This window comes from Bactrocera oleae, chromosome X, assembly GCF_042242935.1.
Source record: "Bactrocera oleae isolate idBacOlea1 chromosome X, idBacOlea1, whole genome shotgun sequence".
NCBI classification, from domain to species: domain Eukaryota; kingdom Metazoa; phylum Arthropoda; class Insecta; order Diptera; family Tephritidae; genus Bactrocera; species Bactrocera oleae.
Window position 1 is genome coordinate 27,182,548 of NC_091541.1, and position 135,498 is coordinate 27,318,045.

General features: G+C 34.3%; 1 protein-coding gene across 2 annotated transcripts; it reads left to right on the top strand.

Annotated features, from left to right (window-relative positions):
* Positions 1–50,685: 50,685 nt before the first annotated feature.
* dati (zinc finger protein datilografo) lies at positions 50,686–121,679 on the top strand. Of its 2 annotated transcripts, XM_070112618.1 has the most exons (7): positions 51,211–52,621; positions 64,900–64,977; positions 93,864–94,113; positions 114,485–114,669; positions 117,070–117,232; positions 118,970–119,200; positions 119,390–121,679. In XM_070112618.1, exons 1-7 carry the CDS (start codon positions 51,320–51,322, stop codon positions 121,198–121,200), a joined length of 4,020 nt encoding a protein of 1,339 aa, XP_069968719.1. In that variant the 5' UTR covers positions 51,211–51,319; the 3' UTR covers positions 121,201–121,679. The 2 variants fall into 2 exon arrangements, with proteins under 2 accessions (XP_069968721.1, XP_069968719.1); XM_070112620.1 differs by lacking the exon at positions 118,970–119,200 and having other exon boundaries at positions 50,686–52,621.
* The last annotated feature ends 13,819 nt before the right edge of the window (positions 121,680–135,498 follow it).

Consider the following 135,498-nt stretch of genomic DNA (forward strand, 5'->3'; position numbering starts at 1 on the left):
AAAAACGATGTAATGAATTTCTATGCTGCGCTGTAGCTGTAGCAGAAATCGAGCACATGAAAGCTTGACTCTTAAGACAATAACAACAACACTGGAACTCTCGCTATATAAATGTCTATACTTATAAATGTGAGTCGGTGCTATACGTATTAGGTGAACCACTCGCAGAGCGAATTAAGGAGATATTTCAATCGGCGATCATCTAAATTTGCTCCGACTAAACCACAAATTAAGACTGAGATATAGAATGTTCAAGTCAAAAAGCATAAAATTTGGAGATGCTCTAAAGTAAAGTAGGAAGTTATTAAAGTAATTTTTTAAGATCTAAGTTAGGGCCCCAAATCTTTAATATTTTCTAAACCCTTTCAGAACCTTTTAATTTTCGATTAAATTAGTTCATAAGCTACAATTGGTAGAAAAAGTGAAACTCAACTTAAGTATATCAAATTTATCTACTTATATCATATAGCTACTAACAACAAGTTGTGCATATAGCCGACAGATGTAAGCTATTTCTGTTGTTGTTGTAGCGGCAGAAAACATTCCTGACATAATCTTGAAAAATATTGCCGAGTTGACAGTCTTTGGTCAAATAAAAATCCGCATCCGATCCGGTTACGTAGACCCGGCTGTCGTGGAAATGTGCTGTAGCATGCCGCCTTAAGGTTGGAATAGCTGCCTTTCAATTATCATGTTTAAAACCGATTATTTCTCCGATGTATTTGCATCGGCTTATGTCCAAGGGATGGTCTCTTTATAGATATCTTAATAATGCTCTCTCTCTATATGGTATATATAAATATATCCGATGTATTTGCATCGGCTTATGTCCAAAAGTTGGTTTAGCGAACTATTGCGCACAAACAGGGCAATGAATCGAGCCAGCTCTATGCGTCAATACATTAGCAATGTTTTCCTAGTCAATGGGCCCGCCATGCCGCCATGGGCGCGAATTAGAATTAAACTGGTGCCTACCGAATTCCACTTACGATATGTAAATTCAAGTGCAACTTTAATTATGACAAACGCGCCACTGTCACTTTTGCTATAGCAACCTTATGTAATTCTGAACCAAAGGTCCAGTGCTATACAAACGCCTACAAACGCTTCCATGCCATTCCATGCCGACTGGAAGTGCAATTGTTAATGCCAATATTGATGTCGACGTCGCGATGTTAACACGGCAGCTGCAGGTTTGAAGATATTGGTGCGTTGCATTTCTGCTGCATTTTGCTGCTGCTCACCGATATGATATTCACAACGCATTGGTGCTGACTTACTCGCTGTTGCTGTGCCGTGTGCGCAGCCGATGCTGCTGCTATCGCTGTCGCAGCTAACGCTAATACGTTCACGGCGTCACTAGCTAAGTTGGCTGTTTCGAACCGTTGGCAACCTCTTTGTTTATCACATGAAAATTTTTTAACTCATAATAAGCCAATTGCTGGGTTCTTCAACACACACAACATCATTTTTTCCGGCAACCGATTTTTCCTAATTATTTAACTTCAACCATACAACAACAATAAAACTATTAAAAATAAGAGAAATGTATACTATGACTAAATAAAACAACATAAATAACATAAAATAAAAACCTGCAGAAAAATGGTTAATACATTAATCCAACAATAAAATAAATAACAAACAAAGCAGCAGCGATAAATATGATAGCAATCAACAATAGTAATAAAAAACTGATACAAACTAAATACCAAATCTGACAAAGAATGCAAATTTTTCCAAAAACAAGAAAATCCTTACAACAATAGAAAACTCCATCAAATACAACATAAATGTAACGAAACCAACACAAGTGGATACAACCATGTCAATAAAAACCATTATAATAAAACTGCGTAGCAAAAATAAAGAAAGGACCTCAGTGTAATAACAGCAAAAGCCGACGACCAAATTTAAACAAAATTTCTAAATGTACGTGGTAAAAACTAAACAAAACATCAACACCAATATGTGCATTGTGGCAAAAACAAAACAAGAAATAAATCGAGCCTATTCTTTTCGATCGCACACCGACCCTTCACTTTCAACAATTTTGTTACAATTCTTTTCATTCCCATATCGTACACACACACAAATACACCGAGTGTAATCTACCTCGTATTCATGCTGAAAGATAAGTGCCTTAGCCATTTTGCGCTAACTGCACTGCTCCAAAATACACGAAATTTAAAGCAAGAAAAATTTGCATCTTCAGCTCGTTGTCAACGCTAGGGTCGGTGTGTCGCTGAATCGGAAAAGAGAATCTAAAAAATATAAATAATAGTGCCTTGTTATATGATAATAGTGCTTTGTATATGTTTTAAATACTTGCAAGTATACAAGTATATGATCTATATCTCTACACATACCTTTAAGACGAAAAATGCATTTATTAAAACAAAGAAAACCAAAATCCACCCTGTCACAATGTAGACAGTCTCAAAAAGTGTTCAGTTTAATGCTGAAAAGATATCAAAAATAAATAAACACAAAAACGCGAATTATAGGGGGCCACGAATCATTAAATTCTTTTTGAATAACTATATTTTGTGCAATTTTTTCGAGCTAACTGTATAAAGAGTAACAACATAAAATAAAAATAAAAACAGTTGTGTTGTCTTTTCTTCTTTCGAGTTTAAGAAATTTTATATTTTAATATAAATTAATAATTTTGAACAATTTTTAATTCCTCAAATATTAATATAATATTTTCTAGTGCTGCATTTTTGTACGAGACGCAAAGTCACAGTGCTAATTTTTTGAAGCAGCTTGAAAACTCTTCCATTTATCGGATAACAACACGGCATATTTCGCATTACCGCCTAGCTTTTCGCTGTATATGAGTAATTCGATTTTGTTGCAACACCATCCTCCTCAGAAAATGTTACGTTCCAAGTCAAATTTGTTAGGGGGTTACATTGAAAAGGGTGTTATTTAGATATGTGGTTTTCAAAAAGAAATAAAATGCATATTATGTGATGGCTAAGAATTTAGTCTTATTACAAGTATAAAGATAAGGGTGTGCTATTATGGTTTATAATAAAATTCCAGCCCAATTTTCGACCACTTTTTGCAGCAATCGAGGCTTTCAAGGCGTCAATCGTCTCGGGTTTATCTATAAGTAACAGTTCATAGAGCACAACAAACAGTGACTTTTTGAGGATGTAACGGAATTTAAGAATGGCTTGTGTATTATCCACACTCCAAATGCGACAAGTTTGCTTATTAATGTACCCATTCAACCAAAAGTGAGCTTCATCGCTGAACAAGATTTTCTTGCGAAAATCGGTATCGCTGGCCATCTAGTTTTGGTTATACAGCACAATGTATTAGTACTTATCATATATTTGATCATACTGTTTACAGATAAATGTTTGGTATATACAGGTAACAAATTGTTCACAAATTTGTAATATTACAAAAATTAGCATAATCGGGCGGTAACCCTTCCAAGCGCTCTCTCGGAAATAAGAGAATTACCATTTTGCGCTTCGTATAGCTTGGTCTGGCACCAAAAATTTGTACAATCAAGCCAGAAATTTACACAATCAACTTCATATAACTGCTTAATATTGTTTATACTTTTTCCAATTCCAAGCTCACGTGGTTTATATTTATTTTTCGCTCAAAACTAACTTCAACAAGTAAGAAAGCGCTAAGTTCGGATGTAATCGAACATTTTATACTCTCGCAAAGTCAAATGGTATACTCGATTGAGATTTCTTTGTGAATTGACTGATATTTTCGGTAGAAGGTCAACTATAGGCACTGGGGTCCACATATTTAGTACTTAGGGGCTTGAACAGTTTTAGTTCGATTTAGACAATTTCTGGTCACAAGGTGGCATACTTTAAACGTATTATTCACGCAAAGTTTTACCCCGATATAATCATTGTTGCTTGATATGCATAGAGGAAAGTGAAAGAATCAGATGGAATTAAAAATGATGTTCTATGGGAAATAGGCGTGGTTGTAGTCCGATTTCGCCCATTTCCGCACTATAACATAGAAATATGAAAATAACGCTATGCACCGAATTTGGTTGAAATCGGTTAAGCAGATCCCAAGATATAGGTTTTCACCTAAAAGTGGGCGGTGCCACGCCCACTGACTAATTTTAGACGCGGTTCCTATAAAGTCATCTCATACCATCCCAGAGATAAAATTAAATGTCTCTGGCGTGTTTAGTGCTTGGTTTATCGCGCTTTTAGTATTTTTTAACAGTACCGTTATATGGGGAGTGGGCGGGCTTGTCACCCGATTTCACCCATTTTGGTGAATTTGGTTATTATATTAGTAGCGGTTTAGGAGACACATTAAACTTATTAGGGGCGGGACCACGGCCATTTAAAAAAAAGTTTTAACTGCAGATCCCCCTCCCTAATGTGATCCTTTGTACCAAATAACAGTCTTGTATCTAATTGCGGAACCTAGTTATGACAATTTATTTGTTTTTGATTAATGGCGTTTTGTGGGCGTGGCAGTGGTCCGAATACGCCCATCTGCAATTCCGACCATCTTACGGTACCAAGAAACATGTGTACCAAGTTATCTCAATTTTTACTCAAGTTACAGCTTGCACGGACGGATGGACGGACGGACAGACAGTCACCCGGATTTCAACTCGTCTCTTCATCTTTATCATTTATATATACATAACTCTATATCTAACTCGATTAGTTTTAGGTGATACAAACAACAATTAAGTGAACAAAACTATTATACTCTGTAGCAACAAGTTGCGAGAGTATAACAATGCTTCATGGCTCCCTAGCGCCTTGAAATAAATCGAAATTGGGCGACTAAATAAACATACACTCACTTCGTAGCGGTGAAAGCTAATAACGTTTTCCTTTTTTTCCAGGTCATCATAATTTAAACAAAATGCAATAGACCATCCAAACTTTTAACAAAATTTTGCATAACCAGGCAATAGAATAGTAGTACATTCCAACCACCCTTAAGTTTTATAACACAATAGAATGGACGAACATTTTTAGTTTGAAACAAATGAGTAGCGTGAAAATATATCAGAATTTACGAAAATATATTTTCAAAGCGGAAGATGTTAAGCGACGAAACAGCAAAAGTGTGAAAAGTTAAAAGAAACCGTGCAAAATCTGGCCTTAAAGAAACTAATTTCATGTTGAAACTGAAATAATCATATATTTAAATTAAAAATACACAAAACAAACGAAAAACTTAGCTTGTAGAAAAATAAAAAAAATTTAATTAATTCAAAATATCGAAAAATTACTTATTTTAAAAAGACTACGCGGGAAAAGCTCTAAATTTAAACACGAAACAACTAAGGCGTGTCAACGTTAGTTCAAATTACAAATTTCGTAGCAATTCAAAGGATAAAAAACGACAAAAACAAGCAATCGAAACAAATAAATAAAAAACTTTGGTAACGAAAAGTACAAAAATAAAATATTTCGAAACAAACACACACAGATGTGCGCAACTGACAGAAAAATATAAAAAGTTAATTCAATTCTAAGAAATAAAATTTTGGTAAATGTGTACAGAGAAAAGAAAAAAATTAACTAAACAATTAAAACACACTTTAGTAAAATTATTAAGTATTTCGACGACTAACAAAAGCAGAGAATGATCGCTGATTAGGCGTATTGTGGGTGCAAATAATGTGACTTTAGTTAGCAAGTTTTTAGAATTCACGTTGGGCGACATTCATTTATATACAACAACATAACAAAATTTATTTAAATTACTAAATAATATTTCTGGGCTGCAACGCACAACAAAAAACAAAGATATTTTCAGAAAACGACGGCGCACCCTTACATGCGATATAGTTTTACAATTTTGTGTGAAATAATATTACCACGACTGGTACGTGTATCAAAGATCGGCGATATCTATAATGATTCAAACGGCAGACGACGGAATTTAACAGAAAATAAGAAAAGTAGGCAAAGAACAAAAGAGAGTACAATTTTTCTGTATTTAAACGAGAAAAGAGAAGTTTGTATAAATGAACTGAGTACATATACGGTATATATTTGAACACAGCAGCAAATATATTAAAAACTACACTAACAATGTTTAAAAATGAAAACAAAATTTGCAAAATCTTCCTAAACATTGCGTAACGTTAAAAAACACTTGTGTGACAAATTTTAATGAAAGCTTAAAAGAACAATTCTAATTCAAGATTTATCCTTAACTGCAACAAATTCCAATGAAAACGTAAGTCTTAATATAGAGATAGTTGCCCTAGTTGATCGATTTTGGATATATTTCAATTATATTATTTTCACGATTCATGAAACTATTAATGATTTTGTAAGATTTGATCTCGTTTATTTTAAAATTTTTTTCTTCCATTTTATAATACAAAAATCAAAAAAAAAAAAAAACGTAAGAAAGGGCTAAGTTCGGGTGTGACCGAACACTTTATACTCTTGGAACTTGCAAAGATCAAAGCCGGCTCAATACCTTCAGAATTTGGCATAACTTTATATCAAAAAAAAATGTAGCGAAAAGATTCAACTTCATTGATCGACGAAAGCGTGAATGGATTACAATCAAATTTGCTATCATATTAACTTAATTCGAAGGTCCTAGATTCAGTGTTATTACTATATTTTAGTTTCCGTCAGAATATTATACTACAATAAAATCATCAAATGAGATATACATATGTGATATATACTCAACCCAAGAGGCGGAAACATTATATTAAGTTCATGTAAAAAACGTCAACCAAATGATCGGAATTCAATATATTAGGGATATGAGGTTTAGACCAAGATCAATTTTATTTATATTGAGTATTAAACCATTAGTATAATTTTACAACTTTTAAGAAAATGTGTCCACTTAATTTTAATAAAATATCACACATTTTGACCATCCTAAACGGCTTAAAGTCAGGTGGAAAGACGGACATCATTATGGGAGACAAAAAATAGAAGGGCTGATTGCATTAGTTTTTGATATTACTCAGGTATACTTGAGAACTTATTTTTAAGATTTTTTAAAAATATGTAAGTATAAACATAGGTATATGTATATGGAGTGAAGTCAGTCGGGTGTTTCAAGATCCTGAATATCAGTTATATGGGGGCTAAGCAATTATTTTAGGCACAAATATACTCTGTTATTAGAAAAATAAGCTCTTTGAATTTTATTAAAATAAATACCATATCGACCGATTTATGTATTATAAAGTAAACTGGAAGTTCGAACATCTTTCTATTAGGTATATGGGGGTTACGGGAAGTGTTGACCCGATTCAACCTTCTTTTGACACAATAATATATTATTATTGAAGAAACATTTTCCTTGAATTTTAATAATATATCTCACAGATTGACCGATAATTTCGGCAAAAAACCAGCCATACACACTGGGGTTCAGTGAACAGTTATGGTACGTTAATTACAAATTTTAAACACCAGATGGCATACCTCAAAGGCACTATTTGTGCAAAGTTTTATCTGAGAGAATCTTAGAATTTAAAGTTTTCTATATGGAAAGTAGGTGTGGTTCTAATCCGATTGCGCCATTTTCAGAATGTATGTTAACATAGTAACATGATAATGTTATGTACCCATGGTCCAATTTTTCACCCAGGCTTCTACAAAGTCTTCTTGTATCATCCTGGGCGTAAACTTTTATATCTCTGGCGGATTTAATAATTGATTTATCGAGCTTTTAGTAGGTTTTAACAAAACCGTTATTTAGGGAAAGGGCGGGATTATGGTCCGACTTCGTTAATTTTTCTACTGGCGGTAAGTTCTCTTAAAGAATTTGTTCTAATCGAATTCAATTATTGTAGCTCTAGTGGTTTAGGAAATATGTACATTAAACCAGTTAGACGGCGGGGCTTCTCCCATTTTTTCCCAATGTTTAGCTCACAGGTGCCCGTTGCTTCTGCAACCCTCTGTACCAAATTTTAGTTTTATATCTTCATTTAGTGCTTAGTGAACTTGTCTCGTCACTCTAATTATTTATATATACATAATTCCATATCTATATCGATTAGTTTTTGGTGATACAAACAACCGTTTGGCGAACAAAACTATTATATCCTGTAGCAAGTTGTTGCAAGAAAGAGTATAAAAAACAATAAAAACCGTTAAATTCGGTTGCACAGATCACAAATACAAAATATTATTTAGAAAACCGTTCATTTTTTATGACAGTTATATACTATGGTGATCCGATCTGAAAATTTTTTTCGAAGATTACATACCACAATATTTGGGTTAGTAGCTTGCGTGATTACAGACAGACGGACATGGCTAAAGCGATTTAGCTTGTCATGATGATAATTTATTTACATACTAGAAGACCTCGCCCACGCGTTGCTGTGGCCAAGATATTTTATGTATGCAAACGAAAACGTTATTTCCGGTCTAAGAAATTGTTTATTTTATATTTCATTAATTTTATATTATAATAAAAAGTAATTTTCAAAGTTGTAAGTTGATAACATTTGAGATAACTAAAAAAGGTAGATCATTCTTAATTTTTAACAATAATATTTAATATATAACATCTTCAAATTCAATTTAATTCAGATCTATTTATTCGAGATTATTCTTCGTTCAGCTTAAATAGATTTGATGGGCTTTCCACACTGCAATGGCGAATTGCAGCCTTCTGAACGCAATCGTATATTCTGACAGTATCATTGGAAAACGTGGCAACAGGACCCTTTCTCCATTAAATTTTCCAGTGAAAATGGTTGCTGCGATAATATTTCCCGTAATCATTTTGATTACCAAACGTGTACCGTTGCATAATTGAGGTGGATTGAAATAACGGTGAAGAATAATAGGTGAACCAATTTTCAACAGAAGATTATGTGATGGCATTCCGGGTGTATCATGATAATTTAGAAACACAACTTGAAAACTTATGTTTTTAATGTAGCGCGATCAGTTATGACCGAAACAATACGTTACTTTCAGGAAGATGTAAAAAGACGCCTGTGAAAATAAGAGCCCTTAATATTAATATCAAGAGGTCGCGCATCGCAGATTTCTATTTCCCATTTAAATAGCACGGAAAAAATTTGTCTTTAAATTTGGAATTTTGCAAATTTGAACTGGTTTAACGGATTGTTGAACCAAATTATATTCTCATAGGAAATTTGACGCTCTACAAAATAGTCTTTAGAAAATATTTGATTATCTTAACCACTTAGGAGATATTCGAGGTCAAACCTAAAATTACAAAAAAATCACATCTTTTTTTATTTTTTTTTTGTTTTAATCCATTTTATTGATTAAAACAGGACATTTCCAACAGGATAGTTCCATCTGAAAAAATATTTTAAAGCTTACTATGATCAGTTTGGAGCCTTATTTAATATTATATATTCAATATAATTCCTTTGCCTCTTATCATCATCTACATATTTTTTAGTATTTCATCTTCTTGATTGGGATATTTCATCCCGCATTTGAGCTGGCCGTAGCAGTAGTGGGTTTAAATGCCCATGGTTGATATCTATTAACAAATTGACCACTAATGATTGAATATTTTCACAGTCGGTCAGCGTCGTACTGAGCTGTGTTATCATCATTTGGTAAATGAGTGCCATCCTCTCGGCATTCAGATTTTTTATTAATTCTGAGTAGAAATTGTCCCTTCATATTTGTAAAGGTTTGCATCAATTTCTCGCATAACTCTTGGCATTCTTTAATAGTGTGACCTCCACTCATGAGATTGTCCATAAAAAATCAATATTGATGACGCCATGTACAATTTTATTGTCTTTGCAATATACGTTACCAATCTCTTGCAACGTTATGACTACTAGAAATGGTGCTGTTGCCGTCCCATATGCGACTGTTGGAAGTTTAAACTATTTTGTTTTTTTCCGTAGATTTTTTTTCCATAGAATATATTGATATTCCTGATCTTCCTCTCAGGCTTTTATTTGTCGATACATCTTTTTGACGTCACCACTCATCACATAACGCCACATGCCCCGCTTTATTTATCTACATTGTCTTTTTGTAATCTCGGCCCGATTAGCATTACGTCGTTCAAACTGTAACCGTTTGTTGCTTTTGCTGATGCGTCAAAGACCACTTACAGATTTGTTGTGATACTTTCTTTCTTAATTACAGCTTAATATTTACCTTGACCCATCTATTCAACCTCCTTCATATGGCCCATCTCTAGATATTCTCGCATGAATTTTTTTTAGTAGTTTTTCAGGTCCTTTGTTACATCAAATTACTTCTCTTTGTTGATAAGTAACCGCTGTCTTCCTGGACTATCCAAGCTCTTTTTCTTTTTTAAATGGTATGGCTACTACAAATCGTCCATTTATTAAATGTCGTGTGTCACCTGTATATAATGCTCCTCGCATATGGCATCTTTTCCCATTTCCCAGAATCGTTCCAACTCATCTACTTTAAGTATTGTCATTGTTGTATACATTTGCTACATGCTACACTTTTTGTATATGGATCTTTCGATATTATAAGATACAGTCCAACCCAGCACTGTTGTTTGTCCTAATAAGCCATCAACTTTTGTAATATCTTGCCTCATAATCTTTGGAGACAAGTCAGCTCCAATTACTACATCAATGCGACTTGATTGTTGAAATTTGGATCCGCTAGTATTTTATTTATCCACGAATTTTTTTTTTCAAATTTCTTCTGAATGCACCCGAGACTTTTATACTCTTGATAGATATAGGGTTATATATCTATACATATAAAAATTAAACCCGTTTCCCGTTGTCACGCCATAACTTGAGAACGGTTAGACCGATTTGGCTGTTTTTTTTGTTGTTTTAAGAAAATGTCTCAGAAAGATTGAAAAAATACATCCAATTTTGCATATTTTAAAAAACGCGCGTAACGAATGTCATCGTCATTCACAGCCATAGACTATATTGAAAGAGCATCGTTTGTTCGGAAATGTGGTTACTTAATTAAATTATATCGCACTAATTTACTAGTTTTTGAAAATTACTCGCCACAATTAAATGTACCGACTTTGACGGTAATATTAATAATACCAGTATTGATTTCATTTTAATGTATTGTAAGTATTTAATAATTATAAAATATGTATACTATGAGTTAGATTTCAGAACGCAGTATACAAACTTCGCATAACCTATTTAGGAATCTGTGGTAATCTGACACACATAACCTAACATAGCGCTAACAATAATTTTATTAAGTTTTTGATAAAGTTTGTTTTGTTTTAAAGACTAAGAAGTTTGCTGTTTGCTAATAAGTGTTTGTTAATCACGGTTAGAGCACAGCTTAATATCGATTTTTGGTAACTTTTGATGACTACACAATATTAAAATTTGGTATACATGGTTAAACAGAAAGTATAAGGGAGTAATTTTTTATTTTCAGTTGGATTTTCGTTTTTAAAAATGCCACCAAGCAGACGTACAAACTTAGGCCGCAGAACTCGAAATACTGCAAGTCAAAGATATAGGTATAAGAGCAAATCAAACTGATGAGCAACACGAAGCGCGAAATGAAGTGTTAGCTACAATATTTATACCTTATGAACGGCTTAACCAATTTGGCTTTAAATTGACGAGGGGATAGGATAGAATCGTTTATTCTAAATAATTCGCTGCTGTTGTTAATGTGAATGAAAACGTAAATTATCTAGATATACTCGAAATGACATCACATAATCTTTGGTTGAAAATTATTCAGAGCTATTTCAATTCACCTCAATAATGCAACGGTACAAGTTCGAAAATCATAAAGATTACAAGAAATATTATTGTAGCAACTATTTTGACTGAAAAATTTAATGGAGCAATGGTCCTCTTGCCACGTTTTCCAACTGTCAGAACGTACGATACAAATAGAGCGTAATGAAACTTTATACACGTGTTGCTTGGCAACAAGGAAAGAACGAGTTCGTAGATGGGCGTAATCGGACCACTTCGACGCTCACAAAACGCCGTTATCCGTTTTAAAATGCCATAACTACGAACAAAACTAAGATATAAATCCGTAATTTGGTACAGTAAATTGCAGTAACAAGGGGTTGTTGTGGGCTAAAGATTAAAAATAATGTGGGCGTGGTTTAATGCACATATCTCCTAAACCACTAAAGCTACAACAACTAGATTCGCTCTGAATAAATCCTACAAAAACTACTAACGACAGACAGACGAATTTTTTTTTAAATGGATAAAATCGGACTTTAACGCCGCCCATTCCCATATAACTGCTTTGTTAAAAGCTACTAAATGTGCGATAAATCAATAACTCAAGGCGTCAGAGACCTGAAATTTTACATCCGGGATGGTAGAAGAGGGTTTTGTAAGAGCCAGTTTCGAAATTGGACGACGGGCGTGGCCCCACTCCCCTACAGGTGAAATCACATATCTCCGAACCACTTCCCATATAACACAATTTCAAATTCCATCTGATTTTTCACTTTCCAGTATACAAATCAAGAACCAATCAATATATCAAAACTTTTCACAAATAGAGGTGTCCCACCTTATGACTAAAAATTGTTCAAATCGGACGCAAACTATTCAAGCCCCCAAATTCCCGGAAATGTGGACCCCACAGCGTGTGGCTGACTTTTTGTCGGAAATATCGGTGAGTGTGCGAGATATGTTATTGAAATTATGGAGAATTTTTCTTTGATGATAATATACCCATGTGTGAAAAATGGGTTGAATGGGGTCAATACTTCCCAATAGCCCCATATAACTGATATTCAGGATTTTGAAACATCCGGCTGACTTTACACCATTTACACATGTTTGTATTTATATAATTCCTTGGAAATAAGTTCTCAAGTATCCCAGAGCTGTCAAAAATTAACGCAGTCAGCCCTTCCATTTCTCTGCCCCCAATGTATCTTATATATTGTATGATAATGATTTCGGACTTTCCAACTAACTTTAAACCGCCAAAATGCTGGAAATTACAATGAAATTATGTGGACAAGTTTTCTTTAAAGTTATAAAATTATACAATATTAATGATTTGGCACTCAATATAAATGAAATTGGTCTTGGTCTAAACCTCATATCGCCAATATAATGAATTCTGAACCTATGGTTGAGGTTTTTCACATCAACTTAATATATTAAATTTAGCTTCTTCAGTTGAGCTTGTATTACATACTGGTATATCTCATTTGAGGATGATTTTAGTATAATTTTTGCTGACGGGAAGTAAAATATAGTAATAAAACTAAGTGAATGTATGACCTACCCCCAATAAAATTTTTGGCAGCTCCAGTTTATCTTCTGTACTTTTATACACTTGCAACATGTTGCTACAGAGTATAGTAGTTTTGTTCACTTAATGAATAATAATAATGAAATCCGAGTGACTGTCTGTCTGTGCGTCCGTCCGTGCAAGCTGTAACTTGAGTAAAAATTAAGATATCTTTATGAAACTTGGGACATATGTTTCTTGGCACCATAAAAAGTTTGGTATTGTAGATGGGTGTAATCTGACCACTGCCACGCCCACAAAACGCCTTTAATAGAAAATGTATAAATTGCTATATTAAAGCAGCAAAATAATACACAAAACTGTAATTTGGTACAACAAATCACATTAAGAAGGGGCACTTGTAGTTTGAAAATGTTTAAAAAGTGGGCGCCCCCGCCCCCTAGTAGATTCAATGTATATATCTCACAAATCATTCCAGTTATATGACCCAAATCGTGTCGACCCTTTTTAGGCAAAGTGTGGCACCTTCAACTAAATTCGGTACATAAAATTATTGTAAGATTTAAATAGTACGGTGCAAAAATGGGCGCAATCGGACTGCGACCACGCCTACTTTCCATATAGCACAATTTTAAATTTAATCTGATTCTTTTACTTTCCAGTATATGGCAACTGCTCAAGCTTCTAGTTACCGAATATGGGGTCCCCGGTGCCTGATGTTAACATTTGACCGAAAATATTTTTTTTCATAATTTTCAAGCTCCTCTTCGTCGGCCTTCTTTTCCGATTCCACTTTTTGAATAAAATTGTGAATTCTCTCTACGCTTGATTCGAATGTCTCGTCTAGGCTGTCAATTGGGTTATTCGCTCTTGTGATTGTGTCCATTTCTTTGGACGATTGTTCAATTTTGAGCTGATCCTTAGCTCTTTTCCTCTCATGTGCGACAAAGAGTCTTGATTCGCCACTACTATTCCTGTCAACTTTGTATGGTTGCTGTGGAACTCGTTCAATACCACTTTAATGTCTTCAAAATCAGCATATTTAGGTCACCGTGCTGTAATTTCCCTTTTTAATTTTTAAATTACCTAAAAACATAAGTATCGGCTTTTTTCTTGCCTGTCTTTTAAATAATACTTAAGATTTGGCTTGAGCTTGGCTCGTTTGGACCAAATCTTTAAAAATACGAGAAACTTTTGGAGGCTTCTACTACTTGCGTTTGATCTCTTTATACTCGAAGGATTTAATGTTGTATATTGCCTGTATGCTTGTCAATACAGGACTTTTTATTTAAGGGTTGAGCTCCTCATCCGGCTCGAAAGACCAAATGATGAAGAGCTGTACATCAATATATGACCTCTAGTGGGAACTAAAATTGATAGACACGCCATCTAGTGAGAACCATGTCATTCTGATTTTATTTTACTATTTTCATTGCGCATATACAGAGTATAATAGTTTTGTTCACCTAACGGTTGTTTGTATCACCTAAAACTAATCGAGTTAGATATAGGGTTATGTATATATAAATGATCAGGATGAAGAGACGAGTTGAAATCCGGGTGACTGTCTGTCCGTCCGTCCGTCCTACCGTGCAAGCTCTAACTTGAGTAAAAATTGAGATATCTTTATGAAACTTGGTAGACATGTTTCTTGGTACCGTGAGACGGTTGGTATTGCAGATGGGCGTAATCGGACCACTGCCACGCCCACAAAACGCCATTAATCAAAAACAAATAACTTGCCATAACTAAGCTCCGCAATAAAATACAAGACTGTTATTTGGTACACAGGATCACATTAGGGAGGGGCATCTGCAGTTAAAACTTTTTTTTAAAAGTGGGCGTGGTCCCGCCTCTAATAGGTTTAATGTGCATATCTCCTAAACCGCTAATGCTATAATAAAAAAATTCACTAGAAGCAAATGTTTTTAGCCCTTCTATTGACGGTGTGAAAATAGTTGAAATCGGGTGGCAACTCCGCCCACTCCCCATATAACGGTACTGTTAAAAACTACTAAAAGCGCGATAAATCAAGCACTAAACACGCCAGAGACATTAAATTTTATCTCTGAGATGGTATAAAATGTCTTTATAGGAACCGCGTTCAAAATTATTCAGTGGGCGTGGCACAGCCCACTTTTGGGTGAAAACCCATATCTTGAGATCTGCTCAACCGATTTCAACCAAATTCGGTGCATAACGTTCTTTTCATGTTTCTATGTCATAGTGCGAAAATGGGCGAAATCAGACTACAACCACGCTTACTTCCCATGTAACACCATTTTCAATTCCATCTGATTCTTTCACTTTCCACTATGCAAATCAGGTAACAATGATTATATCGGGGTAAAACTTTGCGTGAATAATGCAATTAAAGTATGCCACCTTGCGGCCAAAAATTGTCTAAATCGAACCAAAACTGTTCAAACCCCTAAGTACTAAATATGTGGACCCCAGTGCCTATAGTTGACCTTCTACCGAAAATATCAGTCAATCCACAAAGAAATCTCAAACGAGTATACCATTTGACTTTGCGAGAGTATAAAATATTCGGTTACATCCGAACTTAGCCCTTCCTTACTTGTTAAGATCTATTTTATCTGCCTAACTGTGTGCATGTGTTTATTGTATTGTTATGCATGTGTGTATCGTATTGTTATGCATGTGCTGTGTGTATATTGTATTGCCTAGATAGTATTAGGTATATTTATCTGCAAGTTCTTAAACTAGGTAAATATGTTTTGCTTTGTTAAGTGTTGAATGCATGTGTATTGCATCCATTGATTTCTTTTGTGTTATGTTTTCTATTGTCTCGTCATTGTCGAAAATAAATTTGTCAAGGATATTTGAACATATTACCATTATTGACAAAGTAAAAATGAATGGACTGTATGTGTTCTTATAATAGTTGAAATTAAATATTTTTACTAACACTTAAACTAATAAATATTACCTATGCTTTAGCGCACCAACTCACATGTTCATTCTTGAACACTAAACAGGACTGAAAAAATAAATTTTATTACTAACAAGTGAGTGATTCATCAAAATAAAAGACACGCAATAACCATTGAAACAAGACTACATTCAATACTATCATGAATTAATTCGTAATCTGGGCATTTTAAAACATCAACATTTGCTAAGATATCCAGTGCAACAAAAAATATTTTTTTTTTGTAGAGATGGGTATTAATACATATATGGCAATGTCCACTTACTGAGGGATATCGGTACAAACACAAGGAAAACTGTCATTACCCTACGTACATGTAGATAGCAGTAAACTGTCGAAAAATTTGCACTTAACTACATTTACGGAAATTATGAGAATTTTTTACTCATCCAATCAAATCACATATATCTGAATATACATAGTTATGTTATTCCAAATGAACTGTTGCGTCTGTGCAGAAGTTTTAAGCAGTGTTGCGTTAAATGCGCGTACAATTTCGCAATTGTTGACAAAAGGACTTGCATATAAGTTATGGGGTAGTGCACTTCTGTGCTTTATTGAGTCTGATTAGAACTAATTTACATTACAAAATTAACTTAAAGCTAAACCTAAAAGTTGAACCCATAAGCTACAAAGCTACAGCCGGCAAGCCGACTCAGCATAAGCGATAACGTAGACATTAGCAGCATAGTCAAACATCAGGCTACTGCAGCTGACCTAATTAGTCAGGCCACTGAACTCATGCATCAACGGAATATGTCTCAGCATAAGCGATAACGTAGATATTTGCAGCATAATCAAATATCAGGTTGCCACAGCTGACCTTGTAATCAGGCCATTGAACTCATGCGTCAGCGGAGCAAATGGGTAAAGGTAAATACAAGTTTCTTAATTCTTATGAGTTAACTACTCCCCCTTCAAGTCGATGGCCGTCCTCGGTTATTTTATAGTTGTTGATGAACTTGTGTACCTCCCGCGAAGCTTGTTCTCTCTTTGAGATTTGCCATATGATGATAAAGCCACTTAAGATGACGCTGGGAGCAACACCGGCGATAATCCATGTATTAAATGAGTCGGTGGACGCCAGCTCGTCTTTGACATATTGGATGACACAAAGATTGACATTGTTCATTCTATGGAGTTGCGGCATACTCAAGACTGGGTCGTGACTAACGATGTTAAGCAGCGGTGACCCCGCTATGCCTGGCTTCCTATTTAGTATCTCACGCTGGTTCACATATTTCGTTCCATTGATGATTGCGGAGGAACGGAAGGTGACGAGGTGTGGCCGGTTCGTAATGATCTCTGGGCCATCGTCTGTACTGACCCTTGCTATGCTCTCGTGAACAGGTTTCTTGTGCCGTTAACTTGCAAACGGATGCGAATGTTGTTGTTACGCATTCGTTAACCGCTAGCACGTCATCGTTGCATTCGGCTACGGTGTCATCTTGTAGCTGTAGTGTTACATGTTGATGTGATACCGGGAAAATGGTGACTCTGGTACAGATAAACTTAATTCTAGGATAGGCTATGAGTATATGAAGTATATTCTCGGACTGTAGGACTTTAATCTTGGATGCTCCAGTTAAGCTAACTATGGGGATCTCTACGGGGTGTTCCTTGAAGATTCTCTCCAAATCTTCATGATCAAAAATAGTAGGATTTATTATGTTAGCCTTAGCCAATGTAATTGTGAGAATCAAGTTTAAAATCTGGTTTATTAACATTCTATTTCTCGTTAATAATGTTTCATGTAAACGCGGTGATCAACCAACTCATTTTTTTTTCTTTAATTATTTCATTTATCGTATCTGTGAGTTTATTAATTTGTTTCTGTGTTTCTGAATTAATTACTATTTGCCTATTATTTGCATCGACTAACTTTGACTCGGACCATTTAACTTTTTCAAAATCGGCCGCATCTGCCGTGCCGGCTATTACCTTGAGTGCTGAGCCTAGGAAATCCAGACTTCTCCGGCATATGATGGAATTGGTGTTACCCCAAGCACTTGTTTATTGGGGTGCCTGTCGTGTTTCGCTTTGGTAAATTTTTTTTCAATTGAACACCTCATTGGCTAATTTTTCCATTTTCGGAAAATAATAATAACGAAGGATTTGTTTAATATTTTCCTTAGCGGCCCTATGTGCGCGATGGTGTTCAGTGATGATAATTTCAGTTTGTTCACCTTTGTTTGTTATGTCGACAACGATATTCTTGCAGTGCCAGAACTTAGTCGCCGGAAAATTTAACACCAAATCATGTTGTATACTGGCCAACGTGGGTAAATCACAGTAAATCGCGTTTACTGAGTTGGTACTAACGAGTGGTTTAATTATTTCGAATAGAGCGTTTTTATCTGAAAAATTTATTAGGTGAGGTATTTTTCTGCAGAAGAGTATGATGTCTCTTTTTAACTGAGATTTGGGTTCTTCGAGAACGAACAGGTTCTTGAAGCAATTTAAAGGCTATTCTGTCGAATCGATCATGTTGGATAATGATATTTCACTGTGAATTGTCGCAGCATCTGAATGCACTTCATTTTCCAGATTGCTCACATTCTGTTGGGACAGAGCATCCGCCACGGAATTTTCTTTGCCGGCTTTGTAGAACCCTTTTGCATTGTGTTCATCAATGTATGATTTCCATCTTTTGATTTACGTATTTGTGTTCCTACCAGAGACAGCGAAGGTGAGGGGTTGGTGGTCTGTAAAAATTTTGAGTTCTTTTGACCCATACAGGTAATTTTGCAATTTACCCAAAGCCCAGACAATGGCTAACAACTCCCTTTCGTTTGTGGCATAGTGCGTGTGGCTTTAGCGTTCGCGAAATCATGGTAATTGGTTTGCCTCCTTCAGACAGAACCGCATCGATGCCGTCCATGGAGGCGTCAGTGGTTAGGTCAAAATTCTGTTTAAAATCTGGGTACATGAGAATAGCATCCTCGGATGCCAGGATATTTCTCAAACTTTTAAAGGGGCTTTAAAGAATTTCATTAAACTCAATTTGTACCTCTTTGGAGATATGTTTGCTCAGCGTGCCATTTTCTCCTATGAGAATGTTGGTCAAAGACCTCGCTATTGACGCGAAGACCTTAATGCATCCCCTGTAATAACTAGATAGGCCTAGGCATGATCGTAAACTGAATAAGTTTTTAGGCTCGACATATTCCCGTATGGCTCTAACTTTTTCGGAGTCAGCTTTTGCCTCCTTTTTGGTTACCACAAAGCCCAAGAATTCGATGGTCTTTTTAAAAAATTTCTTTTTCTCTTATGATACCCTCATATTGGCATCGCATAAGCATTTAAAAGTTGTGTCGACATGCTTCACGTGGTCGAACTCATTTTCGGAAAAAGTTATGACGTCATCCACGTAAACGTAGCATATCTTTTCTATGTGTTCCCTCAAAATGTCGTCAATGGTTCTTTGAAAAATGCTCCCTGCATTTTTCAATCAAAATGTAGACGGCAAAACTCGTATTTTCCACCGTTTACCGAGAACGACGTTTTTTCGCGGTCCTGTTCTACTAGGTAAATTGGTGGTACCCCGACTTTAAATCTAGGGTGTGAAAAGCCTTGCCTTTCCTAGATTCGCAAGAATCATTGGAGCGCTCGGCATCGCGTATCGATCGGCTATGGTCCGCTCATTTATCTTCCTAAAGTCGATTACCAACCGTTTACTTTTATATCCGTTGTTATCAGACCCTTTTTTGTCAACAACCCAAACGGGGCTATTGTATGGGGAGTTGCTTGATTTCGTTGTTTACGAATCAGGGACTCCGTTTGGATACGGATACAGTTTGGCATAGATTGGTTCATTATCTATAGTGCGGATCGTGGCAATGACCGAAGTGTTAAAGGGTAATGCCTCATGCTTTTGAACTCCTTTTTGACGGACATGGGCTCTACAATATCATTAACATCTGTGAAGTTTACATTGTCACAATAATGGAAGCTCAATTGCTCTGATTTGTTTTTGTATTTGAATAGATGCCAATGCCGCTCCTGCTTGTGTTAACAAGTCAAAGCCTATAATGGCATCAAAAAAACTTAGCGTGTCCAGTACAAAAAATGGTGAAATTTGGCCAAAAATTTTCATAAGGCATTTGTTTGTTATTCTGCTCGAACCATGTACCGAACTCACAGTGCAGGGTTTTTCGACATAAATTACTTTTTTTAGCTCCTTTACAGGCTTAATGAAATTATTTGCCGCCCCTGTATCGATTATTATTTTTAAAGTTCTCCCACCCAACTGTCGTTTGATGTACGGCAGTCGGGATTGTTCCCTAAAAATGCAGTGAGTCATTGTCACACAGTGACTCAGTGTCCTCTTCAATTTCATTTGCAGCAGCCTCTGCTGCGTTTTGATATCTTAGTTTCTCAGCATTAGGGTCACTCTGAACAACATTGTTCAGCTTTTGGCACCTTTTCCCTGTCGCTCTATCGAACGTATTTGATCTCTTTTGAGGGTGTTGATTGCTCCCTTGAGGTTTGGAGGAGTTAGTGCGTTGCCCAAACTTGGAAGAAAAGTCAATTTCCATTGGTTTCGGGGCCTATCCCTGTTCAGTTCTTTTCTTCGTTTCATGGTAACTATTGCTATTTTGCTGTTTCCTGACGAAATGATTTCGCTGCCTCGTTCGTCCCTACTATGCCTAAGCGTATGAGGCCCAAAACATGCTACGCTCGATGATAGATTCTGCTTCTTTAGATAATGCTAAAGCAGATGCTAGATCCTTCGGCTGAGTCTGAAAAACAATAGCTTTGAGTAATTTTTTAAGACCTGAAATAAAGGCGTGGAGCGCGTCAGTCCTAACCTCATCATTCAGAAGCGTTGCCTGCACCACTTCGTGTGTCATTACGATCTTGTTCGTAACCAGAGATAGTTTTCTCTCAACATCGTCATAATATTCTATTAAGGTCAAGTCATGGTGTCTAACCATCTCGAGGCCTTGCCTCAGAAGTCGTAGGGAGGTTTTGTCAGGGTAAGAGCAATCTAGTCTGGCTATGATTGCATCAAAGTTCAGGGCAGTATTGTGTGATACTAATACCGCTCTGGCTGCTCCTCTGATTTTATTTCTAATGGTTGTTACCGCTTGGTAATGCGTGCAGGTACCGTCAAAAGGTTTGAATAATTCGTACGCATCAACGACTAATTGCCTCCATACGTATTCTTCTGACCCGCCATTAAATTCTGGGACTGATTTTATTATGCCCAGAGGAATGTTGCAATTGATCTGTGGGTCCACAGAAATTCTTTTATAGGGCTCAGATTGTGGTACTTCGATACTCAAGTTATTTAACCGCTCATTCATAGCGTTAAGCGGTGTTTGAAATCTTTGTTCTTGCTGCGCTAATGCTTAGCTAACATTGGTGACTATTAATGCTTGTACTTGGTTTACGTCCATGGCGAAATTCGTTTGGTTTGGGATTTGGCTATCGTTGTTTTCTATGACCCACTCAATATCACTGTCGCACTCGCTTTTTATGTTGCGTAACGCGTCTAACCAACTCATGTCTATAAAACAAATTCTTAGCAGCGGCTTGAATTTATTAAGAATGGATTTGCTTTTTATAGAATAATTTTTTTAGCCGACACAAAGCATATATATATTATATATATAATTTTTTTTTTTAATCTTATTTAAATAACTCGATATTTCACAATCACATCCGTTACTGTTAGTACTAATTTGGCACAAGTTATTTGGAGAAAATCTTAAACGAACTTACATGGTATGGAAAGTAGAGTAACTCTAACACTAACTAGGGTGTGAATCTTTGTATGTTGGGCACCAGTTATGTTATTTAGTATGCTCCAAATGAACTGTTGCGTCTATGCAGAATTTTTAAGCGGTGTTCCGTTAAATGCACGTATAGTTTCTTAATCGTTAACAAAAGGACTTGCATATAAGTTATGGTGTAGTGCACTGCTGTGCTTTATTGAGTCTGATTAGAACTAATTTATATTACAAAATTAACTTAAACTAAACCTAAAAGTTGAACCCATAAGCTAAAAAGCTACAGCCGGCAAGCCGACTCAGCATAAGCGATAACGTAGACATTTGCAGCATAGTCAAATACCAGGCTACCGCAGCTGTCCTAGTTAGTCAGGCAACTGAACTCATGCGTCAACGGGATATTTCTCAGTATAAGCGATAACGTAGATATTTGCAGCATAATCAAATATCAAGTTACCGCAGCTGACCTAGTAATCAGGCCACTGAACTCGAGCAAATGGGTAGTTAGTTTCTTAATTCTTATGTGTTAACTTGTATATATGTAAAAGAGCCAACTTTTCAATGTTTTACTAGATGCCATTTTTAAGATCTCAATATTTTAACTTGACTAACTATTTGCTATATCTAACAAGATCTAGACCTAGCAATAAAGCTTACCATCTGCGTCAAGTCACGAAGGAACACAGATATGGGTCATATTGCCTAAGCATAGTTCTATGGCATTGAAGTAATGTTAACGGCAACGGACCAAGAAAATTTGATGATTGCATTGATTGATTTGCATTCGATTTTCGATGTAATTAAAAATTTGCATATACAACCTTAGGCTTGCTGACATTCGAAACATTCAAAACAATAGTTCAGACAAAAAAAAAAAACAAATTAAAATATGTAAACTTCCTGCCTACGCTGCAACACAATAATAAATTATACAATAGTTAAAAAAACTAAAAAAACATGCTTTAAAGAAATTTTTAAAGTTCCTCCTATAAAGCTCTTTTCTACCATCTTGTTTGTGAAAATTAATGCTTATTGCGCAATTATTTCGTCAGTTATCGCACTTTTAGTATTTTTTTAACATAACTGGGCTAAAGAGCTTAAAGGAATTCCTCTCAGCAAATTTGGTTGAGTTAGCTTTAGCGGTTTGGAAGATATATACATTCAACCATTTAGGGGCGGGGTTACGTCCACCTTTAAAGTAATGGGAAACTGTTATCAAATTATTGCATTGTCATCGGTCCTTGACACGTCTGCAAAGTTTCAAGTTGATCCGACTTCTTGAAACCATTGAAAATTGAGCTCTAAGATTCCATTACATACATACAACCCAAGCTAATAAAAGTGTATTAAAAAGCCAAATTTGTAATATGAATTTGTTGCTGTTTCCAATTACACAGACTCTTTATAGGACCTAAAGCTTCAATTTCAAGTTTTTTCAATGATCAGCGTGACGCACTAATTCGATTTAGCCACTTCCTGTCTTCCCGCATGTATATATATACACGAAGTAGCCCTTCAGTTTTCGATATATCAGTCTGAATTTTCGAACACGTCCTTTTCTGATAAGAAAGTTAACGTTTTTCTTATTATTTCTTCAATATAGGCATCCATATCAAATATATTTATTTATGCTTTCGTTCTTTAGAAACTTATCCAGATGTGATATTTTCAATTATTTTTTGGTTAGTTATTTTAATTACATTATATTAATTATTACTTATTTAGGCATGCTTTAAGCAATATACTCATTCTACTGTAAAAGTTACAATACGATCTCATTTTAAATCAAATTTATATATTTTTCAGAACAATATATTTAAAAAAAACGAAAGCAAAATACAACATAAAACAATAACAAAATGAGTATTGAATTTCAACTCGGAAGTTAAACTTATTTCGCCAATGAATTACCAAATAGCGCGCCCTCTGGGAATATAAGTTCAACTTTAAATATCTAAATGACTAAAAATGTTAACATAACTTTCATTATAAACTAAAAACAATAACATATAGACCTACCAACAAAAAAAGGAAAAATAATAAAGTATAAAACTAAAGCAACATAATTAGCTTAGTACCAAAAGTATTTGTTATCCGAAAAGGGTATTTTTCGTTTTCCTTCATATGTCAATTCTTTAAAACTTTCATAAAATAACAGCAAAACACATTGTGAATAGCTCGTAAATGGATACCATATTTATTTTTATAACAGATAAATAGTAAAGAGTCAAGCATTAAGCTGCGAGTATACACTAACGCAATAGAAAACACTAACATAATTTCGGTTTGAACTGTAGAGCAACGCAGAAAATATCAATAATAAAGTCGGAAATTCAGCATATTGCAATCAAACATCGACATAGGGCGATTTTCAAGTGACAAAAAAATTTGTACCACAACCGGAATCCGTGAAATTTTCAAAATACCGCGTAATATAATTGAGGACAAACACACTGACACCGGCACATACAGTTTTAAATACCATTTACCATACAGCTAGCGTTTGCTAAAATTTATAAAATACAAAATAATAAGCACACACACAGCAGACATAGTTACAGGAAACAGAAAGCAGCACACCGAAACAACAACCAATCAATCAACTAACCACTTATAATTATACTTATTTAGTTAAAGTCTTAATATTTTAAACTGTATTTGGATTATATGACAAGTCAAAGAAATTAAACTCGCGAAAATCAAAAGTAGCATAATATAAATACAGATAATAACACAAACTCAATATAATAAAAATATCACAAGATACATTTTAATGACCATATACCCAAAAACCGAGGCTATTTAGGGGCTATAAAAACAGCAGATTCTACTTAACTTCAAACAAACGAAAAACTTAAGCGACAAACTCGCTAATTGGGACATTTTTGGACGATACACACACACACACTGAAGAGTTGTATAAAGACGACACCTAAAATACAAAAAACAATGTAGTATATCATTAAGGATATAAGGATGATAAAAATACGTACTAGTCACATAAACAATTCATTAAATAATATAAGTATTAAAATAATAATATATAATATTAAATACAATATACCAAATCTCTGGATACATCATGTAATTTGCGTACAAAAATCGCAAATATCCTAACCGCAGTACTAACAGCAAAATATGAAAGAAGACTGAGGCATCAAGCAAATAACTCGAAAATTATAACATATAAAAATAGCAAGTCATAAAAAATTAGTTGGCTAAAGATAAATATCAAAAGCCGCCTTAATTACCGTAATTAAAGTCGCCAAATCAGACGCCAATCCAATTCTGACGCCAAAAAACTATATCTTCTGAGTTTACCATACATACATATATACCAATGTAAATACGTAAACACAATTCATCAGCGTATGAGTTTTGTAAAAATATGTAAAAACATACAGAGTACCAAGAAGGGAACGCATAAAAGCAAATAAAGTAAATAGCAAAGAAAGCAGTAAATAATAACAACACTTCAAGTAAAAATATTAAATATACCAAAAACTAACCCACAGAAAATATGCCACAGATCCCTAATTTAAATTGAAAATAAATAAAGTCGTATCTCAATTATTCCGAAATACCAAAAATAAGTTGATTAAACGTATAAACAGAAGTAACAAGCAAAGTGAAAGAAATAAACAAACACAAACAAAGAAAAAAAACCAAAAGAGCAAGTTAAATTTAATTATCAAAACAAAATTTGCAATTTATCTCTTATTCCCAAAGTGAAGTTGAGGCTTCAACATTAAACTTGAAATTATTTTGCGAATGGGAAACGTGGTGCCTTAGCTTCGCCTTTTTTTAATGACACAATAATCTCACATAAAAACACATGAAGCGTGCAAAATTAAGAACAATTAAGAGAAGCAGTAAGTTATCAAAATAAGAATAACTTAAGAAATTTAAAAACAAATAATAAATATCATAGCCAACATGACTGACTGAAACTGTGAAAACAATTACTTGCTCAAAAAATCCAATGTTAGACAAAACAAAAAGTAACCAGCACATTTGGTAATCAGTGAGTATACACATATAATCAAGTAATAAAAATACCCAAATAGGATATAAGGAGTGCATACATTCTTTTAAATTTAAGTACAAACGTAAAGCAACACGGCATAAATAAAACGAGAGATTCAAGCATCAGCATCAAAACCAAAGTCAAAGACGAGACTCAATTAAATCATTTGGAATTAGGTAAATATAGTTATATAGTAGTAGAAAATACATAACAACTCATAACAACATATATTCTTTCAATTATACATTTACTCATGCCTAAACAAGAGAAGGTATTTATATAATAGCTGAGTAAAAACACGTCAAGTGGACCCCCCATTTTCCACTTGATCATCGAATTTGAATGTGAGTATTTTCATAAAGTAGTCATCATTAGCAAGAAATCGCCACTCAGTTTTTTTAAATTGTAATTTTAACAACAATTTTTTTTAATTGAAAATTTTTACTACTTTTAGTTAAAAAATTAATAATTAGAAAATTATTGGTGATTTTTTAATGAAATTTTCAGGAGTTATAGCTCAAAACTTGTACTTTGAGAATATGAATTAAATTTTTTTTTTTCAAATTGTAATTAACTTTTGAGTTAAGAAATTAAAATTTTAGTGACTTCTCCCTCAAAAAATTAAAAAAAATTTCTTTAGTATTTTGCAATAAACATTAAAGTAACGAAATCCGCAAAAAAAATTTGACTGATCGCGATTAGATTAAGCCAAAAAAAAATTTTTAGAACAATATGCATAATACCTACCCGCTTAAAAGTTTCAAAGAAATACTTAAGACGGGAATTCCCTAATCCACCAGAATGTATTGAATACCCGCTATTAATATTTCAAGGCCAAATTTTTAACAGGAATTTCCTATTCTTTAAGTATTAAAAATTCATAATTTTTTTACCCCATATTTTTTTCTATTCATTATAAAACATCCAATTAACATTACAATTCTAGTTTTAAATAAAATGATATTCGAACTAAATCCTTTGCGGTTAAAAGAAATAAACATGAAAGCATCTTAATATATTATATCCCAGTATCTACAAGTCATAAAAAAGTAATTAAAAACTTAGTTTTAATAACAAAAAACCGCGCTCATGATTTTAAAGATTTTATTGGGAATTATATGTGCAAATCATGTGAACGGACTATTTATTCAGGCCGAAAACCTGAAATTCTTGGTGAATTATCGGTGAATAAATGTCCTGAAGTTAACAAGCCTGAGAAATCAAATAATGTTATCAAAGATGACGAAGAAAAAGATCCTACTTTTCATTGCAAACGGGTAGATAACAAATTAAAAATTAATAAGGTTAATAAATTTTTAACGAAAATTGGTGAACCTCCAATCAAAACCAAGAGAGTCTCAAGTAATGAAGAATGTCAAAACGTTTTAACAAATGTTGTGAGTAAGTTTTCGGATAATATTAACAATGTAAATAGTGAAATTGATCCAAAAGAGCTGTTACTTAATAACTTTAAATCTGCTTTCAATGATAAAACTAGTAGAGCTGATAAAATTCAGGTTTTGACTACGCTTCCTACAGATTGGTCGATTAAGATGATAAGGAAAGAGTTTAAAGTTTCCAAACGAATGGTGACAGCTGCAAAAAAAAATATGACAAGAACGAGGATTCGTATCGCAACCTATGATTAAGAGAGGAAAATCTCTAAACATTGAAACCCTCGATCGTAAAACCTTTCTATCTATCCGATGATGTCAGCCGCGTAATACCTGTTATGAAAGATTATGTTTCGGTGATTGAAAATGGGAAGAAAATCCAAAAACAAAAACGATTATTATTATATAATGTTCAAGAAATACACAAAAAATGTAAAAAGCTTATCCTGACGAAAAGATTGGACTATCCAAATTTCAAAAACTCCGACCTCGGGGATGTATATCTGCTGGCAAAAGTGGAACTCATAATGTGTGTGTGTGTAAAATCCATCAAAATTTCAAATTGAAATTAGCTGGATTTAAAAATGAATTAAAAAAAGAAGTGACAATTATTTCAGAAAGCTCAAATGATTTAATTAAAAGCTCTGTTTGCCAAGAGTCTGCAGGGTATAATAGTTTTGTTCACCTAACGGTTGTTTGTATTACCTAAAACTAATCGAGTTAGATATAGGGTTATGTATTTATAAATGATCAGGATGAAGAGACGAATTGAAATCCGGGTGACTGTCTGTCCGTCCGCCCGTGCAAGCTCTGACTTAAGTAAAAATTGAGATATCCTTATGAAACTTGGTAGACATGTTTCTTGGTACCGTGAGACGGTCGGAATTGCAGATAGGCGTATTCGGACCACTGCCACGTCCACAAAACGCCATTCACATTAGGGAGGGGCATCTGCAGTTAAAAACTTTTTTTATAAGTAGGCGTGGTCCCGCCCCTAATAGGTTTAATGTACATATCTCCTAAACCGCTTTAATAACAAAATTCACTGGAAGCAAATGTTTTTAGGACTTCTATTGACGGTGTGAAACTGGGTGAAATCGGGTGGCAACTCCGCCTACTCCCCATATAACGGTACTGTTAAAAACTACTAAAAGCGCGATAAATCAAGCACTAAACACGCCAGAGACATTAAATTTTATCTCTGGGATGGTATGAGATGACTTTATAGAAACCGCGTTCAAAATTAGACAGTGAGCGTGGCACCGCCCACTTTTAGGTGAAAACCCATATCTTGGGATCTGCTTAACCGATTTCAAACTCGGTGCATAACGCTATTTTCATATTTCTATGTCATAGTGCGAAAATGGGCGAAATTGGACTACAATGACGCCTATTTCCCTTATAACACCATTTTCAATCTCATCTAATTCTTTCACTTTCCACTATGCATATCAAGCCACTATGCATATCAAGCAACAATGATTATATAAAGTATGCCACCTTGTGACCAAAAATTGTCTAAATCGAACCAAAACTGTTCAAGCCCCTAACTACTAAATATGTGGACCCCAGTGCCTATAGTTGACCTTCTACCGATAATATCAGTCAATCCACAAAGAAATCTCAAACGAGTATACTATTTGACTTTGCGAGAGTATAAAATGTTCGGTTACATCCGAACTTAGCCCTTCCTTACTTGTTTTATTATTATTTAATTCAGTTAATTTATTTTGAATTTTTTTGAACTGAAATCATTAAAGAAACGAAGACAAAAGAAGATTTTCTTAATGATTTAAGACAAAAATGGCCTGAATTGTTGAGACATGATTTTCTTGCACGATCTCAAGTGTCATATTTTAGTGACAAGAAAGAATGTGTTGAGGATGGAGTTTTTATCGTTTGCCTTGATTTTTATGAAAATTATACTTTTACTGTTCAAAATGCCATCCAATCTCATCATTGGAAAACCAATCAGGCTACATTTCACCCTTACGTAGTGTACTATAGAGAAAATGAAGAAATGAAACATATAAACTGCGTTGTAATTTCGGAAAAAGTTAGTAACGACTCGAGCTCAGTTCACCTTTTTAATTTTAAATTGATACAATTTCTAAAAAATAAGTTTGGAGCGGATAAAATAAAAAAGATTTCCTATTTTTCGGACGGAGCTGCTTCTCAGTACAAAAATAAGTATAATTTTGTGAATTTAATAAATCATAAAAAAGATTTCAACGTCGACGCGGAATGAAATTTTTTTGCTACTTCTCATGGGAAAGGAGCATGTGATGGTTTGGCAGGAAGTTTTAAGAGACAAGCTTTTCGTGCAAGTCTTCAACGGGAAAGCGATCAGCACATAACCAATGCAACTTCATTATTTGAATGGGGTAAGAATGCACTTGAAAAAATTTGGTTTTTGCTCTCAAGAAGATCATGACTCCCATGAGAAGATGTTTAAATTACATTATGACCGATGTGTAACCATAAAAAATACACTCCAATATCATCATTACAGCGCTCTTAATAATACATCACTCGAGTGCAAAGTTTTCGCCAAAGACATTAAAATCGTTACCAATAAAGTTAAAAAAAAAGAAATAAAGCAATACGTATAAGTTATAAGAATTAATTTAACAATTCTTTAACTTCTTTGTTTTTTATTTATGAAAAAATATTTAATATATTATATTTCATTTGTTGAAATAAAATCTATAATAAAATAACGATATTTTTTATTAAAACATGAAGTATTATTCCTTATTTATAATTACTAAGTAACTCTAAAGATAAGTCAATGACTAAGATACTCAAAAATATTCAATTTAAAGAAATTATATTTTGTTATTATTTAGTTCGAATATCATTTTATTTAAAACAAGAATTGTAATGTTAATTGGATATTTTATAATGAATAGAAAAAAATATGGGGTAAAAAATTATGAATTTTTAATGCTTAAAGAATAGGAAATAAATGAGTTAAAAATTTGGCCTTGAAATATTAATAGCGGGTATTCAATACATTCTGGTGGATTAAGGAATTCCCGTCTTAAGTATTTCTTTGAAACTATTAAGCGGGTAGGTATTATGCATATTGTTCTACCACATTCATTCTAATTCACTGCAAGCAAAATGTGAGACCATCATCCCAACATACAAATGAAATATGCAACACACTCTAAGTGTCGCGTTGCCGAACCGCACAAACATAAACCGCTATACCGGCAGCGCTGACCGCCCGTCATAAAAAATTTGTTTGCTTAATCTAATCGCGATCAGTCAAATTTTTTTGCGGATTTCGTAACTTTAATGTTTATCGCAAAACACTAAAAAAAATTTTTTTTTGAGGGAGAAGTCATAAAAATTTTTATTTCTTAACTTAAAAGTTAATTAACAATTTGAATAAAAAAAGTTATTTAAATTCATACATATTTTCTCAAAGTACAAGTTTTGAACTATAACTCCTGAAAATTTCATTAAAAAATCACCAATCGTTTTCTATTTATTAATTTTTTAACTAAAAGTCAATTTTCAATTAAAAAAAATTGTTGTTAAAATTAGAATTTAAAAAAACTAAGCTGGGGATTACTTGCTCATGATGACTACTTTATGAAAAAATACTCACATTCAAATTCGATGATCATATGGAAAATGGGCGAAAATGCGACTTGACGTGTTTTTACTCAGCTGTCTTCGATTCGCCAAGCGTTGGAGAGAAGCGAATCAAAAAAACCGAACCGAATGTTGAAAGAAACTTGTAGCAATTACTGTGCAACTCTGCGCTAAAATGTCTTCTGACGCATGTACAATTGTATTGTTGCCCATCTTTGGTGGAGAAATTCTTCTTTAAGTTTTAAAAAACGTTTTTGCAACTCTTTAGTTTCGTTTTCTATGAACAATTATAATTTACTTTGAATAAGGTTTTTTAAAATTACAGAAAATAAACATATTTTAACTTTTGAGACAAGTTTATCATATTAGCCATTCACAATAGTAAAACTGGCTTAAAATGTGTAAAACAAAACTTGGTAGATAGCGAGTATACCACTTTAATGAGGTATCCGCATTCTCTCTTGTACAAATTCAACTTGATAACTTTGTTTTTGTTTAACATGTAATTTTTTCGACGAGAGGGCAGTGCTCAAAGGTAACGATCAGAGAGATGGCGAATCGAACTCAAACAACATAAAAACATTAAAATATACTGCTCCAAAATCTACTGGCCTAAGGCCTGTTCAAACCGTAAGAGAAATACAGGAACAACTACACCAGATGTCTAGATTAGCGTAGAATCTAAAGTACAAACAAATTTCTTTCCAAAATTAAAGTGTAAAAATTATTTATTGATTTTCAGACATGTTCAAAACTAGTTAAAGTGCAATAGCTCGTTAAAGAAAAACGTCACAAGTACAAATATTATTACTTAACAGTAAAGATGTCGCAGCAGGACAGCATGTGGAGCGGTGCAAAAATTAGTCAATGGTCGTCACTTATATCACCGTACTGTCGATTGGTTGGCATACCATATTTGTATTCGATGTATGACGTAAACAGGCTGTAAGCAAACCTACTCACCAAATAATAAAAGTTTAAGTTCCATTACATTTTTTCTCTATACAATATATAAATCACGCGCCAATTAAGGTATTGGAATTTAAATTTTCATAAGTGTGCTTTCAGGGTTTGGTATCTCTCGGTTAAAAATGGAAATCGGAACAAACTTTTTCAACGCCCCAGATATCTCAGTGCTTATATCTAATTTTATGACAAAAGTACCGGTTGACCTGCGAGTTATCACAATCAAATAGGGAGGGAATATTTTCAAGATAATAGAGCTTCATTGAAAATTAATCAAATCGGTTAAGCATTTGCATAGCTCCCGTATACCTAATATTCAGGGGTGTTGTGGAATCCAAGACAGATTTGCTTGGTTGTCAGAATAACAAACCAATTCCCATACCAATGGTGTCACAGAATCTGATTGGATTTCGTCTTTTTAAACATACGCAAAGCCAGGTGTTTATTAATGTGGCAAATCAAGCAATTCTATTAAATTATAATGAGTTCCGCTATTTGAGCGTGTACAAGTATCTATTCTAGCTTGTATGTTTTTACATGCTTACCGTACTTTACATATTTATATTCCATTATCGACTGAGTAAAAACGCATTTGTTATTGTGCTAAATTCCGTTTTGTAAATTATCCTAAAATACCTGTTATTTATTTTTATGTTTTCCTAAAAGAAATTTGTAACAATAAAATAAATTAATTTCTTAGCTTACATTTCAAATCTGTCAGCGACTATCTTGCTTTTTTTCGGATAACAAAACCGATAGAATTGGTTTTCTTGACACCTAAAACCGATACAGTTTATGTTTCGAACGTCAAACCAATTCTGACTTCATTACACTTACTATATTTTTTTTTATCTATTTCAATTCTTATTCCGACAACTATTAGGATCTACAACACCCCTGATTATGATTGTAAAAAATTCGTTTTTACTTTATACGATAACATTTAAAATATTTTGACAAAGTTGAGTGAACTTATAATCTTGGATATACTACAGTTTCGGGCCGAAAATGTGTGATATCGGTCCATGAATTACCTAGCCCTCATATACTGCAAAAAATGATACTCTAGACTGTTTAAGTTGTCGTAATAAAACTGCTTAGAAATATGTTTTGAGCACATTTCAGGTTAATGCTAAATGTAAATAAGATCAATTTAGATCTTCCCTTAGCTGGAATTTGCGATTTAATAATTTACCTTATAGCGTTTATATTGGCCAACTTTATAAACTATTCTATCTTTTAATTTGAAACAAATTGATCACAATGTGCTAAATTTTATTAAAATCGGTTGATTAGTTTACGATTTTGCCCTGGACAAACAGTTGCGTCAGTTATGTTTTGTCACACCACGTATAAAAGGTATCCTATGTTCGTCCCTTGGTTCTAAGATACCTCCTCACCAAGTTTCATCCAAATCGGTTCAGCCGTTCTTGAGTTATAAAAAGTGAAACTAACACGACTATGTGTTGCTATTATTATTATTATTTGTTTTAAGATAAAACAAATATTCAAATTATTCTTACATGAATTTTAAACACATGCTTATAATTTGAAATATAGTTTTTGTATTTATGAATTGTATTGACTTTTAGCATAAAGACATCCTATGTCCGTCCCCTGATTCTAAGCTTTCTCCTCACCAATTTTCAGCCAAGTCGGTTAAACCGTTATTGAGTTAAAAGTAGTGTAATTAACACTCTTTTATATATGTACAAGTATGAATATGGATATACGTATGTATATGGTGTTCTTTGAGTACCCGGTCAAATTTACCTACATTTTTTTCCGATAATAAATAAAATGTTTCAAAGTATTTTTTAATATCAAGGATCGTAAGTAAGAAAAATGTCTGATATTTTTTATAAAACTGAATTAAAAGTAAATTGAATGTTAAATTAAGTTGTTGAAATTTTGGCTGAATGCCTGTCTTAAAAATTGCAAATACACAACAAAAGTTCGAGTTAAGCACGTCGTTCATGCAGTCTTAAGTCTTTCCGCGTAAGTATTTATCTGCACTTCATCTCTTGTTGCCTAGTTAATCTCTTCTCCCATACGCAACTATTATGCTTTTTCTTTTTCCTGTTCACTTTATAACAGTTGTATTGGCCACTATATGAGGAATTTTATTGTGGGCATTTTCTCTTAAGCACATCATAATTTGGGCCGAAAATAGATAAAAATCGGTTTAGACCTTCCCATAGATCGGAACACCTATTATTATACCATTAACAGGATTTATTAAGTTTACCACGAAGTTTGTAATATCTAGAAGAGAATGTCAGAAACCATTTAAGGTATACATATATATATAAATTACCAACGTGACGAGCCGAGTCGATTTGGCCATGCTCATCTGTCCGACCTCAGAATCTGCTCATGTGTCGGAACCGCCCTATCTGTGGCGTCTATAGAAACAGAATGATAAAAATCAAGTTCATGTATGGAAACTATTTAAAGTCTAATTTTTTTTCTTCTGAATTTTATAACTCAATGAAAACAAGTAAGGAAGTTCTAAGTTCGGATGTAACCGAACATTTTATAGTATCGGAACTTGCAAGGATCAAAGCCCGGGAAATTACTTCAGGTGTACGCAAAATTTTATATAAAAGGAAGAATTGATCCGGTCCAGCCCGTTTTTGACACAAAACCATACAGGTGGCGTCCTTTAAAAGCATTATTCACGCAAAGTTTTACCCCGATACAATCATTGTTGCTTGATTTGCATAGTGGAAAGTGAAAGAATCAGATGGAATTTAAAATCATGTTATATGGGAAATAGGGGTGGTTGTAATCCGATTTCGCCATTTCCGCACTATAACATAGAAATATGAGAAGAATATTATGTACCGAATTTGGTGAAATCAGTGAAGCAAATCCCAAGATATGGGTTTTCACCTAAAAGTGGGCGGTGCCACGCCCACTGTCTAATTTTGAACGCGGCGCCTATAAAGTCATCCCATACCATCTCAAAGATAAAATTGAATGTCTCTGGCATGTTTAGTGCTTGATTTATCGCGCTCTTAGTAGTTTTTAACAGTACCGTTATATGGGGAGTGGGTAGGGTGGTCCCCCGTTTTCACCCATTTTCCCGCCGTCGATAGAGATGCCAAAAACATTTATTCTCAGTGAAGCATATTAAACTTTTTTCTTATAAGACTATGAGCTTTGCAGCTTAAAATGATTTTTCCCATTGAGTTATAAAATTCAGAAGAAAAAAACAAATTAGAATTAAATAATATAGTCAAACTTCAACCGTTAATATCTGTTAAGCTACTTGAAAAAATATTTTGCTTTATAGATTTTGTAGGAAACTAAATATTCTACAATATTTAGAAAGCAAGATATTTTTTCAAGTAGTTGGAAGCGAGGTATGAATTTTTCTATCTGATAATAAGAAAAATATGAAAAACTGTAAGGCGGAGAACCTTCCCGTTACAATTAAAAGCTCGTACTTGGAGAGACTTCCTTAAAGCTGTCTATCAACCAATTTTTCTGAGTACCAAGCGAAAAAAAACATTCGTTTTTTGATAATTCATGTCCTGTTCACTTTAATTTATCACTTTGTGTAAAGCGGAGAAAAAAAATAATTCTTGGTATTTTACAACTTCTCGAAACTCTTAATTTATTTTTTTAACATATACAAAATTTGCTTTTGGCGAAAGTGCTAAATGTTTCTGTCTCATACGCATTAGTACTGACAACGATGCTGTTGTTCATTTAACTGTTAGTGGTGACAGTACTCAAGAATTTTGTTTTTTTCATTATTATATGTGTGTTTGTTGGTGAATATATCAGCAGTTTCTTGTAGGGACCCTTATTCACCTTATTATGTTTGTATTTAAGTTTATGTACTTCTATGTTAACATCCCAACTTACTTGGCTTTCAATTGAATTCATTTTTACTGCTCGTTTTTTCAGAAATAAAACTACAAGTTTGTCAGCCAAGAAAATATTACTTTCTATGGATTATGGCAATCGTGCGACCCCAAGGCGTATAAGAAAAAAGCTACAAGACAGCAACAAGTATCTCCTACATTTAAAACGAATACCGGGTATCCGGAAATAATGGTAGATATAAACAATTTTGCGTATTTCAACATCCCCGACGTTTGTTAAAAAAATTATTTTTTATTAATATACTTTTTTTTACTAATGTAGGAGAAATTTATGGTATGAATTGTCTTCTAATATATACCTAACAGTGACAGCGAATATACAGATAATTTTACAAATATAAGATGTGTATATCTTCTAAACAAACGATTACCTCGTAAATTATATACAGAAATAGTGTTCAAAATTTCAAAACGGTCGGCGCAGTAATCTTCAAATTATGAGGGGCACCGACTTTAAAAATATGCTTGTAGCGAAAACGCCTAAAAGTTTTGAAATCTGATGTAAAACTTTCATGAGGCAGTTATAAAAATACTCTATACACAATATTCTTGACATATTATGCATTCATTTAAAGAAAAAATTTGAAAAAACCCCACCCCCGTTAAAAAGGAAACTTCTTATGAATCTTCTCAAACTGTTTGTTGATTTGACATTAATAAACCTCATGACAGGCTTTTATACATACTTTTGTTTTGAAAGTGAAACTTTTTATCTACCGTCTTATGTGGTGTGTTCCTTGGTGGTGTATGTTTGACCGCAATCCAACCATCTTGCTTCCCCATGTCTACCTCTTTGATCTTATCGCGGTACTCTTTGACTGATTGTTCAAGTCTCTTGATTTATTCAATACTTCCTTACGTCGTGTGGATATGTTCGAGCAGATATAGCTCATATTTGAGCTCTTGAACCGTTTAAAAATTTTATTAGCTGGCAAAAATTTATGTGGTGAATAATTTCTACTTTTTTCTACAAATGTATTTTATTGAAAAAATAAGATTTCATACCTCAAGCCTTAAATAATTGTTGCATTTAGTTTATTTATTTATTTATATATTTTATTATTTTTATTTTTAAATTTTGAATATTACTTTGCTAAATTGCAGTTTACGCAACAAAACATTAAACATAAGCATTTCATCTTTGCTTGTATGTACATGTTGCCTCTTCAAAATTTATGTGCAAATGAAAACAGCTCTGTCAAACCACCAAAATAGCATTTCATTGCTAGCAATGTAAGGCATGAAATTTATTCAGACATCACTCATTAGCTATGTACAGTCTCCATTGGCAATATTGCTAGCAATACAGATTTTTAGCAATATTAAATTACCTGTGGAGATGCCCGTTATGGATGGTTTTATTTTCCTTTCATTTCGTTGCTCTTTCTTGTTGTTTCCACAGTCGCTGGCATCATGAGAATACTTCGTCTTGCTTCCTTACTTGCAATGTGTTCCATCTAAGCACTTGCGTGTAGCTTTTATATCAAGTCAAGGACATCTCTTATATTTTTGTTAATAGGACGCTGTGATATGCACATTATTTCAATCAGCTTCTTGATCGCATCATACATACACACAGTCTCCCTGAGGTTGTACCGCAAAATCGGCAAAGCAGACTTACATCATCTTAACCATCACGTGAGCAGAGAAGTCGCTCTCAGTGCACCACGATAGGTACCGGTCAGTTTCTGATGACATCCGCTCCTAACATGGTGAACAGACGCTGACCAGGAAGCCGCCCAAACATAATTAGGGACACATATTACTATTAGCCGGTATTAATTCGCCACAGTCACAACGGTTTCAGGGTCAGCGAATTGAACTCAATATAGAATAGTATGCAGATACAGTAACAAATGTTTATTGGTAAAGATATTTTGGATGGTGCTGGGGTTAAGGAGCAAGAGAAAGAAGATGATCCTCCAAAGCCTTCTCAGTTCTCAAAGTTTTAAAATACATATTGTACAAGAACTGAAAGCATATTTTTATTCCGAAAAGCAACGATCTCTAAATATGTGAATGCAAGTTCTGCATATATACAATAATATGAATTGTTTTTGTTCATTTACTTTATTTTTTTATAACAATGATCTCTAAATATATAAGAGTTTAAAGCTAAAAATGTTATTTAAATATCATTACTAAAATCTAAACAAATACTTAAAGTGCACATATGATTTGCTTTTAATTGATTAGGTTGTCCAATCAAGCGGGATTCCTGTAATTGAATGTTCAATTAAACGAGTATCGGTTAATTGATTCCCCGGTTAATTGAACTAAAAAGTTTGCAATTTTGGAATTGCAACTATCCGGGGGAGATTGTATCTCTTTCTCGAGCAACTCGACAGGTAATAAATGGAGACTGCATATTGCTTATGTTTGACAATAGTTGTCAAAATAATTATCTTTAGGATTATGTTGACAACTATTGCTGGCAATAAACTGTCATTTTGGTACGGTGACAGTTCAGTCTTTATTTTTAGAAAAAATTAGGAGTGACAACATATACATTTTCTTTTGTATGATGCCAGAAAAGATATAATGCCTGTGTTTGATGTTTTTACGTTTCATTGTGTAAATTGCAATTTAGCAAAGTGAGATTAAAAACAGAAATTATAACAATATATGTATAAAAAATATCAATTAAATACAAAAATACTCATCTAAAAATTACATTTTATTTTTTGAAAATGTTTTGGTCAAAAAAAGTAAAATTTCCACTATTATCAAAAATGTTTGTCATCCTCATGAAATTTTTAATTGGTTCACGAGCTCAAGCAAGCTTTTTTATAGCTCGAACATCTTTCGCGAACCTCGAACATCCTTCTTGACGACATTTCGCAATTGATTTTGTTAAAATAACAAATGTCAACACAAAAATATTGTCAACTAATTCACAGTTGGTGGCAATAGCTGTCTTGCCCACAGATCTTCATAAATGTTAATAAATGTAACCGATTATTTTGAATTTTTGTTATTGCCATTGCCGTAGGTAGGTAAATATTAGTAAGCTCATTAGATAGAAAAAGGTTACACACTCTTTCAGCCAGGACTTACCATTTTCAGTTCGAAGAATATTTACTCTTTAATTAATACATTAATTTACCATGCTTAACGCTCCTGTACATTCTTTTGAGCTTTTCAGTTCCAAACGGAAACTCTTATGTTAGTTTGATTGAGTGACAAATGCTTTGATACAACCAGTACAAAATAATCTTCGTCAAGAGATGTGATTAATCCATGTTCACGGGAACATTTATGCTTTAAACAGGGTATATTAAGCTTACCACAAAGTTTGTAACACCCAGAAATACGCATCAGAAACCTTATGAAATATATAATATATATGAGTAATCAGCGATGCCGAGCTGAGTCGATTTAGGCATGTCCGTCTGTCTATGGTATATACGAACTGGTCCGAAAGTTTGGATATAGCTTTTGCATATAGCTGTTATACAAACTGAACGATCAAATACATGTCCTTGAACTTTTGCATTTGACGAGATATCGTCACCAAATTTGGCACTTATTATTTTGCAAAGCAACGAATAATATCCAAAGACAGTTTTTGGATCGGACCACTGTAGCATACAAACTGACCGATCAAAATCTATATAAAGATGTTTTTATTGAAGATTGAAATAAATAGTAAAATGATTTATTCATTTTAACACAAATAATTAAAGTGCAGGTGAATTACTTCGACCGCTAAAAGTTATAAGTTAAACAAGGAATGACAGCAATATGTGCCCTGCAAACCAACTGTCTATCAGCTAAATAACTGGTTAATTACCCAACAGCGTTTCTGGAGATTTCTGTTAAAGGTTTTATGAGTTTCTTAAGGCCCAGACAATTCTAACCCAAACTCTTAAGTACGTGTGATCGTGCATCCCTTTCTTACGCAAAGACCTTATCAGTTACTGGGTATGTGTGCTAGCTTCTGAAAATGCTTTCAATGTATTGAAGTTTCGGTAGTCGTGACTTGCTGGGTGTGCGTTGAGTAAATCAGTTTTTATATGAGGGAAATTTTCTCTTTAAAACCTTGCTTATTGCTGAATAATGTTTCTGTAATGTTGTATATTCTCATTGTTCATGGAATTATTAAAAACAAATAGACACACAAACCATTTTTTACTAGGCGTAAAAACGCAAAAGAACTGTCACAAAAATAGTCTAAATTATAGGTTACTAAACGCGGCACGCGAATTGGTACGATTATGTATTTATGCCTCGCCCTAAGTACCAGTCTATAAAAAATTTAAGTTATTTATAAAACTTTTTCATTTAACTTAAGCCATATTTGGTGACAATTAACTATTCACCTTTTGTAATGTCGAACATTGACGTTCGGAAAATAAGATATTTTTCTTCTTTACTCAATAATGTCGAACATTGACGCTCCAGAAATAGGATATTTTCCTTCTTTTTTTCAGTAACCAAATATCGTTTTTATACTATTATTACTATACCCGGTTTATTAAACTTAAAACCTTGGCGTGCGAAACACTTATATATTTATTTATGATTTGTTTATTTGTTGCTTTAAATAATTAAATATAGTTTGTAAGATTATAAGAAAGATAAATATGAAAAATTATTGATCTCAAAATAATCTAACTTCATATGCGCAATGTCTAACGTACTTTTCATTAATAAGCTTGCATAACTATTTACATACATGGTATTGGGCTATAAGAGACTTTCAAGTCAAGTTCAAGTCATTCTTTTCGCATCTGGATTACCTAAGGATAAGGCCAAAACCAGTTAGTGTTTAAAAATTCTGATATGACGTCATATACGTGGAGCACTTTTTTAACGTTCAACTATGAACTCCTTATCTCTCAACCCCTGTTCTGCTTTTTATAATTGAAAACGTTAGACTGAAATCCTTCTTGGCCTTCTCGACCAACCCGAGTTAGTGTTTAAAAATTCTGAAATGAAGTCAAATACGTGAAGCACTTTTTTAACGTTCAACCATAAAATCCCTATCTCTCAACCACTGTTCTGCTATTTATACGTGACTTTCTCTTAGCACAAAGCAGCAAACTAGAAGAGAATATTTACAGAATTTAAAAGCAAATAAGACTCATCGTCTTATAAACAGTGCGGCGCATATAAGCGCCCCTGTTCCCTGTTAAAAAGACGCTAAGAGTGTATTTAAATCGGTTTTTCCGTACGAACATATGTATGTATAGGAGCGAGCATAAATATTTAAACATGAATGAAAACAATTAAGAGATTACTACATCGAATGGATAATATGCATTGTGCGAAGAGTGCTTGTTGTGAGTTTATGTGTACACATTTAACATCTTAAATACGTAACCTCTCTCTATATAGTCCCGTCTGCGAAGACCACATTACACAAACACTACGCTTACACAAATTCTGAAATGAAGTCAAATACGTGAAGCACTTTTTTAACGTTCAACCATAAAATCCCTATCTCTCAACCACTGTTCTGCTATTTATACGTGACTTTCTCTTAGCACAAAGCAGCAAACTAGAAGAGAATATTTACAGAATTTAAAAGCAAATAAGACTCATCGTCTTATAAACAGTGCGGCGCATATAAGCGCCCCTGTTCCCTGTTAAAAAGACGCTAAGAGTGTATTTAAATCGGTTTTTCCGTACGAACATATGTATGTATAGGAGCGAGCATAAATATTTAAACATGAATGAAAACAATTAAGAGATTACTACATCGAATGGATAATATGCATTGTGCGAAGAGTGCTTGTTGTGAGTTTATGTGTACACATTTAACATCTTAAATACGTAACCTCTCTCTATATAGTCCCGTCTGCGAAGACCACATTACACACTGTCTACGCTGTCTTTGGAGACGATGTTAACAGCGAACTCAATTGAGAAGCTGTAACAATAAGCGGCAACACTTCGATAGGCGCTGAGTACAAAACGTGTCGGGGAGAGTTAAGGCAGGGAACTGTTGTGACAAAGGCATCGGCCACGACAAAGAAACAGTCGATAGTGGTGACATACTCTGTTGTGGGGTGGCATTTGGTAAATTAGCGGATGGGTAATGACTGGTGTATATTGTCAAGAAAGCTTTAGCCAGGACTACCAATGTGTGGTGTATTTTGTTATGTGTTTGTTGCGTTTGGTGTATTTCACACGGCATAGTATGTATGGTGAATGGTGGCTTGTATTGGCACACTGCCTGACTCTGTATCGCCACCACTGGACGTCTTGGGTAGGCGATAGGCAACGTCTTAAGGATATTTTCGTTCTAAGACGCGCAAAATTAGAAGAAAATGTGGATATGAAAAAGAATATTTATAGTTGTGGAAGCGAAGCAACTAAATTAGTTTGTCGGCAACACTCGGGCAACCAGCAGTAACGCGAATAGAAACGGTAGTCGGTCAATTAGAAAACGCGAGTCACGAATAATTTGATAACCGTTAAACGTCTTACAAGTTCAACTTTAAAAATAACTACAAGGGTTTTTCATTAGCTACAACAGTGTTGGCTTCGTACTAAGAGCAGTTTTAGTGGGTGGGAATATTAATTTTTGTATCGGCAGGTTGGTCACTCCGTGCGTTAAGCACTTATGGAAACAAAACCAAATTTAACATATAAAAGAACAGAATTGACATTTGGCAGAAAAACAACAAAATAAATCGAATCGTCGTTGGTCACACACTCGGCCCAAACCAAACGCTCTTCCTGTTTGACGAGTAGTATTTGGTTGTTAACCGATTGCACGGCGTAGGATTTTCATACAAATAAAATAAATTGACATTGAATATTGGGGGCAACAAAAATAAATGCTTGCATGGGTATATGTTTTGTAAAGGATGCATTACACACATAAATTTCATAGTGGGGTGGGGTCACTGCTATTGGTCAACTGGCCCACATTACCATAGCTGTTACAATTACTCAACCGTCTACCTAACCTATTAAATCAACCCATGTTCTTTCTCGTATTGCCTTGCAGGGCGTATGCAGCGGGGTGCGTTATGAGTGAATTCAAAAATAAGACACTTACGAAAATATCTGTTTCTTCTGATGTTATTTTATTATATTTAGGCAATATAAATTATTCTATAATTCACGGATCAGTTAATGTAAAATTATGCAAAGTTGAGATGTTTTATTTTTATTTTTCTTTTTCTAAATTTCTCGAAATTATTTATACAAATAATGTTGATATTTGTCAATGAGCGCCATACCGTAGGCGGCCGCACTTAGGCTATCATTAGACCCATTGTGCTCCCGGTTGGTAACCAAATTAAGCCTTATCCAGCAACTCAGTGGATTTGGTAAAACCTAATTCTGATATATGACACATATCCACATATTTCCCGGATTATTGCAAAATTTACTTTCATTTGCCTTCAGATTTTATAATTTTATTAAAATAAATTCAAACTCTTTACACACAATGTTTTGTATAAATTTTATAACTTTTCTCATAATATCCATTTTTATTTCGTTTTATGCATAATGCATACTCACAACATACAAATGTATGGAACTTAGAAATTTTTGATCATATTTTTTGTCGTTAGATCAAAATTTACAAAATTTGGTTTGAGGCTTCAAAATACCCAATTTGTAGAATCACTGTAAAATCGCAGTACAGAGATAAAATAAAAAGACAAAACTTTTGAGTGAAAGAGCTTTCTGCGTCTAACGCTAAAAATATATTTTTTCAAATTCCTCGGAATTATTTATGCGAATAATATTGATGACAAATATTATCATATTTCCCGCATTATTGCAAAATTGCTTTTCATTTCCCTTTATTTTTTCATCACTTTTGAGTGTTAATCGGACATTTTTAAAATTGGTGAATATACCTAAAATGTATGAGAATGTATTTTACAGCATTTGCATTAAATATGGAAAAGTAGGTATTCAACAATTGGAATATATATGTTAACTGTGCCCAATTGTTCATAACTAGAAATAATACAGTGGTCGTCGTCCAATATAACGAACTTTCGAAATAACGAATTTTTGGTTTAACGAATCATCAAACTTATCTTCTATATTTGGAACGTAAAGAATTACAATCACTCGATATTACGAACGCTGCTATATTTTTTATCTTGAACTTCGCATTCTTTGCAAAAACAAAGGAAACGTTAGACTAACGCTGGTTTAACTGTTGTACAACATCTGCAGAAAATATAAACGCAATTTTTTCAAGTTTCAGTAAAAGATAAAAAAGAGTCAAAAGTGTGTTGAATAAATTATATCTACATGTATAAAAATTACGGGTCACGTTTTGTCCGGGGTTATCTCTTAAACTACTGAACCGATTTCAGTAAAATTTAGAACACTGTGTCCAGGTTGATACCATAATGGTAGGATAGTTTTCAAATTTTAAAAATTAAAAACAATTCATATAAAAAATATATTTCTAAACATAAGCATGTTTTTAAAATAAAAAACAAACAAATTAAATAAAGTTTGCCAAAAGAAAAATTCATTATTTTATCCATTAACAAATATTTGTATGTATGATTTTCTAAATTAAACCTCAATACAACCGCTTGGATTCTTATACCGGCAATTACGTGTTCGCCTTTATTCGCAAATACCTTTGTATTTATATATACTACCAATATATAATATAAAAATGAATCATTGAATGTGTTGCTAAGCGCAAATCTTGAGAACAGATGAACCCATTTCGCTAATTCTTTGTTTTAGAATATTGATTGAAGTACGAGGATGGTTCTTACGCAGAGAAAAAACAAACCATTCGTAATCTTATATATGTATATGAAATAGAGTCGTGTTAGTTAAAATCTTTATAACCCAAGATCGGTTTAACCGATTTGACTGATAATTGGTGGAGAGATAGCTTAGAATTTTAAATAATTCGTTACTGTTATTCATGAAAATGAAAACGTAAATTATCTAGATATACTCGGAATGACATCACATAATCTTCGGTTGAAAATTATTCAGACTAATTTTAATTCACCTCAATTATGGAACGGTACACGTTGGGTAATCAAAAAAATTAACAATAAGAGCAGAATTAAATTGAATTTGAAAATGTTTATAATTAAAACCTATATATATTATTGCACATTTCATAATCTCAAATGTTATCAACTAACAACTTCGAAAATTTCTCATGTGTTTCAAACTTGAATATAAAATGAACGAAATTAAAAATAAATATAATTAGAGTATTCACAAGGTGTCATATTGTGCCATATCGTCATATTGTCTTATTTTTTTATGACTGTCATATCAACACTGTTATTGTTTCCCATGCAAAATTAAAATACGACAAATACAACACTGCGAGGTATGTTTTTCCGAAATGAACGCTTCTTTGGTTGCTCAGCAAGCAGTTCATGCTGATTAAAAAACTCTCAATAGCTTCGTCTTCTTTCTCACCTGCCAAAGTGTAAATATTTGTATTGAATGAAGAAATGTATACAAATACTTACTTGATTCAACTCCTAATAAAGTCAATGCATGATTTTCACATAAAGAAGCTATAATTTTATTTTTGGCACTTTCTCGTGGCATTTTTGTCTTAATTTCTTAATTTTTAACTACCAGCTAATGAAGTGTAGAATTATGACACAATATGACATACAACGATTAAGGGGTGCTCACAAGTGTCGTATTTTTTAAGACTATTGAAATACGACATAAGACAATGCTTGTGAATTGCCTAAATATATTTTATGCTTATATGTGCTTAATCACAAAACAAATAAAATTGGTGTTCATTATTTTCACATTTAGAAGTGATCCGCGGGGTTATTCTTACACCGGAAATAACGTTTTCGTTTTTATTGATGAATACAATTTTGCTGTATTGCATACTTTATTATTATGTAATGTATACCTTAGCCACAGCAAAATCGTGAACTAAGTCCTCAAGTATACAAATAATTTAAACTGAATGTATTTAGTTATTTATTTGAAAGATGTTTTTATTGTAGGTAAGAAAATCATTCGATTTAAAGTATTTTTCGATTTTATGAATTACATAGGTGTAAACATAAGATTCGTTATATTGGACGACCACTGTACTTTGATAATTCACAGAATATATTAACAAAAGCATACATTACAAATAAGATAAAATAACAAATAAAACAAGTATATGCATGCATAACTTGGATATTCAGCACTTAGTCTTATTGGGTATGGGTATTCAAGAAAATACACTTTAACCTTAAGTAGGTATACAAAAATATACATACATATACTAATATAACCGGCAACTCGTGGCTGTAAATAGGGTATATATCTAAGAGATTGCACTTCAGGTTTAATTTATGATGATGATGATGATTTAACATGAATTGTTTAAATTTTATTATAATTGAGATATAAACTATCCTACATTTTAAGTTACTTCAAACTGAACACAGTGTGCTAAATTTGACTAAAATCGGTTCAGTAGTATAGGATTTTACCCCAAAGAAAATGTGACACGTTACTTTTATATATGTTGTTGTCATTAAATAAAAGTGATTTTTTTAAATGTGTGAATGATACATGAATGTATTCATGAACTGATTAGTGAACTGATTAGTGAACATAATTGGACATGGTTTCAGAATAATTCGATGTGCCCAAACAAACAAGCGATAAACGCTTGAAAAACTTGCGCTCCGGTTAAAAACATACATAGGTACAGACCAATGGAGCCGATAGACACACGTCTTCATTTCGTATATTTCAACTTTTTTGAATATACTGTAACAATATGGACCGTTTTGTTTAACATTTTCACTAAAAAGTGATTACAATATCTATGTTAGTAAATGTTGAAATGTGGATAGTGGTTAATGTTATATAAAAACTTGTTTTAAAAATGGTGTAAAAGTGAAAGGTGAAATTTAAAATTTTTTACTACATGCACATTTTTTTAATTTACAAAAACTTAGTTTATCGAAATGCCATTGGATGTATAATACTTATGGTTAATCCTTGAAGATTATACTCAAACAAAATATTAAGCCTTAAGCTAAGTGTGGATTTTCTAAATCTAAGGCACAAATTGTCGTTGTTTGAGCTTGTGACTTATTCATAACCAAGCAAAGTCCAGGGGGATTGGAAATTGTAAACATCTGAATATGGGATCTGATGGAATCATAGAGATCCGTGGTTAAAATAGTGACTTCAAGAATGTTAGCCATGATTTTTTTCTGCCTAGCCTCGTTTGTTATGAACAATTTTTGTTGGAGCAAGAATTAAATTTATGAATTGTGCGCAAAAATAATTTCGATTGAGATTTATAGTTCCATAGTGTTTTGAATAGTTCCACTGATCCATTTAACGGTGGCAGTAAAATTTTTCCACATTGGCAACATACATCAGCTGATTCACCTTTGTACCTGAAAGCATGACAATGTTGACACTCTTTGTACATACTAACGATCATGATTAGTAAGTGCCGGTTCACACAGGGACTCAAAAGAGTCTCATACCAGTTTATTGTGGGCGAGGGGACGACGAGGAAAGACGAAGGGACCGTGCCACTCGTGTTCGGGTGGCACGCTTTGTGTTCTTGTTCGTAACAGCTCGCTGCTACCCTTTTCAGCATTCCTTTTCACTTTCAAATTCTTTGAATGGTTGTAAGAGCGCTCGGTTTCAAATGAATTCGATCGCAAATTTGAGTTATGTTATCTATTTTTGTATGTAATATGCAAATACGCATGCATAGAATAATAGAAATATTATGACAAATTGTAAATAAGGAGAAAATTAAGATATAGATTATGGAGTAAAGAAATTATGAATTTTTAATACGGAGTAAAGAAATTATGAGTTTTTAATACTTAAAGATTAGGAAATCCCTATTATAAATTTGGCCTTGAAAATATTAGTAGCGGATATTCAATACATTCTTGTGGATTAGGGAATTCCCGTCTTTAGTATTTCTTTGGAACTATTTAGCGGGTAGGTACTTGTATTATGCATATTGTTCTACCATATTCATGGTAATTCATTGCAAGCAAAATGTGTGACCATCATCTCAACATACAAATGAAATACGCAGCACGCAGTGTTGCGCAGTCGAACCGCACAAATATTTACGAAAATTTTGTGAAAAGGAATGCAGAAAAACTAGACTCGAGTTGCTGGACTCTTTTTGACCGTGTGAATGCCCAGAGCGACACCAAAAGAAAATTTGAAAAACATCAGACTCTTTTGAATCCCAATGTGAAACGGCACTAATGTGACGAATAGGCTATTTCAGGGCCATATTTAAACGCGAGACTATTACGTGATGTTTGTGTTAACGCGCGCTTATCTTGCATGCGGCGTTGGTAATGTTCGCCGTGAGCGATGGTCACTCGTTAGCATACCTTTCAATGCTTTAATGTTTTAGCATGAAGACATGCAACTTGACATCTTACGTTCTATTTGACCTCTTCTGCTCTTCCACGAAGACGTGTCTTTTTCTGTACTGTAAAATATACGATGAGTAGAATATGAAAAACTTAATGAGGATGAAATTATAATTGATTACAGGGCTGAAAATATAATATTTATAGGACCCAAATTTAGTGTAATTTTATTTTTTTTTTAAGATGAAATTTTAATTAATTGACTGTAAATATTTATTTGACCTTAATTTAGATAAAAATACGTAATGTTATTTTTATACTCTCGCAACCTGTTGCTACAGAGTATAATAGTTTTGTTCACCTAACTGTTGTTTGTATCACCTAAAACTAATCGAGTTAGATATAGGGTTATGTATATATAAATGATCAGGATGAAGAGACGAGTTGAAATCCGGGTGACTGTCTGTCCGTCCGTCCGTCCGTCCGTGCAAGCTCTAACTTGAGCAAAAATTGAGATATATTTATGAAACTTGGTAGACATGTTTCCTGGTACCGTGAGACGGTTGGTATTGCAGATGGGCGTAATCGGACCACTGCCACGCCCACAAAACGCCATTAATCAAAAACAAATAACTTGCCATAACTAAGCTCCGCAATAAGATACAAGACTGTTATTTGGTACACAGGATCACATTAGGGAGGGGCATCTGCAGTTAAAACTTTTTTTAAAAAGTGGGCGTGGTCCCGCCTCTAATAGGTTTAATGTGCATATCTCCTAAACCGCTAATGCTATAATAACAAAATTCACTAGAAGCATGTTTTTAGCACTTCTATTGACGGTGTGAAAATAGTTGAAATCGGGTGGCAACTCCGCCCACTCCCTATATAACGGTACTGTTAAAAACTACTAAGAGCGCGATAAATCAAGCACTAAACACGCCAGAGACATTAAATTTTATCACTGAGATGGTATAAATTGGCTTTATAGAAACCGCGTTCAAAATTAGTCAGTGGGCGTGGTACAGCCCACTTTTAGGTGAAAACCCATATCTTGAGATCTGCTCAACCGATTTCAACCAAATTCGGTGCATAACGTTCTTTTCATGTTTCTATGTCATAGTGCGAAAATGGGCGAAATCGAACTACAACCACGCTTACTTCCCATGTAACACCATTTTCAATTCCATCTGATTCTTTCACTTTCCACTACGCAAATCAGGTAACAATGATTATATCGGGGTAAAACTTTGCGTGAATAATGCAATTAAAGTATGCCACCTTGCGGCCAAAAATTGTCTAAATCGAACCAAAACTGTTCAAACCCCTAAGTACTAATTATGTGGACCCCAGTGCCTATAGTTGACCTTCTACCGAAAATATCAGTCAATCCACAAAGAAATCTCAAACGAGTATACCATTTGCGAGAGTATAAAATGTTCGGTTACATCCGAACTTAGGCCTTCCTTACTTGTTTGGTTTGTTTTTTATTTAATATTTGCAAAAATGGACATTTTTAAATAAAGAGAATTAAAAAAGAGTGCTATGAAATCAATTAGCTACAAAAATAAATTTGTAGACTACGGTGTTTGTTAATCAAAAGATATGAAAATTTTATAGAACATTTTATATTTAAATACTCACTTCAAGTCCGCACTAAATTTCCAAAATTTATAGTTTTTTTATATGTATACTCGTATGTATATATTGTAACCATTGGCTCCGCCAGGGATTAAAGTTTTTTATACACACTTCAAAACTTTTCAAACACTAATTACATCTTAATATAGTATTTAATTTACAACATAATAATAACCTGAGTTACAAAATATTTATAACTGTCGAAGCTAACTAGAATTAAAATTGAATATTGTTGACAATTCGATACTGGAATGGTAGTCTGCCGTATCCAATGTAAAACATTCCAAAATATAAAAAAATTTATAAATAATAAATTAATTAAATTAAAAATTATGGTTTAGATTAACAATGTGGTCCAAACATTGTTTAATCTAAAACATTTTTGAATCCAACTAAAGGCACACACAACATTTGATTAAAATCGGTCCAGCCGTTTAGGAGGACTTCAGTAACGTACACACGCACAGACGAATTATATATATAAATACAATAATAATAGAAAATTTTAATTTCATATAATTTTCTCAACTTGTCGTTAAATAATTGCCAAACTTAAAAAATAAAATTGTGTATTTTTTTGTCATTCTTAAAAATACGCTAGATATAATAAACAGCTACACGCCAAACGACGAAGAATCTGAAGAGATTATAGTTGCTTCGATAATTGAAACAATACTCAACAGATACAAAAATAAAAATTGAATAATATAAAGATAGCTGCTATCTTAAACGACTAAAAAGTAGTAGATTTCACAGGTGATCCTAAAAATGTATACAGCTATACCAAAGTCCAATTATAACGAAACATTGTGTGGCGAAAGACTGCTAAACAGCAAGTATTGATATTTTGGAAAAATCAATATTTTATAGAAAGTGAAGCAACTAATGAAAAACTAAAAACGAAAAAGGTTAACAAATTGCAATGCCATAGGTGAAATAGCTATATAATTGTTTCACTGAGATCAACATCTTCAACTAAAACGCTTGCGAGCGTTTAATCCACGACAGGAGTGCAGCCACACTGGGTCAAATAGCACAGCAACAACTGCATGGAACATACACACATACTATTGATCAGTGGCTGCTTCAGCGATTAAAGCTAGCAATAGAAACGAATTTCGATTATCGTGCCACTGCAGCCATCATAACCGCCGAGGAACAAGTGGCGGCGGTGGCGGCGGCGGCGTCAGGAGCGACACCAGCACAGATATTGCCAATAGCAAAAGCTAAAGTAGCAACTGAATTAAAAGCAACAAGTTTAAGTATAGAAGTTCAGCAACGCATTAAAGTAAAAACGGCAAAGACGGCCGAGGACAAGATTAGCGCGTCCACGTTTGGCGAGAACGCCGACATAGCGTCAACAGCAGCGGCCGCGGTAGCAAACACAGTAGATAAAGCAGAGCCCAGCGACGTATGGTGCAGCGGTTTTAGCCGTGTTCTGGGTAGCTTTGAAAAGGTAATAACAGAAACGTCGATATCATCGGTGGACGAAAGTATCGTATCCCAGCTACAGATACCAACACCGAGAATCCCATCGCTTGGGGAGGTCTTACTACCCAATGCACTCAATATATCGCCAGTGGCATCCACTTTGGCCGCTGCTTTGCATGCGCAAATGACATCGGCCGTACAACAACAACAAAACCACCATCAACAACAACATCACTCGCATCAACAGAATCCCAACCATCATCAAAACGAAAGCCATCACTCGAACCACCACCAACAACACGAAGAGAGCTACACGCCACACAGCCAGCTCCAACAGCAACAACAACACCAACGAGAAAACGAGCAACAGCAGCAACTATTTCACCACCATCGCTCCCAGTTATTCAAAATGGACGCCGAGTTTTGGCAACAAGCGCGCGGTCCTTTCGGTCTCCATGCCGCCGCCGCACTTGCTACCAATCAACTTCATCACCATCACCAACAAAATCCGCAACAACATCACCCACAACAATCGCATTTAGCACAGCAACAACATATCCATTCGTCGGTGCAAACACATCACACTCAACAACCTCCGCATTTAAGCAATGTGACGATAGCGGCTGTGTCGCATCACGAGCAACAACACCAACAGCCATCTTCAACGCTTCCAGCGTTGCCACCACACGAACAACATCAGCAAAATCATCATTTACTATTCAATGCAGCAGCCGCTGCGGCCGCGGCCGTTCACCTAAGTGGAGTTGTTAAATCAAATGAATTGCAGAACGTGGCCAACGGCATAAATGTGGGCGGTGTTGCCACCAACAGTCCCTTAACACAAGATGGCTCAGCTGTAGGCAATAATAATGCCAGCGGGAACCGCAATAGCAGTTGCAACGATACGGCTGGAAGCAGTGAACGACTCAGCATAAGTGTTAAGCAAGAAATGAAAGCAGTGGCGGCTTCTGTTGCATCGAGTAGTCAACACCAACAGCAACAGTCAAAATACCAACCGAATGTACACAATGCCATCGACGCGTTGCACCATCAGCTGCAACAACAACTACAACAGCAGCATGACTTAGCATCCAGTACCAGCGGCGCTGATGAAACCGATGCCTTCAACAATCAGTTCAAAACACAACCGGTTAGCGGTCTTAGCAGCTCCAGTAGTGTGCATGAGCAGCAGACGCAAGCCCAAAATACACAACTACGACCCCATAATAGCACACACGAACATCACCAGCAACAGGAGCAGCAACACCAACAACTGCCTACGCATGCGCAATCTCAGCTGCAGCAATCGAATGGACAACAGCGTGAAATGGGGGCAGGTCCCAGTAGCCCCTCGCTCATGCACAGCGGTGTCAGTGGCACCGCGCTTGTACCGCTAAATTCGCCGCAGCAATCACTAACACCATCCGTGGCCAGCTCAACACCCGACATCAAGTACAACAGCGACAAGCTGGTTAATGAAATCCAGGTGCGTATTAATCGTATTTATTATGCATACCATAGTAGTTTTTAATACTGTGCGAATTCGCACTCTTTCAGCCCAGTGTTGACAATTGTAAAGAATAAAGCGAATTATTTTCAGAAACTGTTGGCAAACAATTTTGGTAAAAAAGTAGAAAGTTATGTCATCAGGACCAGGGTTGCAAATAATGCATTCAAAAATAATTTAATTGACAATTATGGGATTAAAAAAATTTTTAACTCACATACCGGATTGAAAAAAAATTTATCCCACAAACCGGATTAAATTCTTATTTTTTAAAATTTAATTTTGTGATTAAAATTTAATTTTTAGTCCCATCATCGGGATTAAAAAATGTTTAATCAAAAAAATCGCAACCCTGGTTTGAACTCGGTTTAACAATTTGCATATTATTAAAAAAAAACATATTTGTTTCTGTTCTATTTTAGCATTTGGTTGAAAATTATGCTCTAAAACTTAAAAATACACAAATTAAATATTATATTGCAATTAAAAATACTGGTTTTATTTGTAAATTTTAAAGAAGCTCCAAACAGTCAAATTTTTCCAACTCTCTTAAAATATGTCGTTACTGCTAACTGTCCAACCTATGTACATATGTCATGCTGTAAAGGCAACCAAATAGTTGCTTAACAGTCATATCGCTACTGTAACATCATTTGAAGAGAATATTAAAGAGTTGAGAATGCACAAATGTTCTAAAACATTCTCTGACATTAGAGCCAGGCCAACTTAATTAGTGGAACACAAGGAAAATAAACAACATGGAGAGTCTAACAAAGTCCACTGTAAAAGGCTATCCACTTTTATGTTAAGCATTATTATGTAGTAGTTGAATGTACAGATATCTTTGAGAAGAAAACGAAATGTTATTCAGCAGATAACAGCATTAAAGTGGAAGAACATTGTTCAATTAATTTTTAATCCAACTTATTTAAATATACTTTGTATATTACTTTGCTGTAAGCGGTTAAATAACATTTGCAACTCTTAAACTCCTTGCAAAACTGCTTAGTGGCAATTATGACAGCTTCCTATGCTTCCGCTGTTGCTAAATTTGTGCGAAAAGTCGTAGATTCAAAAGCTGTCGCTTTCCATGGAAATAATGTAATATTTCCACGGCGTTTCGTATTTCGCATATTTTTAAATAAACAGCAAATTATAAACATAACATGTATTGTATAAAAAATTTAATAATATAAAATTTTTGTGGTTACAACGGTTGATTAATCTTGACTCCTAAAAATCATAATGCAGTAACAATAATTCTGTTTTTAAGATTTTTGGAGCCACCTAAAAAAATAAGTAGCAATTTAACCAATTATTGTGACATGGAAAAAGGCCGAACTGCCACATGCGCCACAATAAACGTACAGAAAATACTTTAACTTGTAGTTGAAATTTAGAAGTGGACCGAATATACCGCATTGTATTAAATTGATATATTATATTTACAACCGAGGCCAAAGCTCAGCTGTAATAAACGCTTTCGATAATGGTGAACTGAACCATTAACGGATCGAAATGTCCCATAAATGTGTGATACTTTCAGAACAAGATACTATTAAATTAAAAAAACTACTCGGACAAAGTGTTTGGTAAAGAGCCTTTCTCGGCCGAAAATTTGTTCACTGGGACATGCGAGCAATTATTGACGAAATTTCCCATAATTGTGTAATCCGTTCAGAAAACCGAACAAGGTACCTTAAAAAACAGCTAATGCACAAGCCAAATGTCTTTCAAATTCGTATGTTTCGCTATGTATAGTTTGGACGCGTGGAATACAACATTATAAAACACACATATGCATTATATATATTATAAATGTATAACGAAGCAACAAAGCCGACTCAAAGACAAAAGGAACTATTTTTAAGAATTAATTCAAGCGGATAGCAAACGTTGTTTTTCCATACACTCTTTTTTTTAGGAAATATTTTTTTTAATGAAATAATTTTAAAAACAACTTACACTAAAGTGAGTGAGCGATGAAATTAATTGTAGACCATTAACGTATAATTTAATTAAGTTAATAAATTTTAAAATTATAGTATACCACAATTATTATATTCGATTGCCATTTTGTGGATATGTGGATGGAACAGAAAAATATAAAAATCGCGAATAAAAGTTATGGGTTGATCGTATAAGGGTGAAAATTTAGAATTGTATGTATTTTGTAACGCTAAATCATGAAAAATAATAGCAAAATATTGTGTGCAAAAACAAAAATAAAAAAATTTTGTATGGACGATTAACATTTAGGGGTATGGAAAATAGAGGTTGGAACTTAATCTAACTTAAAAGTCGATTTAACTGTAACTGGCCACTTTAGCGAAGGAGCCACAAAAGTTATTGATACATCGAAAACTGTCAAAGGTGAACAACACTCCTCATCATTATAAAACTATTAAAGTAAAATGTTTATTTACATAAACTACGCTGGTGACTTGACGGAAAAAGGAAAACTATTAAGTTTTAAGCCACCTCCGAAGGAGCTCAAGTGCACTCTGCTTCGTTGCCCAAGAGTTCGTGGCACTTACGCGTATTAAAAATCTAATTACAGATATTTGTTGACTGGTTGTGTGCCGAAGTTTACCGACATGCATACTCGTACGATTGTAATGTCTAACTGTACACACATGTAGAGCGTACGAATGCTATGTGTACATTTCACTTTGGTCGTTTAAGCTTATTTCTGGTGCACTTTGACCATACAGCGGAACGCTTTCATTCGAAAAATGTATCAAATCCACCCCAAGTTGAGTTAGGTTAGTGTTTACCAACATTTGGAAACAAATGTATGCATACAAACAAATAGAAGCGGCATACATTTTCTGTTTATTGAAATATAATGAAGATTCTTAGCGGAATATCGCTATACTGAAGGCGCCTTAATACAATTTTTATAGACTGTTTCCACGACAGTCGGTTCAAAGTAACCGGGCAAGCACTGGAGTATGTTTTATGCTATAATAACAACAAAAATGTTCAATTGAATAAAACGGTTAACAAAAACTTGGCATAAAAATTGCAACGACTTTCGTCGATTTGCGTCAACTCCGACGAGTTTGCGTTCCCACGACAGTCGGGTCGAGTAACCGGAATGGACCCGGATTTTTATCCGGCCAAGGATTGTTAAGAGATGTTTCCTGATTCTACAACAACAACAACATTTGCGACAATCAAGCGTAGAGATTTTGTAAGCGCTAAACATAGCTCATGACTGATTGAAGATTCGAGCAAAAATGTGTATAAGATGGAAAAGTTTTTCAACGCAATTACTAACTGCTTAAATATAACTTAATGCAGTTATGTTTAAAACCTAATTAACCCACAATTTGTGGTACAACATCTGAAAGCATTTCAAAAATTGTAAAATCCACAATTTCTAGTACAACATCAGAAAGTATTGTATTTCGAAAATTGCAAAAGCAGTTGCCAATCTTTAGTTCAGACTGTTACTCTTGGATTATTACTTTTGACTAACATATCTTTGAGTCAAACTACATATTTTATTGAAAACTTGAACACTGACACACAATAGTCAATTTGGAAGAATTCTCCGGTTTCGTTGCGTGCTACTTCCTTTTTAACACAGTAATGTAGTTAAGTGTAATCACGGCAAAGAAGTAGTACAAGCAACACGAAGCAGCCATGTGTGTCTATTAACTTTTAGTACTTTTAGTGTCCGTTAGTTAGCTGAGAAAGGGCAAACAAAACCCACCACGAATGCAATATGCCCCAATAGCGAAGAAGTAAAAAGCGTAACTAAACAATAGTATGGGAAGAGTGAAATAGTAAAAATTATAATATGAAAAAAATAAAATAATAATATACTTGTAGAAGCAAATGTTGAAAATTCAAAAAGGGGAACTCTGTGCAAAATACAGTAAAAACTCGCACTCAAAAATACTTAGAGTGAAGAAAAAGGAAAGCCTTAGTGCCTTATACGTCAATTGTTGGAAGAGTAGTTGAAGTTATAATGGTTGCGGTGGAAATAATAGTGATGGTGGTGGTTTCGGTATTGTTGGAAAGTTAGGCAAAGCGCTGAAAGAAAAGGCATGTAACTAGCATACACAAAGCATGTGCCAGCGTGTTAGTGTGTATATACATAAGTACATAACGTAAAAAACGCAACTCCCTGTTAAAAGTACAAGAACGCAGTCACTGTTGCGTACGTATACATGTGCGCATATCCACACTTACTAACGCACACAAGTGCAAGTAACCGGTTTGCGGATAAAAATTGGAACTCACACACACCAGCAAAGCGTTTGTCTTAGATACAAACACAAAAGCATCGTAATAACGGCCGGAGAAAAATGCTCAGCAGCGAAATACACGTGCAAAGCGACTTCGACTACTAGCATGCTATGCTTGCGCTTGTAATGAGGAGTGGAGGCGTTAAGGCGCGCCAAGGCAGGCGATGCAGCTTAGACTTCCCCTTTTATTGTGCTTTTTTTATATTTGAGTCCTTGATTGTCTTTGCAGCGCTGCGCCTTATTCACTCGGGTTGATTCGTTGTATTTAACAGCGTTTTTGAGAAGTTTCTACTTTTTATGTAGAAGCACAAATACATGCAAAGACTATATGGGTTTTGTTGGTGTGTGTATTTATTCTATTAGAAGAAGGAAAATAAAAAGGAAAACGAAGCGATGTCTTAGCGTCAACGCAACGACGACGTCAACATATGCATCGACGTTAAAGGGGGCAGCAGGATGTGAGCACTCATATTTAAACTGCCAACAATGAAGGGGTAACACGCACGTACTGCCGTTAGCATTAGTTTGGCAGAGGGCATGGTGGTGTGGTTCTTGTTTTTTGAGCTCAGTCGGTCGGTTGAGCGTTCGCTGCTAAACGTCTAATCAAAATCACCCGAAAAGAACGCAAGAAAATCAGATAGCTTTAGAAACACTTTGGCAAAAAAAAAATGAATATGAAAAAACTGCGCGGAAACAGTTGCGGAAAGTGTGCTGTTAACGTCGTTAGTTGTAAAGCGTTGAAAAAGAGCGGCCAGTTGCTGTGGGCCGAAGGTTTTGGTCAACGGAGAGCCAAATAGCATCTATGTGTCATATTTTTCAACGTCTTTGCGTGGAGGACGGCATAGACATATACGGTAAAGAACTTCAATCAGTCAAGTTTTTTAATTTTTTATAGGTCCCCGTAATAGTTAAAGGCACTCTTGTTAAAAGCAAGGGTGGTGGTTTTGGCGGCAGCATTGGCGTTTCTTTCTCAATTTGCAATTTTGTGCAGCGTGTTTGTTGTTAGTGTTGCGGTGCTGGCAGCCGTTGCAGATGCTAACTTAACACGTCCCGTATAAAAACCACTTCAGTTTAGTTAAGTGCGACGCGCCAACAACACATAATACCCCGTACCCGGTACAGCGATCGCCGACGCTGCCAAAGCCAACACAAGCGTCGCTGCCGTAGCCGCTGCGGTCACCGCCACCAAGTTGGAGGCCTCATGTTTAACTCGGTCCAGTAGCGGCATACTTACAAAGCGTTCGTCCAAGTAAAGTGAACGTAAATTAAAATTTTTATAGACAAAAAAAAAATTCCTATTTCGAAGCGTTGCGTTGTGTTTGCCTTCTTGAACGTTTCTTTTTAGCCACGCAGCGATTTCTTAGCCAATGACAACGCTAAAGCCTTATTAGTACCCGTTCATCTTCTGCCGCAAGTATAACACAATTTATTTTCTTAGTTGATTTTCAAATTCGTGCCAACCATGCAACTTAAAGGACACGCGCGCGCTAATACACACATATTCGCAAAGCGAAAAATACAATATCATTTAAGTTAAAATATTAAGACGTGTATAAAGCTGAATAAAAAAGAACAACTGAATAAGAAGCAACGAAAATTGTTTTAAGTGTACAATGCCAAGAATAAATGCAAGAAAAATCAAAAAATCAAATTGAATTGCTGATAATCAAAACCAAACCAAAAAAGTTCAATTTCAATATACAGAAAAATATTCAAATAAGAATTATAAAAAAAGTAATATCAATATAGTTTGTTTAATCACTTGTGATGGTATAAGGCGGGATGCGTGTCAGTTTTTCAGTGAAATTTCGTCGATAATTAACAAATTAAATTCGCTTCGACGAAATACCAAGCCATCAAAATTTAAATGACAGTGTTAATTGCTTAAGTGTTTAAAACAAAAACTTTTATGTTAAGTTTTATTTATGCAGCACAAAACTATGACAAATAGACGATTTAAATAGCAGAGATAGGTTTTTACTTTTTTTTTTAAAGCGAAACATTTTTTTTAAGCGGAATGGTACACCCAAACCAATCACGAAATTTCACTGAATGGCGTACGAAAATGCAAATACATATTACTGTAGTAATTTAGAAAAGTGTTTGTTGCAGGCGGTAACAAAGTTGTTTAAAGAGATACTCAAACTTTATTTGTAAATACAGTATTTGTTTGCCATTTATAATTTTCCAAACGCCAGTACATTTAAATAGCCCTTAGAATTGAAGCGCATTAAAATAGCTACGGCTGCTGTATATTAAAGTCCATTTTGCAGCATTTAAATAGAGTTTCTAAATTATGTTTTCCTAGCTGGCAACCACTTGTATAAATTCCAAATAATTGAAAAGACGATTTTTTTAAGTACTGCTTACATGCAACTAAAACTAAACAAGCTGCCTGCAAGTAGAATTTGGGTTGCATTTAATTGTTGAAATGTGGCAGACGTTGCATACTTTTAGGCTCTAGCTTTCTAATCGATAATTCATTAACACGAACTAAGTTTTTTTTTCTTTTGTCTACTTAAATTTAAAATATTATGATGAGCATTATTGGCATATATAAAAAATAAGAGGGTATAATATAATAATATATAACAGTATTTTCTTGTACATTTGATCGTTGTAGGTGTCAATTTGGTATTGGCTTTTTACACCTTACTTTTAGAGGTTTTGATTTTTTTACTTTTTGTAGGCGCAAAGTTTATTATAAATAATTTACTCACGCCTCTCAAATGGTTTATGCGCCGACAAAGACGTATAGTCTTGGTTTGGATCATGCAACAAAGGTGCACAGCTGTTTATTATAGTTTTATTGTTGGGGATTGTGATTACAAGAATGTCCCGTTGAACGCAATTAGGCAAGCTTCAAACCGATCTGTACATTCAGTCTACAATATGCCATGTTATTATTGTTTGGGGTTAATCCAAATATATACAATTCTTTAGTTCCATTTAGGTTTTCTCAGCACACGCGTTTTTCAGCATTTATTTCAGTTAGTGACATATTTTTTAAACTGTGAATTGAATTCGTGCTTTAGTCGCCTTCTATTTTCCAATTAAATGCTAGTTTAGTCAAAATTTTTATGAGCTTTGTTTTACTGGAGATTTTTCATTGAGAACATCTTCAAATTCAATTTAGCGAAAAATTGGCCAAGACCTTATTTCACTAAAACCTATTTCATTGCTTTGAGAGGCTTAGTGCTATCAATATTTTATTTTCATTTAAAAAGATTTTCATTCTTTAAAATTTTTTTATGTTAAAATATAAAGAACTCCTTTTTTTGCAGCCTTAATATTCCCAAAATGAACAATATCATTCATAACGATGTAAAATGGCGATGAAGTGTAAATATTAAAAATTATAGGGAAAATTAAATTATAAACCTCTTGGCTCAGATTTACGTTCTTCACTATCGATTTTCTTTCTTATTTCTTCATTTTCCTTATTCTTATCTGCAAGAAGCAACAAAACGCATGCACGTATAAAAAGAACTCAGTCAAAACAATGCAAATGCCGGTTGGTTTTGCCCTTTTCCTTATGTGTATATTCGAACAACCGAACATGTATGACCTCGTGTGTGGTATGTGTGCTTCTACACGGGGACTCAAAAGAGTCTCATTTTTTTTCAAATTTTCTTTTCGTGACGCTCTGTGCATTCACACGGTCAAAAAGAGTCCAGCAACTCGAGTCTAGTTTTTCTGCATTCCTTTTCACAAAATTTTCGTAAATATTTGTGCGGTTCGACTGCGCAACACTGCGTGCTGCGTATTTCATTTGTATGTTGAGATGATGGTCACACATTTTGCTTGCAATGAATTACCATGAATATGGTAGAACAATATGCATAATACAAGTACCTACCCGCTAAATAGTTCCAAAGAAATACTAAAGACGGGAATTCCCTAATCCACAAGAATGTATTGAATATCCGCTACTAATATTTTCAAGGCCAAATTTATAATAGGGATTTCCTAATCTTTAAGTATTAAAAACTCATAATTTCTTTACTCCGTATTAAAAATTCATAATTTCTTTACTCCATAATCTATATCTTAATTTTCTCCTTATTTACAGTTTTTGAAAATATTTCTATTATTCTATGCATACATATTTGCATATTACATACAAAAAATAGATAACAGAATTCAAATTTTCGATCAAATTCATTTGAAACCGAGCGCCCTTGCAACCATTCAAAGGATTTGAAAGTGAAAAGGAATGCTGAAAAGGGTAGCAGCGAGCTGTTACGAACAAGAACACTAAGCGTGCCACCCGAACACAAGTGGCACGGTCCCTTCGTCTTTCCTCGTCGTCCCCTCGCCCACAATAAACTGGTTTGAGACTCTTTTGAGTCCCCGTGTAAAAGCACACTATGATGCAAGCCCAAACATGGTCGCCACACGCATGTACAAGCATACTTACGCGCTTGCATACGCTTTCGTGCAAGCAGTGCCGCAATAGCGGCTTCATTTATATTTTGTAGTATTAGTAAACCAAATGGTTACTTATGTTCGGTAATCGCAATAGCATCTTCAATTAATTATAATAGCCGAAGAATCATTTAATAATAAATTGTTTGAAACGGAAAAATACTAATGTTTCAAAAAATAATAATAAAATGCTTTTGTTTTTTGGTATGCGATTGATAAGCAAAAAAATAAAGCCGATAATAATTTATTAATGATAAATTTAAAAAAAAAGAAAAAATACTAATATTTTCAAGAAAAAAAAAAAAAAAAAACATAATTACTTTTGTTTTTTAGTATGCGATTGATAAGAAAAAAAATAGAAACGTTATTAATTTTTCTGTAAGTGGATTCTTAGAAAAAACAAGTTTGTCGGCAAACAAACTATAACATTTTTCTTTATTTCTTTACTTTCGCACTGAAAAACAATTTAAAATTACGTAGAATATATTGAACATTTTCTAAATTAGTTTGAGTTAATTACTTATAATTTTTTTGACTTTTTTATTGTTCATCAGTAAATATGATAAAAAAAACAATTATACTTGTCGGTAATCAACAAAATTAATAATCATTACGTAACACCTCTGTGTCACAACTAGTCGACAAATAAAATTCTTCACAAGTTTGTTATAAGCATGCCTCAGCACGAATCGTGAGCTACCCTGCAAATCACTGACAGCTACGATGTCACCTTCAATCCCTCTTGCATTGTGTTTGCTTAGGAAAGTGGTTATATACACAAGTTCTTGGTTACTTTACACGTTTAAATCCAGACTTGTGACTGGCGAAATGTACACACACTCTCGCATCAGTTCCCTACTTCATATAAAGTGCGCTCCTCTCCCTCCTAATGCGAGCGGTCTGCTGAGCTCAACGCATTCCTCTTATGGGCATAAGCGTTTGCATAAATAAATATATATATACATATATAATTTAGTGAATTTGTTGGACTATGTGAATCTTAAAATTCTTGTGAATAGATACCACTGATCGACGGTACACGGCTTGGAACAGTCATAAATTTTTAAAATCTGTATCTTTCAGTAATTTCTTTATTTCAGTACCATCAAGTACTCGTATTCCACGTTTCAACTTTTCCTTACTAAGCTTTGAAAATTTCCAACGCGTTAACAAATTGCTTTATCATTCCTAACACGATGACGTATTAAAATACCGAGTTTGTTTAGAGAAAATAACTTTGATGTAAATATTTCAACCTTCCATTCACTTCCATTGGTAGACCGTACCGATTTCTGGGAATTCGGCGACATCATTGTTTCTAAGTACTCCATCCAAATTACTTTTGAAACGAAAGCGAGATTTTCATTGAGTAAAACAGGAAATTTTAAAGACTGTAATTCTAGATATCTCGACGTGTGATTTTTAGTAACACTTTAAAATTTTCCTCATAATTTTTCGAAAACAATGCTCGTATGCGGGAAAAGGTGCGCAGCACGCTAATCATGACTGAATTTTTTTGTTTTGTAGAGTTGTAATTTAATGAAGGTGTTGGGCTTTGTAAATCTTAAAAATACTTGAGTATAGATACGCTGTAGTATGCCAATTGACCTAGAACCGATATAATATATTAAAAATATTAAATATTTTGCAACCATTTTTGATTAGCCAAGATATTAAACTGTAACAATCTATCGAATCTTACATTATTACTAAGATCAGAACTTTAAACTTCATAGTCTACATTATATTTGCCACTTCTGTGCTCGCTATGTTAACGTTTTGCACACTTATCAAAAAATTTGCATGTAAAAGTAACCACAAAGTTGTCAAATACCAAATTAAAGTGGTATGATCTCTGTCTATTTTATCTATATGTTACTTATTTATACCAGATTGTTTGGTCTCTGCCTATTTTATCAATACTTATTTATACCATTCTTTTTGGTCGTTTGTACGATTCGCAACTTTTCAAATCCAATTATTAGATGCAACTGAGCTTTATAAAATTGTGCCTTCTAAGGCCATCATCGACTAAAATTACCTACCTACAGATATTTTTAGAATATCTCCTACTTAAATAATCGAAAATATTTAATCAAATCAGATAAAAAGAATATCACTATGCACATGATCACTGTATTATTATCGTTATTGTTATTGAATTACTAAAAAAAAAGAAGAATTAAAAATAATATTCAACACATAAAAAAAAATTGTTATTTAATGCTAAATATCTATCAAAATGTATTTATTTTCCACTTGTAACCTATAATTGTTATAAAGAAATTTTAAATATTTCAGTAATTCCACAACTAAACAAATCCAACAAAAAACTAAATATTCATAAAATAAAGAAACCAAAACAAAACGAACAATACAATACTATATTTTATGAAATAACAAAAAGCGAAGTTCTATTAGAGACATCCTCAGCAAAAATATTTCAATATATTACAACTTAAAGCGCGGCAACCAACGAAATCGGTAACGACAATAGAACTTTCGTACCAAAAGTCAGTAACGACAAAACGCAACAAATTAAGACTATGACTCTTGAGTGTGAAGAAGAACATGATGTAATTGTTTTGTCACGATAATTATTAGATTTTTCTAAAATATTTTTACTTGTTAATTGTATGTTTCACACTCTTCCGTTTTAATTATTTATTATGAAATAATATTTCGAAAGTATAAGAAAATTCGGAAATTCATAAATTTGCTTGATTATAGCAGCAATTATCCCATATATATAACATAAAAATAAATATGTGAAATAAACAATCGAAAAAAGCCATTCACATACAAAATTAATTTTTATGAAATTTAATAAATTAAAAATAGACATTTTACTTTTTACACTTTTGCTTTGATTGACCTCTTTAGGACCTATCGTTTGGCAAATTACAGTTTTCATTATACATTATTATACATACTTGCCTATATTTCACAATTTAAAATAATTTTTTTACCAGTAAATTATTTTATTTTATAAAAGTAAAAACAAAGACATATGGCAGAAATTAAAAAAAAATTATAAAAAGTAATGGCTGTTGGTGTTGATCTAATTTCAACTGAATCTCTTTTTGTTGACCATCACTTATCATTGGAGATTCATTTTAAAGCAATCGGGCAAAAAATTTTGTCTTATTAATAGATAATCTAATGCCTGGTCGAAACTTTTTTTTTAGATTAACATTCCATATTTTCGGGGAAAAAGCAACAGTTAATTGTTTATAGCCGGAATTTAGCCGAAACTCAGTCCTTTTTAGTTTTTAGACGATGGTACGCCTTAGAAAATCGGCAAATGTTAAAGTTTTAAATGGTGTTTTTTGAAATTTGTTTTCTTTATTTGTTGTGTGAATTTTGAATTGTATGTAGATAGAGTAAACATTATAATGAATTTAACTATCAATGCTAATAAATCTAACAGTTCAATTTTTGCTTTTCATATCTGTCGACTGCAAACTGACGAACATCTGCTCAACACAATTCAATCAATCTTCAATCAACAATATCGCAACAATATCGTAACAATAACGATCACAAACATTTTGGGTACAACAAAAAAAGCTGCAATTATCCCGGTCGAACAGCGCAGCCGCCATCAGTGAACGTACTTTAGAAGAATGTTGGTCGACCCTGCAACGTGTGAGTTGGCATCTCTTCCGTTGTGTATAGTACTCTTCCACGTTAAAGACACGCACTCACATTAACACAAACAAATGCACCGCTCGCATTGAAACATACGCACTCTCAGATTTGTTTATTTTAATTTTAAGAGTGAAACAACAAACGTTATTAACACAAAAAACCAGTTCAAACTTAAAGTACAAGTTTTTCGGTGACCACCGTAGGTGTATGCGGATTCTATGGGGCAGTCACACTTTTTATTGCATGCGAGAAGCACCTATTGTAAAGGAAATAATTATTTAAACCATAAATAAGAAAGTTTACAAAATTTTAAGGAAACATTTGTGGCAAATTTTGTAATGTTTAAAAATCCATCAAAACAATTACCACCTAAAAGTTTGTCGTTAATGCTTGGAAGGTTACATACACATATCTCACGAAATTATTTACATACTTATACATAAGTGAATACATATTATAATCACCATTAACAACTTACCACTTAGCAAAGCTTTTTAAAGTAACGCTATGCTATGTGTGATCTATTTTTTACTTTCAGTTACAATAAATTGAACATTTTATTGTATATACATATGTATGCGATATACACACGCAGATTTGAAGTGGGTTCACTGTTTTTTTTCATACCCCACTCAGAAGGAAACCTCGATGACCCCATAAAATACCTACATATATGTATATATAATATAAATGATCAGTGTGACGAAATGAGGCGATTTAGCAAGTCCATCTGTCTGTATTAACGCGAAATAGTCCTTCAATTTTTGAGATATTGATCTGATTTTGCATACGCAAAATCCTCCCCGAGTAGCTGCACATTTGTTGAAACCACCGATATCGGAGCACCATAGCCAATAGCTGTCATACAAACTGACCGATAAAAAGGAAGTTCCTGTTTGGAAAAATTTTCTATTTGCCAAGATGTCTTCACGAAATTTTACATAGGTTATTCTCCAAGACAATGCCACAAAATATCGAACAATTTCTTTAGAGCGAACCACTATAGCATGTAGCTGTTATACAAACTAAACGATCAAAACCATGTTCTTGTATTGAAAATATTTTTTTTATTTGACGAGATATTTTCACAATATTTGGCACTGATTATTGTCGAAAACAACGGTATAATTTTAGAAGAAATTGCTTAGATCGGACTACTAAAGCATATAGCTGCCATACAATTCACCGATCGATCTTAAGTTCTTTTCAGCTTTAGTTGTACATACATACATCTGCTAGAAGAAATGCTCCTGAAATTCTGTTTACACAAAATACGTCGTGCAACGCAACCCCGAATTTAATTCAGTAAACAATATTTTTAGTTTTATTATAAAACTAGTTCGTTTGTATCCAAAATCGTGCTGTACTGACACGGTTTAATTTTTCAAAAGAACCACATTTCGGAAATGGCAATAGTAATTGTACATTGTACTGTATTATGTACATATGTAAATACTGCGTTGTACTGGGTCCATTTTAGCAATTTATATAAATGCCTATATCAAATAAGCCCATACAAAAGAAGTTCAAAAATAATTTCAAGAGTGCTACAGTTGTCATAAAACCTGTTAAATGTAAATTTTTACACTAAAGTGTAGGATATATGTAGAAGCCATCTGTCGAATAGGAATAACGTAGTTGCGAAGTTTATTTATGGAAATGAGATACCAAAAAGCGCATTATTCAAAGTAGACAGAAAGTAATATTTTGGTTGGTCTGAACTTACTTTATAGCGTGCATTTTTAGTTCCTTATAACTTGTTATATATTGTAGCAATAAGTGAAGTTTTAATAAAAATATTTAATTTTAATTTTATTGTTTTCCTTTATTAAACTCTTTATTTCCGGTAAGTTGGTATATTTTTTGTCCACATTAAACTTTTTTTGGAACAAATCATAGTTTATGGTAATGGATCCCAGATGAACGCCCATTGTGTTCTTATTCGTCTCAGTTCGCTGCTTAAAAGTTAAGTATTCATTTTTGTTTTTCATATTTTACATTGGCTTATACAGTGGTATAAAGATAGTACAAAAATATTTTTGAATGCCACGTAGGCATAGCGTATAAAGTTTGAGAAATTGATATGAAATAGAATATCAGAAAACTACCCAAAGATAGTTACTCTGTGAGAATGTAAACGGCAACACCAAAAAAAAATGAGCCATAAAACTTTCCTCAATTTAACAGGGAGAGCAACTATTTCTAAGCATAGCCGATGGTATACGTATTCGCTCGTCCGAAAAAATCCAATCAGAGACGAACAAAATATTACTGAACTTACCCCTTTAGAAGCAGAAAGAAAGTCGAAGCAAAAAATCTGCAACTACTGTAGTTGGATGACGGACAGTAGCCTTTCAGAGCACCACTATGTGCTGGATGATTGGTCGACCGTCAGATAGTGCTGGGACGGTATTCAACACACCGTGGGCTGTATTTCCAACCCTCCAGTATAATTTTTTTTTTGTTTTAACGACTCAATCTTTATACTTTTTTTATTACATTTTGTTACTCTTTTTACTACCACCTTCATGTTTACACAGTTTTTTCTGTTTTTTTCTGCGAACTATCTCAATACACCATGAAGGGTGTGCAAATATAAGTGTCTTCCCTGCCATGCGTCTATATAGAAAATGCTGGCACGGAACCAACTACATATATGTATGTACATCCACACCAAAGCGTGCAAAAAATAATATATAATAGGAAAATATATAAAATTGTTTTAATACGTGCTCCAGCAGGCAAGCGATTTTTCTATTCCAACTTAACGTATTTATAATGAAATATACGTGCATTTGCGTTTATGTAAATATGTACATAGTTACGATATTGCTACCGCATAGAGAAGAGAATATGGTATTGGCACGTGAAGATGGCGTTGGGTGTTTTAAATATATATTTACTGGTATGATATACATATGTATGTACTGCGGTGATTTGTTGCACAAAATGCAATACATATGCGTATTTTTTAAATTAGTTTTAGAAATATCTAAATTAAATTTATTTACTAATTCGCTATCTCTAGCTACTATACAATACATAGTATATATACCGCACATCTGGATCATCGGGAACACGAAACTTTGACAGCATACTATTTAAGGCTTCTATTACGGTTTTCAACCCAATTGCATATTGGTTGAAGTTTTAAAATTCGGTATTATGGTTTTCAACTCAACCTGTCAAAAAAATGTCGGTTCAAATGTTGTCAAACTTCAACTGTTTTTAAGTATTACAGTTTTCAACTCTGTGCCAGTGGGGTTGACTAGAAATCAATTAGCAAGAAACAGCATCAAACATTACAGTCGCAAAATTACTGTAAACTAGTGTTTTTGAAGCGTTTTGAAGGTTGCATCAGCCTGAAATTAAAATCATTTAAAATGCATCCTTGATAACTACTGGCAGCAAGGAAAAGGAGAATTTATGGTAACGTTTCTTCATATTATTTAGTAAAATAAATATAGTTTAAAAACAAGTAAGGAAGGGCTAAGTTCGGATGTAACCGAATATTTTATACTCTCGCAAAGTCAAATGGTATACTCGTTTGAGATTTCTTTGTGGATCTTGCCGCCTTGTTGTATGTTGACCGATATTTTCGGTATAAAGTCAGCTATAGGCACTGGGGTCCACATATTCATTACCTAGGGGCTTGAACAGTTTTGCCTCGATTTAGACAATTTTTGGTCACAAAGTGACATACTTCAAACGCAGTATTCACGCAAAGTTTTACCCCGATACAATCATTTTTGCTTGATATGCATAGTGGAAAGTGAAAGAATCAGATGGAATTGAAAATGGTGTTATATGGGAAATAGGCGTGGTTGTACTCCGATTTCGCCCATTTTCGCACCGGATTTCAACTCGTCTCTTCATCCTGATCATTTATATATACATAACCCTATATCTAACTCGATTAGTTTTAGGTGATACAAACAACTGTTAGGTGAACAAAACTATTATACTCTTTAGCAACAGGTTGCGAGAGTATAAAAACACGCTTTTTCTAATTCATTAGTTTGAAGAGGTTTAAACTATATTTATTTTTCACTTTATAGTTTAATGTGCTTTAAAAGTATGTTTTTAGTATTGTAAACCATACTTATTGTTGAGCCACACGTAGTGTGTTTATTATCTATAAGAATGCGTTTGAGCAAATTTGTTATTCAAATGACAGCATGGATAGTTGATGCTCTTAGCTGTTTATAGTTTTAGGGGCATTTTTTTTTTGCAGAATGGATAGTTCATGCTTTTAGTTGCATAGTTTAATAGAAATTCTACGATTTCATCCATTTCCAGAGTATGTGATAAAAATGGCTTTGTAACCTCACATACCGAATTTTGTTGAAATTAGTTCGACAGTTCTTGAGACATAGGATTTCAACTAAAGTTTGGGGGTGCCTCGCCTATTTTCCAACTTTTACACCTCCTCCTATAAAGCTCTTCCCTACCACCTGTTTGTGAAATTTAATGCTTATGACGCATTTATTAAGAGAGTTATCGTGCTTTTAGTAGTTTTCAACATAACCGTTATATGGGAGTGGGAGTGATTATTATCAATTTTTACAGCGTATATGAAAGTGACTGAAAGACTTTCTCCCAGCAAATTTAGTTAAGTTAGCTTCAGCAGTTTGGAATATATGTACATTAAACCACTTAGGAGACAGGGCTACGTTCATTTTAAAAGAACTTTCAATTTCAGCCAGCAGGTATCCCTTGTTACTGCGATCCCATGTACCAAATTACAATTCTGTATTTTAATTAAGTGCTTGGTTATGGCGCTTTATAGGTTGTCTTTTAATGGCGTTTTGTGAGCGTGGCATTGGTACGATTACGCCCATCTACAATACCGACTTCTCTTGGGTGCCAAGGAACATATGTAGCAAGTTTCATCAAGATATCTTTTTTCATACTGAAGTTATCGCTTGCATAGGAAAAAGGTACAAACATACAGATGAAGCTTATAAAAGCGTTATAAAAACAAAATGATTCCTCATTTAAACGAAAATGACTTATGAATCTGCAATAAACATTTTTTAAAAGTCATTTAAATTTCAATCTTATTTGGTCAAATGGTTTTGAGAGATCACGAAAAGTTTTTCCTTTGCGCAGCACATCAGTTTTGGCGCCAACATTTTAGTCATCGTAATATAAATCAAAACTAACGTCATTTTTAAAATATTCACCTTTTCGTGAGCAGTAACTACATTAAATTGTTTTGATTTTTCGTTTGAAAATGTTTAGCTTTTTAATTATCTGTTAAGTCTTCATGTTTTAGGTTGGCAACACTAAACAAACTTCGACCGAAAATAGTGGAAAAAAGTATTACCAATAGAGAGTTGGGTTGAACTGAAGTTGAATTACATTAACTTCAATTCAACCGAAGAGAGTTGAAAACCGTAAAAGGGGTATAAGGTTAGTAAGACAAGAACAGATCTTTCGCCCAGGACAAAAAGGATATAGAACTTTTTCCACCAGTAGAGGTCATCCCTTTAAAGACGAAGTAGAATCGATATACACTCATAATGTTTATAGGGCATGGTTCTGAAAGAAGCCATCGCGATAAATATAATGATTAATAACATACTTAGGTCAAACATATCGCAAATTCACATTCAAACTTATTTCGGTTCCTTCGAACAACAAATTGGTAAATTTGAGTCTGTATTGTCTAAAACAAAAAAACAATTAGTAAATTTTAGTCTGTATTGTCTAGCTTTTTAGTTTAGAGCCATAGAGATTTGGCGCAATCGAAGTAGCTGCAATATCTGATAGTTGTTAAAATAACACAGTATAACAAATTACGACTTAATTTTGTCTGCAGCGATGAGATAGTAATTTTCGGAAAGAGGAGATTGTCCCAATCATTTTATCCGAAGAAAGTAAAAGACTGCCTCGGCTCAGTTTTGTGTTACACCCAGTTGAAGTTTGAAGGTCTACGGATTGCATCAATGAAATATTGTAAACCTTGTTTTTTGTGTAGCGTTTTGGCTTAAACTTCGTATCTGCGGGTTTTTGGAATCAAGGAGTTCTAGAGGGCGCCACCGTACAAAAAAAGTAATAAATCGTTAATTTCTCAATTAAACGCCATCTACAGGCTAAATGGTTGATCTAAAACCTAAACAATGTTCAGCAAAAATGTTTCTCATGGAAAATTAGAGGTGAAAAACTCGCTCAGACCACAATTTCCCGCTTTAATATACACAACACTTAAAATAATACAACATTTACATATTATTTCAAATTTTATTTTTAATTGAAATTAATTTTTATCTTTAGAATAAAATATTTAAGTGCACATTAAGTATATGTTCCGTATTCAGGTTTTCTAGAATGTTCAGCAGGATACATTTCACGGAATTCTTTGTTTTGGTTTTCCTTTAAATTGTTCTTCCACTGTTTGTATTTCCTGGGGGAATCTCTCGCCATGCTCATCTGACATGGCTCCGAAGTTTTCCGCGAAGAAATTTAGTTGAGAATCAAAAAAATTATCTTTTAGCGACATCTTCACATACTTGTATATGCGTAAAATGCAGTAAGCATATCTTCCACATTTTCTTTATAGTTTTGCAAATCTAAACTTCTTTTGCATGATTTACACACAAAATGTAATGTCCAGTCTGTGTTTAAACTATAACAACCCGCACCAGAATATAATGTATACGCTTCTTCTAAAATATACATTATTTTTCTTTTTTAAATATGTAGAGTATATCGACCGCAAACATAACAAAAAATACCTCGATATTGGAGTAATATAATATAATCGAATCAACTCCGACTCGCCAAATTTTTATAATAAATATTTCTAAATTGAGCAGCTATTTGAAGCAAAGTAGAAAAGTTTATATTATAATAAATAGCTGGTACAATCGATTCTTCGTAACTTCATACATATTGTTTGGGATTGGAAGAATCTAACTTAAAGGGACATTTTCTGTTAAAGTTATTTTTATGCTTGAACTGCGTAGAGTATATTCATGGAATAAAATTGTGATTTTAAATTAAAAACATAAACTTTTTGATAATAAAGGTCATTAATTAATATTATATAAATAATATATAATATTTTGTAATTCTAGATATGAAGGCCAGTCGAGTTTTGACAAACTTATCTTGAACATTTATCATCTACCTAAAATATTATACAATTTAATAAAATAAGTAATATAAGTGAGTGTTAATAGAAAAAAAGCATGCAATAAGATGTTAATGAAAATGGTGCTGTGTCTAAATATTTATTGAGAAGGCTTTCCGTGCGCCTGTTACAATGGTGTGTTAAGTATGTGAAGATTTTGCAACTGATACATTCACCGACAATATACATATACATACATATGGTATATGTACACATATACAGCATGTATGTTTAGAACAACTACATAAATACGTACACAGATGGACAAAAGTATTCGCCACTGAATACGTTATACCTTAATTCAGCTCAAATTATATTTCAATAAACAATATGTCATATATTCATTATTGACAAAAAAATTAAATGAAAAATATTAAATCGTAATATACAAGGTGCGTTCCAAAGTAAACAGGACTTTTAAAAAAAAGTCAGAACAAATGGTTTTATCGGCAAAATCAATTAATTTTATTCAAAATAGTCTCCTTCTGTTTTAATACAGCTTTTTGCACGGTCCAAAAGCATGTCGAACGAGTGTTTTAGCTCGTTGCCCGGTATGACCGCCAGTATGCACGGTGCCATATCAGGGGAATACGGGGAGTGGTTGATTGTTAAAATGTGATTTTTGGTCAAATAATCGGGCACAAGCATCGATCGATGAGACGGCGCATTATCGTGCAACAAACGCCAACTTCTATCTTCGCGATATTCGGGCCGAACACGTCGAATACGGCGCATCAAACGCTTCAAAACTCCAAGGTAAAATTCCCTTGGAATCATAAAAACAAATCAGCATTGTCTTCACTTTTGACTTCTCCAGGCGCGATTTTTTGGGTTTCGGCTCATTTCTCATTTATGTCCTCACGACCACTTTGAAAACGTTAAAACCACTCGTGCACTCTACTACGGGATAGGCAATCATCGCCATAAGCTTGTTTCATCAATTGAAACGTTTCGGTAAAAGTTTTACCAATTTTAAAACAAAATTTAATGTTGGCTTTTTGTTCGAAGCTCATTTTCGCACCGATGACAAAAACATACTGACACTTAAAACGCAATAACTTCACTTCCAATAGATGAAGCGTCACGAAATTTTTACTGGAAGTCGATAAAGGATAGCAGATTCTAACGCACTAGACACTAGATTCGACACTAGAGTTTACTTTGTTACTTTTTTACTGTTTACTTTGGAACGCACCTTGTAGTAATAAGCTAAAAACCACCAAATAGTTCGGAAATTGCTTGGACAAGAATATTCGCCACTTACTGTATAGGAAGCTTTCGGTCGCCTTATGAAAAGAAAACGCCACTTTTTCATAAAAATAGTTTGAATCATATGGAAAATGTGTCAAAATAATATACCGTTAGTTTGTATTTTGCAAAATAATGTAAAAATGGGTCGTAAGGGTAAAGAAACCACAGAGGAAGAGTATAAATATATATGTACATAGTTATAAATTGTAAAACCTTATTAGAAAATTCAGCTAAAAATAAGAAAAAAACATTAACTTTGGTTAATAATACCCTTCACAGGTACAAATACGTATAACATAAAAAGGTATAAAAAGAGATTTGCCATGATTATGATCATTGAGTTTGTATAGCAGTTATATGCTATAGTGGTCCGATCTAACCAAATATTATAGCGGTTTCTTTGAAAATATTCTATGTCCGGATTTCGTAAAGATAAATTGTCAAATAAAAAAAGTTTTCACACAGGAACTTGATTTTAATCGTTTAGTTTGTATGGCGGCTATATGCTATAAAATTCCAATCCAGAAAATTTCTGCAGATCAAGCTAAGATGAAGATAGCTTTGTCAAATCGAAAAGTTTGCAATACAATGTAAGACCATTTATGTAAAACAGTAAATTTCCAAATTTAAAACAATGAGTTTTCCGGTTTATAAAAAATATACATTTTTATTTACCCACCCTAATGTATAATGTATCACAATGTATTTTCATGTAAACTGCGCTTTATCAGGTTTTAAAAGTTTTGGTTAATTTCTTTAAAAACTAAAAAGCTACAATTCTAAAAGTATTAAAGATTATTAACAAATCAACTTTCTACTAAATAAGATAGTAAATAGTGTTTAACCTTTTATCTAAATTTTTTAATATTTTTTTTCGAAATCAACAAAAAAATTAACAATTTAAATTTGATAACCAGTTAGCACATATCCCGTTATTCAGTATTTTTAAACATTTTCAGACAAAAACATATTTCTAAACTTATATACAGGGTGGGAATCGTGTTACAAAAACAAACCATAATAACTTTTTGTTAATCAATGCATTAAATAATTCCTTTTTTATTGTATAGCAAATTTTAAATTATTTTATATAATTGTATTTTTTTTTTAAATCATGGACCGTAAATGACATCCATGCTCAGTCACGCATATGCAACACCTAATTAGAAAATTATTCGTTGCGGCCTGCTTCAGTTCGGTCAGATTTAGGTTTTGTTTTGTACACCTCGTTCTTGACATAGAAAAAATTCTGGTGTAGTCAGGTCAGGTCACCTTGAAGGCCAGCGGAAATTGGAGTTTCTTGACACAGTTTTCTTCAAAGAAGTATGGTCCGGATGGTTGTGGGCATGGCAGTGGTTCGATTACGCTCATCTACGTCCTCACTTTTTGGCCAAAAAATATTTGTACCAAGTTTCATTACGATACCTCAATTTTTATCCAAGTTATAGCTTGCACAGACAGACAAGCGGACAAACGGACAGACAGTTACCCGGATTTCAACTCGTCTCGTCACCCTGACCATTTATAACCCCATATCTATCTCGATTAGGTTTAAGTGATACAAAAAACCGTTAGGTGAACAAAACTATTGTACTCTGAAGCAACATGTTGCAAGAGTATAAAAATCAGAAGCAATTGTATTAGACTGATTAAGGAGTGCTAATCTGGTGACGCGCGGTGTATCTAATGCACATGATTCCGAAAAATTGTTTACCTGTTTTTTTCTTAATATTTATTTACCGGCTATGAACAGTTATAAACATATACTCTTGGTCGTATCATAAACGGCAGCTGGTTTTAATCTTGTGATTTAAAATTCACCGATACTAAAACTTTTGGCTATTAAAGAAAATTAATTCTACTTATTTTCAGCCCAAGCAAAACTAAATAAATGTTTTAAAAATTAATTACTTTCTGCATTATATTACATCTTAAAACATATTTGCTTTACGAAAACTAAATTATAACAAAACATGTAGTTTTATACCAAAACAGATGGTTGTTAATATATTTTAATTGCAATATCGAAAAATTCCTTTCCTTTATAAAAAAAATATGATTTAAATACGGAAACAAATGTACTATTGAATTTAATTACCCTTGGTACCCGGGATTAGAAAATACAACATTCACCTGTTAGGTACATAAGAAGAAGTATTATATGTTAAAACATCTCCTGTATGAGTATTTATTTTTTCACTGACGATATGACTTGCGTAATTATACAGAAACATATACTTGAAAAGGGTATACTAAGTTTGCCTAGAAGTTTATAACACACAGAAGTAAACGTTGGAGACCTTGTAAAATATACATATTAATGGTCAGCATGACGAGTCATAGCCATGTCCGTCCATCTGTCCGTATATACGTGATTTAGTATCTCAGTTTTTTAGATACCGATCTGAAAATTTACACATGTCCTCCTGGAAGTTGTCGGAACCGCCGATATCGGACGACTATAGCATTTAGCTGCCATATAAACTGAACAATCAAAATCATGTGATTGTATGGACAACTTTTTTATTTAAGAAAATACATAAATGTATATATATCCACCAAATACGGCACGAATTGATGTTTGAGGCAACGGTACAATATTTGAAGGAAATGTTTAGATCAGGCTATTATAGCATATACATGGCTGTCATGAAAACCAACCGAGCAAAATCAAGTTCTTATATGAAAAGTTTTTTTATTTGAAAAGATATCTTCACGAAATTTTGCATGGAAAATTTTCTAAGGAAACGCTATAATCTCCGAATTAATTTTTTCGGAAACTGCTTTTATTTGTGAAGGGTATACTAGGTTCGATGTTACCGAAGTTTACGTTTTTTCTTGTTTTTGAGGTGATTTAGCCTCATTTAATAGGAGTCGCGAATACCTGTAAAGATTTCGAGCAATTTTTTTACTTAGGCACACCTTTCTACATACTATATGCTCTAATATGTATGTCTATACCCCATTAAATAGCAAAACAAACCGCGATTTTACTTCTGCGTACAATAAACATGTATTATAGCAGCACAGATAAATGATTATTTAACAACATTATTGCACACATACTTATATATGTACATACATTCATGCATATCAATATATTGTCATACATAGATAATTATTAGATTGTATAAATTTTATATATATATACTGCCTATACATATGTAGTTGTGTACGGATATATACTTAATATGCAAGTCCTGTTTTTTATAACAGCTACAATTGCAATAGCTATTGTTTATAGCAAGCTTGTACTTGGTTTACATAACAGCATGAAATAGTGTGCCTTTGTCTATATTGTAATTTTACAACTTCATCGTTTGACCACAATCCATCCATGCCGACATCCAACCTGCCAGCCAACCATTTATTCATTATATACAACATCGTGTTGAATAACGCGAAAAAGAAATTGCAAGGTATTTGCCGTTACGTCGGTAGCCAACCAGCGTGCAGTGCATATTCAACTAGCAGTGTACCACCAATATTTTTTTTCTATTGGGATGCCTGCCGACCAACCAAACAAGCAAGGAGTTACATACTTACGGCTGCAATGCAAGGCTGAAATAAATGGTTTCAACACCTATACAAAAAAGGTCCGATGACAACGCAACTACTAAGGGTGCGTATCGATTTTAGGTACCGCAGAATGGATGCGAGACTCAGCGCTGAATTCCACTCGTATTAAACTGGTACATGTTTGCTTTTTAATCTGGTAATGTAAGTGAAAAGAGAAGACTTGGGTTCCTCAGATAAAGAATTATTTGCTTCCAGCTCTGTGCTAAATATGGAAAACATCGATAAATACAAAAAGGGATGAACTTTTCTGAACGAATTAATGAACTTCACCATTTGTATAAAGATTTTAGATGTTATCCGCAAAAGTTGTTTGAATATACAAAATATGCGCTTTTTCAACGCGGGTCGGCGCCGATAAACGCTTCAAAATTGTTTTTTGCATTGATCAGTCCATTATGCGCTGGCTGTGCGATTTCGTATGAAAATGTACGCACACAGTTTTGAAGCTTATTTCTCGCATTCGTCAGCTTTGTGCTTGGCTCGGCTTTCAGCGTCCACTCTGCAGACACCCTAACGTCTAGTATTTCATTTTGCTTAGTAGTAAGAATTGTAAGCGTGTATTTGGCAGCCTGCTGGTTTTGGGCTGCTTAGTTGGCAAATTGCCTGGCTTCCTAGTTGACCGCCAACTGTTGAATAACGCTCCAAGTAGCGAACGCGCAGCAAGCAAATGAATGAGCTAAGACACTAGAAACGAACGAACCGACGAATAAGTGAACATGCGTCCAACTTTCTTTTAGCTAAGTATATAGGTATGATACAAAGGTATATAGGCTATATGCGGTATTTTCTTACTGGAACTTTTTTTGCCATTGTCGGATTTGGTGGTCATGCCGCCTGCTGATCTGAACTGGGGCAATAACTGCAATACAATTTGAAAAATTGCAAAACAAAACAAGAAAATACCTTAACTTCGGTTGCACCGAAGCTATAATACAAAAGATTCCTTACAAGAACTTTAATCGGTCGGTATGTATGGCAGCTATATGCTATATGATCCGATCTGAAAAATTTCTTCGGAGATACCCAGCATTTCCACAGGCAATGTACATTGCTCGCCATCTGTCAAATAAATTGTCTTTGAGGTTGGCAATGTTCCTGTGTGGCCATTTGCTACCATAAAAAAATTATTTTAAGTCAGAATTAATTCGAGCTCTTCAATTATGAGGATGTCAAAAATTTATGTGGAGGATGAAAAAATCAGCAATCTACATTTTCTTCAAATAAACTTTTTGGAAAAATAAGATTGCATATTTTAAGACTTAAATAATTGTCGCATAAAGTTTTTTTACCAATTCAATAATTAAATATGAGTAATGATATTTACATATGCTAACAATTGTCATTGAAATATTAACCTTACAGATACATACATATGTATGTATGCATTTAATTACTATTTTCCATGTTTTGTTAAAGTTTATGTTTTGAATATAACTTTGCTAAATTGTAGTTTACGCAATAAAACATAAAACATTGACATTTCATCTTTGCTGGGATCATGCGACCGAAGCTATACATGAACATGTTGCCTCTTTAAAATTTGTGTGCAAATGGCAATATATTTAAACCTCTTATGCTAAACATTAGAAATGTGCAGTTTCCACAAGCAATCTTAAATTGCCTGTCGAGATGCCCCGTTGGGCGATATCCCATGCAAAATTTCGTGAGAATATCTCCTCAAATGTAAAAGTTTTCCATACAAACACTTCATTCAGTTCGTTCAGTTTGTATGGCAACTATATGCTATAGTAATACGACCTAAACAATTTCTTTGAAGATCACACCATTGCCTTAGGCAATATCGTTCAGTTTGTATGGCAGCTATATGCTAGAGTTGCCGTTTCGACAAATGAGCAGCTCTTGGTGAGAAAAGAACGGGTGCAAAATTTCAGATCGATGTCTTAAAAACTGAGGGACTTGTTCGCATATATAGAGACGGACTGAGGGTCATTGCTAAATCGACTCAGCTCGTCACGCTGATCATGTATATATGATATATAATTTATAGGACCTCTGACGTTTAATTTTGTGTGTTACAAACATCGTGGCAAGCTTAATAGACCCTGTTCAGGGTATAAAGATACATTTCAGCTGTACATGTAATTTTGCCTACTCATAGCCATATTTACCTACCTTATAGTTCAGTTCGTTTCTGAACCAATTATGGAAGTGTTAAGAGTTGAAAGATTCGGTTTTTGCTAAACATTTATTCCTTCTTCTACTTTGTCTTTTTCCCCCACACGACACAAGGATTATGTTTTTCTTCAAGGCTGAAATCGGCCCATTCCATACATATGTATTAGGGTGAGTCCAAAAATAACAAATTTTTGTCGGATAGAAAAATTCTTCTCTCGCTTCCAACAACTTGCAAAAATAGATCTCTTCATTTTTGTTTGCAAGTTAAAATAATGTTTTTTCATTGAGTTATAAAATTTAAAAGAAAAAAACAAAATTGCTTTAAAATAGTAAAACTTCAACCGTTAATATTTTTAAACAGTTAGGTTTACAAAAAACCGTAAGAGAGCATTTTATATAGCATTAAATTTTATTCAAAATCTATTGAACGACTTCATACATGGAGAGCCTTTCGCTACGAAGCGAAAAAAACATTCGTTTTTTTACCCCCCTAATATGTATTATCATAAATCAAAACATGTTAATTGATTATTGTCGTCTACAAAGTCATATGTACAGCATACACAGGAGCAACATATGAAGAAATGTTATGCATTTGCCACATTTCTTTCATTCTTTCATTTGTGGAATGATTTTGTACGGCATACAAACAACAATTTTAATCAAATTCAGATGTGTTGCTATCTTGATGTTTTTTATATATGTACGTAAAAATGCATAATTCCATATTTATGTAGGTTCGGTCTATCGCTACAATCTTTCACCATTGAAGCATGAGTAGACGTAGAATTGTTCGAAAATTTACAGTTTTTTTGGAGATTTTTATATCGTTGCATGGCATATATAAATTACGTGCCACTTTAAAGATAGGATAGTCTATATCTAATTTAGCTAAAATCAAAAATAATAATTGTAATTTTGAATAAAATGCCAAATCGAAAACTCATTATTTTTCCCGTTAACAAATATTTGTAATAATCATTTTCAAAATTGAACCTCAAGTACAAACCTTTCAAATCTTATGCAGATAATAAAGTTTGCGTCTTTATTCGTAAATAATATTTTCACTGTATTGAATAGTTAATTATAATAATATTATATGTATACCATACCAACAGCGACGCGTGGCCAGATCTTCTAGTATATGTATGTATATAAGAAAGTTTTGAAAGATGTTGGGAAGATACAAACATTTGATATGATTCTTAAATGCAGAATGCAATTTTAAGAACAATGCTTAAAATTGAAGAACCCTACTGCCTATCTACGTATAATAAAAATGTCAAATCAAGCAATCGAATTTCGTGAAGATACCTCGTCAAATGAAAGAGTTTTCCATATAAGCACTTGATTCCGATCATTCAGTTTGTATGACAGCTATACGATATAGTAATCTGATCTGAACAATTTCTTCGGATATTACATTGTTGACTTAGACAATCATCCATGCCTAATTTCGTGAAGATACCTCGTCAAATAAAAAAATGTTCCATGCAAGCACTTTACTCCGATCGTTCAGTTAATATGGCAGCTATATGCTATAGTGTTCCAATCTAAACAATTTCTTCGGATATTACATTGTTGCCTTAAAAATAACTTATGCCAAATTTCGTGAAGATATTACGTCAAATAAAAAAATTTCCCATAAAAGCACTTGATTTCGATTGTTAAGTTTGTATGGCAGCTATATGCTATAGTGGTCCGATATCGGTCGTTCCGACAAGTGAGCAGCTTCTTTGTGAGGAAAGGACAGGTGCAAAATTTCAGATCGATAGCACAGACATACCGACGGACATGGCTAAATCAACTCAGCTTATCATGTTGATCATTTATGTATCCGGTCTCCGACGTTTCTTTCTTGGTGTAATAAACTTCGTGGCAAACTTAATATACCCTGTTCAGGTTATAAATATCCGCCACATACCAGAGATGAGCGAGTTAATGCATATGTATCATGTGTAAAAAAATTACCGAAATCGTGCAAAAGCTGTAGTTATTGAATAAAAATCTGATTGGTTAGATGAAATTCAAGTACAGATTTAATGAGCATATTGCTTTTAAGCTCTGATTTTTTTTTATTACTGGGCAACTTACAAACTTGCTTATAACCACAAATCAACCCCACTAATGTCAACTGTAGATTTACTTGATGAGACAATATGAAAATTATTTGTAAAACTGTTGTTTGTTTTTTAATTATAATATATATGTAAATGTTTTTTTGGTTTATTCTTCTGTTATCACAACATTTTTCAGTACCACAAATCAATGCGAATATTCTGGAAAGTGTGTATTTTACTTTTGTATTGTATTATTATTAGTAAAACTACGCCCGGTCTCCCTTAAAATACAAAAAAAATACATTAATTGATATATTCGTTACTGACCGATATTATGGGAGCTGTAGGTGTATATGATGTGCCCTACTCTTTAATATTATAGTACAATATATTTATCATATTTATACTCTCGCAACCTGTTGCTACAGAGTATAATAGTTTTGTTCACCCAACGGTTGTTTGTATCACCTAAAACTAATCGAGTTAGATATAGGGTTATATATATATAAATGATCAGGACGAAGAGACGAGTTGAAATCCGGGTGACTGTCTGTCCGTCCGTCCGTCCGTGCAAGCTCTAACTTGAGTAAAAATTGAGATATCTTTATGAAACTTGGTAGACATGTTTCTTGGTACCGTGAGACGGTTGGTATTGCAGATGGGCGTAATCGGACCACTGCCACGGCCACAAAACGCCATTAATCAAAAACAAATAACTTGCCATAACTAAGCTCCGCAATAAGATACAAGACTGTTATTTGGTACACAGGATCACATTAGGGAGGGGCATCTGCAGTTAGAACTTTTTTTTAAAAAGTGGGCGTGGTCCCGCCTCTAATAGGTTTAATGTGCATATCTCCTAAACCGCTAATGCTATAATAACAAAATTCACTGGAAGCAAATGTTTTTAGCACTTCTATTGACGGTGTGAAAATAGTTGAAATCGGGTGGCAACTCCGCCCACTCCCCATATAACGGTACTGTTAAAAACTACTAAAAGCGCGATAAATCAAGCACTAAACACGCCAGAGACATTAAATTTTATCTCTGAGATGGTATAAATTGGCTTTACAGGAACCGCGTTCAAAATTAGTCAGAGGGCGTGGCACAGCCCACTTTTAGGTGAAAATCCATATCTTGAGATCTGCTCAACCGATTTCAACCAAATTCGGTGCATAACGTTCTTTTTATGTTTCTATGTCATAGTGCGAAAATTATAGCGAATAGAGTAACACCATTTTCAATTCCATCTGATTCTTTCACTTTCCACTATGCAAATCAGGTAACAATGATTATATCGGGGTAAAACTTTGCGTGAATAATGCAATTAAAGTATGCCACCTTGCGGCCAAAAATTGTCTAAATCGAACCGAAACTGTTCAAACCCCTAAGTACTAAATATGTGGACCCCAGTGCCTATAGTTGACCTTCTACCGAAAATATCAGTCAATCCACAAAGAAATCTCAAACGAGTATACCATTTGACTTTGCGAGAGTATAAAATGTTCGGTTACATCCGAACTTAGCCCTTCCTTACTTGTTTTATATATTTTTGGGAAAAATTTCAAAACCATTTTCCATATTTCTGTAGAAATATAAGTATAGTTCTGAATCGACGTTTTTGTCTTTCTGAGAATATGTAAGTCGTTGTAATTTGTATACCCTAAAGGCCCTACAAACATAACGATCAAAATCATATTCTTGTATGGGAAACTTTTTTATTTGTCCAAATATCTTCACGTAATTTGGCATAGGTAATTACTTAAAGCAACGCTAAAATCTCTAAATAAATTTTTCAAATCGGACTACTATACTTGTAGCTTATAACTGTCATACAAACTGATCCAGAATAGAAAAATGTTTTATTTGACAATATACTCGTACATATCTTCACGAAATTTAGCACGGATTATTGACCAAGGCAACAATATAATCTATGTAGAATTTTTTTTAGATCAGACTACTAAAGCATATAGCTGCCATACAAACTGACCGATCAATTTCAAATTCTTGTATGGAAACTTTTTTATTTGTAAAAGCTAGTTTCGACCTAGTACAACCGACGTTAACATATTTCTTGTTTTTATTGATATTGTGTCGTGTAAAACTTTTTGGTCACCCCGGACCTAAAATAGTCTGAAATATAAATAAAAAATAAATTCTCAATAAGCGATTGCAAAAAAGGACTATCATCAATTGTTTCTTCTATTATAACTGTTTCCTGCATTCATAAGTTTAAATGTACTTTATTTAAGTTTTAAATAAAATTTGAAATCAACATAAATTTTCGCATAAATTTTGTTCAGGGTGGTGCGAAAATACATATGTATGTACAAGTATAAAGGTTGTCTGATAAGAGGGCTATTGATATGTGCTTAAGTAAATGACAACTTGTTGCTAGACGCTGCTCAATGTTTAGAAATATTTCGATCTAGCCCAAACTCTTTATAAGAGAACCCATTCACAATTAATTGATAAAGCTCGTATCCATTTATATATGTATATGTATGTACATACATATGGCGAAAAATGATGTAAATCGGTAACCGGTCTAAATATTTATTTATATAGGGCTCTTTTTGCTATTACAACTGCTGGTGCCCTTGCTCAGAGCGCTTCCATTTCCATGCGTTGCGACATAAAGAGAAACTTCTTAGCAGTAGACACTGTCCAATGAGAGTGCACTAGACACGTTTGCGTTAAGTAGATACACTTGACTTACAATGTGCTCGTATTCCTATTAGCTTTGTCTTGCACTCGTACTTAATTTAGCACATTGTACATACATACGTAAGTGCCTATAACCGATTATGCATTCGCATACACAAATATTCATACATATGACCGTATAATTTTCTTTGCTTTCTTCTCATTAGTTGATTGCTTAGCATTGCATTTCGCACACATTGTACGATATATGTAAATACGAGAATATAAGTATGTCTGAATTACTGTACTCTGGCCTGCACTCCTGCAGTTGCTATAGGCCGCTGGACGGCCGGCAGGTGTCGGTTTGAATATCAGTAATGTTTTTTTCTGTGTTTAGTAAGGCCCGCTTAATCGCAGAGCATATCACGGCGCGGCTACGTGACGGAGAACGCTTTCGGACACAACTAAAACCGGAGAACCGTTAACGCGTAGTACTTAAGCATTTGTGCAGGCGTTTCGAAATGAGTGTGTATTATCGGTTCTTAGGAGTAAAGTTCTCAGCGCAGCAAGCCAAACAATAAACAAGGCACTAGGAGTGGTAGCAACAAGTTGAGCCTTCAAAGTGTACGTTAAACAACTACAACAATATAAATAACCGAGAAAACAACTCTGCTAATACTGGAACATAACAACTAAGTATGTAGTAAGTTAATATGTCTTTTGCATTTTAATTTCCAGCAAAGAAATTTGGAGTCAATCGAGATAAATTATAAATGGGAAACTAGTTAGGTTGCCGGCTGAGCAGCACATCCCTGAAAGCGTGGAAGTGCTTTGTTTACATTGGCGTATGTGACCTCGAATGAAAGTACAAAATGAAAAACATGCGTGAATATACGTAGAATACGCATGATTTTCGTTATGTGTTTATTTTTGTTACGTATGAATCTGTCAAAAATATGACATGTCTATATAAAAATACTTAACTTATGTGCGTCTACGATTAAGTAAGTATAAACGTTCTTTAAACTTTATACTTCGGTGAAGTTTTTAAATTTTTATTGAGGTAACTAACACACACCTGCCAAAGGTGCTTACAAATACATAATGTGCATGTCTCCACAAACACATACCCACTTGCATACAATTTTAACATTGAGGAGACATATCAATATTGTCTAAGTTTCTTCAAAAATATTAAAGTCCTGTTGGTGCACAGCAAAATCAATTGTTAGGCGGCTGCAACATATTCAATATACATATGTACTTACATACATATATTGACCGCGTTCCAGGATCGCGATATTTATAGCACATTTCGTATGCAATATTGACGGATCGCAAATCATATCACAAAATGATTAACTATTTTCAGATTCGAAACGCGGATAAATATTGAACGTTTAGTACGTTTTGTATATACATATAGTACTAGCTATACGACGGAGCAAAGCCTTGAAAACATTAAAAAGTAATGCATTTATTTTTATTTTTAGCATTTTTAAAGATCTGGTCTTAGCATTTTTGCTCCAATGTTTTTTTTTTCATAATTAAACACGCTTTTCTTCGGAAAAATGTATGTTTTTGTATGTAGTTTTCCTTTGCCGCTATAGTACTTAGATTTTAAATCAACTCGTTGGCGGGAAAGTTTTCCTAACTCTTCAACGTAGAAAATATTGCTGTGTAAGAATTGACTTAATATACTCAAATACAAAGGAATGGTAATGTCTATTAGAGCTTTAGCTTGTACAGAAAATTGAAATAGATGCTTAAAAAACTGGGTCAACTATAATAATTATGACAACTTTGAGCGCGTTCACACCCTTAGCCTCTTGTTGCCTCCCCCCGCAACTCCTAGTTTGTAAGTAAAGGGGCGACGAAGAAAGATTTAAAGACAGCGCGCTATTCGTGCACAGGTAACACGCTTTGTTTTCCTGTTCGTAACAATTCGCTGCTACGTACTTAGTTTGGCATTCCTTTACATTTTGAAACTATTTTCCATAGTTGCAATTTCAATAAGTTGCAAATGAATATTTTCAACATGTTCGATATTTGAATATATGTATGTAATATACCATATGTTTTTGTATGTAATATACAATTATGTATATGCATAATATCATACAAATATTTTGGTGAGTGAGGATAAAAATTAGTTAATAAAATTTTTTTCTGTTTACGGTGTAAAGGAAGCGTACAAGAATATGTTGTGAAAGGGAATGCAATGGGCAACACCAAAGAGAATTTCCCAATTATGAGCAACAAATGTTTCCGTGTATAAACCCAGATTTTTAAGTCAAATACTATAAGACTGAATCATGTTGCTATTGTATGTAAGCTTTAAAGTGTTTTACAGCTGCGTAATGTCTCTCAAATTGCAAGTGTTTTAAGTTATTTTTCTGTATTCCTATTAACCTTATATTGTATACATTTTGTATTAACGTAGTTGTACAATTTTTTTTATTACTTATTGTCTCTGATAGCTTTATTAGCTCAGCCTCGCCTGGAGACTCATATATCTAACGCATGTGTCAAGCCCAGCACAAACATACTTGTCCACACACAACTACATATATTCAATATAAACAGCGGGTACACATTGTAGCAGCTGTTTTCGTGTCTATCTGAGGCGTCGTAAGATGTAAAGAAGGCATAGTTTAACAATAAAACAGTTAATGACTCAAATAATGCTTTGAAACCATTGCTCAAAAGCTGAGAAAGTAGAGATTTCTACTTGCATTTTCCTGTGGCACATATTCTTTTGTTATTCGAATAGTTCTGTTCTTTGTACAATAGATACAGTTGCCGACAAAAGTCTACATACACCCCGTGTATTCGTGGTTTTAAAGAAACAAAAACTTTTTAGGAAAATGTATTTGTATTCCAAAAATTATATCTAGAGTCGAGCAACTGTACTGACCATTGTAAAAAACTTTAAAAATAGTGGTTCTACTGAAGTTAAAGCGCGCAGTGTTCATTCTAACACGCTATGTCGTTAGCTCAAGGCAGTGGACATATTATATATTCAAACTGCTTCAAATTCAAGCCGAATACATCACAAAAGAGTATCCATCCAAAAACAAAATAAATCTAAATGTTAACGGGTTCCACAGTGGAACACCACGCTAGGGGCCTCTTGTTGGGCAAGCTGAACTAAAAATGTTGTCTATAAACATTTGTTCATCAATTACTGTATTAAAACATTGTTGTTGTTGCATTTGTAACAAAACATTGCATACTCTTTCCTATTGGGTGATAAGAAAACAACGCGAAAAGCCGCTAAAAATTATCACCGGTAAATGTAAGTGCATACGAATATGTACATACACTGCGCTTCATCAGGTTAGCACATCTCAGGATTAAATAGTTTGGTTAATTTCTATTAAAACTAAAGAAGCTATAATTCTAAAATTATTAGCTATTATTAACGAATCAAATTTCTACTAAATAATACAACAACTATTGTTTTTCCTGGTTTTTCTATAAAAAAAATTACCGAAAGCAACAGAATAATTAACAATATAAATTAGGTCATCAGGTTAGCACATATCCCTTTTTTAGTATTTTTTAACATTTTCAGCCAAGAATATATTTATCAACTTATGTATTAATTAATTTAATCATTTGTGTATTATTTTAATAATGAGTAGATAGTAATAATGGGCGATTCGTACAATATAATTTAAGGAAATTAAAGACCAAGCACTTTTAATACTTTTAACTAATTTCTATTTGGTGGAATATTGTCGGCCAGACTCAAAAACTTTGTGAATCAATTATCCCCACACCTTTTCCATTAGGGGGAGTAAGGCGACCACTACATTTAATCGACGGTTTGTCCTTCAATCCCAGAATTAAACACCCGTGATGTGCGAATCGGTGCTTTACAGTATCGTGGAAAGTTGAGCAATACAAAAAATTTGGTATCAATACGTATTCAAACCCCGAAGAGAAATGCAAATCAAATTGCATGTGCTGACCTGTTGACGCAAAAATAAAGCACACTTTTCGACTAAAAAGTACAGAAAATGGCAAAAATCATATAACAGGACATTCATATCGCATGTTCTTCTTACCAGTGATTGTTCATACAAAGATGAGAATATCAGAAAACCATAAATAATAAAAAATAAAATGCAGTTACGTTTTTAACAAAAAAATTATAAGCAGTTATATTAGGCTAACGAAGGTGTGCTAACCTGATGACGCACAGTGTATGTATATGTATAAACATAATTGGCACTCACAGCGTTGCTTGTTGCTGGCCGAGATTCTACAAGTACTTGCGATATACTTACGTCATATTGTTATCCTGCCATTGCGGTGTCTGATCGCACTGATCATAATAAGAAAAACTTGCTAGTCAGCAAAACACTCCGTGGTTTGGCAATAATAAAACCAATTATTGCTTCGAGCAAAGTTTGAAACCACGTCGCACCATATGGTAGTCACACACTAAACGCTTTCACTGCGATCGTCAACATATAGGCATATGTATGGAAAAATACTGATCAGATTTGAGCTAGCTAACTTAACATCATACAGCAACCAAATGAATTGCTTAAAAAAAGCACTTGTGAAGTCATAAAATGTTGGAAATAAATATTAATATGGAAAGACTTGTTTAACGTTTTATGAACTAAGTATGAAAAGATCCATTTATATAGACCCAAATGTTGTGAGAATGTTAATGATACATTTTACAGTATTAAGCTTTAACGGAAAATGATCAAATATATAAATATGTCTTCTATTTATTTTACCATTTGCATTTCAAGCTAAATATTGCACTAGGACTACGATTCCATGATCCAGCTGTAGAATACGATTGTGTCAATGGACCCGTGCATTCGTAGTTTGTGGCGTAGTGGTGTCATCCCCATTCCGACCAATATCGAAAAGAAAATTTTTTTCGATATCGATCGCCTCTCGGCAGATGATAGTGAAACTACAAGCGTTTTATTGTCATAAAACACTCCTCATACACGCCATCAGCTTTAGAGTTGACGTAAGATTTGTATGTTCCTTATAACGATACTATGTTTCTTCTACTTCCTTAACGTAAACACGTTACGAAATGTCCAAAAATTTGCCATAAATCACTTTAAAAATATATCTATATTTCAACGGAGCACTTAGTTCATCGGCTATAAATCATAGAACTTTTCTCTTCCTCTTTTAATAGTGTTAAATTGTTTTAAAGTGTGCTTGCGTCGTTATCAGTGCCATTCTAGTACATTGTAATATTTTTCAAGATTATCATGGTTGTTGTGCAATTGTTCACATTATTAGTTTTTTTTACTTTGTTTGTTGTTAAAGATAGCGCGAAAATAAATAGTAACCAATAAGCGGTAAAAAAAAGTCTACTAAAATTTACAGTAAAGTGCAAAACGGTGGGACGCGATTTGTAAAAAATATAAAAAATCGTTATGTAACAAATGTAGATATAAATCGACATTTAGCAGTTGGACATGTATTTGATCGTTCAGTTTGTATTGCATCTATAAGCTCATCATGCTGATCATTTATATAAGTATGTACATATACAAACTTCGTGGCAAACTTAAGATACCCTGTTCAGGGTATAAATATTTTCATAAATATATCACCTCAGAGCGTTTGGAAGTTACACGCTCTTACACATAAGTATGTATATTGGTCCAAATATATCGACCAAAAAGTGCTGACATTTGCTTGCCGGCTCATAAGTAAATAAATATAATATATATACTTTAGGGAGGGCCAAAAACAATTCGTAATTTTTTTTTTCTTAGTTAGCATAAAAATATCATCGGAAACGATGAAAAAGAAATTCTGGTAAAGTTTGAGCCCTTAATATTAATATTAAGAGGTGCCTCATTGATATTTTCGATTTCCCATATAAATAACACAGGAAATTTTGTTTTTTTTCTTTGGATTTTTATTGTACACAAACGAATAATTGTTAAGCGAGAATCAACATATATTCTTATATAAAATTTACCGATCTACACAAAAAATCTGAAACTTTTTTTGGTTGAGTCTACTCCTGAAATGATTTCCTGTTAGACTTTAACTACGAATAACTTGAAATAAGTTAACTCAACCAAAAAAAGTTGCATTTCTTTTTTGTAGATCGGTAAAAATTCCTATAAGAATATGTTTTGATTCTCGCTTAACAATTATTTGTTTGGGTACAATAAAAATCCAAAGAAAAAAAACAAGTTTTCCTGGTGTAGATGTTTAACCCTACCTTTCACTTCCACTGATAGATTGTACCGATTCCTGGGAATTTGGCAACATCACTAGTTCTGAGCGTATGCGAATTACTTTTGGAACGCAAAGGGATATAAGATATTTTCAAGTGTGGTTTTCATTGAACCTTAAAACCTTCCTTACAATTATCTACCATTCAGATACCAACTTATTAAGTTATATTATAAGTCATAGACTCACTTGGCTTCATTACTATATCTTGCTTCGTGTCCGATATAATTATATTAAAATCAATCTAATTAAATGATGTTTTGCTCCAAGACCTGAATTGATGCGGGATTGTCCGCATAGTCTTTAGATTCTACCTGTATCTCCTGTATGGATAGGAAAAATTCTAACAGTGTGATATCACACGATCTTGGTAGTCAATTGACTGGCCCAAAACGTAAAATTATCTACTCACCGAAGTGTTCCCTTTCGATTCATCCATTGATTGATGCGATGTGTGAGAAGTGGCGCTGTCTTGTTAAAATCAAATGTCGTCGAGATCACGAGCTTCAATTTCAGGCATCAAATAGTCGATTATCATGGCGCGATAACGGTTGCCATTGACAGTATAATTTTTGAAGAAATATGGACCGATGACTCCACCGGCTCACAAACCACATCAATCGTTGTTTTTTCTGGATGAAATGAAAGCTCTTGAATCTCTTCTGGTTGCTCTTCGTCCTTAATGCAGCAATTTTGCTTGTTTACACACCCATTAAGCACGAAATGGGCCTCATCGCTGAACAAAATTTGGCTCGAAAACGTCGGATCTTCTTGGAACTTTTCAAGAGCCCATAGAGCAAGGCTTTAATTCTTGCACAAGCTGTATTTGTATTTCAATTTAAGATCTAGACGTAAAATGCGTCAAGTCGTTCGATACGTCAGTCAGAGTTGCTCGCGAACACCGCTGTATCGATTCTTCACGATCTCCGTGTACACTCTCTGCTACAGCCGCTATATTTTCATCACTGCGTGCTAGACGTGGTCTATTCGGTAGAATATTATCCAATAATGAATGCTGGGTCTCAAGATGGGTAATGGTGTTGCAAATAGGACGCTCAGTAGGCCGATTATGTTAGCCATAAGTTGAGCGTAAAAAAGTTGAACAATTTGTAAACGTTGTTCAGGCGTAAGTCTTTCCATGATAAAATACCAAACAATACTGAACAAAAATTACATGATGATGGTTGGTATTTGAGTTCCTTAGATTAGCATCAACCATGCACGACTAGGATGCAGTGGATTTCACCAAAAAGCACTTCGCAAATTTCGTCAACACCCTTACATAGGATGTGGATGTGGATCCAGCCAAAACATCTTCGTTCAATGGTCGTCTCGATGGGAAGTCCTTTGGTCAACTTATACAGATCTAGGATTAAAATGGTGCGAGCCGCTACATTTTTATAATTCTGTAAAGACAGGCAGTGATGAAAGTTTGAAGTTTCCGAGTGAGCGCTGATGTTAAAGACCAGGATTCACAGCCATATAACAACAAGGTTTCGATGTTGGAGTTGAAAATACAGAATTTGTTTTTGGTAATAAGAAATTCAACGCTCATATATTATTCAGTTGAGTGTCAATTTCCCACCTATTGGGGTAATTTTACTACCAACGTAGCAGAATTCCGCTTTTCGATTAATCTTTTCCCTCTCTACTTCATAAAAGTTCAGTTTTTCTCACGTTTATTTTAAGACCAAATTAATTTGCTCGGCGCTAAATTTATTCTAATTCGACTTCAAGTCCGATTTTTTAATAGATAGCAGAGCGATATCATTAACTACGTAAGCTAGTCCTTCGAGAAGTTCGTAAAGATTCCAGAGTACACCACGTTAATGATTTGTTCAGCATATCGTCAAGAGCCATGAGGAACAGCAAAGGCGACACGCTTGACAAAGGGCACATTATTAATGGGGGAAAATTCTCTCCGCTTCAAAATTTAGTGTCCAACTTTGACAATTTTTAGACGCGAGGTGGCATACCTTAAATGCACTATTTGTGTGGTTTTAGTCCAATTTCGCAGATTTTTACAACATAACAAAAAAATACATGGATAATGTTAGGAATTAGATTTCACCTAAAGGTAGGCGGTGCCACGCCCATTTTTAAATTTTTTACACCGTTTCCTATTCAACCCTTAATCACCATTTGGCTGTGCAATTTAATGCGTCTGGGCCATTTATTTAGGCTATTTTTAATAGCTTTTATAGTTTACATTTTATTTATATTATATTTAAAGTTTTTCTAAACGGAATTTTGTGGGCGTGACAAGGGTGCCAAGAAACACTGGTATAAAATTTTACTGAAGTTAGTCACCCGGAATTATATTTATCTCCTCATATGATCCTATATAACGATGTGTCCATTAGGTGTTACAAACAACCCTTACTGTAATACTCTTTTGCGACATGTTGCGAGAGTGTAGAAATACTAATAGCAAAATTAAAGTATTGATCAGACATTATCAGTTATCAACTCCCTCAATATGTACATAAGGGTGGGTAAAATATACGAAATTTTTTTTCGCGTGTTACTCTGAAAAGTAGGTTCTTAGACACCTCTAAGGAAATCTATCCAAGTGTAAAAAATTTAAATCTCGCTTCCAACTACTTGAAAAAGTCTCTATCTCGTTTCGCAGCTTTTGTAGGAAATTGAATGCTCTACAAAATGGTATCTTACGATTTGAGTTGATGATAAAAATAATAGAAAACTGTAAGGCGGAGGACCTATCCGTTACAATAAAGTGCTTATACTTGGAGGAATTTTCGTAGAGGTGTCTAAGAACCTATTTTTCAAAGTACCAGGGAAAAAGTTGTCGTTTTATTTTGACCCACACTACAAACATGCAGATGTAGGCACATTTTTAAAATTGTATTCCATTATATTCATTAAGCATTAATAATTACTATAATGCGATAACTATATTTTTTAACTCATCGCCGTTGCATATTTACACCGTGAACAGGGTATAATAAGTTTACCACTAACATTGTAACACCCAGAAAGATACATTGGAGACCATATAAAATATGTCGATTTAGCCATGTCAGTATGTCTGTCTGTATATTCTCGAACTAGTAGCTCTGTTTTTGAGATATGGATCTGAAATTTGGTACACATCCTTTTCTCCCTAATAAGGTGTTTATCTGTCGGAACCGACGATATCGGCCCACTATACCATGTAGCTGTCATACAAACTGAATGATCAAAATCAAGTTCTTATATGGAAAACTCTTTTATTTGGCGAGATTTCTATACATAATTTTGAATGGATTATTATGCAAAGCAATGGTACAATCTCCGAATAAATTGTTCAGATCCGACGACTATAGCATATAGCTGCCATACAAACTAACCGATTAAAATCAAGATAAAAATAGTTTTTTACCCTTTTATGTTAAAAGAAATGCACCTGTGAAAGGTGTTATAGCTTCGGTGCAGCCGTAGCTAACGTTTCTTCTTGTTTAACGTACATACGAGTATGTGATTTTATTATATTCAATGTAAAATTTTGATTTTCTCGAGCATTTAAGGCGCTGCTGCGTATGTGTACGGTGGTACATAGTATTTGCATTTCAACCTTCACATCACTACACTCCAATACATACACACATAGCGCTATATATGTAGCACATTCATATCTATGCATAAATACATATGAACAAGTTTACCTTAGATATATCCGTGAACAAAGTACAAACTTTGGGAAATTAATGAATGAATTAACTTGAAGATGCGTTTGTGTTTTTTTTTTTGCATATTTTCATGTTCTCGCCCCATAACTAACTCGCCGCCGTACATTCGTGCGCATATGCGCGTGTTGTGGGCTTCAGCTTTTCATGCACAAAAGCGCTATGCAACAGATACAGCAGATACCCCGCGTCGGCCTCGGAGCTCCCGGCAGTATGGGCGCCGAAAGTAAACCACACCAATGTCAACAATGCATGAAGAGTTTCTCTAGCAATCATCAATTGGTACAGCACATCCGCGTCCACACCGGCGAAAAACCGTACAAATGCTCATATTGTGATCGTAGATTTAAGCAGCTTTCTCACGTGCAGCAACACACGCGATTACACACTGGTGAGTAAAATCAAATACTAGTAAACACAGTCCTTTTTTTGCATATTAGATGCATTTTGGAAACAAATCATAATTTTCGAAAGTAGTTGACACATCTTTGGGTAATTAAATTCTTAAACTCTATACGCTGGAGTGCACTCATTTTCGCACAATATATGTGTAGACTCGCTCAATTGAAGCCAACGACACTCGAAACTTAGTAGAGCTGCGTACACGTATATATACATGTACATATTTACATCTAAAATGCAAAACAACGTATCACCAAAAATTCGAAATTCAAATATAACCAAGTTATAACCAAATTGCCTGTATTTCTCGAGAGGAACGTCTTTCTCCGCCTCTTTTACAAAAGTTCATAACTGCTTCGTATTTGACGAGTTCTCTCTCCCTACAGCTTCCTTGACCTTTGCTAACTGAGACAGCTCATAACTCCATTTGAAGTAAACCAGTTCTTACCAACTTGCTGGTATGCTTGGATCGTAGTTTTGTTCATAGACCCAATTTTTGTCGACTCTATTATTTCAACGCACAATTTGGCATCCATATTTACGTTAATCCGATATAACAGACCTGTTTCATAGTAAGATATAGGGGTGCCATACATTCCTGCCGAAATGTTTAGCTGTTATCACCTTTTTTTTTATTGTGGATGCAGTAATACTAACGGACCAAAGCCACAAATTTTATCAACTGTTTCCGTGAAATAGGCTCTTTTTGCCCTTTTTGAGGGATTTGGCTTCATTTGTTTTGCATTCGCAATCATTTCGGTAAAACATCCGGGAATTTTTTCTATGAACTTGTAAGGTTTCTCTTCCCCCACAATTTTTATTGAAATTTCGTTCTTCTTTAGAACTAGTACAGCCCATTTTTGCAAAAGAAATATATTTTCAAATTTAAAGAGCAATGGATTTACTGAAGAACTGTTGAACTATTTGACATTAATTACAATTTTTGCATTTCAGTCAAATTCATTCAAATACTATGACTATTTCGCTTGCATTGCTATTTTAAATCACAGCAAAAAACAACTATATTGCACAAAAAATAACGGGACTCCATGAATGTGATAACTGTTACAAAAATCAATTTAGGGACAGAGTGCCAATATTTGAGCCTTTGTTCTGGCATAGCAAAATATAAATGACAAGAATATTTTAAGTTTAAAAATTCACTGGTGCTGCCAACCTAGAAAGTGCAGATTTGATAGATAATTAACCAACAGAAAAATTTTTAACGAAAAATAAAAACAATTTAATTTAGTTGTTGCTCACGAAAAGGTTAATAATTATTCAAATTCACATTAGAAAAATCTTTCGTGGCCAAAGTTTTGTTGACAATTAAATAGCTTTTAAAAAGTGTTTGTTGCAGATTCATAATTTATTTTCGATTAAATGAGGAATCATTTTGTTTTTTTCTATGTGAGATGAAGGAACATTACCATAAACTCTCCATTTTCTACCTGCCGGTAGATAATTTAATTTAAAAAAATTTTTTAATTTTGTTTTTGGGATAAAACACAAATGACTAAAGAGGAGCAAAACGCTTCAAAATTTCCTGGGAATAGTAGATTGTACCGACTCTTTATGTTCGACACCCTTACCACGGCCCTCATGTTATACTTACTGTTTCCAAATTGAAGCTTGCCTCGTCATGCCTCGGGATTTTTCTCAAGAGGTTCAACAAATTTTTAAATTTTATGTTTTCTATTAATATTTTTTCTTAGTAAACGCAGCAATGTTCAACTAAAATTGCTTGGTAGCAGTTGAATTTTTTTGATTCTTTACTCAACCCCAGTTAAAACCGTAATACCACAAAAAAGTTGAAGTTTGACAACCCTTCTACCGGGTTGAAAACGGTAATAGTGGCCTATTTTAATTTTCACAAGCCACTGCTATTATTTTGAACACAGTTGTTGGTATGAGCATGAAATAATACGAAAGTATAAGCATCAACTAGAACGGCGGCTGCGTTGTTTTCAGATAACTTCACGTACCCATTTGCAGCCGGCGCTTACTCGTTTAAATGTTAAGTCAGTTATGTGTATGTAAAGTAATAAAAGTCGCCTGTTTGAAAACTAGGTTCTTAGACACCTCTAAGAAAGTCTCTCCAAGTATGAGCTCTTAATCCTCCGTCTTAAAGTTTTATATTTTTTTCTCATTATCAGATCAACACACATCATATAAAGGGTCTACCAACAATAACGTAGTATTAAAATGAAATAAAACACTCAAATTTGGTCAAAATGGATACTGATTTGTTAATCAGATAATTTTATGCCATTTATGATTCGAAAAAAATGTTGGCCAAATGGCCACCACGGCTCCAGGAAAAAACAGTCGTTCAAAATCGTTTTATAACGCTCGCTATTGATGTTAACGGCATATCCTGCCTCATTTGAAAAAAAATAAGGCCCGATGATGCCACCATACCACAATCCGCACCAAACGGTCAATTTTTAGGGATGCGATTGCGTTTACTGAACCACACGAGGATTTGACTCACCCCAATTAAGACAGTATCGTTTGTTGACGATCCATTAAGCCAGAAATGGTACTCATCTGGGAAGATGATTTTTCGATGAAAATCGTCGTTGGCTTTCATCATTTCCTGCGCCCAATCGGCAAAGATACATTCATGACATGATGAAATGGCAAACCTTACTGAACCCATTGACCAAATTTTACACAAATCCGTAAATAAGCATGGCCACCACAAGCTGGCAAAATCACATTATCCTATTGATAGACGCTGTATATATATATTATATATATATATGTTTTATTTTAATTATATGGTTTTATATACTCACAACCTTGTCACCGTAACCGAAATTTCTCAACAACATTTCCTGATTTATTCCCTAGATTAGTTTTGGAACAACATCAACAATTTTTATACCTTGTACAGGGTATATTAAGTTTGCCAGGATGTTTGTAATACACAAAAGGAAACATCGGAGACCCTATAAAGTATATGTATAAATTATTAGCGAGACGAACTGCTCATTTGTCGGAACTGCCAATATCGGACCCCTATGGGTCAAAATAAAGTTCTTGCATGGTAATTTTTTTTTATTTTTACAAGAACTCTCCGAACAAATTTTTTTATTTGGACCACCATAGCATATAGCTGTCATACACACTGACCGACCAAAAACAAGATAAAAATCTATTTATACCCTTCAATGCCATAAAAGATGCACCTGTGAAGGGTATTATAGCTTCGGTGCAGCCGAAGTCAACATTTTTTCTTGTTTCTATGTTCTTCTATTCTTGTTAACTGGTTGATCAATAACATCAGTATTAGAGTTCGTAGCGTATATGCCTTTTTTCATATGTCCTGATTTTGCAGTATTCCCCGGAGCAAAATAACTGGTTATGCTTTCCGCGAAACTTCTCAAATTTCATTAATTTACGTGTGAATTCTGTTAGTTCCGGGTGGTTACGAATTTTATGTTTTTTCCAGTCATTTTGAAAATTAGTTTTTTCATTCATTCGGCTTGCAAAACGCCTGGTTGGTGGTGGTGAACGGCTGCTGCTATTGCGTTTATGCATATTTGCAGCACATTTTTGAATATTCGTCGATTTTCGCGAGAAATTCAATTCGAATGTAGCTATTGACGCCGAAAAATAACCCGTAATCACTCTATTTTTTATACTAAATGCTGGAAAATCCTGTTTCCATTCCTATTCATCCTGCAGAGACACTCACTTTTTGGTACTATACGAATTCGCATGAACACGAAATTTCGTGAGTGCTACTAGACACAAAAGAATAGAATTCAGAATTTGCGCCTGCTAGCGTTGAGGACCGGGTGCACAGGAAGTGCGCGTTGTTGAGAAAAAAGCACTTGAAGTTGATTTAATTACAAAAATTATTTCTTGTATTATAATTACTTCGTTGCCGCATAAATATGAATACAAGTGCGAGTGTTTGTCAATGCATAACCACCTTCATAGGCATGTACGACTATGCTCTTAATAAAAAATTTTTTAAATAAAAATGATTTTTGTTTTCGCATTTTTTGCGACAAAACTGCACACCGAAATTATGAATTATTGTTGAAATGCAAAAACATATACAACAGTACGAGATAGAAAACACAAAGAAAACTTCTCGTACAAAAAATTATGATTGTTTCCCGACGCAATCTATACATCTAAAAAGCACTCAAATCGCATATCGCAACCATCAGTTGTCCTGTCTTGCAGGAGGCAGCACATATTTTATTTTCCAAGATCTCTTCAGCGTCATTGGTCTCGGCGTAGTGTGGCCGACATGTTATTAATAACATGAATCCCGAATGGCACAAAAGGCCAATTTGACAATCATAAATTGTGTGCATTCTGAACAACTCAGAACAAATAGAATGTGCTAGCACAACGCCGAAACTTAAATACAAATTTGGTATCAGTAATGAAAAATGTCCAAATGTTATTACCATTTTTAAATATTTTTATACCCTCGCAACGTGTTGGAACAAAGTATACTAGATCTGTTCACCTAACGGTTGTTTGTAATACATAAATCTACTCGAGATAGATGTAGAGTTATGTATGATAAATGACCAGAATGGCGAGACGAGTTAAAGTCCAAGGCACCCTGTGTCCATCCGTTTGTCTGTGCAAATGACAGGTAAAGTAAAAATTGAGATACCGCGATGTAACTTGGTAAACGTGGTCATTTTTACCCTAGGGAGGTTGGTATTTCAAATGGGTGGTATTGGACCATTACCCTGCACACAAAATGCCGTTAAGCGAAAAGATATAAAGGGATATAAATAAGAGACAAGTTAATATTATATATAAAATTGGTTAACAGCATCAAAGTATGGTGGGCATCTGTGATTTGCAACTTTTTAAGAAGTGGTAGTGGCTCTCTCCCTTCTGATTTATGTACATTATACCTAGGTTTAAACCGAATCAACCACAATTGCTGAGAACAAGTCTTTTTAGCTCGCGCACATACAGCTCGCACACCTCACATATTAAGGTTATATTGAAAACTACTAAAACTGCGATAACTCACTTTTAAATACGTTCAAAGCCTTCAATTTCTGAGCCAAGACAGTGCGTAAGCGCTTCTTAGGAATCGATGTAAAATTAAACAATGGGACTACAACTGCGTCTACTTCCTACGGCTTGCAAAACGCCTGGTTGGCGTATATGTATATATTACAATTATATACAATTTTTAATTATTATTTCACTTTACAGCTTCATTTTCGATAATCTAGCAGATTTTATACCGAATATGTCGGTCAGTGTGTGTGTTACCTTCTCAAAATTGCATGGAAACATATTCTCGATTATACTTGAGTAAAGTCAAAAGTGAATGCAATCAGCCCAAATCGTTGACCCCAATATAACCCACATAATAATATCCGACTTTCTCCTAACTTTAAACTGTTTATTTTGGCAAAAATAAACAAACAACCTAATCAATTAAAAAAAGTTTATATGTGCACTTTAACTACAAGTATTTATTTAGTTTTTAGTAATAATATTTAAATAATATTTTTAACTTTAAATGGACAAAATATAAGGAACAAAAACAAGACAATGCACATATATATTTAGAGATCTTTGTTTACATTTTTAAAATGTTAATTGAAGAAGTCTGTAATTTGTTTTGTATATAGTTCAATCTTAGTGAAATAACATGCGATTCCATATTCCCTAATTCACACAAAAACTTGTTTTCTGAATAAAAACATTTTTGAAGTTCTTGTATATATTTTAAAACTTGGAGGACTGACGGAGGCTTTGGAGGATCCTCTTCTTTCTCTTGCTCCTCAACATCAGCTACCATACTAACACATATTTTTAACCCATTATGCGGAGAAACCAATTGACCGGGTTCAATTAAGCTGAAAATTTTACACATATTTTATATGCAATATATTTTTGACCGATCAGGTGATTTAAATAAGCGAAGAAATCAATTAACCTAGGGTTAATCAACCCCCGCTTAATTTACCCCTAGTTAATTGACTGTATATACTCTAGAGGGTCTCTCTCGGGTGTTACAAACATCGTGGCAAACTTAATATACCCTGTAATAAAAGTGAGAGCCTTGACCTATAATATAATTGATTGTAATTCATTCACGGTTTCGTTGATCTACATTCATGCTTTCTTACAATACACGTTATTGAAAAAATCCTTTTAAATGGCGAGAGTGCTCAGCCTTTCCTCACCTGTTTAATTTTGCATTGCCCTTTAATTTGTTGTTTTTTTAATAATAAAAATACTCCCAATCCCAAAACTTGGATCTTAGTCTGACCGATAAAATAGGCGATGCTAGTGGCTAATATGTGGCACCCAAGAAACTAGTCTTATAATAATTTTCAAGGCTGCGGTTGTTAAGAGCAGTCTGAGTAAGAGCAGTAAAGCGGACAGGCAGTACCCATAATACATAATATAGATAAGATTCGGTTCATATATAGGTATATGATATATACTACATATGTACATATGTGTATCTATTACGTTTCGTATATCTATATATATAAAAATTACGTATCACGTTTTCTCCGGGGTTATCTCCTAAACTAATTTCAGTAAAACTCGGCACACTGAACCCAGTTTGATTCAACTTAAAGGGTAGGATAGTTTTATAGATAGTTTTTACTTGTATCTCAATTATATTAAAAATAACACAATTCATAAATAAAAAAATATATTTCTAAACATAATAATAAAGTTTTCAATAAAATGCCAAACAGTTGTTTTACCGGAAATCGTCCTTATTTGTATAAAATATTTTCATGTATTAAGGACCACGCGAGGCCTATTTGCCTACCAGACTAACCTATTAAATATCGATTTTTCCAATAGGGATGATATGATTTGTAATTTTCGTTGCGGCCATTTTTAATATATCATGATATGTTATTTTTTTTATTGAATTCAGTAATGTTTACAATTTCATCATGGAAAGATAAACGCAAAATAATCGTTCTCCAATAGCAACGTTTCGTTTTTTTTTTTCGCCATTTTATGGTCGTAATAATCGTGCGGTAAGCAAAGAAAACTGTCGATTCTGGTGCGAAGAAAATCCACAAATTATTCAGGAACAACCATTACATTCACCTAAATTGATACTTTGGTGTGGTTTTTGGTCTAATAGAATCATCGGTCCGTACTTCTTTCGAAATAAATCTGGTGACACCGTTATTGTCAATGGAGAGCGGTATAGATCCATGATAACCAACTTTTTATGGCCACAATTGGAAGAAGCTGATCTTGACAACATCTGGTTCCAACAAGACGGGGCTACATGCCATACAGCACGTGCAAGCCCCAAATTATTGCGAGAAAATTTCTGAGATTCGATAATTTCAAGAAATTGTGACATTGAATGACAAGAAGTTGTGATTTAACACCATTAGATTACTTCTTGTGGGGTTATTTGAAGTAATTTTGATTTTTAATTTTCTTTAGCAATAAACAATTAGTGTGCTTTTGTTTCTGAAACCATATCATTCTTATTGTAAAACTATTTACATAAGTTCATAGGTTATAATAATAATATTTAATGTATACCCAGGGCTCGAGGGATATAGGGTGAAGGTCCCCTGATCCATCAATTTATTGAAATTATATTTTGTTTTATTTGAAAAAAAAAGTTGGTTAATTTTATCATACCTATATATATTTTTTGTTGATGTTACATGTGCTCGAGTAGATATGTATATGATAACTCAACTAAAGCATCCTGAAGGAACATTGATGGTAATCTCAAAAAAAATTTTTTTCAATTGATGATGCCAGCGGTCATAAGAATAATTATTTTAAATTATAACATTACAAAGCATTTACAGATAGTAAATAATTGTAGTGAATTATTGGAGAAAACAATTTGCAAAAAATCCCCCATCTTCCCCTCCCTCTCCTATACACTGTATACCATAGCTACAGCAACGCGCGACTGTATCATCTAGTACATATGTATATGCTCGTATGTATATAATACGCCTCAATTAAGTAAATAAAACCTGAAGCAATATTGACAAATTATTTTTGAAAAACTAGGACTAGACTATATGTTATTGGTATGGTCTAGATTCAGCGCTCCTTACGCATCAGTGCATCAAACAATCGTTCATTTGAAATGCCAACATAAACGAGCAATTAAATCATCGCCGAAAAATTTCTTTTCTCAAAAAACATTTCCAACCAAAGTCCTCAAGGTGTTTACAAACAACCGGAATTTTATATTTCTATATTGAACTTTCGTCAGCCTCTGCTAACAGCTGGCTCTGAATTCACCACCTATATCCTTGTACCTAACTTCTTTATTTTCAAATAAATGCATACTTAATGAACGGAGAAATGAATGGACGAAAAATGTAGATGGTCAAAAATGGAAACTGACAGACGACAAAATGTAAAACACTGTCACTGAGGAAGCGACAGGTACCACGATATTCGCCGGTCGGCTGAGTCCGATGTCACAATACACTTAGATGTGTACGTATAGATTACTAGTTAATTACCGCAGCTAGACAATCAACGAAAGCTAAGTAATACAGACAGCCATACATATGTACGTATATTTTCAATTTAAGTAGGACAAACAGGGTATACAGCGTTTTTAAACAAGCTTTTATAATTAGTATCATGGCGTTGTGCAAAAAATGTGCATTAAAAATCCAGGTTGGGTTTGAATGTGCTTAGCAGTTAGGCAATGTTAATTGCACTTTTTTACCATCGACACAGTTAAAAGTGATTTCAGTTTGGCGAAATATATAGCGTTTAAAAATTCAATGGATTAAACTTCATGTTACTCAACACAGCATGCCTACATTCATCATTTGTAACAGCTCGTTATGTAAGACTTACCTTTCAGTTACGGAGACCATAACTCTGACTTCATTAAAGGCTTTGTAAAGTTTCGTCAACGTTTAAGATACGTAGTGTATTACACCCATAATAAAATTTTCAGTATAGTGGTATTTTAAAATCTCAGTTTAATTACACTCCTTTCAAAAGACTTGAAACTCGTTAATCTGACCATACATACTAGTGTATGTCTACATAAAGCTCAACAGACCATCCAAATACCAGCCCCTGAGCATAGCGTGTTTTAAAATTCATTACACAGATATCCTTGAGTTGGTAATTAAGATTTGGAAAATTTTCCCCTGTCCACGAAACTCTACGTAACCGTATATCTGCATGAAGTTTTGTTTTAAAGAATCACAGTCCACTTAAGCCACCTGTTAAGTTAACTGTACAGGAATAAAAGCTGTGCATTGTACAAAGTAGTCAGCTAAACGCCACAGACTGTATTATTTCATGTTGCAACTACTTATCGAATATCAAGCAGCCTTAACGCAGGTCCTTTGCAAGACCAAAATAGCTGCCTGAAGATGCTGTAGTTTATGTATACTTTGCGTTATAGTATCGTTCAGTCTAACGCATTACATGCAATTTTTTTGATAATTGTTGAGGTAAGGCAGCGCCACTCTTTGGTAATATGCGACCAGTAATTTGTAATTTGGGTATTTGCATGTATGTGTGTGTTTTCCTTCCGAAATGGTTGTTTGCGTTTAGGTTATTTTTGCTTGGTTTGTGTCGCATGGCAACGACTGGTATCCATTGGCAGGTGTTAATGTCAACTTAAAAACTGTAATCCAGTTAAAATAAAGTCAATCACTCAATTATGTCAGATATTTAAAGTCAGACCGCAACTGCGACTCTTCCTCTTGCCGTTTTCTCTGATGCCGTATTTTTATACTGTTAAAAAATGCGGGTAGTGTCCCAACTGACGTGCCACCTATTAACACTTATTAACGTGCTGCTAACTTCATGTGACTTTTCACTTTAGTAATTTAAGGAGAAGCTCAGTAACTCAAGGTAAAGGTAAATGCTCTTACCAACTTATGCTTCTAAGTAATATTAGGAAACATAGGTGCATAGGTGACATAAAGGTATCTCACGGCGATACAATTTTTTTTTTTTTAATTACATAGCCAGAAACATAGCCATAAAATGAAGCGGCTATGAGACGTTCGAAACCAAGATTCTGCGAAAGATTATTCAGTCCTCACACATTGGCCAGGTTGACCATGGCACAATACAGATTATACGAGAAGAAGATTCTTCGAAAGGTTAATGAATAGGGCATAATTGATGCTTACTAATTGCATGATTATAATTGGTGCTTACTACAAAGCTTATGTCGACTTCGAAAGGATAAAGGATTTTATTATAAGTTTTTTATGACAGATAATCGTTTTGAGCCCCTCTTTTGGTGTTAGCACCTTTTGATATCGAACCTGCATAGTACATAGTAGTAGTTCTAACTATTACACTACATTTTTGAATGAAACTATGTGAAATTGTAAATGCCTACAAAATTAATTGTTTAAATTATTATTAAACAGGTAAGGAAGGGCCAGTTTCGGGTGTAACCTAAGTATAATATATTAAGACGACGTGGAATACGTTAACCAGAGGATGGGAATTCCTTATATTAGGGATATGAGGTTTATAACAAGATTTACACCAAATCCTTACATATTCAGCGCAAATTCATATATATAATTTTATAATTTTTACGAAAACTTGTTCACTTAATTTCACTAAAATATCACACTTTTTGACCAACCTAAATGGTTTAAAGTCAGCTGAAAATGAATATTAATTACAGGGTATATTGGGGGCTTTTTGCATTAACCTTTGACATCGTTAGGGTATACTCGAGAACATATTTTCAAAAAATTTTTTTTTAAATAAATAACTCACACACTGACCGACCTATTCGGTATAAGGTTTGTAAAAATAACAAAAATAATTTTATGTACATGTGGATATAGGTGTAGTATTGACACGATTTGATCTATTTTGGTATTACTACACATTGCTAACGGAAAAAATGTTCTCTGAGTACCTCACATACCATGACCATATACATATATAAGAAGTAAAGTCAACCGGATGTTTAAAAATCCTAATATTAGTTTTTACTCTCACTCTGAGCTACAAATATCTCGTAGCTGCAAAAGTTCTGGTTGTTGACCAGATTTTACCGATCTCACTGGCGGTCCATAGGTCCATTACTAGAGCGCAAGAAGACAACGGAATACGAACTAATGGTGCCTTCTCTAGCGAACTTGCAGTTTTCGGCGACTCCACTGTGACCAGCCGCCCAAACAAGTTCAATAAGTTTGAGCATACAGACAGCGAGCTCAAAGCCAGTATAGACGCTCTGTTGTCAAAATAAATACACCCCTCTATAAAATAAGCTGCACTTCGGAGAAGTACATCTCCTACTACCTTAATGACAGCCACCTCCGTCTGGTCTGGTAGCCTTAAGCTAGAGTTGATGGAGAGCTCCCGACAGAAGATTCCACTTTGACAATGAGTGCCACTGTTAATGTTGTGCTTAGTGTACCACAGATGCCAATAGCTTTTTCAACAGGCCCCAACTGCTTATCTAGTGTGGTTTTTTTTGTGCGTTCTCCACCAAACAACAACCCCATAAAACTTAATTGTTCCTCTACAGCAGTATAAGGCTTTCCGCAATCCGTCCAAAATGTTTGGATTCCACGAAAGCTTATTGAGTGTGGTATGAATTATGAATTTCCAAATGTATGTTCATGTTTGATTTGTTTCTTTCAATAATATTAAAACAGATGTTGGTAAAATTATACTGAATTTGAGTATTCAACAACAAAACTTCACAAATAACTTACTTTTTAAATATGCGCCTCTTAAAGACATTTATTGCCAAGATAAAATTCGAACATTCAACCGCCTTTACTTCTGCATACTTATTCATTTCATACTTTTCTTTCCATTTCTTAGGCCAAACTTCCGCAAACCCATTTTTATACTCTTACAACATGTTGCTACAGAGTAAAAGTTTTGTTCACCTAACGGTTGTTTGTATTAACTTAAACTAATCGAGATAGATATAGGGTTATGTATATATAAATGATCAGGATGAAGAGACGAGTTGAAATCCGGGTGACTGTCTGTCCGTCCGTCCGTCCGTCCGTCTGTGCAAGCTGTAACTTGAGTAAAAATTGAGATATTGTAATGAAACGTGGTACATGTTTTCCTTGGCAAACCAGTGAGGACGAGTGCCTAGATGGGCGTAATCGAACCACTGCCATGCCCACAAAACGGCATTAATCGAAAACTTATAAAGTGTCATAACTACGCACTAAATAAAGATATACTTGTATAATAAAATAGCAACGGCACCTGTGAGCTAAACATTGATAAAGAATGGGCCTGGTCCTTGCCCCGTCATCTAAGAGGATTAATGTACATATCTCCAAAACCACTAGAGTTACAATAATTAAATTATTTTTTAATTTTTTAACAGCCCCTACCGACAGTGCGAAAATGGATGAAATCGGATTATAACCCCGCCCTGTTCCCATTCAACGGTTTTGTTAAAAACTACTAACAGCACGATAAATAAATCAATAACTGAATGCTTCAGAGACATACCCATTTTAACCAAGTTTCTCGAAATCGGACTATAACTTTTCAAGAACCCAGACGCCAAATATGTGGACCCCAGTGCGTATGGCTGAATTTTGCCAAAAATATCGGTCAATCTGTGAGTTATTTTATTGAAATTCGAGGAAAATGTTACTTTGATAATAATATATTTTGTGTCGAAAATGGGTTGAATCGAATCAATACTTCCCTTAGCCCCCATTTACCTAATATACGGATTTTCGAACTTTCAGTTTACTTTATACCATATATTATATATCGGCCAATGTGCTAGTTATTTTAATGAAATTGAGAAAGTGTGTTTTTCTAACAACAGTGTATCTTTGTGGATGTAGGATTTTAAAACGTCTGGCTGACTTAACTTCATACATTTGTTTATATTTATATATATATAAAATTACCTTAAAATGAGTTCTCAAGTTTACCTGGGCATTGTCTAAAATTAATGCAAACACCGCTTGCTTATCTATGCCCACAATGATTTTGGTATGATTTTCGTTAACGGGTAGTAATATATAGTCATAAAACTAAGTGAGTCTATGATCTTCAAAATAAGTTAATATGAAACCAAATTTGATTGTAATCCATCCACCATTTTGTAGAACAATAAAGTTGAACGTTTTCGCAAAATTTTTGAATATAAAGTTTTGCCAACACCTGAAGCCGGCTTAAGTCCTGCAAGTTGTCCCTCCTTACTTGTTGTAATTATTATTATTAATTTCACTTTCTTGCTGACCACCTCTGTTGCAGAAGCAAAGAACACGAAAGAGTAATAGTGGTAGTGATTATCACACTCACGTGCCACAGTTAATGGCCACACTCATTATCATGCTGCAAAACCCTTCGATTTGTGAGGGATGCTTCCATCGTCGCATCATAAAAAGTCTCATGCGCCGCAAGAAAAGCTTATTCCTGGCCACACTGCCATGAATAGACCAACGTAAATTTCAATATCTTTTCATTTTCACACAGCGTCGATGTTGGCCGCTACGTGACTTGGTTGGCGTCTCCTGCGCGATATTATGATGAAGTGTGAAGGTCCTGCATAAAATAAAAATAAAATAACAGTGACCGCTACTCACAGCCTTGAGAGTAATGAAATTGGACCAGGTGTTGTGGTTAATGCGCCGAAATTGCTCCCAGAGGCTTAATATACAATAGCGAGACCGCCGCCAACGACGAGTCACCGAAAGGGGTTAGGAGAGAGGGTTACCTTTACAGCTACGACGTTTTTAATTGTTACACTGTTGTTCCCAAGCAACGTTTACACGCTATTTTTAATAGCCAATGGAAAATTGCTCAACTCACTTAATTTCATCAATAATTGTTCTGTTGTGTTATTCAACTATTGCCTCACACAAAAATGATCTTGGCGATCCTGCATATCCTTAAGGCATTGCATCTCACTTTAATCCGTCTGTTCTCGAGAATCGATTTTTCGGAGCCGACCTTTACCTTCACAAAATCCATCAAGTATCGATTCTTTACATTTGATTTTACGGTTAGATAATTACTTTCAAGTTCTTCATGCCGATATAATATCATAACAACCCGCGTTTTAGAAAGGCATACAAATATATATTTATTTACAGTACGTATTATTTGTATATTATTATTTTCAATATATTATCTTTATTAAGAGGCGCCTAGCGCTGTGTGGATTTCTTTTAAAAAAGCAAATAATGGATCTAATGTCAGGTGTAATAAATATGCAAAGCAGCTGAAATATAATAACAGTACGACTAGTTTGATTAAAAATCTGAATAAAACACTCAAAATTGATTTACCTGTTGCTAATTATAATCGCACTAGAACAACGAGTTTTCTTATTTTTGTGCTTTATTATTTAACAAATTTGAATTACCCGTTCAGGGCATTGCAGTTTTATAAATAAATGTATTAACTATAAAAATTATTGATCATTTAAATTGAAATCGATTGAAATCAAAATAATCCATTTTTGTGCTCGAATAATCGATCCTTAGGATCAAAAAATATAAAATCGATATCGGAATCGATTACTAATTAAATGTTTCCACTCCCTAGTATTCCGGAAGTTTAAAGGGTCACCTGAGGTCCAGCTCCGAACAATAGATTCCGGCGCCCGCTTATTTAGTCATTTTTTATCCATCTGCGTAATAATATTACTTTTTTCGTTATGGTGTTATCTTATATCTATTGAATTCAATACGTAATAATAATAATATACATTTCAAGTTGACTCATTGCTCGCTCGAAATTGAAAGATCATAACCGTTCTTAATTAGCATATGAAATTTTTGTATATTTTATGGTACAATACATAATAAGTATTTGGCTTTTAATTTATTTTAGTAACCACAGTAAGAGGTTTCAATGAGTTGGTGTAACTCACTAGTAATGACCTCCTACTTTTGCGCCAATAAAAATGGAATTTTAAACACACATTCGGCTTCAAGAATACAGGTCGGTTAATTGCTTTCTAATCGTCAAATAACTATGGTAGTCGTCACCAATCAAATGTATCTGGGTCAATTTGGCTGGACCAAATAATTCTTTGAGTGATTGGGTGTCAATAAGGTATAAGGATACCCACCAACAAAAATACATGTATCGAATAGTTCAGTCAATATCTCACAAATTGAAAATTTATTTTTACTTAATAAAATGTGTTGTTAGTGATAGTCACACTGACCGCAATGCATTGTGCGAAAATATTAAAAACGTGTGCATTAAATCCTAAATATTTTCACAAAAATTTTAAAACGTGCCCTCATCTCACCTAATGTTTAATTAAAAACACATTTGTAAAAGACACGATGCATAACTCGACAACAACGTGATAACAATCGAATTTCATTATCCTATTCTCAACGCATTACACTTCATGTACAAAACCACCGCCGTACTAATGGCACAAACAGACACCGACTCAAAACCGTAGACCGAATCAGCTGATACGACCTATCTTATGAGAGCGCAATGTATATGAACAGTCACCACTGCTTCTATCGTCCGCTTCAACAGACCGTATCCGCGAAAATTGGATTTCTTCCGTAGAAACGAGTGAGCTGAGAGTGAGAGAGCAATCTCTTGCAACGTATGGTTGCCAATCTCGATATTTTGTAGTAATAAAAAAATTAACTTGAGTAAAAACAAAAGAGAACAACTGATTTCTGCGTTGCATCTACGGGCATAACTTTTGACAAATTACAATAGGTTTGATACGGGCGGTAAGTACGGAAGGGAGGAATGTCGGTGACTGTTTGTGATATAAGGTGACAGTTATGTTGAACTGTATTTATAAAAGAACTGAAAACAAACGCAGAAAATCATAACAAAAAATGAGAAATAAACGAAAAAACCGTGAATGGGTTAAATATAAATTGCAACACTCAGTTTGTGGCTGCTGGTCAATAATGTGAGAACGTTCGCAAATGAGAAAAAACATCTGAAACGGTGAAAAAGTAGAAAATAATTTCGAACAACAGGAAGGAGACAATGTGCAACAAGCTGAATAAATTAAACGTTGGTACCTGGGGAGAAGACGTACAAAGTGGCAGTGCTGTCATGATGGTAACCATTATTTAAAAGGGCGCTGTAAACGCTTTTGTTGTCAATTTTTCTTCACGCTTTTTTATGACCCGAAAACAGGCGTTCTAATATACAGTGTGCATATCCATAAACGGCGAATTATATTATACCTATAATCAAAACATTGCTTTGCTTCACAACGAAAGTTGAACCCAATTTAAAGAGTTACTTACGGTAACGGTTTTTAACTCCACTGCATTTGTGATAAAGTTTTGAAATTAGGTATTATAGATATCAACTCAATCCGTCAAAAAAAATTTTTTGTTGAAGTGTTGTCAAACTTCAACATGCACATCAGTTTTGACCCCAACAATTTTGTCATCTTAATATAGACTTTATTAATTATTCGCCTTTTGGTGAGCAATAACTGAATTGAATTGTTTTGATTTTTTGCTTGAAAAATTTCATCTATTTCATTATCGGTCAAATCTTCACTTTCCAGTTTGGCAGCACCAATGAAACTTCGACAGAAAATAGTTGGAGTTCGTAATAGCAAAAAAGGGTTTTGGATCCGGTTCTTGTACGCCGCCTAAATAGTATTATCTACTTGTAGTGTAAAAAGAAATATTGCTTCAAACAAGGTCTACGGTGAAGATAGTAACTCTATTAAAAGAAGTATTATCGAATAACTGGCGGTAGAAAAGTCATGTTTGAACATAGCAAAAACAATTCTTCTAAAGTCTTATAAATTGAGCGCTGAGCCCGATTATGGTGATCTTAGGTATGGTAAGGGGTTTTTACATTAACAAATATTTTTTATACCCTGAACAGGGTATATTAAGTTTGCCAGAAGGAAACGTCTGAGACCCTTTAAAATATATACCTAAATGATCAGCATGATGAGCTGATTTGATTTAGCCATGTCCGTCTGTCTGTATATATACAAACTATAGCATATATCATATAAATTTGACATGGAATATTATTTGAGGCAATAATCCTATTTTCGATAAATCGTATAGATCGGATGACTATAGCATATAGCTGTCATATTAACTGAACGATCGGAATAAAGTGTTTGGATAAAAAACTTTTTTATTTGACGAGGTATCTTCACGAAATTAGGTACGAATTATTGTCTAAGGCTCCACAGAAATTGCTCAGATCAGATCACTATAGCATATAGCTGCCATACTAATTGAACGATCGGAATCAAGTTTTTGTAAGCCTTTGTATTTGTGAAGGGTATTATAGCTTCGGTGCAACCGAAGTTAACGTTTTTTCTTGTTTTAACATCTCTTTATCTGCTTGTTTAAAGCCTTACAATAAGTAATACTAAAACAAAACCAGTTCAAGGTTAAGGTTGAGGCTTTTTGATAATATTTTGCTCTTTAGAAGGCTGGTAAATTTATTATTTTTAAGCGGGTTTGATTACAGGATTGTACCAAGGCATTCCAATGTAGCATGGTGAACTCGTTATGACTCCAAGGATGTTTTACTGTAACTTCTGTATTATGTCAATGTGTAATGACAAATGGCACACTGTGCGCAAATGGCAGCAAGCCCGCGGTGTTGCAACCACCACTGCTTCCCGCTGGCAAATCATTTGTGAGTGTTGAAGCGCCATCACTTCCACAACTGGACACGATAGCTTCAGAAAAAGTAAAAGAGCTACTTTTAAGGGTTCCATTGAAACCGAAAAATTTTAAAAATGCGCAACACATGAACAGTCAATGCTCGGCACGTCACGCCAATGGCTTGCTACACTTTTTATACCCCTTTATTGTTTTGCTTTTCGCTGTTAGAGTTAAGCAATTAAGTATGAATGGGCTTTGTGAGAACGAGTGGATCATACACATATGAATTTGAAAAGGTATGTGGCGGATTGTGATAACGGAGCTGAAGACCAAACATTAGTGTTGGCTCCCCTTCTCCCACATACAAATATCGCAAGTTGTGCGCCCTGCTTGCGCTCGCAGATGCGATGACATAGTAAATTAGCCAAACTAAATGCCAATTACTTGGTAAATTGCTATTTGTGTATCAGGGATTTATTTTTTGTTTTTCACCGTAAATTTAGCAGCCACACGCGAACAGAATACATACCAGTGATCGAAATGAACTACATATCAAAGTGTTCAAAATTCATAGTTGGATTGTTTTATTATTTATGTCTCAATAAATAATAAATTAATTATTTAGGTATTTCAATGATACTTAGTTGCCAAGTGCCTGTGACTTTTGCCAGATTGATATTGCAAATAAACGCATTCGGAATAAGCTGTTAAAATCGTTGGTTGGTTCGCCAGGTCAAAAAAGAACCAAAAACAAATGCCACGGTTCTCTCCAAAAGTGTTAAAGAAAGCCTGAATATAGATGAGACACCCCGAACCATTCGAAATTATTTGAAAATTAATGATTACAGGAAAGAGCTGCGCGCAAAAAGCCACATATCTCTAAAACAATAGATTGGAAGCATTAAGCTTTGCAAAACCGTACATAAACAAGCCCACTGAATTTTGGAGTAATGTGATCTTTGCAGATGAGAGCAAATTTAATCTTTTTGGATGTGATGGCAAACTAATTGTGTACAGGAAACCCAATACAGAGATGGAAGAGCGAAATACAGTGGCGACTGTGAAACATGGAGGTGGAGGAGTTGTGATTTGGGGGTGTATGTCGACAACAGGAGTTGGAAAAATGGACTTAATTCGCCAAATCATGGACCACATGCAATATATTGGTATTTTAAAGAGAAAATTGCGAATTAGTGCAGAAAATCTCGGAATCGAAGCGACTTTCCAGTTTTACCAAGAAAACGACCCAAAGCATTCCGCATTAAATACTGTTTTGGCTTTTATACAATTGCCCTGGAGTAATTAAAACTCCTGCTCGAAGTCCAGATCTAAATCCCACAGAGCATCTATGGGATCATTTAGAAAGAAGACTAAGACAGCACCATTTTACAAGCAAAACCCAAATGGAACAGATACTAATGGAAGAGTGGTACAGTATAGACACATCCATAACAAGAAAGTTGGTCGAATCAATATTAAGACGTTTAAAAGAAGAAGTCCGAAGAAAAGGAAGAGCTACGCGATATTAAAAAGTGAATTTTTGTTTTATAACTTGGATTTTACATGAATTGTCAAATGTTTTTTTTGCTTTTATTTTTGAAGTAATTCAGTTTTTTTCTTTTTTGGTTAGTTTTGTTGTTTTTATTAGTATTCAGTAGACAGAAAAAAAATCTGTTTAACTTAAAGACGCTTGAGCAATAAAAATTAACATATTATGACTAAGATCTGAAAAACTATTTGGAAAATTTATGCTTTAAATTCTAATTTTGAATTTTCAATTTGTACAATAAACACAAGCAAAATCGGATTATTGTTCAATTGTTAAGATCGCATTACTACCATATAAACTGAATTATCAAATCCAGTCTTTGCATGTAAAACTCTTTTATTTGACGAGATATCTTTATGAAATTCGGATGGATTGTTGTCCAAGGCAACGCTACAATATCTGAGGAACGGATCAGACTATAGCATATAGCTGCCATACAAGCTGACCGATCAAAATCAAAAGAGAAATAAGTCCGTTGTTGAACAAAATAAGTATTTATGAAAACATTCGATGCTTGCCGTTTTAAGCGTAGAATCTCTGCTTGGTCCTTTGACAATTCTTAAACCCCTATACATCACATTTAATTTTTAAATTTCAGATATACTGGTATAGTGACATGGCTATGGCGTATTACTAGGTAATTTTATCAGCGAATTTATTGATTAAAAATTAAATATTTATTTTTTAATCCCGATATTGCGATTAAATATTGGATTTTCAGTTGTTAATCCCGATGTTGGGATTTAAAATAATTTAAAATATTGTTGTTTAATTTGAGCGAACGCGAAAAAATTTTAATTCTAAAACAAATTCTTTTTTTAATTCTTAACTATATGCTTTTGATTAAAATTTTTCTTTTTTATTTTTCAATCCGGTTTTTGGAATTACAAAATAAATAAAAATTTATTTCAAATGTTGATTCAATTATTTTTTAATAATTGATTTGCAACCCTGGATATTATTACGTTTTATTCACACTTACCTTATACTATATCCGCTTACTTGGACAAGGTACGAATTCCCAACAAATGACTTGTGGCAGGGAATAATATTTTATAGAACCATAGATGAATTTAATTTGCAGTAGGTATAGTACGATCATTAGCTAAAATCAAGAATATAATTGAAATTTATTTCGATATTGCGCAACGTCGCATCAATCGTAACAAAATTAAACTTAAAAATGTTTATGGTTACTACATTTATAAACTAGCATTTTACATTTTTTATATTTACTTCATTTCAAGGTGAACGTCCATACAAATGTCACTTGCCGGATTGCGGACGCGCTTTTATTCAATTATCAAACTTACAGCAACATTTACGAAATCATGACGCACAAGTGGAACGTGCAAAAAATCGTCCTTTTCACTGCAATATCTGCGGCAAAGGTTTTGCCACTGAATCCAGTTTACGTACGCACACATCGAAGGTCAGTAATGTTGATAACAACGAAATATACAATGCATATTAACCTGTAAATATACTTGTACATATAAACCATATACCTGAGTAAGACAATCTATTACTATAATCGTTAATAAATAAATAGTGGCCCAAATCAATTGCGAAATTTTTAATTAAACAATTTTGGATTGAAAGTTCAAAATGTATTTTTTAATCTCACAACCGAATTTTCAAAATAGAACCAAATGGTGAGACACTAAGTACGCAAGCGCGAAATAACTTAAAATTCCAAACCATAATTTTTTTTAATTTTTAATTATAAACATGGGATCAACCAAGCGCGAAATAATATTAAATTCTAAAACACAATTTTTAATTAACATTCATTTGTATTTTTATATCCGGTATTCGTGATTAAAATTTTAATTTTTATACTCTCGCAACCTGTTGCTACAGAGTATAATAGTTTTGTTCACCTAACGGTTGTTTGTATCACCTAAAACTAATCGAGTTAGATATAGGGTTATATATATAAATGATCAGGATGAAGAGACGATTCACTAGAAGCAAATGTCTTTAGCACTTCTATTGACGGTGTGAAAATAGTTGAAATCGGGTGGCAACTCCGCCCATTCCCCATATAACGGTACTGTTAAAAACTACTAAAAGCGCGATATCTCAAGCACTAAACATGCCAGAGACATTAAATTTTATCTCTGGGATGGTATGAGATGACTTTATAGGAACCGCGTTCCGTGACACAGCCCACTTTTAGGTGAATACCCATATCTTGGGATCTGCTTAACCGATTTCAACCAAATTCAGTGCGTAACGTTCTTTTCATGTTTCCATGTCATAGTGCGAAAATGGGTGAAATCGGACTACAATCACGCCTACTTCCCATATAACACCATTTTAAATTCCATCTGATTCTTTCACTTTCCACTATGCAAATCAGGCAACAATGACTGTATCGGGACAAAACTTTGCGTGAATAATGCTATTAAAGTATGCCACCTTGTGGCCAAAAATTGTCTAAATCGAACCAAAACTGTTTAAGCCGCTAAATACTAAATATGTGGACCCCAGTGCCTATAGTTGACCTTTACCGAAAATATCAGTCAATCCACAAAGAAATCTCAAACGAGTATACTATTTGACTTTGCGAGAGTATAAAATGTTCGGTTACATCCGCCCTTCCTTACTTGTTTATTTTTAATTCGATTTTTGAGATTAAAACTTATTGTTCAATACTGTAAGTAAATATGAAAATTATTTTAAATTAATATTTTCGGGATTAAAAAGAATTAATAAATCGTAATTAAATTGTCTTATTAATGCATTTATGTATCTTTAACCTCAAGTAAGGGACAATTAAGTTCAGGCTTGTAATATTAAAAAAAAGTCTACAATGTATACTATATGGCCCGAAAAGTCCAATAAATCTTGCTAAAACTAAAAAAATTTTTATACTTGTCTTAGATTACTTAACTAGAATAGTGTCGATATTTTATCGAATCATTTCATAAATACGTCAATTTGTGACAAAGGATGAAATATGAGACATCATTACACCCCTGAGTCCAATCGGCACGCTAAAAATCGAAAAACTTTTCCAAACTGCTCGAAAACATAACAGTTTTAGCCAGTTCTCTTACATTTTTATATTCATGTGGAATGATTTTCGTCAACATCGAACATGGTAAAACAATCAACAATCAAAAAACAATATTCCGGTGCGTTATTAGATCTTTGGACGTCGAAATCATAGTTAAGCCATGACTTTTCAGCCAATGTACTCGTGGTACATCAAGATTTTGGAAAATACCTTTTAAGTGTAAGGATGAAAACCCGATTGTGTTAATTTTAATGTACATCTGAGTTTCAATGAGTTTTATTACTCTTTATCAAATTTATACCCATGCTAGTGCTTGCGGTTCATATTTGAATCAAAATCTATTATAAATTTATTTCACTGCAGATTGAGTACACTGAGTCTGGCATGAATGTTGACACAAACTTCTGCATAGCAGTATGGTTACGTAAAAACAAAATGCATTTAAATGCACAAAATCAAAATAATAATATAAAAACTATTTTATGAATTTGCTTTATATGAATTAATATTGCAGAATACACAACTACTCATACACGGAGAACCGTGAAATGTTCAAACGAAAATCGTTCATTCCCAGCATATTCAAAAATTAATTTTGTTTTGTTTTTATTCAATTTCATTGCATCGATGCCGCCCGTCATATTCCCAAATCACACCGACCTACACTTGAAACCTTCCCCTCTTTCTCAACATATAAACTTTAAAACTTAAATCGGAATCCCTGCACAAATCTACTCACCGAAACATTGCAACAAAATAAAAATAAAAAACCATTAAAATAAATACACCAAATGAAAATCAAAACAGGAGCTACAGCTGCATCTTGGTGTCTTGCAGCAGCATGCGGCATTGATTGGCGGCCCCAACGCTACTTCCTGCCATGTATGCCACAAACTATTCTTGGGAGCCGATGCTTTAATGGAGCATATGAAGCATGCGCACAAGGAGAAGCCGGTACCAAGTGTTGGCAGTAAGTATATTTAGTTTTAGTATTCTATATTTAAATATATGTGTAAAAGACCATTCAAAAACAAGTACTCAATAACAAAACACCCTCAATAAAAATGATTTTCCAACAGTGAGTGACATGATTTATTTAAAAAAATATATGTACTTGTATACTAATTAATATGTAGTACAATCGATACAATCGATGGACCCAATTTTTGAGTACTTTTTCTACTAAATCTAGTAGTATGTCATGTTCATACATGTTCAATATTGGCTTCTAAAGCTTAAAAAGAGACTGGTTTATTGCTAAAGACCAATTACTTCAAATAACCCCACAAGAAGTAGTCTAATGGTGTTGAAACACAACTCCAATGTCACAATTTCTTGAAATTATCAAATTTCAAAAATTTTCTCGCAATAATTCGGTTGTTGCACGTGCTGCGTAGCACGTAACCCCGTCTTTTTGGAACCAGATAGTGTCAAGATCAACTTCTTCTAATTGCGGCCATAAAATGTTGGTTATTATTGACCTATGCCGCTCTCCATTGGCAAAAGCGCACTAAAAGTTAGATAACGATTATTTTGATAATAAAATTGAATCATTTGTAAACATTACTAAATACAAGAAATAAAAATTACAGATGATGTCATATTAAAAATAGCCGAAACGACACTAAGAAATCATATCATTCCTATTTTTGGTTTCAAATATAAATTCTACAATTCTCCAAAAAATTTTCTGTTTCGAAGTTTTTAGTAGCGTAGAAATATAGTAATATCAAACAATAACCATAAAACACAACAATAAGTAGAAAAGTTCAAACTTGCATGCAGCTGTTATATTTCATTTAAAAACAAGAAAAAACCTTAACGTCGGTTGCACCGAAGCTAGAATACCCTTCACAAATAAGAGAGTTTTCCATACAAGGACTTGAGTTCGATCAGTCAATTTGTATAGCAGATATATACTTTAGTGATGCGATCTAAAATGTTTATCAAGGACTGTGCCTTGGATAATAATTCGTATCAAATATCGTGAAGATACCTCGTCAAATATAAAGTTTGCCATGCAAAGACTGGATTTTGATCGATCGGATTGTTCGACAGCAATATGCCATTAATAGTACCATTGCCTTGGACAATTATCCGTGCCTAGTTTCTTGAAGATATCTTGTTAACTAAAAAAGTTTTGAATACAAGGACATGATTTTGATCGTTCAGTTAGTACGACAACTATATGCTACAGTTGTTCGATAACGGCGGTTCTGACAAATGAGCTGCTTTGAGAGAAAGGACGTGTGTTTAATTTCAGATCGATATCTCAAAAAATGGATGACTAGTTGGTATATACAGACAGAAGGACATGGCTAAATCGACTTAGCTCGTAATGCTGATCATTGACATGTATATTTTATAGGGTCTCCAAAATTTCCATTTGGGAGTTTCAAACGTAATACCCTACTCTATACTCTGTTCAAGATATAAATATGTACGGTCCAAAAGTTATTTTTCTATTCAGAAAATCTCATCGAAATTTTAACGCAAGTGACCATTTAATTCGGTGTTAATTATTAAATGCATTGAATATTAATGTGCTTTAAATGCTGCAAATACGAGATTTCGAAATATCTTAACGGCTGTTGTAAAGAAAATGATGTTAAACACCAAAATTTATTAGTTTTTGCCAGTAAGCAATTGTCCCAGAACTGACTATTAATGTGGCCTGAAAACATTTGTACATCTATTTATCCAACAGGTCCTTATATTGATAACTCCGTATCGGGTTGTATGCAATCATCGTCCTGCGACCCGTATTTGGCTAAGCGACGCACTGCCAATCATCCATGTCCAGTCTGCGGCAAGCATTATGTAAACGAGGGTTCACTGCGTAAGCACTTGGCCTGTCATCCGGAGACAACACAGCTAACAAATAGTTTGCGCATGTGGCCGTGTTCAGTATGCCAAGCTGTATTCACCCATGAAAATGGTAAGAAACTGTTCTATAAGAAGTGCCCAATATTAATAAAATGCAGTCAGGAAAACAATCATACTCCAAAGCGAAGAGAAAAATTATGCTTTTCAGTAAAAATGTATACTCTGAATTGTGTATATTCTTACACAACCGTTTATGTAGAACGAAAATAATTTCAATGTGTTCTTCTCGATGCTCTTTTAGGTCTTCTCACACACATGGAACACATGCGTATGGATCCAAAGCACCAATTTGCTGCACAGTATGTTTTATCACGGGCAGCGGCAGAGAGAAGGGAGCGTGATTCAATATTAGCTGCAACGCTAGCTGCTTCGGCTGGTGGAGGGTCCAGCGGAGGTGGCAATGGAGGCAATGGCTTACTGCCTTTGATAGGCGATGGCGGCGGCTCGAATTCCCTATGTCCTTCGCCTTCAGCAAACTCGGAATGCTCTTCGACAGGCCGCCTTTCATCATCTGCCGCTTCTGAGCAGGGAAGTGGTATTCACTTACTATCCAGCAATAATAATAACAACAATAATTGCAATAGCAATAAATTGAATGAGCTATTGAGCCGTACAGGTAGTAACCCTCATTTAAGCAATCAATATGGGGTCGGTGTGGACCCGGAAATACACGTGGCGAATCGCATGTCACTGATGGCCGCTGCATCAGCAGCTGCGGCAGCTGTGGCAGCTTCAGCTAGTGGCGCAGGAGTAAGTGGTGGCGGGAATGTGGCCGCTGTATCTGGTGTGAGCATGGCATCTCCCGTTGGCTGTGTCGAATCTACCAGATCAAGTGTGCAAGCAGCTGTTGTGAATTTGGCGGCAGCGATGCGCATTAATCAAGTCAGCCAACAACAAAGCGGGGGCAATATTGTCGTAGGCTGTAGCAACAATAGTGCATCAACCAGCGTGGGTAATGTAGCCAGTAATACGTCCAGTCAACAGCAAATGCACACACAGCATCACCAACCACAGCAACATCAGCAGCCGCAGCAGCAACAACAACTGCAACAAGGAACCTCGGGAGACAACAATCAAAAATCGATATCAGCGCCATTGACCCCTAGTGGGTTGCGTATGAACGCTAACTCTCCGAGCACGATAATGCCCAACATACAACCAGATTCATCTGCAGTTAACGCAGTGGTGACTATGAATGCTATGCGCGACTCGATGATGCGCAATACCATTGGTGTCGTGGATCCGTTAAGTGGAATGCATCAGCAACATGATCAACATGTTCACACGCATCTGCAACACCATACGACGAACAATTTGCAATCAGGACACAGCTCTTACAGCCAGCACAGCATGTCCGGTAGCAGCCATCAAAGCCAACACCAAGTGGCGTCAACACTACAGAATCCCACAATGCATCATCACCATCACCATCATTTGAACCAGATGCAACAGCCGCACTCACCAGAAACTGCATTACGTATGCAACAACATGCGGAGGCTATACTTCGCTCCCACACGGAAGTGGCTTTTCGCTTAGCAGCAACAGTAGCGGCATCCAACAGCGTCATAGGGGGCAGTAGTAACAGCCATGTAGCTGTAACAAGTGCGAATGACAGTAATAATGACAATAATGGTGTGTCACAAAACAACAACGCAATACAGGTTAAAGCCGAATCGCATCAAACGCAACAGCAACAACTAAGTGAAGGTGATGTTGCGTTACAACAACAGCAGCAGAATCATCACCAACATTTATTGTCTCACCAACAAACACAAAAGCAAAACACCAGTGGCAGCTTACAACAGCAATCTACAACCATAGGGTCACAGCAGCAGTCACAACTAACTTCTGATCTTAGCGAAGCGATACGTATGCAGGAGCATCGGCTGGAGCAAGCGCTGCGGTTGCATAACGATGCACGCGCGCTCAATTTCCTCACAGCAGCACAACAAACCGCCAATAATGCAGTCACAGCTGCTGTCAATAATGTATCTCTACAGCACCAGCAACAACCGCAAACATCTACAACCCAGCATCACAGCAGTGCGTGAGAACCACTCATTAGCGATAACTTAAAGGTCACCTTAGATGTAATTACACAGAGCGAAACATATTGAATAAGTGAATACAGCAACAACAGCGGCAAACACCCGATGTCAAAGGATAAGGGAGCAAAACTAACTGGTTTTAAGGAATATGTACCAAAGACATACAAGTATATTAGCGGAATCATCGATGATTTCCAAAATCCAAACATAAAAGACTTTAGGACTCTAACGTCGTTCGAGTGAATGCCATTTTATGGACTTACTCCCACATATAAATATATGTAAATGTCCTGAGCGATTATTATAACCACATAATTATGTAGAAAAATGAAACAATTTTAAAGTAGTAATTATATTCCATACAAGCAATTCATACTGTCATGAACATAACTGGGCCAGGTAAAATTGAAGAGCTCACAATTAGGAAAGTATAAATTATTGAAAATACGTTCTTTGCGAAATAAAAGTACAAGGTCAACTGATTACGTTTTTGTTTTAATGATTTGTATTATTTTAATTTTTGCTGTGACCGACGTACAAATCAGTTAAGAACCGTTTAAGCATTGACGTAATATGTGCGAAAACATCTCAATACGCTCTGAGGCACTGACCAAGTCGTATGCATAGCTAAATTCAGACAGTATAGCCCAAAAGCTTCCAGCCTAAGTATATAGAAGGGTGTGGGCACATGAAGACAGTATTTAACATTGTTTCTTGATCACAATTGACATAATTATACCCTAAACAAAATATATTTAGTTTGCCAGGATATCGATCTGAAATTTTGCCCACCTTCTTTTTTACCAAAGAAGCTGCTCATCTGTCGTTCAATCTGAATGATCAAAATTAAGTTATTGTATAGGAAACTTATTTATTTGAGGAGAAATCTTCACGAATTTAGACACGGGTTATTGTCTAAAACAATAGTGTAATCTCCGAAGAAATTGCGCAGATGGATTATTAAAGTATATAGCTGCCATACAAACTGAACGATCGGAATTAAGTGCTTGTATGGACAAATTTTTCCATTTGACGAGATATCTTCAAGAAATTTGGCATTGATTATTGTCAAAGGCAACGACTCAACCTCTATAGAAATGGTTCAGATCGAACCACTATAGCATATAGCTGTCATAAAAATCAACTGATCGAAATCAAGTTCTTGTATGAACATACTATGTATGTATGAAGGGTATTTTTGCTTCGCTGCAAACGAAGCTGACGTTTTTTTCTTGTTTTAAATTACAAAACACTCATTAAGCATAATGACAAACTAAAAGCGAGATTATCGTCCATTCAATTAAGTAAGTTGAGAGAGTAAATTGACATTTAGTTTTCAACTTCTCATAGATATAAGAAATCCTGAATATGACTATAGCTTGTGGAGCTGCAAAACTATCGATAGTTGGACTACTCTATAGTTTAAATACTATCGATAGTTTTTCTTGAAATCTATTTTCATTTCGCTGGTTTAAATTAAGACATCTAGACTTTGCACACTTCATTTTTATGAAATAATCTTTAGATTTGTTTATAAAACAAAACTTGAACAATGGCGAAAAACACAAAAAAATCAATAAAGTTACATACACAATTTTTCACAGAGTTCACGAGTTATAAAAAAATACATTTTTTTATACATTTACTAATGTAATATGAGATCAAGAAATTTATACTTAAAATACGTTTCAGCAATCCAGCCTGGCTGAACATTCTCTACGACTGTAAAATTTAAATAACTTAATGTGATAATCGTTTATACGCACTGTAGGCAGACTAATGCCTCTGGACGTATTTATGGTATATCTGCGTATTGTGAAATTCGATCACAACAGAATGTTTACATAATTTGTTTCATAATTTTTTTCTCCAGAATCAGGAGTACTAAAATAATTGAGGTTTTTTTACAATTTACAATACCATTGTTTTACTCGGTTCTTAATTCTTATAAAAGTAATGGAAAACCGAAGCGGTAAAAATTCTAAATTGCAGCTGCATATATCAATAACGGAGATTATGTGCATCCGGCATTTCAGAATATTAGAAATTCTTACCAGATCGTAAGTATTTCCGCAACATTCCTTCAAACGCAACATTCCATCAACAGCTAATTAAACTGTAAGAAATAGTTAAATTTAATAATGTCTATATTATTTTAAAAGTTGTCTGTACTTACGAATTGAAACCACATTTGCGCGACCTAGTCAAAAATGAAATGATGATTTTGGCTACCATTCCTGCAAGACGCTATCAGAGATTTCTGTTAATGTTTCTATGAGTTTCTTAAGGCCCAATTGACAATTCTAACCGAACTCGATTCGAAACCAAAGTAAAACAAGTAAGGAAGCGCTAAGTGAGGATGTAACCGAACATTTCATACTCTTGCAACTTGCCAGAATTGCGAAAGAATTTAACATTACATGGCATTGCTAGATATTATAATCAGAAAAAGATACTCTCTGTGTTTCATTAAGATACCTCACATACCATAACCAATATATAAAGAATAAAGCCAACCGGTTGTTTGTACATCATGATAGGCAAATTTTTACCATTTTAGACGCAAAGATACAATGTTATTATATGCGGTAGAAAATTAGCCGGAAGTTTGAAAATATTCTTATTAGGTATATGGGGACTAAGGGAAATATTCACCCGATTGATCCCCATTTTGACATACAGAAATTCTATTATCAGGATTGGATTCTCTCCGAATTTCAATTATATATTTTACATATTGACCAATATTTCCAGTAAAAAGTCAGCTATAAGCAATGCGGTCCACATAGTCGGTACCTGGGGGCTTGAACAGTTATGGTCCGATTTTGACAATCTTTAGACTTGAGATCGCCAATATATTCATTGGTACCAGATTTGCATACTGGAAACTGAAAGAATTAGATGAAATTATAGTCAGATTTCGCATCGATATATAGAAATGTCAGGATAATGTTACCTACCCAATTTTGTTGAAATTGGTCGAGTAGATCCGGATATGTGATTTCACCTAAAATTGAACGGTGCCCCGCTCATCGTCCAATTTTGACACCGGCTCCTATAAAACCCTCTTGTAGCATCCTGAATGTAAAATGGAATGTTTCTGACGCATTTAGTTATTGATTTATCACATTTTTAGTAGTTTTTAACAAATCCGTTATATGTGTGCTTCGATTACCTTCATTTACAATATCAACCTTCTTATGGTGCCAGGGAACATGATATCTTCATTTTTACTCAAGTTATAGCTTGCACGGACAGACGAATGGACAGTCACCCGGACTTCACCTGGTCTTGTCATTATGATCATTTATATACTCGTATACATAACAATATATCTATCTTGATTAGTTTTAGATGATACAAACAACCGTTAGGTGGACAAAATTACTGTAGTCTGTAGCAACATGTTGCAAGATTATAACTAGATAAAACTATAAAAGGTATAATCATTCGATGACACCAACCCCGATAAGAACAAAAATCATTATGTAACTAGTTCTGTTTACAAACATTGTTAAACATTTTAAAAATTCTCATATCGGTTATGTGATAAATAAAGCATGTGAAGATATCAAAGAAACATTTAGAACGAATTATTGAAAATTAATACGTATGCCGAATTTAACATTTCATACTAAATACAACAAACTCAATGAATGTAATTTATATAAATTTATAGCGGGGTGCAAGTTATACATAAAGCAACAAAAAAAATATGTCAACTCAAATATATATAACAAAGATTTACTCACAGAACGTTTTTATAAAAATCTGTAAATTGCAATAACAGAACATAATAGAAAAAACCCGTTAGAAAAACGTTATCTAAGTGTTTTCAGTTCCTGATTAAGTTATTCAAAAATCAAAAGTTTCATTATTTTAGCGGAACTTATGTTATATTTGTCTCTTTGCGCCATTGAAAGAGCATTACTTCAGTACTAAATACTTTAAGAATTCCACTATACTTTTCTTAAGTAAAAAATAACATGTACTTACTTGTATATCAAACTTAAAAAAACTTACTTGCTTGTTCAGTTTTCGAAACTAGCCGTCGATTATCTTGTTTATGTTATTCTTTCTCATAAAAAATTCTATGAGCAAACAACAAAGTTATTAGAAAATAAGTCACATATTGGTAATGACTTCAAAGATTTTACGAATAGAACAACAACACCAGTTGAGAGTGGAAAGTCGTCGATGCATATTAGCAAGTGTAAAATCACAACTATGCCAACAGGATATACTTAAACCTATTTAAAATAATTAAATTTTAAATAATTTTATACGCAACACTAACTCAGATGGAACTTGACTGTTTGTTCAGGGCATAACAAGGTAATATTTGCCACGACCCAGAATGAAACGATAAAAGACCCTATAAAGTATATACAATATATCGTAAAAAAGCAGCGCGACGAGCTGACTAGATATGGCTAAATATGGCTATAGCTGCCAGACAAACTGAGCGATCAAAACCAAGATAAAGATCTTCATAAAAGATTTTATTTCCTTATTAAGTTACCTTAATACGCTTTGAAGGTTATTTATATAAAACAATGTGACTAGCAAAACGTTTTCCTTTGGATGCAACTCGTTGGCTGGTTCTCAGATTAAATTATTCATATAGTTGCTTTAAGAAATGCCCCTGTGAAGGTTAGCTTATCGTTTTTTCTTATTTTAATATTATATTTTACTGAAAACACAAGTACGCAAAAGTATTCCCTTCAATTATATTTTCTTCGATGATACATTAGTAAATTTTTTTTATTTGATATTTTGTTAACTGTACTACTAGTATTCCATTAGCTGACATTATTGTATTATACTCGTATGCATGTACCATATCTAGTAATGTTACTTCATTTGCACAATGGCGCTTTGATATACAAAGATACGTTTATGTATACAAAGAAACTTCACACGAATATCTAAAACTCAAAATTAACCTTTACAGAGTACGCTTAGGGCGAATTTCACGAAGTCTGATTTAGCTTTCAAACAGAACTTCAACGATAGATGGCTACAAAATCACATTATGTTTGTCAAATTATAGCCTGCCGATTATTTGCTAACGGAATCAGTATTTTTCAGCTGTCAGCAGCAAAGTGTAAAAAAACTCTTTTACATTAAAAATAAATAATTAGTTTAAAATAAAAATGATACCTTGGCCGCTTCGTTTTGTTTTCAGTTCCAGTTTTTATAAAATGCATTTATATATTCGAACACTCAAAATATAAATAAACTCACAGGTAAAAGCTAACCGCATTTAAGTAAAGTAGAGATTTAAGTTGAGCTAACGGTCTCGGTGAAATCCACCCTTAAAATTGCGAAAGACAACTAATAAGATAAAAAGGAAAATAATGCTGAAATACAGCTTATAAAAAAAACTAATGAGTGGAAGATATAAAAACAGCATTATTCATAGAAGCAACAATTACGATTATAAAGTAATGCTACAGCAAAAAAAATAAGGTGGAATATTAATCATATAATATATGGTGATTAGGATGGGGCACAGTGAAGAAAATCGAAGGATAAATTCAGAGCCATTTTTAGTAAATAAATAAGAAGTTCAAAAAATAAGACGCTCCAGTTGCGTTCATTCAAACATCAAAGAACAACCCCCTGTTCTGCTAATAACTAAATGTGCAATGTATTCTTAATCCTTAACATAAACAAAAAGGATGATTCATCAAAAAATTGCTTTGGAAGTGTAAGTGGGTACTACTTGTAACATTTAGTTGTCGCAATTTTTTGTACGTAATTTTTTTGTATTGAATGAGAAGGTCCTTAATCATGCATCGGTTTAGCAATATGAACTTTGTTTGTTTTAAATATTAATATAATTATAATACTATATACTAAATTTGAAGAAATATTGAGCATGAAAAATGAAGTAATACTAATGTATAGTAAAAATTTTTAGATTTTACTATTCCATAAGGCAAATTTGTATTAAGAAATTAAGGATAAGCACAAAATTAGTCGTGAATAGATTTTAATAAACAAGATTTAAATGAAATTGAGTAAAATATAAACTAATAATAATTTGTGCATACATTTTGGAGTTTTGCGTAACAGAAAAAGTGTAAAAACCATTAATTATCACAAAAGCGAAATCAACTGCAGAAAGTATCTAACATAAAAAATATACAAGAAACTGAAACTACAACAATGGAATTTTAATCTAAGACTGTTCACCATATGGCTTTACGATTTGAAGTAAGGGGTTAGAGGTATTCAGAATTTTAAAGAAATCGATATTTTGTATTTTCAAAAGTACAAGTATAATATCTTAAAAATGCTCTCTGATTCTCTGAAAATTTTAGGTAAATCGACAAATATTTTTCGAATTATTCGATAAATAACAAAAGGCGCTCTGGAACGTTCGTTCATATGCGTTTTTAGGAGGCCCATTGTGATCTTCTCTCTGAATCACCACGTTCTAATGAAGCTCATCAGTACAGCTATTTTTTTTTGTGCAAGCACTGAAACGTCATCCAGAAACCCCCTACCGATTGTTGCTTTTCTTGTATAGAGCCTTGCATTCGCATAGAAGATATTTTACAGTCTCCTCTTCTTCTACCTGACTGCTTCTACAATAGTCATTGTATGATGGACCTATCCTGCTGACATGTCTGCCAATTAGACAGTGACCTGTTAGCCCTACTACTAGAGTTCTTATGTAATTTTGCATTGTATCCACCGAGACTCTGCTAAATTTATAACATGTTCGTCGAGAGCTGACTTCGCTGCCAGTTGCTTACAGAACAAGTCTGTTGGCATTAAATGTAAAATGACGTTTAGTACCTGGCTTGGCGATGTTCTAAGAGCTCCATTGATGTATATATTAGCTGCTGTTGTTGTTGCGGCAGAATTTTGTCGAGTTGACAGTCCTTGGCCGGAAAAAATCCGGGTCCGTTCCTGTTACGTAGACCCGACTGTTATGGGAACGGCTATATTAGCCGATCTTTGAATGCTGTACCGTATGTCATAATCAGTTTTACAACTACTGTGTAGAGCCAATGAGCTGCCCGAGGCGTTAATCCCTTTTTGGGACCCACCATACTTTTGCAGGTGTAAAGTGTTGTAGCTGCTTTCTTTACTTCAGCATCTAAGTTTAGTTTCCATGAAATCTTCCTGTCTAAAATTAGTCCTAAGTAGCTTGCCTTATCTCCAATCGTTAGGATGGTACAATCTAATAATGGCGGCATATATTCTGGAGTGCTGCGTTTTCTAGTAAACAATACTAGATCCGTCTTGCTAGCATTTAAATTTAGTCTGCAAGATACGACCCAAAGATTTATGTCATTTAATATTGTTACCTCTAACCGAAACTGCCACATCGTCAGCGTAAGCCGCAACATGTTAGGTACCTAGATTCAACAGCAATTTATACATTGTTAAGATCCAGAGAAGTAGGGATAGTATACCTCCTTTAGGTGTACCTCTTTGCATAGATCTGCACTTCGTTGAATCTCTGAGCGTTTAAATTACTGACCTGCTCGTGAGCATCTGTTCAATTAATTTTGTAAGAGGTTCAGAGATGTCGTAATCTTTAAGCGCGCTCAGTATGGCCCTAGGCTGGATGTTATGGAAAGCACCTTCTAGATTTTTCACTTTTTCTGCTACCACTAAACTTAGTATTCCTTCTGTGGATTTCTTTTAGAATACGCATGATGCGAAATAGTTAGTTTTTCTGGGTTTAATTTGTTTCTTATGTGTATTTATACTACTCTTTCTAACGTTTTTAAAAGGAATAGAGAACGACTAATTGGTCTGAAATCCTTTGGACTTGTATGTGAGCTTATGCCCGCTTTTAAAGTATATGTATATCACTTTGAGAATGGTTTCTAACCAGCCTCTTATGTAGTTCTGAGACTGCTGTAATTAAGCCGGAAATAAACCGTCTGGTCCCGGCGATTTGAATCTCCTTATCGCCCATACATTGCTTTGTCCTTACTCACTGTCTTGTGTATACTCTACTGTAGGGTGTTCAGAGCTACCTGGGAAGTGGGTATCCATTAATAGGCCCAAAGACTCTTCACTGGATACCGTCCAGCTGTGGTCTGGCTTCTGAGGATACCCAATGTCATGCACCGATTGTGGCATTGTTTTCCTAAGTCGAGACACTTCCGCCATTTTCTCGATAAATTGCAATCATGATTTTCAAGAATTTCTTTTTGCTTTCCTAACCTCTTTTTGCATGATCTTAGAAGCTTGTAATTACTATCCCAATCTTCATCGTCTTGGAAAAGTTTGACTAAATTTAACTGCTTTCTGTGACAATATGCAATATGAGACCACCTCTTCTCTTCTGCTAATACGTGTTCTTTAAGAACTCTCCATTGGTTCACCCTATTTAACAGTTTTTCCGATACAAGTGCGATATCTAATACTTCTTGTCGGTTTCTTTAATATACACGACAGCATACTACCTCTGTTGCACAACAGAAGCTTAGTGCCTAGTAAGTAATTCAAGAGACATTCACCTCTATCATTGATATGCGCGTTTGAGTCACACCTAAGTAAAATCATGCTCTTGGATGACTCGCTGTCCCTTTTACCAACTGAGATGGTACTTGCACCTCATCGTGTGACATATAGCCTGACACCAGTCGGTAACTACTTGCTCCCGTCTCCCAGCTTACTTCTGCTGTGTCATGGTTGCTATTACGATGTAACTTTAAAACGTTAAGGTTTTTTTTTTTGCCATTATACATGCCCTGACCTTACCTTCGCAATATATATGTGTATAGCTTATAGTTCGGTGCCTTAAGTCCGCATCTACGCCCCCCATGAAACCATGGCTTCTGACTGAGGACAAACTCAGGCTGTTCTATTGCCACAGTGAGGCCCACTGAAGCTAGTTTGCTGTGATGGAGATGGATTTGTAGAAGACGCATTAACAATTGTTTTATCTGCGTCTCCCTGAAAGTCGCTCAAGAGCTCTCTCTCAGTTTTGAGAGTCTGTCTGCAAGCTCAGACCCTGATGAAGACTCACCTTGCTCTATACATCACTCGAGGACTCCGTAGGATCTTCCTCTTCTTCGCCCATCTCGTTTTCCGATGCTAGGGGGTCGGCAGCATCGGCGTCCGACTTGTAAGTCATGATTCGCATCTTCGTGAATCCGTACTTGATGTCCCCGCCACATTTCGAGTAGACGAGATGTCTTCTTTGTCCACTGCTACCAACTTAGTTTCGGGATATACCTCCCCTACCTTGGCTTTAGCGGCTTTATAGAGTTTGGCCGATCTCTCAACGTCGTAAACAATAACTTTGATTTTGTCCTGGCGAACACGGATTGCTTAGTAGAACATCCAGTGCCTCGTTTGTCAACGCACCTTTCAACCATTTAAATTGGGCCTTGAGGATTTTTATTCGGGATCTCCCTCATCCGACACATCAAAGATATTGCGATTCCGGGCCACATCAGCAAACGCTTTTGTAGGCGTCACTTCTTTTGTCTTCGGTCTTTCGGCTGACGGCTGACGGCTTGGCCTTTTCAGCGACCTCTGTCGCTTGGCTGCCACAGCTCGCTGTTTTAATTTAAATTAAGTCCTATTAAATTGCAATCAATAGATTTTTGGAGCTCCTTCGTGAGCTCCTCATTGGTTGGCGGTTGCAGTTGCACTCTCCTCAACAGGTTAGCGGCAGGTCGCTTCTCCGCATACCTTGCCATTGCTGGGCCGTCGACCTTAAAACTAGGCCATTCCCTGGCAGATGCACTACGAGCAATGAAACCTTTGGCATCTCCTTCCCTTACTGTTTAGAAGACTTACTATGGCTACCGGGTTTCGTTTCGTCTGTCGCTAATGTTGTTGCCTTCCGGGAGCTAGACTTAGCTTCAATTACCTTGCTAGTGCCGGCTCTTGCATCTAGAACAAGCTTCGCTACTGTATTTGTGCTAGTTGTTTTCGAGCTCATTGCAAACGCTGCCCTTGTTTCGGAATTGACCGACTCCTTAAGTTCTATTTTGCTCTTATTGTTCTGATTTTTGTTTTGGCCCCACGAGTGTAGGGGAAAGACTGTCCGCTTGTGCATAGCCTCCGCTACGCAAGAAAAGCTGTCTTATTATCGAGACTGGGATATTTGAGTGCCCCCAGCCGGTTTGATTTTCGGTCCGTCCCTGCCTAGTCGAAACATAAAAAACTAGTGCCTGATCGAGAAATTTTTTTATTTTCAATTTTTTATGAACCATCAACTGTTGGTTCTTTTACGAAAATTTGGAAAATAAATATCCTCAGGACGCCACTTTGTTAATTAAAAAAGCCATCATCTTATCCGTGGCACCTTATGACCAAAACTTGTCCAAATCGAATTAAAACTATTCAAGCCCCTTGGTACCGAATATGTGAATCCCAGTTCCTACTGCGAACCTTTTGTCGAAAATATCGGTTATTCTGTGAGATATATTATAGAAATTAGGAGAGAATTATTTCCTGCTAATAGTATGCCTTTATGTCAAAAATAGATTAAATTTGTGGTTAAAATGCATAAAATTATGTAAAAACTTGCCCTAGCCCCCTGTACAAAACTTTCTTCCAATAGTTTTGTACTATGTGAGTTTCAATTTGAATCTAAATTTAATTGTAAAATACTCTTCATTTTATACATTTTCTAAATCTTATTTCTTAACTACGTATATATGTTTATGAGTGTGTATATTGATGTACATATGTGTGTGTGTATATATATGTACTTCATTTTTATTGCATACTTCAAATACCAATGCACAGGTCTTTTATAATTATTCAAGTTCACTGTGTGACTTAAGTGCTGCTAATGCATTTAATCAGTTGCTGATTGCGTGCTTTAGTATTTGGTGCATGCTTTGTACCTTGTATAATTTCATGCAATATAGGTTTGTGTGTATATGTGTATGTGTGTATTTTATATGTTTGTATGTATTTTTGTATACGAGTACATTGTGATTTATGTGCTTCTTTCTATAGGTAATGATTTTAACAATTTTATGAGCAAAGTCTTATATTACAATTTTATTGATTCACTAGCTGACCCGGCGAACTTCGTACCGCCATAGCGTAGCTTTGATGCACTACTTTATTTTGTATAGCTGACAGTTGTCCTATCTTAGGTATGAGTACCTATTCAATTTAAACTGGAGTCTATAATATCCTCCACATAAAAATGAATCCCTATTTCCCTGGTCTCGCCATAACTGAGTAGGACTTTACTAATTTCATAATTCATTATTATTGTGTAGTCATCAAAAGTTACCAAAAATCGATATTAAGCTGTAAATTTACCGTGATTAACAAACACTTATTAGCAAACAAAAAACTTCTTAGTCTTTAAAACAAAACAAACTTTATTAATAACTTAATAAAATTATTGTTAGCGCTATGTTAGGTTATGTGTGTTAGATTACCACAGATTACTAAATAGGTTATGCGAAGTTTGTATACTGCGTTCTGAAATCTAACTCATAGTAAACATATTTTATTATTATTAAATACTTACATTAAAATGAAATCATCCCTGGTACTATTAATATTACCGTCAAAGTCCGTACATTTAATTGTGGCGAGTAATTTTCAAAAATTAGTAAATTAGTGCGATAGAATTTAATTAAGTAACCACATTTCTGAACAAACGATGCACTTTCAATATAGTCTATGGCTGTGAATGACGATGACATTCGTTAAGTGCGTATTTCTTTCCGTAAGAACCTTCTACAGAGTATTAGAAAACTACGAAAAAAAACAGCCAAATCGGTCTAGCCGTTCTGAAGTTATGGCGTGACAACGGGAAACGGGTTTCATTTATATATATATATAGATTGCACTTGACATTTAGTGGACTGTATTTTTTTTATTCAATTTATGGTTAACATATGTATGTATATTTGTGTACTAATGTACATGTCTCAAAAATGTAAATTTTTCTATATAATTTTATCTTATGGATACAATATTGCCATGTTCATATTTTTATGAACATCCCGATATAACTAATATCAACATTTTCAAACTGCCGGTTGACTTTTCTCCTTATAGGTATGTTGGTGATGATACGTGAGAGACCTTAATGAAACTCGGAAGGCATCTTTTTCTGTTAATATTATAGTTATAATAATATTTCCTACATAATATAAAATTTTTAAACTTCCGGTTTGCTCTATACCGTATATATCGGTCAATACATACTTGTATGTAAGATATACCGGCAGAATTAACTGAATGTATAATATTGGATACACTTTAGTTGTTTTTGATGTACACAAGCAATTGCCTAAATGTATTTTAAGAATCAATTGGGTATAATGTGTACATATAAACATGTGTATGTTCTTATCTTAAATCAATAGGTTATTCGATACCATCGACTATTGAATGGAATGCATGCGAATTGCATGTGTATTGCATGTTAATGCATTTTATGTGATTTTTTTATGTATATATGTCTTTCGCTTTATTCACGATTTCATCGAACTATGAGATTGAACCCTTTCGCTACATTTTTTAGTATAAAGTTTTCCCAACATCTGAAGGTATCCTTGGAAGTTGCAACAGTATAAAATGTTGGGTTACGCCCGAACTTAGCCCTTAGTTACTTGTTAAATCTCGCAGTATGCAAAAAATCAAGCCGGAAAAATCCCCTTAGGTTTGGGCCCAATTTTATAATAAACAAGTAAGGAAGGGCTAAGTTCGGATGTAACCGAACATTTTATACTCTCGCAAAGTCAAATGGTATACTCGTTTGAGATTTCTTTGTGGATTGACTGATATTTTCGGTAGAAGGTCAACTATAGGCACTGGGGTCCACATATTTAGTACTTAGGGGCTTGAACAGTTTTGGTTCGATTAAGACAATTTTTGGTCACAAGGTTGCATACTTTAAACGTATTATTCACGCAAAGTTTTACCCCGATATAATCATTGTTGCTTGATATGCATAGTGGAAAGTGAAAGAATCAGATGGAATTGAAAATGGTGTTACATGGGAAATAGGCGTGGTTGTAGTCCGATTTCGCCCATTTTCGCACTATAACATAGAAATATGAAAATAACGTTACGCACCGAATTTGGTTGAAATCGGTTAAGCAGATCCCAAGATATAGGTATTCACCTAAAAGTGGGCTGTGCCACGCCCACTGTCTAATTTTGAACGCGGTTCCTATAAAGTCATCTCATACCATCCCAGAGATAAAATTTAATGTCTCTGGCATGTTTAGTGCTTGAGATATCGCGCTCTTAGTAGTTTTTAACCGTACCGTTGTATGGGGAGTGGGCGGAGTTGCCACCCGATTTCAACTATTTTCACATAGTCAATAGAAGTGCTAAAAACATTTGCTTCCAGTGAATTTTGTTATTATAGCATTAGCGGCTTAGGAGATATGCACATTAAACCTATTAGAGGCGGGACCACGCACACTTAAAAAAAAAAATCTAAACTGCAGATGCCCCTCCCTAATGTGATCCTGTGCACCAAATAACAGTCTTGTATCTTATTGCGAAGCTTAGTTATGGCAATTTATTTGTTTTTGATTAATGGCGTTTTGTGCGCGTGGCAGTGGTCCGATTACGCCCATCTGCAATACCAACCGTCTCACGGTACCAAGAAACATGTCTACCAAGTTTCATAAAGATATCTCAATTTTTACTCAAGTTAAAGCTTGCACGGAAGGACAGACGGACAGATAAACGGACGGTCAGACAGTCACCCGGATTTCAACTCGTCTCTTCATCCTGATCATTTATATATATATAACCCTATATCTAACTCGATTAGTTTTAGGTGATACAAACAACCGTTAGGTGAACAAAACTATTACTCTGTAGCAACAGGTTGCGAGAGTATAAAAATGTTGCGTAAGAACACTTTCCCATTAACATTCATTATTCGAAGAAACTGAATGGAGTACAATCAAATTTGGTACCTTATTAACTTAAGTATGTAATGGATGTTTTGTTTTCGAGGTATAGAACTTTAAATTGGCATTACTATTCTAGATGGCGACCGATTTAACAGCTGTCAAGTGATTTATTCTCAGTTTGGTTTGGCAATTCATCATGAATAAACTCACGCCTAAACAACGCTTGGAAATAGTGCAATTTTATTTCGAAAATAATGGTTCTGTGCGGAATACGTATCGCGCACTACGTTCATTTTATCGTATGATGCGATGAAGCGCACTTCTGGTTGAATGGCTACGTCAACAAACAAAACTGCCGCATTTGGAGTGAAGCTAATCCTCAAGTGTATGTCGAAACACCGTTACATCCAGAAAATCTGACTGTTTGGTGCGCTTTATGAGCTGGTGAAATCATTTGTCC

What these genes read in the sequence shown, in the direction of transcription:
- dati (XM_070112618.1), top strand. Translation starts at nt 51,320, where the DNA reads ATGACATCGGCCGTACAACAACAACAAAACCACCATCAACAACAACAT. An exon ending in GTTGGTCGACCCTGCAACGT is followed by an intron (nt 64,978 to 93,863) that starts GTGAGTTGGCAT and finishes TGTGGGCTTCAG; the next exon opens with CTTTTCATGCACAAAAGCGC. An exon ending in ACACACGCGATTACACACTG is followed by an intron (nt 94,114 to 114,484) that starts GTGAGTAAAATC and finishes CTTCATTTCAAG; the next exon opens with GTGAACGTCCATACAAATGT.